Here is a 125,593-nt window from a genome sequence, read left to right as displayed (position 1 = left end):
AGGAGGGAAACAATACGTGACTTTACCGAAAGAACCAAGAATATGAATCCCTGCAGTCACGAAAGCTTTAAATCAAAATATGCAGGTTAATTACGTCATGAGCACGAGTGGCCGTGTACGGTGCAAAAGAGGTTCAACATGCACGCAACTTTACATACCGTTAGGAAAATTGAAGTCTTTGTTAGAAGGAGACGTCATAGCAGGAAGGGGTCGATGGCCAAGACTTATTGCGGAGCGGCAGCTCGGGTGGAGCTAAACGCGTCCGAGAAGACATCCACCGAGGAGATGGAGCGATGGGATGGGTTCACGTGTGCCAGTGCTGGGTGGATTATTGTATCGCAGGATCGCATGAATGTATGTTTGACTTCTTTCACACCGTACGTAGCCAACCGTGATAATGCGGGGGAAGAACAACAAAAATGAATGCGTTTGTCAATCTAGATGACGTAAAAGTGCGTCGCTCCAGTGGCTTCCTAATATCGGCAGGAAGAGCGTTCCAGACGGACGCAGGAGCGCATCCGAAAGCGCACGAGCGAGGCAGTGACCGTCTTTGTTCGATGGCCAGCCAAAAGCCACTCGAGAGAACTGGCTGCGGCTTGGGATCCAGGAGCATGACCTGACCTTGGCTGATAATGATGATGATGATTAATGAAAGGGTGCATGCTGGGAAGGATGACACACACACACGGCGACCTGAAGTTGCCTGGATATTTTTTTTCCCGTGGTCTCAGCTGATGGCATTCAATTATGGGGTCAAGGGCATGCGACCTTTCCGTGCAGACCTCCAGACCGCGATTATCATCGGGTCAAAAGGTCGAATTCCCGCAAGGAACGGCAACAGCTGGGGCGTCAGGCGAAACACCAATTAGGTGCAGTGATTTGCGCGGCGGTTCCAATTAACGCGGACAGCCTTGGTTTGTGGTTCCCCGACTGCCTCGCAGCATCTCAGCTTTCCTTCAATCCACTGCTGGATGAAGGCCTGACCCCACACTGTGTCGGTTATGGTGTGTTTGTGGCATAAGCTGTGTTCTTTGGATTGTAAGACGCTCCTGAAAGTAAGACTGTGCCCTGGTATCTATAGAGGAGCTAATCTTGATTTGAAGCTTTCGTGACTGCAGGAATCCATACTCTTTGGTTCTTTCGGTAAAGTCACGTAGGTAGAAAAATAGAATTAATCACGACGTTCCGATCGCAACACAAGTGGTCGTCCTCGGGCGGAAAAAATATAATCCAGTAGTGGAACTGCTAAACTAGCTAGTGACTTTGCCTAAAGAACCAAAGAGTAATTGAGGAGCTGTATACAAATCTTGGCGCGCGCACACACACACACGCTGTATTACAAGACGCAACCTCAAGATTTCCTAAAATCAGGGTTAAAGCTGTTGCGTCGTTATAATTCAAATAATACGGTCAGTCACTGGTTTGTGTTCAGTTGTTTTGTCTTTCCCACGCACCTCCGATTAGCGTGGTTGGCTACGTACGCTGCGAAAGGAGTTCGACGTGCCTGCGTAAAATCACGTTTTTCTAAAAAAATACAGAGTGCTTCAAAGTGTTGTTAACACTTGTGAGAATTTGCAACAACACCACAAGAAATGTGCTGCTGCCTCTGGGCTCTGGAGACCACCTGGAGAAGATTCCGGGCCACGTGTTGACAACGATGGCGAACGAGTGGAGACTCTTCGACTTTTTGAAGCTATTAACATACTTTTTTTCCCATCATGTTACAGTGTATTCATCCATTTTTTCCCCATTCAAAATGATAGTCCCGTATAAGTGTGAACATCTCTTTTGAAGCACCCTGGACATGTGTGCATGTAGAACTTCTTTCGTGCCGTACGTAGCCAACCCGTGCTCATCGGAGCCGCCCTGTAAGTCCACCTAGGCGCCTCGGAGCACTTCACAACCGCCCGCACGGCTCATCCAAGTCACCGCATCTGAAAGGGGCACCCCCGGTGGTAGCTCTCCCTGTGCGGCACAGGCACGTTCAGCGCATGGCCCCACCGCCAGTGCCGGATTAAGCTAAGTGCGGGGCCTGTAGCTTATGTTATGAAGGGGCCCTAAATAAAAAAAAACGTAAATATTAAAACACATACATTTTTTTTTACTGTAATTGTATTTTTCATTTGCTATACAGCCACATAATACGACAAATCGCGAGCCTTAAACACCCGGTCGTTTGTAAAGGTTGATGGCAGTATAGTACTATAGTAATAGAGCAAGTGCAGAATCATTGGACATGAATTGATAGCTTGAAAGCGTTTAGCGCGGGGCCTTTGAAAGTGCGATGCCAGCAGCTACTACACATGTAGTAGCTACTAGCATCGCACATGTAGTAGCTACTACACATGTATAGTAGCTACTACACATGTTGTAGCTACTACACATGTACAGTGAGGGAAAAAAAGTATTTGATCCCCTGCTTATTTTGTACGTTTGCCCACTGACGAAGAAATTATCAGTCTATAATTTTAATGGTAGGTTTATTTGAATAGTGAGAGACAGAATAACAACAAACAAATACAGAAAAACGCATGTCAAAAATGTTATAAATTGATTTGCATTTTAATGAGGGAATACGAATTTGACCCCCTCTCAATCAGAAAGATTTCTGGCTCCCAGGTGTCTTTTATACAGGTAACGAGCTGAGATTAGGAGCACACTCTTGAAGCAATCAATCAATCAATCAGATTCCAAACTTTCCACCATGGCCAAGACCAAAGAGCTCTCCAAGGATGTCAGGGACACGATTGTAGACCTACACAAGGCTGGAATGGGCTACAAGACCATTGCCAAGCAGCTTGGTGAGAAGGTGACAACAGTTTGTGCGATTATTCGCAAATGGAAGAAACACAAAAGAACTGTCAATCTCCCTCGGCCTGGGGCTCAATGCAGGATCTCACCTCGTGGAGTTGCAATGATCATGAGAACGGTGAGGAATCAGCCCAGAACTACACGGGAGGATCTTGGCAATTATCTCAACGCAGCTGGGACCATAGTCACCAAGAAAACAATTGGTAACACACTACGCCGTGAAGGACTGAAATCCTGCAGCGCCCGCAAGGTCCCCCTGCTCAAGAAAGCACATATACATGCCCGTCTGAAGTTTGCCAATGAACATCTGAATGATTCAGAGGACAACTGGGTGAAAGTGTTGTGGTCAGATGAGACCAAAATGGAGCTCTTTGGCATCAACTCAACTCGCCGTGTTTGGAGGAGGAGGAATGCTGCCTATGACCCCAAGAACACCATCCCCACCGTCAAACATGTAGGTGGAAACATTATGCTTTGGGGGTGTTTTTCTGCTAAGGGGACAGGACAACTTCACCGCATCAAAGGGACGATGGACGGGGCCATGTACCGTAAAATCTTGTGTGAGAACCTTCCCTCAGCCAGGGCATTGAAAATGGGTCGTGGATGGGTATTCCAGCATGACAATGACCCAAAACACACAGCCAAGGCAACAAAGGAGTGGCTCAAGAAGAAGCACATTAAGGTCCTGGAGTGGCTTAGCCAGTCTCCAGACCTTAATCCCATAGAAAATCTGTGGAGGGAGCTGAAGGTTCTAGTTGCCAAATTTCAGCCTCGAAACCTTAATGACTTGGAGAAGATCTGCAAAGAGGAGTGGGACATAATCCCTCCTGAGATGTGTGCAAACCTGGTGGCCAACTACAAGAAACATCTGACCTCTGTGATTGCCAACAAGGGTTTTGCCACCAAGTACTGTCATGTTTTTCAGAGGGGTCAAATACTTATTTCCCTCTTTAAAATGCAAATCAATTTATGACATTATTGACATACGTTTTCTGGATTTTGTTGTTGTTATTCTGTCTCTCACTGTTCAAATAAACCTAGCATTAAAATTATAGACTGATCATTTCGTTGTCAGTGGGCAAACGTACAAAATCAGCAGGGGATCAAATACTTTTTTCCCTCACTGTAGTTGCTACTTGTGCTACTAAGGATAATCCGGCACTGTCCCCCACCCGGCCATTCCGGGCGACAGCATTACGGGCGAGGGTGCAGAAGTACAGTCCAACGTTGTTACAACAAGCTGGTGTCTGCTGGTCCACCACTATCCACCGAGGTAGCCTGTAACACCCGGTTATGCATGGCGGGTCACCTGCAATCATCAACCGTGACCAGTTGCAATCCAACGGTGGCACTATACGCAGACTGTTACAATCCCAGCACTGTGGCATTGTATAATTGATTCCCCATTCTCGAGAAAGACGGATTACACTTTTTTTAACTGCGGCACACGGTCAAGCCACTGCTGGACGAAGGCCGCTGTGAGGGTTGTTTGACCATACTTCACCACGCTGGTCAGTAAGGGATGGGAATGAGGCGGAGGCCCAATATCGTTTCGCATATAAACTGGATCGCGGCTGGGTATTGAACTTTGGTGCGCTAACCTCTGCGCCACGGGCTCCACGCCACTTGAACGATTCCACATGCACGCAAATGTCATTGTGGACCACAACCTGCCATCACCAGCCATGGTCAATCCACTGCTCATTGAAAGCAGTCGATTGACCGTGACTGGTGATGGATTGGGGAGGCCTTCATCCAGCAGTGGATTGGCCATGGCTGGTGATGGATTGGGGAGGCCTTCATCCAGCAGTGGATTGACCGTGGCTGGTGATGGATTGTGGGGGCCTCCATCCAGCCGTGGATTGACCGTGGCTGATGATGGATTGGGGAGGCCTTCATCCAGCAGTGGATTGACCGTGGCTGGTGATGGATTGGGGAGGCCTTCATCCAGCAGTGGATTGACCATGGCTGGTGATGGATTGGGGAGGCCTTCATCCAGAAGTGGATTGACCGTGGCTGGTGATGGATTGGGGAAGCTTCCATCCAGCAGTGGATTGACCATGGCTGGTGATGGATTGGGGAGGCCTCTATCCAGCAGTGGATTGACCGTGGCTGGTGATGGATAGGGGAGGCCTTCATCCAGCAGTGGATTGACCATGGCTGGTGATGGATTGGGGAGGCCTTCATCCAGCAGTGGATTGACCATGGCTGGTGATGGATTGGGGAGGCCTTCATCCAGCAGTGGATTGACCATGGCTGGTGATGGATTGGGGAGGCCTTCATCCAGCAGTGGATTGACCGTGGCTGATGATGGATTGGGGAGGCCTCCATCCAGCAGTGGATTGACCGTGGCTGGTGATGGATTGGGGAGGCCTCCATCCAGCAGTGGATTGACCGTGGCTGATGATGGATTGGGGAGGCCTCCATCCAGCAGTGGATTGACCGTGGCTGGTGATGGATTGGGGAGGCCTCCATCCAGCAGTGGATTGACCGTGGCTGGTGATGGATTGGGGAGGCCTCCATCCAGCAATGGATTGACCGTGGCTGGTGATGGATTGGGGAGGCCTTCATCCAGCAGTGGATTGACCGTGGCTGGTGGTGGATTGGGGAGGCCTCCATCCAGCAGTGGATTGACCATGGCTGGTGATGGATTGGGGAGGCCTCCATCTAGCAGTGGATTGACCATGGCTGGTGATGGATTGGGGAGGCCTCCATCCAGCAATGGATTGACCGTGGCTGGTGATGGATTGGGGAGGCCTTCATCCAGCAGTGGATTGACCGTGGCTGGTGGTGGATTGGGGAGGCCTCCATCCAGCAGTGGATTGACCATGGCTGGTGATGGATTGGGGAGGCCTCCATCTAGCAGTGGATTGACCATGGCTGGTGATGGATTGTGGGGGCCTCCATCCAGCCGTGGATTGACCGTGGCTGATGATGGATTGGGGAGGCCTTCATCCAGCAGTGGATTGACCATGGCTGGTGATGGATTGGGGAGGCCTCCATCCAGCAGTGGATTGACCGTGACGTGATGGATTGGGAGGCCTTCATCCAGCAGTGGATTGACCGTGGCTGGTGGTGGATTGGGGAGGCCTCCATCCAGCAGTGGATTGACCATGGCTGGTGATGGATTGGGGAGGCCTCCATCCAGCAGTGGATTGACCGTGGTTGGTGATGGATTGTGGAGGCCTTCATCCAGCAGTGGATTGACAATGGCTGGTGATGGATTGGAGAGGCCTCCATCCAGCAGTGGATTGCCCGTGGCTGGTGATGGATTGTGGAGGCCTTCATCCAGCAGTGGATTGACCATGGCTGGTGATGGATTGGAGAGGCCTCCATCCAGCAGTGGATTGACCATGGCTGGTGATGGATTGTGGAGGCCTCCATCCAGCAGTGGATTGACCATGGCTGGTGATGGATTGGGGAGGCCTCCATCCAGCAGTGGATTGACCATGGCTGGTGATGGATTGGGGAGGCCTCCATCCAGCAGTGGATTGACCGTGGCTGGTGATGGATTGGGGAGGCCTCCATCCAGCAATGGATTGACCGTGGCTGGTGATGGATTGGGGAGGCCTTCATCCAGCAGTGGATTGACCGTGGCTGGTGGTGGATTGGGGAGGCCTCCATCCAGCAGTGGATTGACCATGGCTGGTGATGGATTGGGGAGGCCTCCATCCAGCAGTGGATTGACCATGGCTGGTGATGGATTGGGGAGGCCTTCATCCAGCAGTGGATTGACCGTGGCTGGTGATGGATTGTGGAGGCCTCCATCCAGCCGTGGATTGACCGTGGCTGATGATGTATTTGGGGATGCCTTCATCCAGCAGTGGATTGACCATGGCTGGTGATGGATTGGGGAGGCCTCCATCCAGCAGTGGATTGACCGTGACGTGATGGATTGGGAGGCCTTCATCCAGCAGTGGATTGACCGTGGCTGGTGGTGGATTGGGGAGGCCTCCATCCAGCAGTGGATTGACCATGGCTTGTGATGGATTGGGGAGGCCTCCATCCAGCAGTGGATTGACCGTGGTTGGTGATGGATTGTGGAGGCCTTCATCCAGCAGTGGATTGACCATGGCTGGTGATGGATTGGAGAGGCCTCCATCCAGCAGTGGATTGCCCGTGGCTGGTGATGGATTGTGGAGGCCTTCATCCAGCAGTGGATTGACCATGGCTGGTGATGGATTGGAGAGGCCTCCATCCAGCAGTGGATTGACCATGGCTGGTGATGGATTGTGGAGGCCTCCATCCAGCAGTGGATTGACCATGGCTGGTGATGGATTGGGGAGGCCTCCATCCAGCAGTGGATTGACCATGGCTGGTGATGGATTGGGGAGGCCTCCATCCAGCAGTGGATTGACCGTGGCTGGTGATGGATTGGGGAGGCCTCCATCCAGCAGTGCCTGATGGAGACGATGCGTGGGCTTGGCGAAGTTGAGACTGCGATGATTTGCAGGTGACCGCCATGCATAACCAGATGCTATAGGCTACCTCGGTGGACATCCAAGGCAACGGCTGTTGCACAATGTTAGACTGTACTTCTATGGTCCCCGTCATCACCAGCACGCAATGACCAGCGTGGTGAAGTATGGTCTAATAACCACGCCTGAGCAGCTATGGATAACATGAACAGAGGGGCTCGCACGCATGCACGAGGTGGTCCAGAAGTCTTGTGACCCCCCCACTATTAATTAACCCCTAACATTGCTTCCCCTACCCCCTCATGCATAATCGTTGTCCGTGTTAAATGAACGTTACTTTTAATGATTATTTTTAGTGAATTAGATTGGGGGTCACGAGACATCTGGAACACCCCGGTACGTGTTCTTGTCCGTTGTATACCCTACAAAGTTTGGCGGAGTTTCCAAATGAATGTACCCCACTCGTCGTTTGTTGTTGGCGATGAGTTATCGCCGTGGCCGCCGCTCTTGTCATGACAACAACTTTTCTCAAGTTTGTGAAGGGCTACAGTATAGATTACTTTAAACCCCTCTCTCTGCGATACTCTGCAAAGTCACTCAGAGCCATTACGTGAGGGGCCACGACCACGACCTCGACCCCCCCTCATATATTCATACGCGACGATAACAAAATGTTAATTTATTTATAATTAACATGTTAATTTCATGCTAATTACATGTCGGCCCCCCGAGCGTCTCCAGAGGGAGGGCCCCCCTTGCGAAGCTCACGGTAATGAGATGATAATTAATGCGAATTACATGCGGATGCTCAGGGCGTCATTGGCCAGGGCACCCATCGCATCGCGCACGTCAATCGTATGATAATTTATGTTAATAGTATAGCGAACGGGCAGACGCCGTTAATGAAATGTTAATGTATGCAGATGCTACAAAGCCCCGCCCCATGGGAGACAACACCCCGCCCCCCCCGCAAACGCCATGTTAACGATACGTCAACGCTACTCGCTCGTCACCGCCGCTCAGAGCCACGCCCCGCGCTCAGGAACCCCCGCCCAACGCGAGGGAATGCGACGCCCCTCGAAAACTCCCCCCCCTCCCCGCTGCCACCCCCTCCTAATGAGATGCTAATTACATGCAACGCGCGCGCGCGGGGCTGACCAGTGGCGCGGCGCTAACGCGGGGTCGTGACCCATGACCCCGAGGGGTCGCGACCCCTGACCTCGCCCCCCCCCTCTTCCCCCCCCCTACCGCCCTGCACGTCGCCTGAGAAGACGCGGGACGCTTCCAGGTAGGCGCAGCAGGGCCGCCCCCCCCCCCATCACCCCCGCACCCCATCGCGGCTGTAAATCGCTCTGTTTTATTCGTCATTAATTTAACGCGAAACATTTTTGTTTCGTCTTCAGCGTTTGTGGCAGCGTTGGTGTTGGTAGAGGTGGTGTGGGGGGAGGGAGGTTGGTGGTGGTGGTTGTTGTTGTTGGTGGTGGTGAGGGAATCATCATCGGTGGTCGCCTTTTGTTGTGTTGAGAAGCCGTGGCGGCGTTACACAGAACGTGTTAATAGCGAGACGATGACCCCCACCACCACCACCATCACCCAACCACCACCACAAGTCGCTGGGTCGGACTCGACTGGACGCATGCGTTAGGCCGCTACTGTTCGCGGTACAACGACGATGACGATAACAACAACAATTACAATCAATATTATTGTCGCTTCGTTCTAACTGATATTAACGTAGCCAACCGCCCCCCCCCCCTCGTCTTTCCTCCCCCCCCCCCGCTGTCGCTGTTGGTTGATGCTGGTCGGCCGCTTGTTAAGTGGATGTCGGAACTTGACTTGCTGCTGGCTTGACCGCCGCGTGGACGGTGATGGTTGCGCGAGCGAGCCGGGGTTTGGTTGAGGTTGGCGGTGCTTTGGTCGGGTCAGCGTGGTTAGTCAGTCGGCGGGTTTGTAATGGTTAGTGATGGTGGTGGTAGTCATGGTAGTGTAGATTGTCGTGATGGTAATGGTTAGTGATGGTGGTGGTAGTCATGGTAGTGTCGATTGTCGTGATGGTAATGGTTAGTGATGGTGGTGGTGGTCATGGTAGTGTAGATTGTCGTGATGGTAATGGTTAGTGATGGTGGTGGTAGTCATGGCAGTGTAGATTGTCGTGATGGTAATGGTTAGTGATGGTGGTGGTGGTCATGGTAGTGTAGATTGTCGTGATGGTAATGGTTAGTGATGGTGGTGGTGGTCATGGTAGTGTAGATTGTCGTGATGGTAATGGTTAGTGATGGTGGTGGTAGTCATGGCAGTGTAGATTGTCGTGATGGTAATGGTTAGTGATGGTGGTGGTAGTCATGGTAGTGTCGATTGTCGTGATGGTAATGGTTAGTGATGGTGGTGGTAGTCATGGTAGTGTAGATTGTGATGGTAATGGTTAGTGATGGTGGTGGTGGTCATGGTAGTGTAGATTGTCGTGATGGTAATGGTTAGTGATGGTGGTGGTAGTAGTCATGGTAGTGTAGATTGTCGTGATGGTAATGGTTAGTGATGGTGGTGGTAGTCATGGTAGTGTAGATTGTCGTGATGGTAATGGTTAGTGATGGTGGTGGTAGTCATGGTAGTGTAGATTGTCGTGATGGTAATGGTTAGTGATGGTGGTGGTAGTCATGGTAGTGTAGATTGTCGTGATGGTAATGGTTAGTGATGGTGGTAGTAGTCATGGCAGTGTAGATTGTCGTGATGGTAATGGTTAGTGATGGTGGTGGTGGTGGTCACGGCAGTGTAGATTGTCGTGATGGTAATGGTTAGTGATGGTGGTGGTAGTAGTCATGGTAGTGTAGATTGTCGTGATGGTAATGGTTAGTGATGGTGGTGGTAGTCATGGTAGTGTAGATTGTCGTGATGGTAATGGTTAGTGATGGTGGTGGTAGTCATGGTAGTGTAGATTGTCGTGATGGTAATGGTTAGTGATGGTGGTAGTAGTCATGGCAGTGTAGATTGTCGTGATGGTAATGGTTAGTGATGGTGGTGGTGGTGGTCATGGCAGTGTAGATTGTCGTGATGGTAATGGTTAGTGATGGTGGTGGTAGTAGTCATGGTAGTGTAGATTGTCGTGATGGTAATGGTTAGTGATGGTGGTGGTGGTCATGGTAGTGTAGATTGTCGTGATGGTAATGGTTAGTGATGGTGGTGGTAGTAGTCATGGTAGTGTAGATTGTCGTGATGGTAATGGTTAGTGATGGTGGTGGTACTCATGGTAGTGTAGATTGTCGTGATGGTAATGGTTAGTGATGGTGGTGGTGGTAGTCATGGTAGTGTAGATTGTCGTGATGGTAATGGTTAGTGATGGTGGTGGTGGTCATGGTAGTGTAGATTGTCGTGATGGTAATGGTTAGTGATGGTGGTGGTGGTAGTCATGGTAGTGTAGATTGTCGTGATGGTAATGGTTAGTGATGGTGGTGGTGGTAGTCATGGTAGTGTAGATTGTCGTGATGGTAATGGTTAGTGATGGTGGCTGTAGTCATGGTAGTGTAGATTGTCGTGATGGTAATGGTTAGTGATGGTGGTGGTAGTCATGGTAGTGTAGATTGTCGTGATGGTAATGGTTAGTGATGGTGGTGGTAGTAGTCATGGTAGTGTAGATTGTCGTGATGGTAATGGTTAGTGATGGTGGTGGTAGTAGTCATGGTAGTGTAGATTGTCGTGATGGTAATGGTTAGTGATGGTGGTGGTAGTAGTCATGGTAGTGTAGATTGTCGTGATGGTAATGGTTAGTGATGGTGGTAGTGGTAGTCATGGTAGTGTAGATTGTCGTGATGGTAATGGTTAGTGATGGTGGTGGTGGTAGTCATGGTAGTGTAGATTGTCGTGATGGTAATGGTTAGTGATGGTGGCTGAAGTCATGGTAGTGTAGATTGTCGTGATGGTAATGGTTAGTGATGGTGGTGGTAGTCATGGTAGTGTAGATTGTCGTGATGGTAATGGTTAGTGATGGTGGTGGTAGTAGTCATGGTAGTGTAGATTGTCGTGATGGTAATGGTTAGTGATGGTGGTGGTGGTCATGGTAGTGTAGATTGTCGTGATGGTAATGGTTAGTGATGATGGTGGTAGTAGTCATGGTAGTGTAGATTGTCGTGATGGTAATGGTTAGTGATGGTGGTGGTGGTCATGGTAGTGTAGATTGTCGTGATGGTAATGGTTAGTGATGGTGGTGGTAGTAGTCATGGCAGTGTAGATTGTCGTGATGGTAATGGTTAGTGATGGTGGTGGTGGTAGTCATGGTAGTGTAGATTGTCGTGATGGTAATGGTTAGTGATGGTGGTGGTAGTCATGGTAGTGTAGATTGTGATGGTAATGGTTAGTGATGGTGGTGGTGGTCATGGCAGTGTAGATTGTCGTGATGGTAATGGTTAGTGATGGTGGTGGTGGTCATGGTAGTGTAGATTGTCGTGATGGTAATGGTTAGTGATGGTGGTGGTGGTCATGGCAGTGTAGATTGTCGTGATGGTAATGGTTAGTGATGGTGGTGGTAGTAGTCATGGTAGTGTAGATTGTCGTGATGGTAATGGTTAGTGATGGTGGTGGTGGTCATGGCAGTGTAGATTGTCGTGATGGTAATGGTTAGTGATGGTGGTGGTGGTCATGGCAGTGTAGATTGTCGTGATGGTAATGGTTAGTGATGGTGGTGGTGGTGGTCATGGCAGTGTAGATTGTCGTGATGGTAATGGTTAGTGATGGTGGTGGTAGTAGTCATGGCAGTGTCGATTGTCGTGATGGTAATGGTTAGTGATGGTGGTGGTGGTATTCATTGCAGTGTAGATTGTCGTGATGGTGGTTGGTGGTGGTGGTGATGATTATGATGATGTTAATGATGATGGTCGTGGCGAATAGAATGATGGTAGTACTGGATCGGTACTATGATGGTGGTGGTTATAGTGATTATTACGAAGATGGTAATGACGGTCGTGGTGATGACGGTGATAGTGATATTAGTTTGGATTATGATGAGGTTGATGATTCGGATGATGGTGGTGGTACATTATTAATGATGGCTATGGTGAATATAGGATTATGACAATGGTAATGATGGTGCGCTTGATTGTAGTGTTTAGGATTAATGTGATGATTAGGTTCATGGTAATGATGGTGATGCTGGTATTGATGGTGAAGTTTAGGATGATGGTAATGGTCGTTTTAATGGTGACAATCTTGATGAGGATGATGGCGGTCATGTTGATGATTTGAGTGATGGTTATGGTGTTGGTAATGGTGGTGTTATGTGATCATGATGGTGGTTGTGACGATGGTGATTGTAATGACAGTGGTGATGGTGAAGATTGGGAAGATAATAAATTGTTAGTGACGGAGGTGATGGTGAATATTAGGGTGATGCTTGTGATGATGATTTGGATTATACCAATCCTGGGCAGTGAGGATTATCATGGTTATTAGGATAATGGTAAAATACAGTTGTGATAGTGATTGCAATTATTGTGGTGATGGGGATAAATAGGATTATGGAAATGCCGGTAATGATCAAGATGATAATGATGGTCATTGTAATGATTAGGAAGATGCTAATAATCACCTTAATGAGCTTAAGTATCCAAATTTTCAGGATGATGAGTAATAATTAAGATGATCGTGGTGCTTTGATATTGATTTTAATTATGCTAATTATGATCGCGATTATGATGGTGATGTTATTGGTGTTATTCGTAATTATATAATGGAGGTGGTAATGATTATGATGATAGTTGCAGTGATGTTAATGATGAGAGTGGTAACAAATATAATGATGGTAGTGGTATCGATGACTATCGTGATTATGATGGTGTTGGAAAGGGAGATAGTCATGGTGATAATGGTAATGTTTATAAACATTGGTAATCATGATAATTAATTATAATTTTGGATGCAAATTTTATTGGTGTTGGTTGTGGCAGAGATGGTGGCGTGATAACGATTGTAATGGGGAGAATGAAACCAGTAACTGGAATGGCTGTAATAATAATTGTACAGACGTTAGTAATAATGGTGCTAAGGGTAACGATGAATGCGAAGATAGTACAATAATTGTAATTATGATAATGCCGATGCTAACAGCGACGATAGACAATGCTAATGGCAGACCTTCGAGTAATGACCATTTTGTTGCTGATGCTGATGATGATTGATTAATGGTGGCAAGGATGAAGAGTGACTCTGGCGGTGACTCTGACCGTGACCTTGTCTCTTGCTCTCATTCCACCTTCCGCCTACGCAAACCCTAATTATTATTATTCCCATCCACTTTTGTCTCTCCCCATTACGCTATTGCGCATCTGTTTCGGTCAGTGTTGGAGGAGGTGTTTTTTTTTGTGGGGGGTTTTAACGATGGCATCTCAGCGTCGTTCGCTCCGCCGAGAGCCGTTGCCTTAACTCGCCTTAAGCAGCTGATGTCAAAGGGCTGAGTTTATAATGGCCTGCTTAGGGCGTACAGTGTAGATTCATACACCCATGCGCGCGTGTGCTTGTATGCGCGCGCGTGTGTGTGTGTTCCACTTTGCTATAAAGGCACGCCGTTTTAAACCGGCGTCTTTTAAAGGGCTGTCGATTTCTGATGCGGCACGTGTTATTTTGAAACGGTGGCGTTTTACCCCGGTGACCTTTGTGCCCAGTGCCTTTTGAGGTTCCTTTAAGATTCTTAAGGCTCGCTCTCTCCGGTATGTGCTGCCTGAACTCCCCCCCCCCCTGCCGTTTTCTAGCTGCGGTCGCCGCGAATGCATCCGATCGCCAAACGTATTTTTTTCTTTCGTTCCAAAGACTTGAGAGATTTGGGACCCCCCCCCCCCCCCGGCGTCGTATACGTTCCGTCACACGCGCTTGTACGGCTCTTTTCTCAGTCCGCTGCTGGATTGAGGGCCTCCTCGTGCCGCGCGGGTTCGGGAGTTTATTTAACCCGGCATACTCTGCTCAAGTAAAAATCCAGAAGTGGATGGTATGTAAGTTCAGTAGGACAGTGTATTTTTGCTGAACTCTACCCTCACTACCCACCACGCAGCACCGCAGCCTAAAATACCTGTTATCCTTGTCGATCTCCCACCCAAGCACTATCCATGGTCAGCTGAGCTTCTGAGGTCTGACGAGACTGAGTGCATTCCCAGTGATTTGTGTGAGATATGAACGTATTTGGGTGGCAGGCTGGCACAATTCTAAGACTTGTGCCTCACAGCAAGACGGAGCTGGGTCCGATTCCTGACTCGAGGGCTTTTCTGCGTGGCAATTGTTTGTTCTCCCCACGTTCTGTGTGGGTTTCCTCCAGGTTCTCCGGTTTCCTCAAATAGTTAAAAGCATACAAAGTCACCTGTGTTGGCCAAACATCCCCAATGCAGAACTCTCCTGACTAACAAATAATATTCAGACTCCACAAAGTGTCGCTTTCCCGGGTAAATAAGCAATCATTATGATACACATTCAAAACTTGCTAAGTGATACAAGTCAAAACCTGTGTGGGTGCGTTTATGATTACAGATTGCCTAGATGCTGATCATTATTTCACGTCTTGTAAATGTGAATGGCTCACGCGTGCATTTTTTACATGCACAAATCACTCGCGAAGAATTATATTTGTCGAAACGTTGCAGACGACAAAATCACGAGACTCGGGAGATTCCTTCCTAGATAAGTGACATTATTAATGTAAGCTGGCCGAGCGGTGGCACAGTGGTCAGCTGCATACTGTACCTTGAAACTCGCAATCTGAGTTCGATACCCGGCCGCTGCTCACATCAGTGGCAAATGAAGTCTGAACTCGAGCTAGGCCTCTCTCACTTTCGATGAACCCGCATTGATCGGCTTGGTGAAGCACAGGAAGCCAACGTTTACGACCAACACAGTGCGAGGAGGTATTAATTCAGGATTTTGATTGGCAAACGGGCTGCAGCGTATTATTAATAATAATTACAATTTATGTCGTGCTTTTCATCAAGGATCTCAAGGCGCTGTAAAGGACACAGTAGCAGCAGACACCCAGCATAAAATAATATAATTTAATAATACAAAAAATTTACTACATGAAGTATAAATGTCATAAGCGGAAGCATATTAATTGGTTTTAAGGAGCATTTTAAAAATGGCCACAGACTCAAAGATCCTGATATCTCGTGGAAGAGCGTTCCATAGCATGTGGGCTACACGGGGAAAACCTCGGTCACCCATAGATCCAAACCTCGATCTGGGAAGACAGAGAAGATCTGCATCCCCAGATCTTCGGGACCTTGAGGGGACACAAGGGTGGAAGCATGTTAGTGATGTAGGCTGGAGAAAGATGGTTCACTGATTTTACAAACTAGCTCACGGGGTACGGTGAACCCTTGAAAGGCATTGTACGACTTCAACGTCTGCGCAGCAGTCCAGTACGACGGCGTTGCATGTCTGACTCACTAGGGACTGAGTTAAAGGCAGATGTGCAAAAAGGGTCGATTATATACGTGAACATCTATAGAAAAACGACAAGTTACAGTGTACACAAAGACTGCGCTGGAGACAGTTTAATTGGCCATGGCAGATTCGTGACTGTTGGATACGCGACGTACTGCACGCGCGTATATTTTTAAGACGCAATGACCAATGTTGTGCCTCGCCTAGCCCTCCGACCTGGGTCAACCGTGATAACGTCTTGCGTGGGCCCAAAGATTTTGGCCTTGGCTGCGGGGGGTTAATTAAAGGGGAGTAAGAATGCGTGCGGTGGGGGATGCTGCCGTGGACTTGCAAGTCCAGAGGTCATCGGTTCGATCTCCCGACGTGGCATTTGAAACAATGTGCGAGTTTTGTCAAGTCCGCCCAGAAGTGTAAAATAAGGTAAAACAGTCGATCGGCATGTTGCCTGCGATGGAGTAAAATGTGGGTACTCTCACCTCATCCAAGACATCTGGCCAGTGTGTAGGAGTCGGTATGTCTGTAGAATTTTCACACTGTATGTAGCCAACCGCGTTAATCGGAGGGTCGTGGGAAGGACAACAAACTAAACACAAAAAAGCAGTTCTAAAGAATGGATGATTTAAAAGTGCTAATATCGGAAGGAAGAGCGTTCCAGACGGCCGCAGAAGCGCACCTGAAAGCGCGCGATGCGGTGACCACCGTCTTTGTTCGATGGCCCAGCTAAGAGCCGCTGCTGCGAGGATGACCGGGAGTGAGCATGGTGATGGTCTATGCTCCTCTAGTGAGGGCTTCTTTATAACTCAACCGAGTGGAGGCCTTCCCCCCCCCCCCCCGTAGTGGCATGAGCAAGTCATTGCAGGGCTTCTTTTATCTGTGAGAACATGCAGCTGCAAATCGATCAGAATATATATCAAATATAATATTTATTCACACTGGAGGTATCCGACGAGGTATTAAGGCCTTTTGTTTTTTTGACAGCTGTCCTGTAGGGGCAGGTCAGAATGTTTCGACAGCAATACAAAAACGCAATAGGAGTGCAAGGTAGAGGGAAGGTAAACAAATCACTAATCAATCGTGGGTTTCTGTGTTTTCAATCTGAACGTTTCCGGAAGGGCACGCCTCCCCCCATCATGGTATGTGACTGCCAGTTTGCACGTACAATGCTGTATGCTTCACCGCTCGCCTGAAGGGACGGTCACACTTTCAGCTCTCGTGAGTCGGTAGTCTAGACAAAATACAGCCGCACTTTCAGCTAATTTCTGAGTTGGTGGTCTAGAGTCATAGTTGAAAATCGTATGTTGTAAAACTCCCTCCACCTGACGCAGCCATTTAATAAATTCGTCACGTGAACAATAGTTCCAATTTATTACTGCTTCAGCACCACCGGTGTGTTGTTAAGACAGCAATTTATCAACCAGCATCATTGGGCAGTTTTGCCAGATTTGTGAAAATGTCCTCCAGTCATTTGCCTTAAATTGGGGGTGTGATGTCATCGATGTGGCGGCCTAGGCAAGGCTGAGAGCTTTGTACTTGCAATGTCAGGTTTCACATCACTTCCACATGAGGCGTGATGTGAGCTGTGCCTCCCTGCTGTTTGTGAGCATTACAACCTGTCACAGTGTTATTTCTACTAAGACAAAGATCCCCCCCCTCCATAGCCTTAACAGACTGTTGGGGGCAAGCGGTGTTAGCGATTACCAATGAAGAGCGGCACGGACCACGAGGGCGGTGGGTGGTCAGCACCACGCCAAAGTGGTGATGTTTACACATCGCACCAGGTAGTCAGATTATCGTGGCTGGTGTTGTGCGTGAGTGGAAATTGACCTCGGGTCGCCATTCATGTTGCGCAGCACGCTGCAAAAAAAGACATCCCCTGTATAGCCTTAACAGACTGTTGGGGCAAGTGTTGTTAGCGAGCAACCAATGAAGGCCAGAACGGCACACGAGGGGGTAGGTGGCCAGCACCACGCCCGGCCGCCTTTAGCCTCCCTAGTGGCGATGTTTTCATGCACCGCACCGGGTACTCATTTGAGGCTGAATCGACCTTTGGGAGGCCCAGGACCGGTTGAGATAATCGTCACTGATGTCGCTAGGTTCGTAGCGCAGCGCGCCAACCACACGCACACACGCATACGTGTTTCCGGTGTGCTTTGCGTGTCGCCCGCATCGTGCGCATAGAAAATATAACATGGAGTCGTGGCGGTCGGCAAACGCACGTGAAGGGCGATCAAAACGAGAACCTGCGGGGTGGCTCAAAAATACCTGCACGAGCAATTGAGCCAGAGTATAGGGGGAGGAGGTGGGGAGGTGTAAAGTTGCAGCTTACAGAGTGCATTTCAACGTCGCATAAGCGACCGTCACCTGTCCGCCCGCAACCCAATGCAACGCAGCATTTGTGCACGTTCTCGTCGTCATTTTGTATGGATGTTCAGAAATTCGACCGTTTCACACGCGGTGAAGTAATTCCTCATCTCGCGCGTACGTCCGCTTAGTTCTGAAGCGCAGTGAAGCATTTCCCCGTGTTTGGGGCAACCCGCGCTGCACTTTTGTCCAGTGCCATATTATTGCATGGTGGTGTAACTGTCATTTTCTATGGATGTTCACGTATCTGACCTTTTCCTACATCCGCCTAATCCTCAGTTCCCATCGAGATGGATATGCCATGTTTGTAGTGTATTCCATGAAAAGTCTAAGCTTGTAAAATTGCTGCCTACAAAGTGAGTGGATTTACGCGAGGGTTGTTCATCAGTCGTCGATTTTTCCATCATCGTTATCGGAATTGATTATTGATTTCCAAAGGCATGTGATTGATAATGGAATCCATTTCAATTTTAGTAACGATCTCACTGATCGGCACTCGCGAACTGCACAACCGCAAGGCGCGTGCTCCAGTGTGATTGGTCAGTGGCAACCATGATCAGGTACCAACGGCAGGGATCATTAGTCTCCATGTGGTACTGTTGAGGAAGGTGCTGTCAATGAGCACCTACGAAGGCCGGGACGGCGCACGAGAGGGTGGGTGGCCAGCAACACGCCCGGCTGCCTTTGTCGGCCCCAATGCTGATGTTTGCGCACTGCACCAGGTACTCGTTTCAAGCTGAGTTGACCTAGGAGCCACTAAGGATCGGTTCAAATATTCATCATTGCTAATCTGGTTGTGCGCCGGAATATAACTCGGGTCACCCGGTTCGTAATGCCCTGCGCTAACCACCTGCACTCCCCCACCCACCCAATGTTCCAACACAAAGACAAAGATCATCCGTATAGCGTTAACAGACTATTGGGGTTGGGGCAAGTGCTGTTAGTGACCGCGTATGAAGGCTGAAACGGAGCACAAGGGAGTGGGTGGCCAGCACCATGCCCGGCCACCTTTGTCTTCCAAGTGGCAATGTTTACACATCGTACCAGGTACTCATTTGAGGCTGAGAGACCGGTTAAAATAATTGTCACCGGTGTTGGCCGTGAACGGAAATCGAACTCTGGCCGTAGGGTTCGTAGCACAGCGTGCTAACCACTACACTACCGCTTCCCACAACGTTCCAACACACACACACACACACGGACGCACATGGCTGGACTTTACTTGTATTATTACACTTTGCAATGTGTGCTGCAAACCGATAATCGATGTAATCATTTTTTAGCATGCGATTGTGGATATCGCTCACACAAAAACCCTTCCAAAAAATGAACAAAACTCTAAATTAGACAATGACTAGCAGGTTACTTAAAATCATAAGACACGTAGGTAAAATAATAATAATAGGAAGAAGAAATGAATAAAAATTAATTGAATTAAATTAGACAATGACTAGCAGGTTACTTAAAATCATAAGACACGTAGGTATAATAATAATAAGAAATAAATAAAAATTAATTGAATTAAAAATTACCAGTTATTTTGCTGATGAAGGAAGCTTGTGTTGTCTCCGAAACGTCGTGATTTGATTATTTTAATTTTAAATTAAATTTGTATTATTATTACCTACGTGATTTTACCTAAAGAACCAAAGAGTATGGATCATTGCAGTCACGAAAACTTCAAATCTAGAATTAAAATCATTAGTTTTTTTTTTACTGACAATGAGAGAGATGAGTTGAGATCACATACTTTCAAGTGACTGGCCTTGAGACATTTTTTTCCCCTCTGTTATTTTTATCAATTTTTATTTTTTACATTTAAACATCACCCATTAAAAATCAAATAAAAAAGTACGCACGATGGCCATCGTTTAAACATGTGCAATTTGTAGTAATATTTGCCCATTTTTTTAATATGAAGAGTTTCTGTGACGCTTCTGGTTGTCCAGGTCACTCGCCGTGTGCGGCTGCGTTGTCCTATTACTCTGCACCATAAGCCCCGGCGCTTTATGGCCGTAGGCAGACTGCAGGGAGAGAAAGGAGAGCAATTGGGTTTAATTTTTTTGCCATAGAATATCACCGTGGGGGAGGATGATGTATTTTATCTTACGGGCGTCAGATCACACGGAATGTGCCCCATCTCCCCGTTAGCTCTCCAGAAGACGAGCGGGTGTGTTTGAGCCCGTGTATAGTGCTTGCATTTAGAAGGGAAACAATAAAATGAGAAAAATTTTAAACAATCAAATTCTCATGACGTTTCGACTGCAACACAAGCAATCATCATCAGGTGTGAAAACCACAGCAAGAACATTTTCTTGCTGTGGTTTTCACACCTGATGATGATTGCTTGCAAGAACATTTTCTTGCTGTGGTTTTCACACCTGATGATGATTGCTTGTGTTGCAGTCGAAACGTCGTGAGAATTTTATTGTTTTATATTTTTGTTTCCCTTCTATGTGACTTTAGCGAAAGCACCAAGAATATGAATCCCTGCAGTCATGAAAGCTTTAAATGAAAATTTAGTGCTTGCATTATTATTATTAATTATAATGTTTATGCTTGTTTAGCCAGGAAAGTCTCATGACGGGGTTTTTTTTTCAGCAGGGTCCTGCCAAGTTTTCGCAGTTACGGGGACGATATTGCTACACGTAACCCAAACCGAGTAGTTTGCAGGTACATTTTTTTGCATTTTAGTCAATACCGGTGACACTGTGTGTGTGTGTGTTTTACATTAGCCGGTAACTACCGTGCACAGAACAAATGTAAACCGCTGTGGGGCTACACAGTTGGCAGCAGATGGCAGTGCAGAGAAACCAGTTGTTGGACCGCACTTTCGTGTCTATGCTCCCTGCCACAGCGTGGGGTAGGCCCTCATCCAACAGTTTGTTGACATAATGGCTGCAACGTGCACACGTCACATCGCGGAGTTAATTTCACACTATCTTGTATCGACGTATCATAATGCTGGATGAAGGTTATCCCGTGACGCGTCAGTCGTGGGGGTTGTTTGACCATACTTCACCATGCTGGTCAACGAGGATTGTTTAAAGGGGGGTGGGGGAGGGGGAGGGCGGTCTGCACTTCCCAGAATCGTGTACCACCGAACAAAGTGTGGTGAGTGACGGTAACCACGTTCATTGTCAATATCTCTGTAGTGGTGTCGCTTTACAACACAGTGAGAACGCTGGACAGGCTATTACAGACAGCCTAAGTACCCACCCAGGTCTCCTTTGCAGCAGAGCTAATTAAAGACCACCAAACATCCCAGTTTGGCCCCCAGCCGGGGCAGTCGCGGTGGTTTCATCAAAGCTGTTCTGGTGTCTCCCACCCCCGCACCACTACTCCCACCCCTCCCCCCCCAAAAGGCATTTGCAAAAAATTGTCAATTTTGTTTTTGTTTAAAATGTTCTGTCCTCCTGCTCAACTCACGATGAGGACAATGAGCGGGGCTACCTGAGTCGTGGGCGGAGTTGGCATCGGAGTAGCCGGGGCCTACGTGCGGCAGGCTGCTGGGGCCAGCCAACGTCAGTGCGAGGAGGAGGCTTGACCCCTTCAGCCTCTGTCCAATCGTCAGTATAAATGGATAACACCGTGCACTGTTTGGTCGATCGGCAGCACAGGCGAGGTGGGGCAAAGTGTGGGTTACTCGCACACAGGCGCTGGTGTACGACGAGAGGCGGCTGCCAGCTCATCGTGTGTCCCGATTGAGCCTCCCACAAATGTGAACTGTGAGACGCTTCGGAGAGTAATGGCACAGCCCCATCCCTCTGCCCGGCGAAAAAATAAGTTATGGAGATCTGGAAACAAACACATGTGCACGCAACTACTGGGTGATCAAACGCTCCCCTTAAATTTTGGTTTCAAAATACAGGACCCGCCCCCCTCAAAAGTGGCATCTTATAATTCGAAGAATTAATTACACACACACACGTTTCTTTATTCTTCTTGAACAATGTGTGTTGCGTAGGTGTGCGTGTGTGTGTGTACGCGTACGCAGCCTCATAGGGCCAACAAGCCGTCCGTGCCGGTGCGTGTGTATTGATTATCGAGCCTCCGAGAGGTTTTTTTTTATGCTGGGTGAGCGTTCCGTGCGTGTGTCCGTGTGTTGCATCCTTCGTTTCAAGTCTATTGCTGCTGCACGGCGCTCTAGCGTGCCATGATGCACACGAGCGCACATGCGCGTGTGTGCATTTGTTAAGAAGCTTGCGTAACAGCAGCCTGTACGGCTATACGGAGGAACTTTTTAATGTGGGGAGCGGTAGTGTAATGGTTAGCACAATACGCTACAAACCTGGTTCAATTACCGCTCACATCCAACATCACGGAACTGCTCCTTGGCCTCACCTTGATCGTCTCAGTCAGCCTTAAATGAGTACCAGGGGCACTGCATAAACAGCACTGGGGGACAAGGGCGGCCAGGCAGGGGTAGTTTTGGCCACACCACCCCAGCTCTTTACGCTCCGCCGGGCTTCGTAGATGTTCACGAACAGCAGTTGTGCTCAAACAGCCTGTGTAGACCGCACTGGGGGGGGAGGGGTGGGGGTTGGTGGTGTGGGAGGAGGGATCCAAGTCTCATTGTGCTTTATTTTTAAATGCTATCTTTTCTCCGCTATTTAATCAAAGGCGAAAGCCCTGCAGTTCAAAGCGAAGAAGAAAACCACTGGCCTGCTGCACTGCTTGGCGGACAATGGAAAAAACTCTTTGGGGCTATGTTAGGCAGAAGGCTCAATGCACAGGGCTATAATTGGAGGTTCTCTTCGGGCAAGACGTGACAGGCTTATTAGGGCATATTTGCCATGGCCGGGGGTCGCTTTCCATAAGGGCGTGAGGGTGTACAGAATCGGATTGTGTGTTATTTCATTGTTGTAAAGTTATTTCGGGGGGCGGGGCAGGGTTTATCCCTCCCCCGTTTGCAAATTGGAAATCGCGCCAGAAGGATTCGGTGGCACAGTGCACACACATCTTGCGTTCCGTGCGCCTTTGAAGCGTTCCTTTTAAATATAACAATTATTTCCGCTGATAGTGCGTAAATGCGTAACCGTCTGTGTTTTGGCCCCTTTTATGCTGAGCCTACAACGGCTTTTATTGGTCTGCGATGCCAGAATGAGGCCAACGCAGTGCCTTGAGAAAGAAACCTCTTCGTCGTCGTGAGATGAAGAATCCTTTCGGATCCCTCGCAGACCAGCGTTGCCCTTTGTGTTAGAGAATGGCCAACGGAAGCGGATATCACAGCAACCTCTGAAATTCCATTAAGCTCCCCGATCCACATGGTAGGGGGCAGCACTTCTTTCCCGCCCGCCCGCCGGAAAATTCTTGGCACGATCGTCAAACAGACATTTGTAATTCCCCAAGCTTGCATGTAGCAGACCATTAAGTGCGGAAACCAAATTTAGTGCGATGGGGTTTCTTTTTTACTTGGAGTAGTTATTGGGACGCCGTGATGGCAAGAGGGACGCCGCTGTGGTGACATGTTAACTACCTCGCCAGGTATGCAGAAGTTTGTGGGTTCGATTCCGACCCTGACGCCTGCTGAATATTAACTACCTCACCTGGTCGTGGGTTCCATGCCGAAAATGAGGCCTGCTGTATATTTGGAGTTTGCGTGTCTCTTTTATCATCACCACGGTGGCTAGGAGATGTTAACTACTTCACCTGGTATACAGGTGGTCGTGGGTTCTATCCTGACAATGACGCCTGCTGTATATTTGAAGTTTGCGTATCTCTTATCACCACGGTGACTAGGAGATGTTAGCTACCTGCTTGGTATGCAGGAGGTTGTGGGTTCGATCCTGACCCTGACGCCTGCTGTATATTTGGAGTTTGCGTGTCTCTCTCCCTGTGGTCGCGTGGATTTTTATCCACGTCCTCCGGTTTTTCCCTCCACATTTAGAAACATGCGTTTGAAGTAGTTGGCTGCTACGCATTTCCACATGATGATAAGCCACTTTGTTGAGCTGTCATTTGTGATGGTCAGGTCGCTTCTGCAAAAGGGCTATATAGCTCAGTGGGCCTTACCTGGTAAAATAAAGCGTTAGTTTAATAGTTTAGTTTATTGAGAACCCAGTTTAATTGGAGGCGGCTGAAACGTGGAGTCAGACACAAGATCTGCATCAGTACTAAGGTCAGTACCGTGACTGACCTCTGAGCGATCTGGCCACTGCGTTGAGTAGAACTTTTTAATCTTGATTTTAAGCTTTCGTGACTGCAGGAATCCATACTCTTTGGTTCTTTCGGTAAAGTCACGTGAGTATGAAATAAAATAAATCACGACGTTTCGGGCGCAACACAAGCGTCCGTCATCAGGTGAGAAAGCATCTGCTGCTGAGGCAGACTGCTACTTCAATGTCAACCAAATGTGAAGTTAACTTGATCGCTAAATTCAACCTGTCAAAAAAGAAGCCAAAGCCACACGTTCAAAAGTTAGATGTGAACAAGAGTGTCATCAATCATAGTAACATCCCAATTTCCAACAGCCTAAAATCGGTACTAGCTAAAGGGTTGAATTTCTCAGTCACCCCTAAACACATCCCAGTGGATGATATCATTGCCCAGGTCGACGTAGCCCTCAAAGGCTTGGGACACATCCCGGCAGACGTTGCTAGATCTGAAATCGCTGCTATCCTCAAAAACGCTAAGAAACCCATTAGCAACATCAGCAAGGACGAGCGTTTTGAACTCTTTAAATAAAAAAACATAGATGACATAGTCATCCTCTCAGCCGACAAGGGCAATGCCACTGTCATCATGGATAAAACCACTTACAACAACACAATTCAGAACCTTCTTAATGATGGCAGCTATACCAAAATCAACAGAGATCCCACCAACTGCCTTGCCATAAAAAACAATATAATCACTAAATTGACTTCTCTAATCGATCAGACCAAGCAGAGCTCCCTAAAACCTTCGGCTGCTAGACCACCCAGAATTTATGGCCTTCCAAAAGTCCACAAAGTAGGTACCCCGCTCCGTCCTATCGTCTCCACCATTAACTCACCCACCTACAAACTGGCCCTGTTTCTGTCTGAGACCCTGCTTCCTTTCACGGGCAAGTCCACCTCAGCTGTACTTAACTCAGCTCACTTGGTTTCTCTAATCAAGGACATCTCACTGTCTTCTCCAGATTATTTGCTTGTCAGTTTCGATGTAGTCTCTCTGTTCAACAATGTACCTGTACCTGACACCATTGCATTCATTAAAGACTTGGTCCAACAAGGACTGAATCCAGATTTACCAACTTTGTTAAGGCACTGCCTTACCAACACATACTTCACCTGGAATGGTACATTCTACAAACAAAATTAGGGTACCCCAATGGGTTCTCCCTTATCGCCAGTGGTAGTGAATGTTTTCATGGAGAAATTTGAGATAGATGCCATCCAGACATCCACCCTACGTCCTTCCTTGTGGAAGAGATACGTAGATGACACATTCGTCATCTGACCACATGGCCTGCCAGCACTGAATCAATTTCTCAACCACATCAATTCCATACACCCGTCTATCAAATTCACCATGGAAGTGGAAAAGGATGGCAAGCTACCATTCCTGGATGTTTTGATCGAGAAGAGACCTGATGGCTCGTTGGGACATTCAGTCTACAGGAAAGCCACCCACACGGATGCCTATCTAAAGCCTGACTCCCACCACCATCCAGCCCAGAAAAATTCCCTCATCAAAACACTACACAATAGGGCCCATTGCATCTCTGACCAGCACCACCTAGCCAGTGAGCTGGAGCGCCTACACCAAGCCCTCAGGATGAATGGATATTCTGACCGTACAATCCGCAAAGCTGTCTCCCCAGCTATGGGGAGACAACCATCTGAGGACCCAATCAAAACCATCACCTTGCCATATATAGCAGGGGTTATCAAAAATATTTCCAAAATCTTAAACAAACACTAGATCCAGGTTCGTTTAAACACAGTACACAAAATCCGTGATTGAATCCCATCTGTAAAGGATGTGATTCCTGACATGCAATACCCTGGTGTCTACAAACCGAGTTGTGGTTGCGGCAGCAGTTCCATTGGGGAAACGAAACGACATCTCGGCCGCGTTCGTAAACACAAGGCAGATCTGAAACACGGTAGGACCAATACCTCTACCGTTGCCGGTCATTGGTTTAACGCTGTGGGCTCATGAAATAGATTTTTCTAAGACGGTGGTACTCTGCAAACCTACCGGCTATCTTCAGAGATTTGTTCATGAAGCCATTCAGATATATAAACACAGACACAACTTCAACTGACAAGATGGGTACAAACTGAGCAATCTTGGAAGGACGTTATTAACCAGGTAAAGTCTTAACTGCCTGTGATGTTTCCATCCTACCTGCCTATGTCAGCTGTTATTTCCGACTCTCTGTCTCTCTCTATGCCTCTCGCTTAGATCTCTCATGCTCACATGTCCTTTGCATTGCACTTTCATGTCTTTGTATTGAACTCTTATGCTCACATGTCATTTAGATTGTACTCTCATGCCCACATGTCCTTTGGATTGCACTCTCATGCCTTTGGATTGCACTCTCATGCTCACATGTTCTTTGGATTACACTCTCATACCTTTGGATTGCACTCTCATGCTCATGTTCTTTGGATTACACTCTCATGCTCACATGCCCTACAGTCCATCTCTCACAATCGCAGGACGTTATTAACCAGGTAGTCATAACTCGCTGTGATGCTTCCGTCCTTCCTGCCGTTTGGCTGTTATCTCCGACTCTCTGAGTTGCATTGCTCTGTGGGATGCCTTGCATTAACGGGCTGGGGTCTCACTAACATGGCCACTTCTGCTCCCTTAGCCTCGATGTATCGTTGGTTCTTACTGTGTTATGGGCTGTGTGTCTCACTGGCATGGCCACTGTTGCGGTGGTTCTCTTGCGTTGACGCTCCTGCCTCTTGGAGGCCACTCTTCGATCTTACGTTAACATGCTAATTTCTCACATTAACATAGCCACTTCAGTGCCCTCGTCGAAAAGGCCGCTCTTCGATCTCACATTAACATGCTAATCTCGCACATTAACATAGCCACTTCCGTGCCCTCGTCGAGAAGGCCGCTCTCCGTTCTTACATTAACATCATGCTAATTTCTCACGTTAAAGTCACTAGCCCCGCCCACTTTATAACCCTTGGGCTACACCCATTTCAAACCATTTAAAACAGTCTGCCTCAGCAGCAGACCATTGCTTTCCCACCTGATGACGGACGCTTTGTGTTGCGCCCGAAACGTCGTGATTTATTTTCTTTTATACCTACGTGACTTTACCGAAAGAACCAAAGAGTATAGAACTTTTAAAATTTCACTGAATTTTGCCGCCTATGGGCTTTGACAGCATCTGTGTGTGAACGGCATCACAAGATGAAGGTTGGAAGAAAAAAAAACACAGGGCAGAGATTTATCCCGGGGCAACGCACGTCCTTGCTTCTGCCTAATAAGCATTCATCATGATCTATCCTCCTCAACCAAGATGCTGACATTCCGCGCGACTACGCGACGCGACAATCCAACTAGCACCCGAGTACGAGCTGATTTTATCACTCCATCTCTTACAGTGAACGTCCTCTCGAGTTTGTTTCCTCCGTTGGCTTCTACTCGTTAGTCTCGACCAGAGGCCGTCATCTCTTCTGGCGGTGTCGTGTACTAACTTTCTTTTAGCAGTGATAATGTCTCTGCCTAGTGTATGTCCTCTTGACCATTTGTTCCTCTTTCTGTCTCTCAGTGTGATTCCCAGAATGCACCTCCCTATGCTTCTTTGTGCACTCTTTAGCTTTTCTTGGTCAGTGTTTCATGTTTCCGTTCCGTACGTCACAGCATGATGCGCGGAGAAGCGTCTAGAGCTCGACAGATCGAGACAGACGAAACGTAGACCCGACTCGGTTCATTTTCTAGACGTGCAGCGCTCCAGTGCGCGCGGAAATTCATTGAACAGGTGCAATAACGTAGCATGGGCCTATCCGTGGCCCTTAGTCCTGCTTTAGCTTGGCAAGGCGGTCGTGGTGGCAGCACAATCCCCTCTTACGGCTTCCCCCTCTCTGCCCCCCTCCCTCAATCCCGGTGGGGGGGGGGGCTCAGTGTGCCGGGGGCGTGGTGCTGTGTAAGGTCACCGCTCGGAAAGTCCTGCGCCGACCTTGTGTTGATCCCCTCCCCTCCTCCACTCCCTCCCACCCCTCCCGTGCGTCTGGGCGGCCTCCCCACACGCACGCGTCTCCTCCCTGCTCGCCCGCCTGCCTGCCTGCCGCACTGGCAGTCCCATCGATTGAGCGAGCGCGTGTGCGCGCGTGCGTCGGTGTGATCGTCCAGACGTCGCCGGGCACCCCCGCGCACTGTAAAATCCGTCTGGGAAATTTGCAAATGGACGGCGCGGCCCGTCTGCTCTCCTGTGCTCCGCGGCCGCAATCGCCGTCGCGCGCTCGCTAAACCGTACGGGCGGGCGGGCGGGCGGGCAAAAGCCGCTGGCAGCCGCTGTCCTCCTCTTCCTCCAGCCGCAGCAGCAGCAGCAGTGGCGGCGGCGGCGGCGGAAGCAGCAGCGACCGTGTTGTGAGTAACGTAAATTGTTGCGCCGCGCGCCGTAGCGACGACGAGCCGGTTTCGAAACGCCTCCACCCGCCGCCCGTTTAGTTAAACGGTCGGGAGCGGGGGGTCACGCGGAGGCTCGGCGGGGAGGGAAGTGAGCGCTTGACCTTTACCCAGCCAGACGCGGCGGTGGCGCTGCACCTCTTCGCGGACGCTGCCGTCATCGCTCGAGCCTCCGCGGCCGCCGCTGAGAATGGAATGCCTCTTGGCTTCCTGCGTTTTGTGACTTGTCTGCCCCCTCCCACCCCCCCCTCCCCCGGTTGTCAACTATAATACGACAGTGGCAAGTTGCTCGTCGGCATGCTTTAATCATCTCCGGATACCTCCCTCGCCTAGGTTAGATGCCACCCAGAGGCGCAGACCTTGGCATGCATATCAAGCAGAGGGTGTTATCGAGAGGCCGCATTAGTATGAATGCTGCACCGGGTGAAGTGGTAAATAATAAATAAGCCCCGGCGGTTGAGGCATACTTAGCAACAGCTTTTGGGGGGGCGGGGGGGAGAAAGGGCATTTTCATTGTGGCCGGTGTTGGCGGATGGATTGCCCTGGCGGTTTGGCTCCTGCGCCGTTGGGTGGCTTTGCCACAATGGGAGGCAGGCGTGGTGGATCGCACAGAATAGGCGTGCCCAGGACCAGTTCGGGTTTTTAACATCCATGTTGGCCGCGGCCGGAAATCGAACTCGGGTTTTTTGCCAGGATCGTCGTGCAGTTTCTGGACCATTATACAGCCGCTGCCTTCCGAAAAGGGCACACCGGATCTCATTGGGCTCTCACAAGGTTAAATAAAGGATGCCAGTAGATGGCAGTACAGCAAGTGGGTTTGTGAAGCTCGTCTGTCTCTCTAGACCCTTGGGTGCAGTTCCAAAAACGAGTCATTCTCACAGTCAAAATGTCAAATCCTCTCAGTGATACGTATTCAATGTGATTTTGACGTTAATTATAGTTTAGAAAATGATGGCTTAGTTGTGGAATAAGGCATTCGTTTGACAAGTGAAGAAAACCGTATGCTCCATCGCCATTTCAGTGCGGATGAGTCAGAGTTTGTCCGAGTACGTCCGACACCGCGGCTTGTCATGAGCGTTCCTCCATTATATACACTCCTAATTGGTTGACGCACTTTGCCCAAAGCGAAACGCACCTTTCGCCATCATACCAACGATTGCCTGCGTCTTTAAAGCGTACGAAATGTACGTCCAAAAAAAATTGCTTGGGCGAGTCGTTGCGTGGATTATTCCGCGACTTCTCTGGTTTTCCCTTCCACGCACAAAACAACGTACCAGCGGCAGGAAACTATTGTCAAAAAGAGTCTCAAGGCTCGGTGAGGCTTTCCTGGATAAATAAATGAACTTATTTATTATTCTTGGCAGAAGTCACAAGGCACTCGCCCAGTCATGTGTGGCAAAGCGTGCTCCGTAAAGAAGACATGTGCAACCACGTGACGTCAGTTGTGAGTTACGTGCAGTAGCAATGTTTGTACATGGTACCCCCCCCCTCCCCAGATCTCCCTTCAACAAAGGGATTACGAACCTCCACGATGCTCGTGTGGTGAAATAAAGGATGGCAAAATATATCTATTGCGGAATAATAAGCGTGCTTAGGAATTCTATAATTCATAATGATAAATATAATAAGCGTACAGACCTTGGTCAATCCACTATTGGATGACGTTCTACCAATGCCGTGTCGGCCGTGGGTGTTGTTTGACCATACTTCGCCACACTGGTCAATGCAGGCTGGTGAAGGGAGTGGGCCAAGGATCCGTTCAGGGTCAGTTCGGGTGCCCCCGGGTCATCGGGTTCGTAGCTCAGCGTGCCAGCCGCTTTGCATTCTTATCGTGTTTCACCCTTTTTGTGTTTGCTTCTTGAAACGCGCTGAGCCAACTGTGTCGCGAGCGTTCATCAGATGTACCCCAACGGCTCGGCCGTGACTCAGAGCGGAGTGGAATGTGTTTTGAGATATCGCGACCGGGTCGGCAGGTCAGTCCGGTGCAATTCAAGCTCAGGGTTGCGGTGCCCCCGCCGTCAGTTATTTATAAAAATTACCCCAAAAATTTAATCACTACAAAAAGGACTATCTAAATCCCAACAATTACTTAATTCTCTGAAATCCCACCTAAGTAGATTACCAGTCTTGCCGCCACCCACCACCATTTCTAATGACTAAAAAAAACACCAGGCCGCTGCAAGTTCATTTCACCATTGCGTACGGACAGTAGTCGTTTTTCAGGTCAGGCGACAAATCTGCTGTGTCTCCCCTCCACCGTTTCATTGCCAAAATGTTATTTTTTTCGTTTCACTACATTTTGCGGAGAGGGCTTCTTTTTTTGTGGGGGGGGGGGGGAACCGTTCGAGTCCGTCTGTCGGCTTGCCGGCCCGCCGTTGTGTGTCCTGTCGCCACTTTTTGCCGTTTTCCCCGCACGCACGCACACGTGCGCACGAGCCTGCCTGTCCATCGTTTTGCCCGTCGCTGGATTAATCCCGCTGCCAACAATATGTGTGAAACCCGGTCGTCAGGATTAATTGCCCGTTGGGGGCCAGTAGGGGTGCAGGGGGGCGCAGATGGAGGGAAAACAAAGCGAGGAAAATGCCAACCGTCATCATTGCCAGGACTCTGCCCCGGTGGCGGCGATGACGGCGGTCAGGGTCAGGATGTACCCTCGCCGGGCGCACTTCAAGGTCTATGGTCTGGGCTCATTAATCAAGTTGATAGGCAGTAGTCGAACCCAGGGGAGCACCTGTGTTAGCTCCACCCGGGTTAATAACAATAAGTTGTTTTTAAATAAAGCGCCACCCGTTATATGCTGGGGTGTCCCAGACTGCTTCACGTGTGTGACGAGCAACTCGCATCACATCTCCCCTCGAACGTTCGAAAGGACGCCCCAAGTGGCAGCTGTCCCTGTGCAGCACAAGGTTATTCGGCACCTGGTCTGCGAGCGGGCATTTGTCTTGCCGTTAGTGGGCGATGATCGCTACGTGTAATCCCGATCGAGTAATTTAGTTTGCCCACCAGTCTTGGCTTTCCCAGGATCGTCCTCTTTTCTTGTTGAGACATCTCTCCTGGAGAGATCTGTAAGTCCTTCCCATAACATGAAAATTCCCAGTTATTATCAAATCGCGCAGTGATACACCATTCGAGACAATGCATTTACATTTTGGCTCTCCGCTCTTCAAGTCCTTGTGAGATATTATTTTTCTTCCCATGACATGTCCCAATGTTTCACACCTCGGGTAATGGATACGGTCATCCATTACCCAAGTCTGCTGTGATACGGATGTTAAATAGAGAGAGAGGAGCTGTGGCATCATTTGCAAGAGATCGTCGTTGTGTGTGCAGGTTTTATTTCGCCCTACGTTTTTTGCTTGTATGATATTTACTGTTCTTATGCGGGCACGTGTACAGCCCTCTGTCTCTATACTGCTGGATGGGGCCTGTCCCCGTGCTGTGTGGTTCGTGGGGGTTGTTTGACCATACTTCCGCCATGCTCGTCAATGCAGGACCGGTTCAGATGTCACTCGCCACTAATGTTAGCCGTGGCGAGAAATCGAACGCAGGTTTTAGTTAAATGAATTATTATTTAGTTTCAAATTGCTCACGACAACAGCGAAGTCATCATCTTCGTCACCGGTCATTGTTTGTCCGCTGCTGGATGAAGGCCTCCACGCGCCATCACCATGCCGCATGGTCCTGCGATGCGACAGTCCATGCGGACTGATCCCTTTGCGCCGTCTACGCGGTGGCCGCCCTCTCGGGCCGATTCTCGCCTTTGGTTTTTGGCTGTCAGTCTGTCACCAGTTCCAGTAATGTTATGACATTATGTTAGGAGACTCCTCTGCTGCCTCGAAGGTTTTCCGTTCAAAGCAGATGACTTTGTCAAGGCTGACAATTCAGTTCAGGAAATTTTACTCGTCCACCCCATCTGTGCTTTGACCCCGATGCCGATTCTCACTGAAGCTAGGCACGTAACAAGGCGTCGATTCATTCGGCATCGTTTCCAATGCTCGCGATGCGTGCATCTAATCGTGCGTGTGAGAATCAGCTAGTTATAATTATGCTAATTACAAGTGAGGCAAAAATAAATCAAGAGACAAAACGAATGTGCCAGTAAAAAATATATAATGAAAAGCTAATTATTGAATCGACCGTGAATCAATATTGGTGACAAAGTATAGATTTGGGTGAAACGTCATGATGTCCGACGGTTCGCTCCCAGATTGACATTGGGGCCCATAGACATACATAGAGACCCGAAGACTCAGAGAGACCAGTACAACTCACATAGAGACCCAGAGATTCTGAGAAACCCATAAGACTCGCACAGAAACACATACACTCAGAGAGACCCATAGACTCACACATAGACACATACACTCAGAGAGACCTATACAACTCACACAGAGACCCAGAAATTCAGAGAAACCCATAATACTCACACAGAGACCCATAGGCTCACACAGAGACCCATAGATACAGACTCATAGAATCGCAAAGCAAAGGAAGGAATGGAAGAGAATGGGGGCTGGGGGAGATCTTTGCCCAGCAGTGGGAATTTTACAGCCTGACAGCAACCACAACGGCGACAACAGCGCGAGGCACTGGGCTCGTGTTTGTCTCCGAGGTCACCGCAGGGCTTCCGATTGGTCTTGGGCCGCCGGCAGCTTGGGCTTAATCCCTGGGAGTTGGTGCCGACCCCGAGCGGAGCGGAGTGAATCGTCCACCTGATTAGGTTCCGCTCGAGCGCACATTTATTTTGTGAACTGTTTACCCCCGAGCGTGGATTAGTTGCCCTCTCTCCGATGGACTTTGTTTATACGTCTCGTAAATACTTACTTAAAACCCTCGACGCGCCAACAATAACATTATCCCTTGACGATTTGTGGGGAGAGGGCTTGCAAATGAAAAAAAAAATGAGGTGGCCGGGTGGATCAGAGGTCAGAGACGCCGAGCCGGCATCACCGAAATCCTGGTTTCAAATCCGGGTTTCAGCCACTTGCCTGCGATTAAACCAGGTTCTCGAGTGCAGTGAGTTGATGGTCTCAGCCCGGTCACCAATGATTAGGGCGTCAAGGGTGGCGAGATTTTAACTATCTCGCCTGGTATGGAGGATGTCGTGGGTTCGTTCCCGAACCTTGACGATGCCTATTGTATATTTGGAGTTTGCGTTTCTTTCCGTGGTCGCGTGGAATTTTTTCCGGGTCTTCCGGTTTTTCCCTCTACGTTTAGAGTATTTGGCCGAAATGAATGTCCACATGATGATAAGCCGCTTCGTTGAGCTATGATTTGTGGCCAGGTGGCTTCTGAAAAAGAGCTACATAGTCCGGTAGGCCTTACCTGGTAAATAAAAAAATTGTTTAAGTTTAGAATAATATCACGGTCACCAATGATTCACCTATATTTGCAAAAATTCTAGCACCGTGGCTTATAAATGCTCGTTTTGATTAATGTGCCTCCTCCCCCCTTTCTTACCTATATAACCTCTTGCCACGGCAGCTCTCCCGCAGACTTCAGCATTTTCTTGCTGTGGTTGTCCCACCTGATGAGGATCACTTGTGTTGCGATCGAAATGTCGTGATTTGTTTTATTTCATTTTATTTCTACCTTCGTGACTTTGCCGAAAGAACCAAAGAGTATATAGGTTTACTTTTAAATAAAGGTGCGCACTAAAGCAGCACCGTATATTTTCCAAATCAAAAGACGCTCCGGAATTAAGACACACCCCCCCCCCCCCAAGCGTGTGCTCAGTCTTAAAATAATAATAATAATACAAATCCGGTCACACAGAGACAAAGATCCCCCGTATAGCCATTAACAGACAGTTGGAGAAAGTGCTGTTTGCGAGCACCGACGAAGGCCGACACGGCACATGAGGGGGTGGGTGGCCAGCACCATGCCTGGCCGCCTTAGTCTGTCTAGTGGCGATGTTTTACTCACCACACCAGGTACTCATTCGAGGTTTAGTCGACGTAGGGGAGGAGGCCCGAGACCGGTTCATATATTCGCCACAGTTATTGGTCCTGAGTGGGAATCGAACTCAGCTCGCCAGGTTCTTAGCGCAGCGCGCTGACCGCTACAACACCGCTCCCCATGCGCATGCAAACACCGAACCGTATTGTAACACATACCCCCAACCTTTTATTTAAAATGTCTATTATAATCCGGAGAATACGTTACGTGACGTCATCTTCTGGGGTCCTACTCTTCCGCACAGTGGGCTCGTGCACTTCTAGTTGCCAGAGTACAGTTCAGAGTAGAACTTCCTGCATCTCGTGATACGATGCGGATAGCAGCACAATTGGAATACATTTTATAAGGGGGGGGGGAATTACGATGCTAATAAAATAAAACCTCCTTTGGCACTCGCTCGTTCAACTGCGTTTCAAAGCGCTTCTGGTTGCGCTCCTGACCCGTGCCTGCCAAAAGAGCATGACTGTTTACAGCTTTCGCGAACGCTGGGAGCCCCGTGCAATTACTCGAGTGCAGTTTGCCAGAGTCGTTTTTTTCTCGTGTAATATTTTTTTTCCTTCACGTTCAATGTGGGCTTAGAGCGGAGGACAACCGGAGATGAATCGGATGGTGAAATGCGATTGTGCGGACGGATAAGCCGGCACGACGCCTGACAGAACCCGCAAAAGGACGGGCAAACTTCGAGAAGGTTCACAGCCGCGGGGCGTCAGTGGCGCCCCGCAACCATTGCGGCCAAGTGATTGTTATTATTATTATCACCACCACGCTTGTTTACCCAGGAAGAATCTGACCAGGCCTCGAAATACCCCTCTTTCAGCTGGGTCCTGCCAAGTTTTCCGCACGGCCGGGGGGGGGGGACCCCGGTGTTGACGTTACGTGTAATCCCAAATGAGGAATTTGCAGGGATATTTGGCCAACTCCAGTATGAGTGAGTTTGTCGCCTGAACCGGTTCTGAATACCGCCTCCCGCTCCCCCCACTTACAAATTCGCCCTAACCTACTTGGTGAAGTATCGTAAACCACCACCCCCCTTATTACCTGAGGAGGCCTTTATCCAACAGTGGATTGGCAAACAGCTCTACATTATTATTATTATGATGAAACTATAGTGCCAAACATGCAACAACAACAAAAAAACACCCCATGAGTTTATTATTAATATTACTCTTTGGCGTGTGTAATTTCTGTAGAAATGTAGAAACATTCACGGGTCCACTTGTATTTGCAGGGACTTGTTGCAGGCAATGTAAATTACACACATTGTTACCGTTGTCATGATAAGCCCTTTGTCAGCCGCCGGCGGCCTTGATGAGTCCCCCCGTACGCCTGCGTGCATACAAATTCATCGTGCAGCGTTTTGTACAAATAAACATTTGGCTGTTCGCACAACAAGGAGGGTCATCTTCGTACGCCTGGCAACGTAGTTGGCGAGAATCGGCGAGGTTTTCCTGCACTATCAGCGGGCCAGGTGGCTCGGAGGTCGAGCGAGCGAGCGACCGCTCGCAGTCTTGTAGATAGACTCGCCCCCTCCATGGGAATGAGGATTTTCCACAACGGGCTTTCTGTGAACAGGAGATGAGCACCCACCTCAGTGCCCATTTGAGCAAGAAATCACTTTGACTTTTGACGAATTACGGGCGTGGCGATGTATAAATCAATTGATTAAGAGTCAATCGTTAAGCCCAAGGCACATCGATTGAATCGTGTGCATTGACGCTCGATTGTGACAATCGATTGTCTATATATTTTTTTATTTGCGGTGCACTATCTGATTTCATCGCTCCGTCTCCTAGGCGCACGTATCCTCGGGCACGCTCCCTCCTTGAGCCGATGCTCTGTCACGCGTCTCGACCAATGGCCGTCGTCCCTTTGTCCAGCCGTGACGTGCCCTCGCCAAGAAGCCCGCTTTCTTTTACCGGCGATGTGATGTCACCAGGTCCCAAAGCCCTGCTTAGCTTCTGAGTTCCACCGCCAGTTTCAGGCTGCATGCTGGGAGAATTGGCCTTTGACTGCGAACGTCGATCCAAGCATGGTGCAACTTGCGCAGAACCGCAACAGAACACCACCACCAACGTGAATCTTCATTCCATACGAACGTACCCCAGTTATTTTCCTTCTACAGTGCCGTAATTGCCGTTTCTTTTTTTTTTTGCCTTGACCCAGATATCTAGTTGGCAGCCGCCCATCCAAGTGCTAAACCACGCTCCAAACCCCCTCGCTCTAGCTTCGAATATCCGACGGGGTGCATTCGGCACGATTGCGTCGTCGGGTCATCTAGCTTTAGGGGTATTACCTCGTCACATTGGACCGCTTGTGGACTTGGGATAATATTCACTGCTATGTCAGGGCATTCACTAGGAGGGATTTGGCGACAATCTGAACCTGGGCTGCTGAAGAAACACGGGAGGACATTAACGCATCGCCGCGTACGTGTAAATGTGCCTCTCGCGCGCGCGGGTCTCCTGGTCAGATGCCAAAATGAAAACATTACACGTGTACAGTGTTCACAACAGCGTAGAGTACCGTATAGTGCACTGTAAAAACCAACGAGGGCTAGGTGTTTGGCAGTGCATACGGCCGTTGTGCGCATGGTGGCTTGTAACGTAACACGATGGCAGCGTGGATCAGGCACAAACCCACGCGAGAGAATACCTTCCCGCGGCTACCTTCGTTGTAAATGGGAGGCATCGTTACGAGCGTGGTTCGTTAGAAAGCAGCACCGAGGGGCGTTTTCTCGGAACTACATTGAGAGGCATAAAGAGGGTATCTGGGTTAATTACATCATTCAAACTGCTAAGTAAAGTCAATGGGCATGGGCGGGACACATCACTGCCGGAAGGGATGATGGCCAATGGTTGAGGATTATGGCGGAGTGGCAGCTCACGAACGGAGCGCGGCGTCCAAGAATTTGAGCGGGTGCGGTGATAAAATCAGCTCGTTGCGCTGGTGTCGTGTCGGCCGTGACACGGCAGGGTCGCGGGATATGGTGGTGGCTTGGGTGAAGGGAGGCATCCATCCAGCAGTGCATTGACCGAGTCTGCCAATAATGACACGGCAGGAGTGCGGCCGAAATCTTTACGGCTTGAAACTTGGCCGCCCGTTTGCTCGCAACTACAGTGAGGGAAAAAAGTATTTGATCCCCTGCTGATTTTGTACGTTTGCCCACTGGCAAAGAAATGATCAGTCTATAATTTTAATGGTAGGTTTATTTGAACAGTGAGAGACAGAATAACAACAAAACAATCCAGAAAAACGCATGTCAAAAATGTTATAAATTGATTTGCATTTTAATGAGGGAAATAAGTATTTGACCCCCTCTCAATCAGAAAGATTTCTGGCTCCCAGGTGTCTTTTATACAGGTAACGAGCTGAGATTATAAGCACACTCTTAAAGGGAGTGCTCCTAATCTCAGCTTGTTACCTGTATAAAAGACACCTGTCCACAGAAGCAATAAATCAGATTCCAAACTCTCCACCATGGCCAAGACCAAAGAGCTCTCCAAGGATGTCAGAGACAAGATTGTAGACCTACACAAGGCTGGAATGGGCTACAAGACCATTGCCAAGCAGCTTGGTGAGAAGGTGACAACAGTTGGTGCGATTATTTGCAAATGGAAGAATTACAAAAGAACTGTCAATCTCCCTCGGCCTGGGGCTCCATGCAAGATCTCACCTCGTGGAGTTGCAATGATCATGAGAACGGTGAGGAATCAGCCCAGGACTACACGGGAGGATCTTGTCAATGATCTCACGGCAGCTGGGACCATAGTCACCAAGAAAACAATTGGTAACACACTACGCCGTGAAGGACTGAAATCCTGCAGTGCCCGCAAGGTCCCCCTGCTCAACAAAGCACATATACATGCCCGTCTGAAGTTTGCCAATGAACATCTGAATGATTCAGAGGACAACTGGGTGAAAGTGTTGTGGTCAGATGAGACCAAAATGGAGCTCTTTGGCATCAACTCAACTTGCCGTGTTTGAAGGAGAAGGAATGCTGCTTATGACCCCAAGAACACCATCCCCACCGCCAAACATGGAGGTGGAAACATTATGCTTTGGGGGTGTTTTTATGCTAAGGGGACAAGACAACTTCACCGCATCAAAGGGACGATGGACGGGGCCATGTACCGTAAAATCTTGGGTGAGAACCTCCTTCCCTCAGCCAGGGCATTGAAAATGGGTCGTGGATGGGTATTCCAGCATGACAATGACCAAAAACACACGGCCAAGGCAACAAAGGAGTGGCTCAAGAAGAAGCACATGAAGGTCCTGGAGTGGCCTAGCCAGTCTCCAGACCTTAATCCCATAGAAAATCTGTGGAGGGAGCTGAAGGTTCGAGTTGCCAAACGTCAGCCTCGAAACCTTAATGACTTTAAGATCTGCAAAGAGGAGTGGGAAAAAATCCCTCCTGAGATGTGTGCAAACCTGGTGGCCAACTACAAGAAACGTCTGACCTCTGTGATTGCCAATTAGGGTTTTGCCACCAAGTACTAAGTCATGTTTTGCAGAGGGGTCATATACTTATTTCCCTCATTCAAATGTAAATCAATTTATAACATTTTTGATATGCGTTTTTCTGGATTTTGTTGTTATTCTGTCTCTCACTGTTCAAATAAACCTACCATTAAAATGATAGACTGATCATTTCTTTGTCAGTGGGCAAACGTACAAAATCAGCAGGGGATCAAATACTTTTTTCCCACACTGTAGTTGCTGTGCTTCAGAAAAAGGAAAAAAAAATCCAGTGGAGGAAAAAATTCCGCTGCAATTTTTGTAAAAAAAAATAATAATTCAACAGCCACTTGATGTTAGAGCCTCCCACATCTTGACCTCGTTAACCCAGCCGGGGCCCGGCAAGCGTTGAGCACAACGCCAATTCTCGGACGCGAACGTCAGCCCGGTTGCCCCAAAACCCCCACCATCCCACCACAGCTGCCCCCCGCCGTCCCCCCCCCCCCCATAGCGTTCCCAGCCGCACGCGTGATGTGACGTAACCACCCAAATAAGGGCACTCTCCGACGCCACCCTCCCCGGGGCTAAGACGGCTCTGCCCTTTGCCAGCAGTGGTGGCGGGAGTTGATTATCCTTATGCCGGTACCCCGGGGTACCAAGTAATACAAAATGGCCGAGGCAATTACATATTTTATTTCTGGGAAACATTTTTTTTCCAGGAGTGAACTTAACTTTGCGTCCGGGGTACCAATCAATCTGAAATCAGTGCCCACTCCGCGATGTCGAAACGCCAAACAACAGCATAAAAAATACGTTATCGAAAAATTCAACTTTGAATAGTGCATCTTGTACGGCTCGTCGAGATGAGTCGATTGCCGCATCGCCGACCATCAACAGACTAAAAATTACTGCATCACGGAAATTATGCGAGGTACCGCCATAAGGTTCAGTTGCGCCTTCGTCTGTCCGGTGGGGGGAGACACAGAGGGATGCGTCTTTGTCGTGGCTTCGGTTTTTCTTTTGTCGGTTATCGGTGTGCGAGCCGCGTTCCGATTTTCGGTTACTGCACTTGTGCAGCCCGACGTCCGCGTATCCGACAGTCGCGCGTCTGCGCCCTGGCTAATAAACAGCCCGTGCGTGCAGCACACCGCGCTTTGTCGCTTTCTAGACTTGTTCACAAATCCGATCTTTTCACACGCTCATGTACTTTTTAATGTCAACGTTAGTCGGAACAGTTCCCCATGTGTAAAGCAGTTCATTTTAGTCCAGTAACAGAATTTGTGAATTTTGTAACTGTCATTTTCCAAAACATGTTCGCATATCCAACCCTACATCATTAGACCTCCTTTGCCAGTACCAAAATGTAATAATAGGGTTTTCCCCCTTTTTTCTGGCAACAAAACTGAAACCTTTTTACAAGGATTCATGTCTGCATTAACCACAATACCTGCAGTCAAAATGCAAACAAAAAACATACTATGATAATATATGCATTGTCCTTGAAACTGATTGGTCCACACTAAGGGACGGCTTTCTTTTGAGCCTCGACCCAATTGGTCGAGGCCTTTTGGCGTCATGTGGTCGAGCACCAATTGGGTCGAGGCTCAAAAGAAAGCCGTCCCTTGATGTGGACCAATCAGTTTCAAGGACAATGCATATATTATCATAGTATATTTTTTGTTTGCATTTTGACTGCAGGTATTATGGTTAATGCAGACATGAATCCTTGTAAAAAGGTTTCAGTTTTGTTGCCAGAAAAAAGGGGAAAAACCCTATTATTATATCCAACCCTTTTTGCATTACCATTGAGTCGGGTATGCAACGTTACGCGAGACGTCGTGTGGGACTCTGACCGAATCGCTCGGGATTGCGCCCGATCCCGTCCAATCTCGGAAGCTAAGCTGGTCTCAGCCTGTTAACAGTGTTTGGATGGGTCACCACCAACTGGGCATGAACAGGTGTTGAAGGCTGTCCGGGGCTACGCTTTGGGGCAGTGTCGCAAAATATACGTACTTTGTTGCGTGTTGTTCGACCATGCTTCACCACAATGGTTAGTGTGGTTTGCCGTCTGGGACCAGTGGAGATATCACTCACCGCTGGGGTGCCGCGATGGCGAGATGTTAACTACCTCGCCTGGTATACAGGAGGTCGTGGGTTCGATCCCGACCCTGACGCCTGCTGTGTATTTGGAGTTTGCTTGTTCTCTGTCTCTCATCATCATCATCACGGTGGCTAGGAGATGTTAACTACCTCGCCTGGTGTACAGGAGGTCGTGGGTTCGATCCCGACCCTGACGCCTGCTGTGTATTTGGAGTTTGCTTGTTCTCTGTCTCTCATCATCATCACGGTGGCTAGGAGATGTTAACTACCTCGCCTGGTGTACAGGAGGTCGTGGGTTCGATCCCGACCCTGACGCCTGCTGCTGTATATTTGGAGTTTGCGTGTCTTTCTCTCTCATCATCATAACGGTGGCTAGGAGATGTTAACTACCTCGCCTGGTAGACAGGAGGTCATGGATTCGATCCCGACCCTGACACCTGCTGTGTATTTGGAGTTTGCGTGTCTCTCTCTCTCTCATCATCATCACGGTGGCTAGGAGATGTTAACTACCTCGCTTGGTGTACAGGAGGTCGTGGGTTCGATCCCGACCCTGACGCCTGCTGTATATTTGGAGTTTGCGTGTCTCTCTCTCATCATCATCACGGTGGCTAGGAGATGTTAACTACCTCGCTTGGTGTACAGGAGGTCGTGGGTTCGATCCCGACCCTGACGCCTGCTGTGTTTTTGGAGTTTGCTTGTTCTCTGTCTCTCATCATCATCACGGTGGCTAGGAGATGTTAACTACCTCGCCTGGTATACAGGAGGTCGTGGGTTCGATCCCGACCCTGACGCCTGCTGTATATTTGGAGTTCGCTTGTTCTCCCCGTGGTCGCGTTGGTTTTTCTCTGGGTCCTCTGGTTTTTCGCTCCACGCTTAGAAGCAACGCACGTTCAGAGTATTTGGCCGCACTAAATTTCCACGTGATAATAATCCGCGTCGTTGAGCCATCATTTGTGGCCAGGTCGCCTCTGAAAAACAGCCTTGTGGGCCTTACCTGGTAAAATAAAAATGTTTATTAAATAGTTTCATGGATGTTAGGCATGGCCTGGAATCAAACACAATTTGACGGGTGCATAGCACAGGGAATTGCGCTGACCACCCCACAGTGAGCTCTTCATTATGATTTTCAGCCATGATCGATCCACTGCTAGATGAAGGCCTCCTGCACGTGGTCATAATTCATTGCTCCATCTCCACGGTGGTCATCAGTGAGCTCATACCTGATGATAAAAAGTTTTTTTTATCTGTCATAAAATTTTCTCCCTACGATGCAAAGCGGTTATCTCACATTGATTGATATCACGACTGTGAAACAATATACTGCAATGGGCTTAAGTAGTTACCAACCGTGTTTAGTCAGAGTGAAGGGAATTCTATTATGCAGGGATAAAAGCATGGTTTTTATACTGTAAAGCATTTAGAACTGTACGTGTTCTGTGCTTTTGTGGCACTATACAAATCCTCTGAGGTGGATCGTTGGCGCAGTGGTTGGCGCACCAGGATATTAATTCGCCAAACTAAGTTCGGTTTCCAACCATGGCCAACATCTGGTGGCAACCACTATCTGCTGGGTATGGGCACTGCCACCTCTTCAAAAACGCCTGGTTTGGCGAGGAAAAATACCCTCTAGAGGGGCTTCTCTTCTTGTAGTGGAGGCCTTTTCCGCACCTCCGATTAGCACGGTTGGCTACGTATGGTGCGAAAGAAGTTCAACATACGTACGTATTTCCGGCAGCAGGAGTTTGAGCATTCAATTGCACGTTTCCCTGTGTAGCGTGAATGGTTACAACAGCTCTCAAGGATTGTATACAATAGGCATCCATACTCTTTGGTTCTTTGGTTCTCTACCTACGTGACTTTACCGAATAGAACCAAAGAGTATGGATCCTTGCAGTCACGAAAGCTTCAAATCTAGAAAACAATAGGCATCGTCAGTGGTCGGGATCGAACCCACGACCTCCTGTATACCAGGTAAGGTAGTCAATATCCCGACACTGCGGTCAAAGATGATGCGCTTTTGCGGCTGTTTGGAATGCTCTTCCTTCCGATATTCGGAAGCCACTGCAGCTCTGCAATTTAAAATAATCTAGAACAACTTTTGTTGTGTTTAGCTTGTTGTCCTTCCCCTCTCCCACCGCTCTTCCGATTTGCACGGTTGGCTACGTACGGTGCGAAAGAATTTCAACGTACATACATACATTGTATCTCGTGTTACTTCTGAGAGGGTGATTAGGAGGGGGGGGGGGTGTGGGGGGGGCGACCGTAATTGACGCTTTTATCGCAGCACCTCCACCCCCGGCGCCATTTTCGTACCGTCGCTGCGGCCGGTTTCGCGGGAACCGGGGCGGCCCGTGGTCATCTCCTGCGCGGCCGCGGCTCCGTGCGCTCTCTCTCGCGGGTCTCCCGTCGCTCTCCACTGGGCATCTGTGGAAAAAGAGCTATGCAGCTCATGGGATTGCCCCGGTATAAATGAAATATTCTGATATTCCGATTCTGCTCGATCCAGGCGACGTTTGGTCCGCAGACGTTTCGGTGACCCTTGACCAGCCACTCGGCCGGCGGTCGGCGCGTCTGCCGTGGTTATCGGCGTTGGTAGAGGAGCGGGCTCGATGCTCTGCGCAAGAGACAAAGCTCCCCTTGTAAGCTTAACAGACTGTTGGGGCAAGTGCTATTAGCGAGTAGCACCGAATGAAGGCCAGCACTGTGGCACACGAGGGGGTGGGTGGCCAGCACCACGATCGGCCCCGGTCTTTGTCTCCCCAGTGTTGATGTTTACACACCGCACCAGGTACTCCTTTTTAGGTTGAGTTAACCTAGGGGAAGCCCAGGACTGGTTCAGATATTCGTCTGCAGTGTTGGCCGTGAGCGGGAATTGAACTCGGGTCACCAGGTTCGTAGTGCAGTGCGCTAACCGTGACACACACAGTTAAACGCAAGTATATAGAGGCTGATCCATGTATTGATACACCACTGATTGCTAATGGTCCTCTTGCTTTCATCTCAACAGCTGATTGAATATTGTGAAAGCGCTGGCTCCATATCTTACACGGGAGAGTGTGTAAGAGGTTTAATAAGTGAATTGAGATCGGTGGTAAATGTCTGGAGGCTTTGAAATAAATTGTTGTTTTCACTATGCATTGTGCTCTATTATTTTTCGCAGGGCATCCATAAATGAGTGACCCAGTATATATCACGTAACACAATATATTAATTAACATCCTCGTGGAGAATATAAATTACAAAATAAACATGCAGACAGTTCGCCTCCTTCATGTAATAGAAAAGTATTTTTTTTACATTTCCCGTCAACCACAAGGCTTTCTGGGAGTGCATAATTTCAATGTGCCCGTAACATATGGCAGTTCACCTGCATTGATTCGAGCAAGCCTGGCTGCTGATGAGACACCTTATGTCGAAACCGGCCCAGAGTAAAATTATAATCGTGGATCGAGTGCGAATGTTTCTGCGAGGCGATGCCTAACATCTCGTGAACCCAGCGTATCGTCAAACTGGCACGTCCTCGCTTCACGCATTGTTCACACAACACATTTTCGCTATAACGCGCTTCTTCCATTCAGGAACACTTTTCGTGCAACGTGGAACGTGCGCACTGTTATAACGCGCTGTGCGCACCCGGTTTCTGGGTGGTCGATGATGAACTACTTTCTTGAGCTGCGTGGCTGAACGGTACAGCGATGCAGTCCGCGGAAGGATACGGTGAACGCGGCAGCGTGCCCTCGGTTATTTGTCCTGCCATTTCACTGCGCGTGCGTACATGCGTCGAATCTCGCCAAACTTTATCGGTGCATTATTTACGCGGAAATTGTTTCTGCTTCGCGCCGCACTTGTTCAGGAACGCGTCCAACCGCGTCAAACGAGTGATTCCCGCACCCACGTCGGGCGCCGGGAGATCGTCCGCAGTTGTACGTGGCCCACGACGCGACACTCAAACCGTTCACGGTTGTTCTTCGCCAACTGCTTGGACGCCAGCTATCGGCAGCTTCGTACCGTTGCTTGCGTTTGCGCGGCGCTACTAAAAAAAACTCGGTGTTTGCTTTCGCGACGCTGCAGGGGTCAGCCCTTGCTCCGAGCGCTTCGCGTGGCGCCCTCTGACCTACGCCCCCCCCCCCGCCGCCGAGCCGTTGTCTCGTGCACTGCTGACACGGGCCGGAGGTGTCGCTGGTTAGTTTTGAGCGCCGCCACTGCGGGGTTGCGCTTTTCGCCACGGCGGCGTTGCTTGATCGCCGCGAGGTTTCCGGCTGTTGGAATTGCCCCACGGCTGCGACGGGTCACGAAGGCTAATTGGTAAAAATAAAAACGTGTTCGGTAGATGCGTAGGAAATTAACGCTGACACCCCCCCCCACTCCCTCAGTGACGATTCTTAACCCAAAAACCTCTATTATGGACGACTCTTATGTTCTGTCTCGTTTGCGCCATTAGCCTGAATGCCACTTCAGCGGAGGTGGGGTCATTTATAGTTTACATGAGTCGCCGCCGATGTTAGCCGTGCTCAGTCATGGACCAAGGTCGCTATGTTCGTGGAGCAGTGCGCCAACTGCTATGCCTTCACTCCCAATTACAGCTGCATTGGTAGCTGGAGTTACAAATACCACTGCGATTAAAATTACAATTGATGAATTACAATTGTCTTTGGTGCCAGCTCTGAAAATTATCATACAATTTTCAAAAGACTTTTAATAAATTGTTAATAATTGATTGTCACACGCATGATTCGACACTTGTCTCTTAAGTATAAACATTTACATCAGTCGGCATCTTGAGATGCTCTTATTTTTACGTGCATTATAGATTCATATTTAATGTTGAAAGCATGAATGCATTAGCTCTGTCTGTCCGTCTGGAAGGGTGGGTCGTAATAATCCAATACGAATTAAAGTTTCAAGAAAAGTTGCATAGCTTTTAACAACAACACCTTAACCATGCAGAAAGCCAGCCAAATGTATCAAACACCCAATCCAGTGCTAAACGGACCTAATACGTGACTTTACCGAATAGAACCAGAGAGTATGGATATCCTTGCAGTCACGAAAGCTTCAAATCTAGAATTAATGCAGCGCCGTTACTTTCACCAACTAAATTTCTCCGAGAGCAAACGCATGTTGGATAGCCGCTTAGACAGAATCAAAATATGTATTCATACTGGAGGAATCCGATGAGCTATAGAGCTCTTGTTTTTTACAGATGTCCAGTAGGGGCACTGGGTCAGGGCGTTATAATAAACAATCCTAAACAAATCAGTTTTCATTTATTTGGAATAACCATGTGAGCCATTCGGTTCTTGATTCGGGTGCAACCGCAACAAACAATAAAATACAAGATACATTTAAGATTTACTGTTCGCAAATTGAGATATCCCCTACAAAAACGATAAAATCTTCCAGAAAAAGCACCATTTGTTTATGCTGCATACTAAACTGCAAAAAAAATCCCATTTTGATGTTAGATCACAATAACAATCATAATACAATTTAGATTAAATTTTTAAGTCTAACTCAATACTACATCAAAAAAATCTGGCTAAACTAAACCTTTCTAGAAGTTACTAAAAATAAAACGAGACCATCCCCATCCTAGTAGGCAAAGCCCACTGAGCTATGAACTTATTTTTCAGAAGTGATTCGGCCACAAATCATAGCTCAACAAAGTGGCCTATCATTTTGGGCATTTATCGCGCCAAAATAATCTGAATAGTCCAAGGAACGTGCGTGATTTTTCTTCCTTCCTTAAACCGCATTAAGGATGATTACTCGGGGGGGGGGGGCAGGGGGTGCGGGGGGGGGGGCGCGTTCCCCAATTCAACTCAGCAGCCGCGTCTCACTCACAGCCTAACGCTCTTACGCGTAAGAAGACGTTGCGGTTCGGATGTACGGCCAAGCCTGCGTGTGTAATTATTTATCTGCCTAATTGCCTCGCTGCTTAATTGGGCTCCCCGAGTCTCGTTAAAATGCGGCGGAGCATATTGTTTGGGGGAGTTTTATTCCCAAGATCGAAAGCGCCATTGCATTCGCATCGTCCGCCTGACCGTAGCAACATTGGGGGGGGGGGGGCTCGGTAAAATGAGCGAAGCTTTCGTCTAATGTCGTGTCGGTAGTAGGGACTTGACCTAGAGAATTTTTAAATAAAAAGCATCGCACTAAACTTGATGAGACAAACGGTAGCAAAAAGGACTTTAGGCAAATATGCTAATGGTTTTTTTTGTCCTGTTAGCTACCCCTTCATCAGCTTCCTTGCCGCTAATTAAATAGATGAACGTGTGTTTGAAAGTGTAACAGTAATCCTTACGTATGCGCGATTCTGCCTAACTTGTGTGGTGTTAAGACCCACGTGTGTGTGTGTGACCGGCCGACCTCATGCAGAGTTGACGCCTGCCTCTGCGTTTGTTTTTCCGTGAGTTTTTGCATTTAATTTGCGCGCGCGTGATCTCGGTGAACATTTGAATCCCAGATGATTGAGGTGCCAAGTGTAATCTGCTGCTTGTAGTTTCGTGTTGTTAGCCTCCGTCTTTATAAGGACAAAGTGGCATGTGTATTGCTGTAGTGATTAATTTAGCTGTGTTGAGTGTAAAAAAAAAACACTTGGCATTTGGGACCTGGGTTTCTGTGGTTATGCAACACATTTTTAACCTTTTCCTCAACATTGGCATTAGCCGCCACCATGGTCGCTCCTGCGCATTGCTCCATCTCCTTGCCTATCGTACCGTTTGATGGTCAAACTGATCTAGATTTGAAGTTTTCGTGACTGCAGGTATCCATACTCTTTGGTTCTTTCGGTAAAGTCATGTAGGTATAAAATAAAAAAGATAGAAAAATATAAATTAATACTTCAGCAGTTGACCACTTCAGCAGTTGCTTCTTGCTGTGGTTGTCCAACCTGATGACGGACACTTGTGTTGCACCCAAAACGTCGTGATTTAATTTATTTTTATTTTTTATTTTATACCTACGTGACTTTACCGAAGGAACCAAAGAGTATGGTCAAATTGATATTCCTCATATTCTGAGCCGTACTTTAGCCAAATTCAGAACCAAATTTAGCCAAATTAACGAAAACCAATGTGATGTTTTTTTTTGAGCGACCGTTAGCGACAGGGCGTAGGTCATTGACTCGTCACGCTTGAGACCCCGGTTTAATAACGGGCGGCTGAAACCTGGACTTGAACCCGTTGTCTGTCCGGTGGCCATACGAAGCGCTCTTGACCTCTGAGCCACCCTGTCACCTCAGTGATACTGGGTATTTGATGGCCACTTCAGTTGCGTTGGTAAATTTCCTACGCATGAATTATCAGCAAAACGAACCTTTCGGTTAAGTGCAGACTTGGTTTGTGGGCGAGCCATTCCCAGTGCAGCAACTACGTGGAAAATTGATACGGGTGCGGAAACTGAACGCAGTGCATTATGCAACCAGCTTTGCAGTGTTTTTTTTCTCCCAATGTGCATGGAATATTTAATGTATCATTAATTTAATTATTAGTGTCCCATATTTCTCTTTCTGAATGGCAATCGTATTTTAGTTGTGCACGGCTTATGCGGCCGATGAAGTCTAGTTTTGTGCATGTCGTGTTATTATAACTATGATGAGAAGCCTAATTAATAAACCTGAAAATAACACGTGGGTTTACGGGTTAGTTCCATGGTCGAGAGCTTTCAACACAAACCATATATATAGGCAGAACTCCGTCATGCCTCTACACATCGTCAGCCTCAGCCACGGTTAGTCCGCTGCTGGATGAAGGCCTCCCAAAGCCGCCACCACTACCTCGCACAATCCTACTGTAGTGGATTCAACTGAGTCGCAGACGCACTTCTTGGAGGCAACACATTTATTGATACCAACACAAAGGGGTAACTGCCCCTTTACCAGATCACAACCGATGGTGGTGGACCACCAGACTAACTACACTAATTACACCGTAGCTAGCTACGTAACCACCAGGCTAACTACACCAATTACACGGTAACTAGCTACGTGATCACCAGGCTAACTACACTATTCACACTGGCAATAGCTACAACGGACGGGACCCCGGCTTGGGTCCCGGTCCACGTGTTGGTGCCTCTTCTCGGACGTGGAACGTAGAACGTAGATCTTCAGATGACAACAGCAATGCTGAACCCCGGTCCCTGTGGGGACCCGGTTTATATCCTTACTGGCCGTGGCTGGCTCCGCCCTGGCCATACCCACCTTCTTGAATCCTCTAGCAGGATCTCGCCACGACACGTGACTACCCCCAGCCCCCCCACCGGGGGCCCTGTGTAGACTATACTAGTCACGTGCCCTCCGGGGTCAACCAGAGTGCCATGGCCCACATTAACCCCATTCCCGGGCCGACACTCTCATACCCCATCCTCTAGGGCTCGGTGCCACTCAGCGCCATGACCCAGTGCTCACCGAGCCCCTCCAGGGCCGGTACTACACCCACATATACGGGGTGTCCGCGATGTGAGTACGTCGCGCGATGTGAGTACGTCGCACGACGTGCCTCACTAGGGCCAGCACCACACTACACTACACTACTATGCAATAATCCATCCAACCACCTGCACAGATGCCTGTTTCTACACCTAGAATACAAATTGTATTCAGTCCATCAGCCTATTGGGTTTCCAGACCAATGATATCAAGCGAGCAAATTCCGAACTGGTTTTGACCTTCGGCATCTCATCGGTGGAGTCAGACTTGCTCAACCAATGCTGCTGGATTACCAGATGTTTTTTGACAAGAGCACTCTATTGAAATCATAGGGCCCCAGTTCAACGCCAAGTGCAAAGCTATTCAAGACCTTCTGATGTCTTCTATCGGTGACGTGACAGCTGATCGAGGTGTGAATCAGTTTTGGTGGGGGGGGGGGGGCATACGCTATTCATCGGCACGATTTTAAATTCCGTCGGTCTTGATTCGATTAAAGAGCAAGAAAGCTCGAAGCCTTACATCCCGTATCGGCGCGCACATTGATGTTGCCATTAGTGACTTGAAATAAGATTGAGGTTTTCAGTTTTAGTCCAGGTTTCAGCTGCCCGTGGTCGAGCTGGGTTCACGTAATAGTCGTGTTAAGGCATCCGCTCTGTCATCAGTGACTGTGCAAAAAGGAAAAAGGCATCAAGATTAATTTTGGTTTTGTAACTCTGAGAATTAAGAAAATGTGTTTGATTGATTTTTGGGATTAACATTACTCTCAGTTTTAGGGTGGGCGGAAAGGTGCCGTGGAACGCCCGAGTGTTGATAAGAGGTCACTCGATTATCCGGTGGGTTCGTGGGGGAAGGGGCGCCGGATTTTCAAAAATGCCGGATAATCACGACAATCTTTAAAATAGCTTATTTTTGCACATTCTCGTATAACATCATGTTATTAGGTGTTGTGAATATGTTTTTAAGTGTTTGAAATAATTTTACTATGTTGCAATTGACATAAATAAACATACAAATAGACAAAAATAAATATTCTAATTGATGAAGTTACAGTATTTACTGTGCTGTACTTACCACTCCAATCTCGAAGACTCTGCATGGGGCGATGTACGTGGCAGCACTAAGCTCTGATTTAAACAACCATGAGTTTGAGAATGGCCGGACTGGTGCAGCCTTTCGACCGGTGCTTCGGCGAACGCCGAGTTACACAACGCACTTTTCGCCGGATCGCACCGTGTATATTTTTTGTTTTTACTTCTTTAGTTGTTAGCCATGGAAAATGTATATACGTGCAGTATTTTCACTGTTGAAGTTGTATGTAGTGTATAATGTACCATATATTATATTTGACGCTGAAATCAAGCATCGCTACGTTTTTTTGTCACGCACACGGTGCCGATCGCCGGACTGGTCACAGCCTTTGGAGTGGTTTTGCCGGTTTCGCCGGATCAGCCCGGGACCGCCGGAAAATGTTGGAGGCAGCCGGATAATCGCGCGGTGCCGGATAATCGACAATCAACTCTAGTTCTGTGGACCGTTCTCCAACACGTGGTGATGCACCGCCATGCGAGAGCTCCGAATGATTTTCTTCGTCACGTGACGTGACACCAGCGGCACAGTCGGCGTGTGCTTTCGGGATGAGGCCTTTCTACATATTTTTGTTCACACATCAACAATGAGAATGCTTGAGGATGTGGCGGGCACGCACGCACATCGCAGATTCCACTCGGAATCAGTGGCTGAGAGAGCACAAAAGGGTGGGGGCGATAGGTCCAGCACGAATGACACGACTGACGAACAGCAGATATTGTGTAAGTGCACCTCACGGTCAAGAGAGCATCAGGCCTACACTTCTTCGGGAGAGACGTTTTCGGATCCGCTAGAACGCGCGAGTGACATTCTGACCTCTGGTTCCGTAACGGTCAATATCTTTTTTTGTTTACTGTTGGATAGAGAACAAGATTAAAGGGGGGGGGGGGGGGTGGGTGGTATCATTCGCGAGCGGTCCTTTCACTCGTTGCGCACGTCCGCTGTTCGATCACCGTCTCGACGTGTTCACGTCATGGGTAGAATCTTAAGGCCAAGTTATTAATCGTACCTACTGCGTGGGGTGTTGCGAGGCACTTTTCTTCGTGGAAAGATAAGTAGCAGGGCGAGCGGTGCAGCGGTGGTTTAACGCGCCACGTTATGAAACAGGCGACCTGAGTTTGATTCCCAGCCTCCACCAGCGCCTGCCGTGCTATGTTTCACCCAACCCTTACTGACCAGCGTGGAAAAGTACGGTTACGCAACCTCTGTGACTGACGCTGCATGCAGAGGCCTGCACCCAGAAGTAGGATTGACAAAAGGGCTGTAACTAATGCGCATGCGCATACGATTTGAATGTTTTAAATGAGCCGATAGGCGACGTATTGTTATGCCTAGGTAATATGCCCATCTACCCGTCAGGTGATACTCATAAGCACAAACTCCAAAAGCCCTGAAACAATCACTGTGGAACTCAGCGAGGCAGCTCACCAATTTTTGGAGTGACATTTGAAAATGGGAAATTTTATTTTAAAGCATTTTTATTTCAAAATACATGTTTAGCTGCGCACCAGCGTGCGTTTGGACGCACCCATTTTTGGAGTGACATTTGAAAATGGGAAATTTTATTTTAAAGCATTTTTATTTCAAAATACATGTTTAGCTGCGCACCAGCGTGCGTTTGGACGCGCGCGTGTGGGTGTAAGGGCTTGCCACGCGCTTTCATAAAGGAAACGAGGCTCCCCAAATAGACTGACTGGGTCTTTCAGATTGCGAATTTTGCGTTTTCTGCCAACTTGCCCTCGTGGCTTAGTTTGGCTCTTAACTGCTGCCTGACTCATCTGCGCCGACTCCTAAGAATCCCAAGTTTAAAAAAAAATCAGCGGCAAATGGAAATTGTCGCTGCCCTCAACTGAAGTTGGAAACGCGTAAAGATGCAAATACTGATCTGTGAAGCTCACTTGCAAAAATCGTTACGTAACCAATCGAAAGCCTATTTGCCAGAGCAATGGCCTACTGCTTAAATACGCAAACAAACCATATTAATAAAAATCTTAACAATGATTAACTTTCAACGTACATACATAATTGAAAACTCGTTTCTTTAAAACTGATTTTTGTGTTTAACTTGTCCTTTTCCCGCACCGCCAATGAGCACGGTTGGGTATGCACGGTGCGAAAGAAGTTCGACGTACATTCACACTCTCAAAACGACACCATGTACGTGTTATTACGATGATTATGGAGGAGGCGGCACGCGATGTTGAACTTCACAGTTGAATAGTAAACTGTCGGAGGTTACCTGCAACTGCCTTGATTTCGCCCAGGAAGGATGGAGGTATCTGACTTCCAAAAGTCATGGTTGGCTGAGAGTTTCATCGGCCGCCAATTACCAATCCACGATTGTATGGATGTACGTATGTACCTTCTTGCGCACCATACGTAGCCAACCGTGCAAGTCGGAGGTGTGGATGAATGGCTGCCCACGACGTGTCGGCGGTCGTTGGGCCTGTTGGCCCACACTTGACCACGCTGGCCAGTGTGGGTTTGGCGAAAGGCACGACCCCGAGACCGGTTTTGTACACTGCTGGCCACCGATGTTATTCGTGGCAGGGAGTTGAATTTCGGTCGCTGGGTTCTCAGCGAATTGTGCTTATCACTGGCGCCACCGCTTCATACTTTGAAGTCTGACAACAAAAATTTATTAGGCCTGTAATTCAGAAGAAATGATCTGCCCAATTTTATTTAATAAACTTTAGAGGCTCGTAAAAACGCACCACCATCCCAACCTGGATGAATATGCCAGCTCGTCTTGAGTACGTCCGACACCGCTGTATTTTATGAGAATTTCTCGCTTATCAAAAATGATGGACACGTGATTATCGAGTTGAATGACCGCCCTCATTGGTTGTTGTGCCATGCCCAAGTCCTCAAGGAACATAAACCATCATCACGTGAACTCATGTCATCCTCGCAGTGGCTTTTGGCTCGCCATCGAACGGTCCCTGGATCGCGCGCTTTCAGATGCTCTCCTGCAGCCCCCTGTACCTCTCTTCCGATATTAGGAAGCCATTCGAGACTATGTACTTTTAAATCTAGATTGAAATTTCCTTTTTTTCGAACTGCTTTTTTGTGTTTAGTTTTGTTGTCCTTCCTCCACACCGGCGATTAGCGCGGTTGTCTGCGTACGGCACGAAAGACGTTCAACGCACATACAAGTAAAAATGCATTATACGAACGATAATTACCCACGTGTGTACGGCTTCTGAAACGTTTGTCCGCAAATGGTGGAATTGACCCCCACCCCCCCCCCCCCCCACATGCGCTCACCGCGATGCATCACGTCGGGTCAAGTGACAGCAGAGTAGTCGCCTTTAATGGCAGGTGCGAGATTGCGTCATTTGTCTGCGCGCGGTTCGCGAGGTGCGGCGTCTTGGGAGACTCGTGACCCCCCCCCACACCCCCCAAAGACGAAAAAGCCGCGGCAAATAATCTCCGCGTAGATTCTAAAGCAATCCAACGCGTTTATTTTTTTTCCCCCTTGCTGTAGTTCGGCGCATTCGGGTGAAGGTTTGTTTTCTTGCAAATAGGCGCGCGCTCCCGGCTGTGACATGGTTGAGAAAGGACGGTCGTTCACGACGAAACATGCAACAAAAACAGAGAAGCGAGGAGAGACGCGTGCTTGGAAGTTGCATTGAGAGGCAGGATAGAGCAACGCGTGGATTGGAGAACGCAACGTACACAGGTTAGAGACGGCAATTCAGACTGTTGAGAAAAGCGAGCGGGGCTTGGGCAGGGCACGTCGCGGCTAGAAGGGACGATGGTCGGGAAATGATGATGGCGGGAGTGGCAGCCAAGGAATAGAGAGAATTGTGTCCGAGAGAACGTCCGCTGTGGAGGCGGAATGATGAAATGGACTCGTTTGCAGGTGTTGTGGGGAATATTACGTCACATGCACCTCCGATTCGCGCAGTTGGCTACGTACGGCGCGAAAGAGGTTCAACATACATACAGAACCATTAGAGATGGCGATTGCTTGGGGAGACCTTGATCCAGCAGTGGATTGATCATGGCTGTTGCTGATGATGACGATCATTATTTTGGGTCAACCGCCCTCCGTGGCTCAGACATGACTTGGTGTTTATCCTCCGCCACCCGAGTTCAAAAGCACACATGAGAACAATTCGGCGCGTGTGTAAGCATCGCATTGTGACACAGAGGCAAAGAAAAAATGCAAATCCTTCACGCGCGTCCAGAAGTCATGTTCTGTGCGAGGAGTTGATTTTCTTCTATCGGAACGGACTTGTGTGGCCCGGTGCTTAGATCGTTTGCAATTTTGCAAATTGTAAAAGGTTGATGAGTTCAGTTGCTGGTCAGGGAAGTTGACTTTTATTCTTTATCTCTCTGCTGAGGGTTTTAAAATGACTGGGTAACCCAGGTCGGCCTTGCAAAAAAGGCACCGATTCTCGTGTCTCCATGATGCGTAACATGGCAATACCACGATATATCACGCAGTCTAATATCCACGAATATCATGTACTCCGTTTCGCAAAAATATCGTTATATCATGGTACATAATTTCCTTAAATTATTTATTTCCCGGACATATATAAGTATTCGCGAATATATGTAATCAGGAATATTCTCGCGCGGTCGGATCGCGAGAACCAGCTGTGCCGTGGTGACGGCAGCTGCGGGGGTTCAACCGGTTCATCGACCTTTTCCTGGTGGAAAAGCCCACCGCACCGCGCCACCGCTGCCCCAAGGTTCCAGGGTGAACGCGTTACATTGAAACCGGCAGCCCAAGATGCCCGCGTGATAACCCTAGCCCTTGCACCCCCTAGCCCTGATATTGACCTTGATCGGGCCACCTCAAACCGCCCGCGCGCTTTTGCGCGTAATTTTTTTTTATTTAAAAGTAGCACGCTCCCCTGCTGTGAAGTGGCGACGCAGCCGCTGGCATCGGCTGTCGCCAGCTGTGCCGCCACGACGCTCCTCCCTGCCTCTGCCGGTTCTCCCGGGAAGGAAATGAGATAACGGAACTGTTGCCCAAAATTAAGAGGGCGCTACGGTGGTATACGGGAGGTCGTGGGTGTAATCCCGACCCTGACGATGCCTGTATATATGGAGTTTGCGTGTTTTTTTTCTCTCTCCCCGTGGTGGTGGCGTTGATTTCTCTCCGGGTCTTCCGTTTTTTTCCCTCCACATTTAGACACGTGCGTTTAAGAGTATTTGGCTGATATATAAGTGTCCACGTGATGAGCCGCTTCGTTGATCTGTCATTTGTTCTAGCCAGGTCGCTTCTGAAAAAGAGTGACGTAGCTCAGTGTGCCTTGCCTGATAAAATAAAAATAGTAAACGTAATTTAGTTAAGGGAAAATGCTTTTTTTATATCTCATTCTGGCAATTTATTTAATTCTGAGTTACAGTTCTAATTACTAGACACACTATGCCCTCGTAAAAGAGGCCACTTCACGCGCGTCCCAACAACGGTGATCCAAAGGCCGCAGGTTCCATTCGATTCTGAAACGATGCGGAAAGTTTCTTAAACCCCCCCCTTCCCTCACCAACTGTGTCGACCCAGCACTGTGAGTGGGTTCACCACAGCTGATCGGCTGGTCATGCCCCTTGGGGGAGGGGGGAGGTTTCGGTTTAAGGGTGGGGCTGCTACTGCCACGTCTTGCAGGTTATCTGTGCCAGCATGGAAGAATAAGCCAAAAAATAACCCTCCAGAGATGATCTCCGGGAGAGCTCTGTCTAGTGGAGGCTTTTCGGTCAGCGAGACATTTCATGGCTGCTCAGAAGCAGAGGGGGAGAACTCTATATTTTATGCAAGCTGAAAAAAAATCCCCCAGCACTTTGAAGATCCCAGAAAGATGTACAGATTTCCCAGAATGGCTCTCTTAAAAAAAGGACGATCCTGCGAAAACTAGGGCGGGTGGCGTGAGGGGGTGGAGGGGATTTGGGGGGGGGGGGCTAAGCGTGCGCGTGGCAGGGCTGAAGCGTGGAGCCCACAGCAGATGTGACGTCTCCCACGCTTCTGCAGAGGCCTTGGAAGGGACAGTGCCGACCGGGGGGAAGGTGGTGTCGACAGGCACGGGGCGCAGCGTTATCACCGTATCCAGGGGTGGTCTGCGCTACGGGAGCCTTGTCGCTCCGCTGCTGGATGAAGGCCTCCTCCCCCACGGCAGCATCGATTGGGCCGTGCGTCACCACGCTGCTCAGAGGGACACTTGGGACCGGTTCATATATCACTCGCCACTGATGTTCGCTATGACTGGGAGTCGAACTCGGGTCGTGGGGCTTTGTAGCGTAGTGCGCTAACTAATGTGCCACTGCTGTCCCATATTCATAATAATAGCAATCTCCTTAAACCTTTCCCGTTCCTGGACGACTGCAAGTTGCAGGGTGGGGGGGTCCCTTGCTCATTGCTGAATCTCGGAACGCGCGAGCGGCTCGGTGTTAATTTTATTTAGAGAGGCGCAGTAGCAGCGCCGTTGTTTTTAAATACGTCGTACTCACCGCAGCGACACGACCGCCGCGCTGTACGAAAGCCTGAGCCAGACTGTGCCACACGCCGTCCCGCATGGCCTTTTAATCCCGCTTCCGGAATCGAAAGTATAACTGATGACGTATATGTACGTAGACATACGTCGTCAGAACGCAATTGGAAGTAAAACCGATGTACGTCTTCGGAATTGGAAAGGGTTAATTTACCCAGGAAAGGCTTGCCGAGTCTCAAGACTTATTTTATCAGGGTGGTCCTACACTAGGCTGTTTGGCCAATCTCATTCATGAATAATGTATCGATCCACTGCCGGACGACGGCGTCTCCCTGCCGCGTCGGTCGCGGGGGGTCGTTGAACCGGGCTTCACCAGGCGGGTCAGTTACGGGCTGGCCGGAGGGGTGGGGGCGGCAGCACCCAGCATGGGTTCGTGTATCGCTTGCTATCGATGTTGACCGTGACCGGGAAATGAACTCTCCGTGTCGCGGGTACGTAACGTCAGCGAGTTTAAATACCGTGGCATCGCTCAACCCCCGCATTAATTTATTACGAGGTATTTCATGATGCATGAGATACGTGGTAAATATTGTATAATAGTCATTTTTAGTTTTTTTTTACTGCTACGTTATTTAAAAGGGGATTTTTTTTTTATCATTTGACCAGGTAAGGCCCACTGAGCTGTACATCTCTTTTTCAGAAGCGACCTGACTCTCACAGATGATAGCTCAGCGAAGTGGCTTATCACCTGGAAATTTATGATAGGCAAATACTCTCAGTGCCTGTTTCTAAATGTGCAGGGAAAACCCGGAGAAAAATCCACGCGACCATGGGGTGATCATGCAAACTCCAAATATACAGCAGCAGGCGTCAGGGTTGGGATCGAACCCACGACCTCCTGTATACCAGGCGAGGTAGTAAACATTTCCTAGCCACCGTGATGATGATGACGATGACAGAGAGACACTCAAACTCCAAATATACAGCAGCAGGCGTCAGGGTCGGGATCGAACCCACAACTTCCTGCTTACCAGGCGAGGGAGTTAACATCTCCTAGCCACCGTGATGATGATGATGACAGAGAGACACGCAAACTCCAAATATACAGCAGGCGTCAGGGTCGGGATCGAACCCACAACTTCCTGCTTACCAGGCGAGGGAGTTAACATCTCCTAGCCACCGTGATGATGATGACAGAGAGACACGCAAACTCCAAATATACAGCAGCAGGCGTCAGGGTCGGGATTGAACCCGCAACTTCCTGCTTACCAGGCGAGGGAGTTAACATCTCGCCACAGTGGCGGCCAAACGAATACGTGAGAGCGGCCTGCGAAGAAGATTGTACAATTCTCGCTAAAGCTGCGACAGTGCATCGAATCGTCGATAAACGCCGGACCTCTGTGCTCGCGATAGCTGCGTCGAATTGCTCGTGTTGTAAAAAAATCTCCGTTTATTTATTCATTTATTCATGCGCGTTGTGTGCAGTAAAACCTCCCATGATGCTCGTTATGACTTTTCGTGTTTAGTTTGCCGTTCTTCCCCCGCACCTCCAATTAGCACGGTTGGCTTCGTACGGTGCGAAAGAAGTTCAGCATACATACGTCGGCGAAACGTCTGTACCCAGTTGTTCAGTGTCATGTGGATCGCTCTCCGACGACATCATCACCAGTGGCAGTGCCGCTGCTGCTGAAGCGGCGATGAATTAGAGACTTTCGTTTATTATTACCGTTTCTTTTTTATTATCCAACAAGTTCACGGTAGAGAGCGCGAGCGACGGGGAGTACAGATATTCCACGCGACAAGCCCGAGGCCAGGTGCCCTCGGGGTAGTTGGAAGGCAGGGTAGATAGGCTCACTGCCCTACTCACATAGGGGCACCGATCAGCTACGTGTATTTTTTTTGGCCAGGGGTGGGGGGGGGCGAAGACAAGGATGGGGGGCGGGGAGTTTACGACGACGACTTAATAATTCTATTAATTGGCTTCGTTGGGTGGAGGAGGGCTCACGATACACGTTTTACTTCCGCAGTCTGATGCAAAAATATATTCTGAATCGAAACGAGACTAATCTGGGGGGAGAGCCTGTTACATTTGTGGGTCGTGCTGAAAATATTATTAGCACTTGAAAAATTACGACCGAGAAAATGAAATCAGTTTATCACGTAGGCTTTCACGACCAATATCATCCATAGTATGGGTTAGAGCGTGTTATTATTTACGCAAACAAACCTTATACTATAAAAATAAAACCCCATTCGCGCGCAATAAACATCGAACGGCGCTTCGTTAACGCTCCGCAGCTTAAAAAGCGAGCCGCTAAACGTTCTGCGATTTCATACTCGACATTAACTGCCATCGTGAAACAATGATAATAAAAAAAGAATTTGGCACGGTTGCACGTTTTTTTGCAGCATGACGCGCGGGACAGCATTGGCCACGTGCGGTTGGACTGCCGCGACATTCCTCGTTATTTAAGCGGTTTTCATAATCAAGGTTTCCTTGGGTTCGATCTCATGAGCATAAATGTGTTGTTAACCCATCGCCAACCGACACAGCCTAAGGGTAACGTTTGTCACGTAAACAAAACACGCCAATTGGTTACCATACTCTTGGTTCTTTCGGTAAAGTCACGTAGGTAAAGAAAATAATGAAACGTAAAAATAATTTATATTTATTTTTATTTTATTATTATTTATTATTTTCTTTACCTACGTGACTTTACCGAAAGAACCAACAGTATGGATCCTTGCAGTCACGAAAATTTCAAATCTAGACTTGGTTACCACTTCAGCACACCGGTGTGCTGGAGAGTAAACCCACTACAACATTTGCAATTTGAGGACCGTGACGTTTCGATGGCAATTACATCAACCAGCATCATCGGGTTGTCGAGACATTTATACTTGCGTGATCTAACCCCCCCCCCCCCCCCCCCCCAAAAACCCCTTTTGTTATGAATAAGATTGGTTTCGAAAGCCTCCTCGTACTTCTCCTGCGTGTTAATCGGTTTTTACTGCCGATCGCGGTGTGTCCCGGGGGAGATGCCGCCTCCGTCTGGCATCGTCCGCCACGTAACAGGATCGGTCGCGGAACGTAAATTTAGAATCCGTCTGTGCCGACGGCTCCATTAATTCCGCGGTCGCAGAGGCTGCTTCCGCTTGGAATACGGTTCCTTTTTTGTAACGCTGCGTATTGGAGGGCCAGTAGGTGATTTACCGACTGGTAGTGGTGAAGTATGGTCAAACAATTCCCACGGCCGACACAGTGGGGAGGGAGGCCTTGATCCAGCAGTGGCTCGACAAAGTGACTGTAAATGATTGTTACTCATTATTGTTATTATTTTATATGCCAATAAAACTTGAAGCTAAGAGACCACATCTAGACAGAAGAGACGATCAGAGACAATACACACTTTTGTTGTAATGATCACTTTTCCTACAGTTTTGCACTCTGATAGTATGTTGAAACTGTATCGTTCTTTTTTGAGTTGTAACTCTCTGACCCACTCCTACTGGACATGTGTTAAGAAGAGCTTCGTTGCTCATTGGGTTTCTCCAGGTTAAATAAATATTCTGATTCTGAATAGAGAGATACGGATTAGCACGGTTGGCTACCTATGGTGCGAAAGAAGTTCAACGTACATACATACACTTAAATTAATTAATTCTCGAATTGAATCCTTGGCCTTGAATCGTCACGATCCATCGGATTGCCGGGTACAAGGGGAAGGAGGATTGGGGGGGGCGTGGGCTGAATTGTTACCGTATTCTCAGTGTTATGAGACGCTCCGGAAAGTAAGACGCACCCAAAACTTGTGCGCCATGCCAAGAAAGTTGCACAATTCTGGTCTCACTCGCGGAGGGGGGGGGGGGTGTGTGCTTCATAATCCAGAGAATACAGTAATGCTCACGGCGTTCAAGAATCCCATCGCTCGCGCTGACATCTCCTGGCCACCTTGGAGGCGAAGCCCAAAACACCACCTGGTACACGCCAGGCTCGCGGTGTATGGGCGTGTGCAGCGTGCACTTGCGACGGCGTGTTTGTGCGAAGCTCACTTCTAGACACATTGCCGGGGCAGGATGTTCACGCCGCCCTTTTGAGGGTGGCTCGGTCGGCTCTTTCCCACTGAGCCTATCCTGCCGAGTTTTCGCAGTCGGGGGGCAATGAGTGATTTGCGGGTAGTTTTTTCAGCAGCGTCGCGATGTTTGGCCAATACCAGTGGCATTGTGTCTTTCTTTAGCTATTGGAAGAAACCGTATAACCCGGAGGAGACCATGCAGAACAGGGGGAGTCGATACAAACGTCACGCAGGAAAGGCCCCTCTTGCTGCGAGGCACAAAGTGTTACCACCATGCAATCCTGGCGCCCTTCGTCAAATTTGTACCATGACACCGGTTTCGAATGAAGTCGGGTGACCTTCGACGTGATCCGTAGTTCAAACAAATCAATCGAGACGCCGGCGTATGGCAGCACGAGCAGTTTATGAATGAAATTAGTAACTGGCGCGATGAATGAATGAATGAATCTTGAACGTCCGCCGTGAAGCAAAGCGGCGCGTATTCGTATGGCGTACGGCTCGTACGCCGGCACCGGCGCGGTAATGACCAGGGCGGCCGGCGGAAATTCCGAGCCGCGGAGCTCGGCAACAAAGCGGCGAACGCGCGTACTGCCGCTGGGCCAGGGAGGCTCAATGCGGAGAATGCGTCGGTGGTTATGTCCCCACAGGGGGTGACTGCTTGGAAAAAAGCAGTTCACGTGATGCTGCTGACACATCCGGTCCTGATGACATCTGGCCACAAGCCCCCCCCACCATCCTCGCTGGTGGTGGCCGCGGCGGCGGCAGCTTTATCGAGGAGTAGCTGTAATTTCCATTGGGAAGCGGAGCGAGGTCATTTTCATCGTCTTTGCTTCGTGCGCACGTCTCTGTGTGTGTATCTCTCTCTCCGTCTACTCACCCCCCCCCCCCAACGGGGCTGAGATTTCACGCGGGCACTGTACTCGGCGCCGCTAACAAAGTGCCAGCCCAGGGTAGCGGTGGAGAGAAAATGGTCGTGCCTGATGGTGATGTAATTTGTGTGGAGTGCCGTAGCTAGGAGAGGAGCTGGAGAGAGAGAATGGTTCCCCTAATGCACCTCCGATTAGCACGGTCGGCTACGTACATTGCGAAATAAGTTTGACATACATACATAATGAGTTCTCTGACGATGACGTACGAAGTGCAGTTTTTAAGGAGAGCAGCAGTGGAGAGTGAAGGGCCGGTGTTGTTGATACAAATGGTGCTAACGAGTAATCGGATGAAGACGCGTTGAGTGCAGTTGTTGTAGAGAGTGCAGCAGTGGTGAGAGAATGGCTGCCGACGACGACGACGATGATGATGATATTGTGCGTTCCGCAGGTGCTAGCGAGGGCAGGATGTCCGACTGTGCCGAGGCCGTGAGTGACTCTCCCTCGCTCGCCACGGACGGAGCGGACAGCCCGCGGCGGGGACAGGTAATCCGCGGACACTCGACACAACACTCCCGAGTTAACCATTCCGAGTAGTTAACAATGCACACGGACAGCCCACAGTTGCAACGGGCGACGTACGTAGAGACGCACAAAACACTCAACACTCGTAACGTGCTGTGACACCTGTAGATAAACAATTTAACGCTGTTCATCTACAGGTCACGGCAGGGTCCGGCAACACACCCAGACACGCGAAACACTCCTTATGAAACACTCCTCCATCAACACTACAGATGAAGCACATTCATACTCTGCAGGTAGAAATCAAAAATGCAACGATACACAAGTAGAATTCCAGCCATCACACTCCAACTTATCACAATCCACCCTATCACAATCCACCCTATTGCTCTCCACCCCAGGTTGCCAGGGCATTCCAATAATAGAGCCAACGACACGCATGTACAGTGAGGGAAAAAAGTATTTGATCCCCTGCTAATTTTGTACGTTTGCCCACTGACAAAGAAATGATCAGTCTATAATTTTAATGGTAGGTTTATTTGAACAGTGAGAGATAGAATAACAACAACAAAAATCCAGAAAAATGCATGTCAAAAATGTTATAAATTGATTTGCATTTTAATGAGAGAAATAAGTATTTGACCCCCTCTCAATCAGAAAGATTTCTGGCTCCCAGGTGTCTTTTATACAGGTAACGAGCTGAGATTAGGAGCACACTCTTAAAGGGAGTGCTCCTAATCTCAGCTTGTTACCTGTATAAAAGACACCTGTCCACACAAGCAATCAATCAGATTCCAAACTTTCCACCATGGCCAAGACCAAAAAGCTATCCAAGGATGTCAGGGACAAGATTGTAGACCTACACAAGGCAGGAATTAGCTACAAAACCATTGCCAAGCAGCTTGGTGAGAAGGTGACAACAGTTGGTGTGATTATTCGCAAATGGAAGAAACACAAAAGAACTGTCACTCTCCCTCGGCCTGGGGCTCCATGCAAGATCTCACCTCGTGGAGTTGCAATGATCATGAGAACGGTGAGGAATCAGCCCAGAACTACACGGGAGGATCTTGTCAATGATCTCAACGCAGCTGGGACCATAGTCACCAATAAATCAATTGGTAACACACTATGCCGTGAAGGACTGAATCCTGCAAAGCCTGCAAGGTCCCCCTGCTCAAGAAAGCACACATACATGCCCGTCTGAAGTTTGCCAATGAACATCTGAATGGTTCAGAGGACAACTGGGTGAAAGTGTTGTGGTCAGATGAGACCATAATGGAGCTCTTTGGCATCAACTCACCTCGCCGTGTTTGAAGGAGGAGGAATGCTGCCTATGACCCCAAGAACACCATCCCCACCGTCAAACATGGAAGTGGAAACATTATGCTTTGGGGGTGTTTTTCTGCTAAGGGGACAGGACAACTTCACCGCATCAAAGGGACGATGGACAGGGCCATGTACCGTCAAAACTTGGGTGAGAACCTCCTTCCCTCAGCCAGGGCATTGAAAATGGGTCGTGGATGGGTATTCCAGCATGACAATGACCCAAAACACACGGCCAAGGCAACAAAGGAAGAAGCACATTAAGGTCCTGGAGTGGCCTAGCCAGTCTCCAGACTTTAATCCCAAAGAAAATCTGTGGGGGGAGCTGAAGGTTCGAGTTGTCAAACGTCAGCCTTGAAACCTTAATGACTTGGGGAAGATCTGCAAAGAGGAGTGAGACAAAATCCCTCCTGAGATGTGTGCAAACCTGGTGGCCAACTACAAGAAACGTCTGACCTCTGTGATTACCAACAAGGGTTTTGCCACCAAGTACTAAGTCATGTTTTGCAGAGGGGTCAAATACTTTTTTCCCTCAGTAAAATGCAAATCAATTTATAACATTTTTGACATGCGTTTTTCTGGATTTTTTTGTTGTTATTCTGTCTCTCACTGTTCAAATAAACCTACCATTACAATTATAGACTGATCATTGCTTCGTCAGTGGGCAAACGTACAAAATCAGCAGGGGATCAAGTAATTTTTCCCTCACTTGTACGTACGTGTATATGCTGAACACCCAAACGACGGCGCTCACGGTTTCAATTGGCGACGGACTTGAGCAAAGTTCAGCGAGAAAACCTCAGCGCGCGCGCGCGCTTGCAACCAAGAGGAGAGCGGCAGGCAGGCGCGCCCAGCAGGCCCCCGCCGCTGCCGTCGCAGCTTCCACGTCGATCGTTTGCCGCCGCTCCCGAGCGTCGTAGCGAGGCACGTAAACAAACTGGGACGGCGGGTCCCTGCGCCGCCGCCGTGCGGCGAGGAAATTTGCCGCGATTGTCTCTCCGTGACGACGCAAATTATTCGCCCGCTGGTGGGAGGAGGGGGGGCGGGCGGGGGGTGCGGCGGTTCAGCCGGGTTGCGTTGCTGTTCATGCCGTTGTCGTCATTGTCGTCGTCGGTCGTGTAAGCGTTTGTGTAAAACAGTTGGCGTGGCAGAAGGTGGGAAGGCCCCCCCCTCCCCACTCCCACCACCCCCCACCCCCTCCCCCCCCGGGGTGGCTGGCGGTGCACGATTCATCAACGTGCGATTCGATGGACGCGATTCAAATCGCTTGATCATATTACCCGGATTATGAGAAGGGCTTTCCCCCCCCAACCCATCCACCCACCGCCCACCCCCCCACTCCCTCGTGGCCGTAGTTTGAATCAAAACTTTGGGATGTGTCTTAACCCTTTCCCATTCTGAGACGTCTGCAAGTTGCAGGGTGGGGGGGGGTAGGGGGTCCCATTCACCGCTGAATCTGGGAACGCACGAGCGACTCAGCATTAATTTATTTAGAGAGGCAAAGTAGCACCGTTGTTTTTTAAAGACATTTGCACTTTCCGCAAAGAACCGTGGCGGAAGGACCACACTCTACGATAGCTGACGCCAAACTGCGTCACACGCCCTGCCGCATGGCCTTGTGGGGAGCCTCGGTACCAATAAAGTTATTTCATATTAGTTTTTGTTTCGGTTCCGTTCCAATGACATACACGTACGTCATCGGAAAGGAATCGGAAAGGGTTAAAATTATCCGGTAGGTGTAGGTGTCTGTGAGCAACATTTGTATAAATGCATTGGCACCGGGCACAATTATGGGGTGTGTTTTACTTTCTGGAGCTTTTCCTAGTAGAGACAACTCGGTCATCAGTCATTTTTTTTCAATAATTTTTTTTACTGACTGGTACCGTCTTGGTTTGTGTTTTTGTGGGTTTGTGCATTTAATTGGCCTAAATCTTTCGTTAGCATTTCATTTGCATGTACTTATCATAAGCAGCAATAGCCGTGGCCACTGCACTGCTGAAGGTAGGCCTCCCCAGGCCTGCCGCTTTCTCTCAGGACCCTGCCTATTTATAATGATCCACTTAGCGCTGCACACGTGGATGTGCGTTGTGACGACGACGACGACGCGTGACGACGACACGTGACGACCACGCGTGACGACGACGACGCCAAGGGGGACGACGCCAAGGGGGGGGGGGGGTGGGCCATGACATTACGCTGCCCTAAAAATATCCTCATCCATTTAGCGCTTATTTTTGTTACGTAACCCATGATTTTTGAACAAAGCTTTCACCAATTTGCGCCAGAATTTTACATGGTAAGTAGTCCCTAATAGCAACGCAGCCATGGAACAATAATCCAATTTATATCGGGTCATCATCATCATCATTATGAGAGTTATTATGGCCCCATGGTACAGACAGACAGATTGATAGACAGAGCTAATGCATTAACGCTTGAAGGATTCGTTGAACATTGTTGTATAACAACGAGTCTCGATTAGTTTCGGAGAGTTAACGCTGCCATGGATCGCTGCTGTTGCCCGTGAAGTGAAAACTATTGGAAATTTATAGCAGCCGAATACCTCTAAAACGCGTGATGTTGATTCTAAATGTGGAGGGGAAAACCGGAGGACCCAGATAAAAATCCACGCGACTACGGGGAGAACACGCAAACTCCAAATATACAGGCATCGTCAGGGTAGGGATCCAACCCACAACCTCCTGTATACCAGACGAGGTAGTTAACATCTCGACATTGTGGTGCCCCATTTCACACGGTTTGCACCCAATTTCATCAAGACAGACATACGAAAGCAGGGACTCATGGACGGATGGGACCGGACTAACGCACTGACGCTTTTCACAATTATTTAGAAAGCGTAAAAAAAAAGAAAGGGGGACACAGAATAAGAAAAAAAAAAGCAAACCCCGTCACGTTTGATTTAGCGGCGTGTACCCGTGTGTTATTATTATCGAGCGTGTGTCTGCCTGTGGGGGCGTTGCGCCTTAGCCAACGCGAGCCGATCAATAAGGGTCAAGCGAAGACCGTGATCGCACGCGCGTTTTTGTGTCTCCCTACCCCCCCCCCCGGCACCCCTCCGCCCCCCAACCATTGCCACCACCACCACTTGCGCAAACGCATGCAGCTGCCGTCTGCGCACTTACCCCAGTCACGCCTCGGTAATCCCATTTCACGTCGCTTCACGCCGGCTCGGGAATCAAAGCGCCATCAGTCTGTCAGTGACACCATCGCTGCTGCCAACGGCCCGGGCGGGGACAATGATAAAGAAGATGATGGTGGTGGTGGTGATGGTGGTGATGGCGGTGGTGATGGTGGTGATGTTAAAGTGAGAGGTGCGGCCCTGCAGCTGCTTGCCCACACCATTTTAGGCGCGGGAGTGGCAAGATGTTAACTACCTCGCCTGGTATGCAGGAGTGCGTGGGTTCGACCCTCACCGCGGCACCTGATTATTTGCTTGTTCTCCCCGTGGGCGCGTGGATTTTTCTCCGGGTCCTCCGGTTTTTCTCTCCACATTTAGACTCGACGTGCGCTTAGAGTATTTGCCTGATTTTAATTTGCTACATCATGATGATAAGCCACTTAGTTGAGCTGTCAGTTGTGGTGAGGTCGCTTCTGAAAGTGAATTACACAGCTTCGTGGGCCTTACCTCGCAAAATAAAAAATAATTTAGTTTGGGAGCTCTGGGGACCCCCTCTAGAGGGTATGTTAGGCCTAATCTTCTACACTGGCCAGACGTCTTATGAGAAGAGGGGGGCTTACCCAGACTTTAGCCCACCACGCGCGACCTGCCCGATCAGCTGACCGTGTTGGATCCCTCTTCCGCTGCTAGGTGCACCGAGCCGGTGGGAGGGAGAGTTTTAAGACTCTCCCCATTGTTTGAACTGCCTTGCTGGGAGTTTGAATCGATCCGGTTCACCTCTCTATTGCAAGCCCAGTGGTGTGTGAGCCATCACATCACAGTGGCAGCAGCAGCAGCTGACGATGATAACGATCATTTAACACGCAGGAGGAATTCGCGACTAATATTAACCATAATAGAGGTGTTTTTTTCCGGTGTTAGATCGTGTAAATATAAATGTGTCGTTAAATCTGCCACCACCACCCGACACAGCCAATTGGGTAAGGTTTGTCACTTGAATTAAACAACCCACAACGTTTACTCAGATTGTAAAATATTGGGGTTTTACTCTCCCATCTAACCCAAAAAACCCTCTTGTGGATAATGATCACGATGACTGTGTTGGCAGTGTCTAACACTTGGAAGATTTCAGGTGTGAACTCGTGTTTAATTATTTTTCTAATCTAGTGTTTGTGTGTGTAAGACACATTTTAATAATAATTAAAGTTGATAAAGCACCCTTAAACAATTATTCGCAGGGGGCTATGCATGGAAAGGCAAAAAATAGTTAAACATCGACCAAGGAAAGACGAAGTGGGAAAGACTTTTGAAAATAACAAAAAAATGGAGAGAAATCAATTTTAAACAGATGTGTTTTTAGTCGAGATTTGAAGATGTGTAGTGGCTCGGAATTCCCCTGACCTTGAAGGGCAGGGAGTTACAAAGCGTAGGTGGCGGAAAAAAGCCATCACCACCCCCCAAGTGTGTAGCCCAGAGACCGTGGGACAGTGAGCAAATCTCCAAATCACCTGGAATGCACTCATTGGAGCATCCGAAGCTAAGCAGGGTTGAGCCTCGATAGTGCTTGAATTGATGACCGCCGTGCATGCCAGGCTGTCATAGGCAGCCGCAAAGCTGTGCTACGTGGTGGCCAACAGAGGGCAGTCCAGCAAAATCTATTTTTGTACTGTGATTCTGTGATCCCACAGGACCACGTTGCCCAACCTTAGCAACCGCCACTGACCAGCGTGGTGAAGTATAGTCAAATAACCCCAACCACCCGCATGGTGCGACAGGGTGACGCTCATCCAGCATTTGTAGAAGAAAATGGTTGTGCTTGCAAATAACATAAATTGTCCATCATAGAGGTACAGAACGTGCCAATTTGTCACAAGTACAGCACACTGGTGTGTTGGAGAGCCAAGCCACAACATTTACAAACTGAGTATGACGTTTCGCCAGTGATTACAACTAGCTTCATCAGGCGATAGCCAGATTTTGCCTGATGAAGCTAGTTGTAATTACTGTTGAAACGTCATACTCAGTTTGTAAATGTTGTGGCTTGGCTCTCCAACACACCGGTGTGCTCTGCTAGTGACGAATTGGCCACGTTCTGTTTACCTGTTAACCCTTACTAGGCTGTGTGTCGGGTGGTGGCGGGTTTTAACGATGCATTCATATAATTACAGGATCTAACCCAAAATCCTCTATTATGAATGATAGTGATCGCGAAAGCCTACGTGTTAAACTAACATAAATTGTAATAAGATATATGCAAATGTTATGTTTATGCAAATGGTGAGAACGATTGAGATGGAACAAATGGGTTCACCGCAAACAAGGCAGACAGAGCAGACGAGCCGCACAATAATAAGACATTGCGGACAAGATACGCGGTACAAATGTGTCGGTACAGATGCAACGGCGCAGACAGAATGAGACAAGATGGCCCAAGCAAGACATTACAAACATGGCAGAGATTAAATAGCGCACACAAGACCGTACAAACAAAACAAGAATAATCCTCAATCCGTGAATCAAATTGCGACCCTGAGTCATTAATTGAATTTTGTATCACGAGATGGTGGTGCATTCTTAACATTCCCGGTGTGTTTGTATTTATGTCATTACACTACGGGGAATGCAAATGCAGTGGTCCGTGCACTGCACTACGAACCCTGTAAACTGAGTTTAATTCACAGCCGTGGCTGGAAAGTGGTGTCTGAACCTGGTCTAGCCAGGCCTTGCCTATAGCTTCATATGATGAGTGTGCCTGGTACGGTGCATAAATATGCACGCTGAACTTCTTTCGCACCGTACGTAGCCAACCGAGCTTATCGGGGCTGGGATTAGTACGGTATATTGGCTCTGGGGAGACAAAGGTGAGCCTGGCGTGGTACTAACCACACCATCCATTAACGTGCCATGCTGATCTTAGCAGATGCTCGCTAACAGCATTTTCCCCCAACAAAGTGATGTAAGGCTCCACTGGGGCTCTTTGAACAGTGACGGCTTTTTCTTTCACCGAAATGTCACGGCGAGCGTGCAGCAGTAATAAAATGTGGAAATGACTGTCCCGCAAGAGTTAAGTGTGGTCGGTACTTGCTGCATAAGCCCACAATCTAGCCCCGCACACCCCTCCAACAAGCATGGTGATTGCCCCCTTCCAAGCACTATCCTGGCTCAACCCCGCTTAGCTTCCGAGATTTGAAGAGATGTACGTGCGTGTGTTGAACTTCATTTCACACCGTAGGTAGCCAACCTAACTAATCAGAGGTGTGGGGGAAGGATAACAAACTGAACACAATGCATAAGCTCTGTCCCGTCCATGTGTCCGTCTGCAGTGGGAGAGTCAGGATAACATTTACAAATATGACCCAGTATATGGCTGAAGATTTAGTACAAAGTTGCCTTACTTGTAGGGACTTACCCGATAAAAAAACTGGCAGATTCACGAAAGGGTTGCCCAAAAACTTGGTAACTAAAACCAGCGCTGAAAGAACAAAACTTTTGTGGGGCCAAGGAGATGACGTCACTCGTTCGCCTCCCCGTAACGCCATGATGCTCGACGTGATGCAGCACACGCATGGCCGACTCTTCATTGAATAGCATCACGTGATCGTTAACGTCCGCTGTGAAGGTGACGGCGTGGAGTACTCGTGGTTTATGCACTTAGTGTAAATACACTTGTAGTATTAATACACTTATAGTATTAATACAATTGTAGTATTAACCAGGGCGGTCGCAGGGTCTGAACCAGGGTGGTCGCGGGCTCTGAATCACAAACCTATGCAGCAAGAGATGAACGCGCTGCAGCTCGGCCTGTCGCCGCCCCGATCAACCGTTCGCGCTTCATTAACGGGATTAAAAGAGACTTTAAAGTTACGGCAAAGCTCACCATTATAGTACTTTAGTGATGCCACTGCCGATGCTGAAGTGTAGCTTGGACGGCACTGTCGTGTTACGATTAGAGTGCTTCTCTCTGTGACCTTAAATCAAATCAATTATAGAACTGCGCTGGCAGTGGTGCAGGAGCACGCATATTGGGACCGCCATCCCTCCCCCCCCCCACGGAGATGGAATCCTCACAGCGATCATTTAAATCCAAGCACACGGGCGTTACGGTGGTGAAATGTTCGATACCTCGCCTTGTATACAGGAGGGCCTGAAGTCTCCTGTATATTTGGAGTTTGCAAGTTTACTTGTGATGGCGTGGATTAAAAAAAAAATAAAAGTTTTTCCCATTTTAAATAACGCAGCAGTAAAAAAAGCCTAAAAATGACTATTATACAATATTTACCACGTATCTCATGCATCATGAAATACCTCGTAATAAATTAATGCGGGAGTGGAGCGGTGCTACGGTATTTAAACTTGCTGCTGTTACTAACCCGGGCCACGGAGAGTTCATTTCCCGGTCACGGTCAACATCGATAGCAAGCGATACACGAACCCATGCTGGGTGCTGCCCCCCCCACCCCTCCGGCCAGCCCGTAACTGACCAGCCTGGTGAAGCACGGTTCAACGACCCCCCGCGACCGACGCGGCAGGGAGACGCCGTCATCCGGCAGTGTATCGATACATTATTCATGAATGAGATTGGCCAAACAGCCCAGTGTAGGAGCACCCTGATGAAATAAGTCTTGAGACTCGGAAAGCCTTTCCTGGGTAAATTAACCCTTTAGTTCGAGTAGTTTAGAACGACTCTCCTAAGGGCTTCCACACCCGTGCCCCAAAAAACACCGCTAAAGTTACTATGACCAAAATGCAGAGAGATCACACATCCACCCTATTTGGGTCACCGCTACGTGACACTGACGTTCCCCTCTCCCATTAAAAATCCCTCCTGCACGTTATCCGGAAACTCGGAAGACTTCTTCACAATTCTGGAAAATGGCCTGATGGAGCTGGTTGTAATCAATGAAATATCCGACTCAAATTGTAAATATTGTGGGTTTACTCTGAAACACACTGGTACGCTGAAGTAGTAACTGATTGGCACTTCTTGTTCACGTGACAAACCTTACTGATTGGCTGCGTCGGGCGGTGGTGGGTGAACGACGCATTTTTACTCACGCGATCTCACCCAACAAAAAAACCTTTATTATGAATAATATTGGTCGCGAAAGTCTACGTCGTGGCAAACCGGTGTGCATGCCGCCACGTCCAATGCGCACGCGTGATTTGCCTTCCCCTCGGTTTCCCTCTTTTCTTTTTACTCGGCGCGCTGTGCCACCCAGCTGCTCGACCCGCCGCCCCCGCAGACGGACGTGAAGCTGTTGTCAGCTGTGGGCGCCGACCTCGCCGCCAAGCAGTTCCTGCTGGCCAGCGCCGGGGTCGGCGGCTCAGCGGGCGGCGCCGGCGGGCAGCCTGTGGTCGGGCGCATTCCCGTGATCCTGGCCACCGGTGACGGTGGTGCAGCGCAGCACCTTCAGGTGAGAGAGAGAGGCAGCTCGCTCGCTCGCTTGCGTCCCCACAAGCGCTTGCGGAGCTGACTCCGTCAAAGAGTCCCGTCGGGGAAGTTGCGCAGTCGCACCTCCAATTAGCGCGGTTGGCTATATACGGTGCGAAAGAAGTTCAGCATACATGCATATATAAAAGGCAACCCTGCGCTTGCTTAGGCCACTGTTGGAGGAACAATCTGCCGATCGACGGAGTCCACGAGAGGGAGTTCCAGATAGTCCTCTCCGGTCGGGTTTTATTTAGCCTGCTCTTCCATTGTGCACCACACGTTTAGCAACCCAAGAAGTAGTGTGGGGGATTTCTCTGGCTGCAGAACTCCCCGACTTGAATTTCTTAAGACGTGGCGAAGCGGCCTGGCGGTAGCGCGCTCGCCGCTTGTTGCAGAGGGTCACGGTTCGAATCCGGCGGCCGCCCCGATTATATTGCCGCACGGGTGTGATGACCCTAGTAATACTACAACGCGCCGTCTGCTTCACACCGGATGCTAAAAGATCCCTTGACGTCGTTCGCAAGAGTAGGCCATTTTGCGTGCTGGTATCGAGGTCCAGATTAGCCAAATTCGTCGTCTTCAAGGTGACGTGTCGCCCACGGCGGTAGCGCGGGTGCCCTCCTCGCTCCCCGCGGAGACCGCCCCGCCCAGGATTAATCCCGCGAGTTTATTAACCGTGGTGGATACAGGGACACCTCTACTTATGAACGAGTTAGGTTCCAGAGGTCTGTTCGTAAGTCGATTTGTTCGTAAGCCCAACTTTACTCCCGTCGATTCCAAACACATTGTATGGCATGTACACTAAACGCGGGGAATGGCTTTCCAAGTTGTATAATCTCCTGTACATGTAGATGCCACTGGTTTTTCACGTTCTGCATATGTAGATGCCACCACCGTTATCTAATGCGCGGTGGTTGACAGATTTGTTTTATATATATTTTATTATTTTATTGTTTCCCTTCATCGTGACTTTACCGAAAGAACTAAGAATAAGAATTACTGCAGTCACGAAAGCTTTAAATCAAAATTTAACCGCCTCTACGGGGAGGGTTTTCACATAACTTTAAGATCCTTCAACAAACTCCGGGATAAGAAGGCTCAGCTGATCGAGTCTCTCACCTTTCTGAAGCGATGCCGTGACTCTGGGGTAATACCAATCGCATTTACACTGACCTCTGCTGCTGTAACGTCTTCTAATGCGAAACGAATTATTTTCAAAACTAGCTTATACGCACCGAACTAGATCAGTTAGACAAGACACTCTACAAATCACACTTATCATTGACGGCAACAATGTCCACATCGGATTGGGAACATGTAGACAATATGACTGCCTCTTCAGCTGCTACTATGTCGACCAAATGTAAGGACAACCTGATTTCCAAATTTAACCTCCTCTTCAACAAAAGACCGGACCCACACACCAAAAAGTTAGATGTTAACAAAGTCGTAATTAATCGCAGTAACAGTTCTATTTCCGATGGTCTGAAATCCGTTTTAGCTGAAGGTCTAAACTTTGCAGTCACACCTAAACACATACCAGTTAATGATATAATTGCCCAAGTAGACGTTGCTCTCAGGGGTCTGGGTCACATAGTTGCAGACGTAGCAAGATCTGAAATCGCTGCAACCCTCAAAAACGCTAAGATGCCAGCTAGCAACCTCAGCAAAGATGAGCGTTTTGAATTATATAAATTAAAAAAGAGGGATGATATTGTAGTCCTCTCAGCTGACAAGGGCAATGCTACTGTCATCATGGATAAAATAGAATACAACAACAAAATTAAATAATTACTCGACGATGGTAGTTATACAAAAATAAAAAGAGATCCCACCAACAGCCTCGTCACACAAACCAACAAAATAATTTCTGATTCAACCGCATTAATTGATCAATCTTAACAGTTTTCGTTGAAACCTTCTGCTGCCAGGCCACCAAGATTATAAGGCTTACCAAAAATACATAAAGTAGATACACCCCTTCGTCCCATCGTCTCTACTATCAACTCCCCCACCTACAAACTGGCTCGTTTTTTGTCTGAAATCCTGCGTCCTTTCACTGGAAAAACCACCTCTGCGGTACAAAATTCTACTCACCTGGTATCAACAATCAAGGGTATTTCCCTGTCCCCAGACGACCTGCTTGTCAGTTTTGATGTAGTTTCCTTATTCACCAAGGTTCCTGTACCTGACACCATCGCAATCATTGAAGACTTGGTTCATCAAGGACTAAACACTGAGGTACCCCCCCTGGTGAGACACTGTTTAACCAATACATACTTCACTTGGAATGGAACTTTCTACAAACAAACTGAGGGCACCCCAATGGGCTCCCCCTATCTCCGGTTATAGCTAACATTTTCATGGAGAAATTTGAGACTGACGCCATCCAGACTGCCACTCTGCGCCCAACCTTATGGAAGAGGTACGTGGATGACACTTTTGTCATCTGGCCACATGGCCGGCCTGCTCTAGACCAATTCTTCGACCACATCAATTCCATACACCCAGCCATCAGATTTACCATGGAAGTCGAAAAAGATGGCAAGCTACCTTTTTTGGATGTCCTAATTAAAAAGAGACCTGATGGTTCAATGAGCCACTCTGTCTACAGGAAAGCTACCCAAACGGATGCTTATCTGAAACCGGATTCCCACCACCATCCATCACAGAAGAATTCTCTCATCAAGACTCTGTATCATAGAGCCCAATGCATATCCGACCAGGAACACATAGGCAGTGAACTCAAGCACGTACACCAAGCTCTTAAGGCTAATGGTTACTCCGACTATACAATCCGCAAAGCTATCACTTAAACCATGAAGAAGGACCCTCTTGAGGAGCCTTTCAAAACCATCACTTTACCCTACATTGCGGGGATCACAAAAAAGATCTCCAAAATCTTGAATAAACACAAGATCCAGGTCCGTTTCAACACATTACATAAAATCCGTGATCTGGTTCCGTCTGTAAAAGATGTGATTCCGGACATACAATACCCTGGTGTCTACAGACTAAGTTGCCTCTGTGGTAGTAGTTACATTGGAGAAACCAAACGCCATGTCTCGGACCGCATTCGTGAACACAAAGCAGACCTTAAACACGGTAGGACCAACACCTCGGCCGTGGCAGATCATTGTTATAATTCAGTAGGCTCACATGACATTGACTTTTCCAAGATAGAGGTTCTTTGTAAGCCATCTGGCTACCATGAGAGATTCGTTCATGAGGCTATCCACATATACAAGCACAGAGACAATTTCAACCGAGAAGATGGATTCTGGCTTAGCAATCATTGGAAAGATTTGATAAACCATTTCAGGTCTTAATTGATTGTTCACGCTTACAGTGGCTTTCAGACAGCATACATTAATTTTTCGTCTCCCCCCTTCTCTTTTCAGAACATAGATGGACTAGTCCTTCTAAATAAACTGCCAAATCGCTGCGCGTGGCGCTAACGTTTTTATAAATAAATAAATACACCGCTAAAAAATAAAAAATTTTATGCAAACCGACACACCTGATGACGACCGTTTGTGTTGTGGTCGAAACGTCGTGATAATTTTTATTGTTTTATATATATTTTATTATTTTATTGTTTCCCTTCAATGTGACTTTACCGAAAGAACTAAGAATAAGATTTGTTCCTATCTATGAAAGTCCAATGGTCGTAAGTAGAGGATTCTCTGTATAGCAAACTAAACTGTTTATTTTTACCAGGTAAGGCCCACTGAGCTATATAGCTCTTTTTCAGAAGCAACCTGACCATAAGTTAAAGCTCAACGAAGTGGCTTATCACGTGGAAATTTATTGCGGCCAAAAACTCTTACATGCACGTTTCCAGATGTGGAGGGAAAAACCGGAGCACCCGGAGAAAAATCGATGTGACCACGGCGAGAACATGCATAGACTCGCATAGGGATCCATAGACTCACATAGGTACCCATAGATTATTATGTTGACCCATATACTCACAGAGACTCATAGACTCACGTATTCACCCATATAACTTTTATGTTGACCCATATACTCAAACAGAGACCCATAGACTCACATATGAACCCAATGACTCTTAAATTGACCCATAGCCTCACATAGGGACCCATAGATTATTATGTTGACTCATATATTCACAGAGACTCATAGACTCACGTATGGACCCATATACTCTCATATTGACCTATATACTCACACAGAGACCCATAGACTCACATAGGGACCCATAGACTCTTATCTTGACCCATATACTCACACAGAGACCCATAGACTGACATAGGGCCCCATAGACTCCCACTGTTCCTGTGCAGGTTTTCGGGATGCGGTTGCATTTAGATGCTGCATAAAATCCGCACACTCTTGAATTGTGTTGCTTCCATATCGGAGCGTTCATTGTGGCTGGGCGCAGTGGGCTGATTTCCACGCTGCACACACGCACACACACGCGCGCCCGCACGCACACACGTGCACATGCACACATACACGCACACACACAAGCACACCACTCACGCAAGCACACCACTCACACGCATACGCACACACACATGCACACACATGCGCATGCACACATACACACGCACACATGAGGAATTGAAAGCCTTGGCCCAATTATGCGTTATTGATCACAGGGCCGTATCGACTGCAGAGGATTGAGCATCGACTCGTGCGTGAGGATCGATTGATGCACCCGACGCCTCGTTTAGCCGGCAACGAGAGGCCATGGCCGGATGAGGTTGGGATGGCAAAACTGGTGTTGGGCACCCAACGCTTCGTGCCAGCTTTCCTAAAAATATTTCCATCGCACGGGCTGTTTAAAGCGTTTAAAAAAAAAGTGCTAACCGTGTGGCTTAGGTGAGAAGCGCTGAGCCGGCGCTGTCGAGAACCTGGGTTTGAAATCTGGCTTGAGCTGCAGAGCCTGTGATTAAAACATGGGTTCTCAAGTGTAGCGAGTTGATGGCCTGATGCCGGTCACCAATGTCTTGTGTAGAAACCCATAGACTGATATAGACTGAGTTGTGGTTAAACTGGGTTCACAATTGTAGTGAGTTGATGGCCCCAGCCCAGACAACAATGCCTTGCTTAGAGACCTAAAGACTTGCATAGAGACTCAAAGGCTTGCATAGAGACCCATAAACTTGCACAAAAACCCATACGCTCGTGTGGACTGAGTGGTGATTAAACTGGATTCTTAAGTAAAGCAAGTTGATGGTATCATCCTGGGTCACTAATTACTGCCCATTAAAACAACCCATCACATTAAATTGGCTTTTGACGCTAATTTGGCTGAATGCCACATCTTAACAATTAAATGTATCAATTTGACTTTCATGTTATGAGTCGTGACTGGGTCGTCCTTTGTAAATTGGAGCTGTTCATCCCAATGAGTCTTGCTGCCATCAATAGGATCTGAGCCTGATTACTCTTGTGTGTCAGGGCTTGTGAAAAATGCTGTTCTCCCCTACAGAATCAGAAAATTGTATTAATCCTGGGGAAATCCGATGAGCTACGAAGCTCTTATAAACAGATGTTTAGTAGGGGCACGGGTTCAGGAAGTTGCAACAACAAACGATGAAAAAAAGAACGCAATAGGAGTGCAGAGTATAGGAAAGCAAAGCAAATTACTAAAAATAAATACAGTAAAACCTTGGATTGCGAGCATAATTCGTTCCGGAAACGTGTTTGTTATCCAAAGCACTCGTATATCAGTTGTGATCACGTGACGCTCGGCAGACAAAGCGTGTTCGTACCACTCGTATTGCAAGACCCTCGCTCGTTTATCAAATTAATATTTATTTTAAAAATTTGCTCGTCTTGCAAAGCACTCACAGACCAAGTTACTCGCAATCCAAGGTTTTACTGTACGTGAAATAGATTAAGTATATACGTTCAAATTGCGTAAGTACACCAATTCCCAAGCTTGGCCAAGGCAATAAAACAACAGCAAGAACAGTCCCAGACCACACCAAGACAACGACACACAGTGCCTCAATACAAATGTATCACTTGAATTGATCTCAGATGTAGCTCTGTGATATTCGCTTCTGTGGGATGTTCTCTTATTATTATTATTATTATGTATTCTTGTTTACTCGGGAAAGCCATGCTGGATTCCATGACTGTTTTCAAAGTAGAGGGGAATGGTTGCTATGTATCAATCGCAATTGAGCAATTAGCGGGTATTTTGTTTGTTGTTGTTGGGAAAATTTGGATCGTGAAACTGACACGGAGGGTCATGCAACACTGCAAGTGATCCGAACGGATTCATCTTCTACATGTGACGACAATGGCACAATCGGGATAGAACTGACGAAAATAACTTATTCATTAAAATGTAACGTTTTATTAAATGGTGACTTACTTGATGAGATATCACACAGATACTCAGGCTGAGCAAGGTTTGTGTGTGGGGTTAGGGATAGATGATATTTTGGGGAGATAGAAGAAACCTCCGCAAGTCCACTCTCTGGATTTTATTCCGTAAACGCTCTTTTGAAATGTGTAACAAAGGACAACAACTTCCTCTCTGGCAATTAATGCCATGAAATCCATCTGCAGATCCTCAGTAGCTAATAGTCAACGCTGTGACTTTTATAGTACAAACCCCCCACCCCCGCCCTTTCTGTGAGCAATGGCATGCTCCACAGGCATAATCACGTTGACGCTCGAGACGGATTGTGCCATTTCCCATGGGGGGTGTTTTGTAGGAACGCAGGTGGGTCTTGCTTTGCGGTCAGTGCCGCGTGACCATTCGCAACGGGAGAAGCGGTGTGTCCCAGGGTCTTTAGTGCATACGGTAATGGGATGTTGCCACAGTGTAATGGTGAACAAACACTGCGCTTGCAACCCAGAGATCGCCAGTTCAATTAAATCTCCCGGCGCCTGCTTCAAGGCCCTCGCGTCCGTGGTCCCGGCGACTGCGATCCAGTTCGCCTCTAAAATGAACGGCAAGGCCGTGTTCTTTTTGGAGTCGGGAGAGAGTGGCCTTTGCAGCCATGGCCCAGGGGTTGACGGTGGGTGACCGGTACGTCGCTCTGGAGCCACTGTCCTCACCAGCGGCGCCGGTGATCCAGGTTGCCACCCTACATCCTGGACAAGGACATCCAAGAACGCGTGACGACACTGGGCAACGTCAGAATTGTGCCCCACAATTTACTATATACCAAGGCCACCATCAGGTGTCATCTCTTGAAGGGTGAGGGACACTTTAGGAGGGAGTGGAGAGGGAACTAATTTTTCAGCCACTTCAGCAGCACCCCCTCGGGAGTAGCAAATGTGTTCTCACCAAACTTGGTGGAAGGGAAGGCCCTTGACGTCACGATGCAGATCAGCAAGACCACCATTCACCTTGTGAATTGTGTACGCTCCAACCACTGACAGCGAGAGACCCAGGTTTCTGTAGCGCGCCTCTTTAACAGCGAAGGCGCTCTTAGTACAAAGAGTGAGGAAGTAATATCAATAAGGGGATTTTACAGCGACCTCTTGTCTCCCGAGGAAACATCTGCGCCTGCCCAAGAGGAGATCTGGAGGGACCTCCCTGCCATCGGGAGGAAGCGAACGAGCTGCTGGAGCAAGGGTTCATGGCGAGCGACCCGGAACGCAGCAGTGAAGTCCCTGGCAAAAAATAAATGTCCGGGGATCGAGGCTCTCACGCCGCACGAGCAAGACCGAGCAGTTCTTGGAAGAAGCGGTGGCCACAGGAGCCATGCGTCTCAGTCGCGGAGGAGGGCGGTGCTCACCCTGCTCCTTAAGAAGGATGCCCTGAGGCATCGGAAAAATTTGCCATGGTTGTCAGTGCTGTGCACAGAATACAAAATCCCGGCCAAAACGCTGTCCTCCAAATTGAAGACGGTGCTGGCTGAGGTGGTGGAGAGCGACAAGGCCTACACGGATCTCATCGCCCTCTCCGAGAGAATTGTGCTCCTACTCACGCTCCTCTCTCTCGACCAGGAGAAGGCGTTCGACAGGTTTTGATCTTGGGTATCTGCTGGGAACATCGAGGGCTTTTGTGTTTGGGGCCGGATTCATTGGTTTGATCTTTCCTGCCTTACCCCGAAGCCCAGTGGTGCAGTTTCACCACCAAGACACGCTGAGGACCCACAAAGATCTCGCCTGGAGAGAGACCCTCCCCTGCGAAGGCCAAGATAAACCTCTGTGGAGGAGTTTCTACTTCAGGCCGTCCTTACAAGTGCAATGGGAACTTCAGTAGGAGCCTGGCCCACACCACCACCAACGCCGTCCGAGCGAGGTTCATGAATACCGACCCTCAGTCTTCTCTGTGCGGTGAGCAGATGGAAACGGTAGCACACCTGTACACCCAGTGCAAGGCTCTGGATTCATTATTCAATCTCCTGCGAAACATGCTGCTGAAGGGCAACCTGCACTTCTCCCCCACGGTGCTCATCTTTGGCCAGGGGGGAGACGGGGCTAACGAACGCCGCGACGGCCTCGTGACTGCCCCGATGAGCTACGCCAAGCTGGCCATCTACAGGGCGAGGGATGCGGCGGTGGAAAGGAGCCGCTCACCAAACGCCCGCGGCATCTTCAGGGCCCTGCTCTCTGCCAGAGTGTGGCTGGAGTTCCGCCACGCCCAGCTCACCGGGGATTTTGGCAACTTCCTGCATCGGTGGGCGGCGGAGGGCGCCGTGTGCTCTGTGCTGGACAATGGAGAGCTGGTTATGATGGACAGAGCTTGGCCTCCTCCTCCTGGCAGAATTTCTTTATTTGCATGTGTATAGCGCACTTCCTTATGGGCACATTCATTTCGTTTGCTGCACTTACGTCCAAGGTTATGGACAATCACGAGTAAAACAAACAAAAAAAACAACAACAAAAACAAAATGATGACTGAAGGGTGCTCACGATGGTGAACAAACCTGAGACTGATGGGGGAAAAAAGAGGGAGGAGGAGGAGGACTGCACGCACGAGCCGCTCGGCAGCGACATCCATTCTCCCCGTCACGCCCGGCGCTCTTTGTGGGAGAAGAAAGGGGGCATTGATCGTTTTTTAGCGGTGCTGCTGCTGCTGCTGCGGAGAGAAAGGCGGTGGCGGAGGGGCAAGGTCGCCGCGCCGGCGCGTGCGTGTAACCTCTCCGGCACGTACCCCCGAGTCCAAATGGCGGCGGTGGTGGCGGCACTGATGATGATGCCACCGCCCCCCGCCGCCCCCCCCCCCATGGCGACCAAATCGGTTTTGCTGTCCCGCCGCTGTTGTTGCCGTTGAAGTCGTTTTGTTTTGGGCTGACCGCGCGTAGGGATCGGAGAGCGGACAATCGCAAGAACCCGAATGCCGCGTTGCCGTCCAGCTTCTGTCTTGCTGTCAGTCGCTTGTGTTGGAAAATGTATGCGTACAGATAATCTTTTCTTGTTACGATATCGTTAGTATTGTTACGGCAGTGCGATATTCGTCACATATATGCGCACTGTTTTAGTTATGGATTTTAATCGTGTGTACGCGTGCCGTCACGTGTGTTGCTGTCGTGTGTGTCGGTCGACACCCCGGGACGCCCTTGCAAACGAGACGTTTCATCTCGAGCGATTTTTTTTTGCTGGTGAAATATTTGAACGAATTAAATAAAAATCACTCGAGGACTTAACGGCCAGCCCTCAATTTATCCAGGGTGATGGGGCGGCGAGGTGGCTCGGCGGAAGAGCGACCGGCTCCCGATCAAAAAGTTGCAAGTTCAAATCATGGTTTTGGGGGTTTGCTCAGCCCATCATCTATCTCTCCGGTGTCAATTAAATAAGTACCACAATATTCTTAGTTTTTTCGGTAAAGTCACGTTGAAGAGAAACAACAAAATAACAAAATATATATAAAACAATAAAAAATTCTCACGACGTTTCGACCATAACTCAAACGGTCGAAACGTCGTGAGAATTTTTTTATTGTTTTATATATATTTTGTTATTTTGTTGTTTCTCTTCAACGTGACTTTACCGAAAAAACTAAGAATATGAATTACTGCAGTCACGAAAGCTTTAAATCAAAATTTAAGTACCACAATGTTCTGACTCTGCAGAACTGTGATCAGGCCTCAACCTTCACTTGAACAAGAATTCGCCTGGGAGTTTTTCACTCTTGAGTAATCGTAATACATTAATAATTCTATTGTACAAGCCCCTTTGCCGTCAGTCCAATCCTGGATGAAAGTCTCTCCCCGTGGCCGTGTCAGTCGCAGGGGCTGTCCGCTTCGCGTCTCTGACCTCTGAGCCACCGGCCGACCACCTCTACAATGCGCCGCAATGTTAAACAGAGACAATCGATTTTTGAATGAAATTGTTGCCGTCCCACCCTCGTGCTCTCTGCTCTAATCTACCGCCCTCCCCGCTCTGACCCCTGATCCACGACCCCCGGCATCTTCCCCCCTCCCGCCTCGACGGCAACGCCTACCCCATTCCTGCCTTCGCCGAACCGCTGCTTGTCAGCTGGTGACGGACGCCGGCACGTCAGAGTACCTGAGCGCCATTCAGGGGGGTCCCAAGGAGAGTGGGGGGCCCTCATCGGCAGCGGCGGCGGCGGCGATGCCGGTGAAGCACGAGGCACGGCTAGTGCCGTCCACGGTGGAGCACTGCGTGGTGTGCGGGGACGTGGCGTCCGGTGAGCCCGTGGGCATGTGGCCAATCCTCGTGCCCCTGCTCACTCTTCCTCGACAATCCTACTGCTCACTCTCCCTCTACACTCCTCAACAATCCTACTGTTCACTCCTCTACAATCCTATTGTTCACTCCTCTATAATCCTACTGCTCACTCCTCTACACTCCTCTACAATTCTAGATTTGAAGCTTTTGTGACTGCAAGGATTCATACTCTTTGGTTTTATTCGGTAAAGTCACATAGATAAAATAAAACAAAATTAAAGAAAATAATTAAATCACGACGGTTATGAGACAACACAAGCTTCCGTCTTCAGGTGGAAAAGTCAACGCAGATTTTCTTTTATTTTGTTTTATTTTATCTACGTGACTTTACTGAATAAAACCAAAGAGTACTCCTCTACAATCCTACTGTTCACGTCTCTACAATCCTACTGTTCACTTCTCTACAATCCTACTGTTCACTCCTCTACAATCCTACTGTTCACTCCTCTACAATCCTACTGTTCACTTCTCTACAATCCTACTGTTCACTCCTCTACAATCCTACTGCTCACTCCTCCTACACTCCTCTACAATCCTACCACTCACGCCTCTACAATCCTACTGTTCACTCCTCTACAATCCTACTGCTCACTCCTCTACACTCCTCTACAATCCTACTGTTCACTCCTCTACAATCCTACTGTTCACTACTCTACAATCCTACTGTTCACTCCTCTACAATCCTACTGTTCACTCCTCTACAATCCTACTGTACACTCCTCTACAATCCTACTGCTCACTTCTCTACAATCTTACTGCTCACTCTTCCTCTACACTCCTCTACAATCCTACTGCTCACTCCTCTACAATCCTACTGCTCACTCCTCCTGCTTCTCTTCCTCACTCTACTCCCTCTGCGGTCTGGGACTGTGTTGTTGTTGTTTTCGCTGTCTTGCCCAAGCTTGATAAATCGGACTGAATGTATTATTTATATATGTATTGTGACTTGCTTATCCTTCTAAATTAACTTGCTGACCCACCCGTACGGGACATCTGTGAAAAACAACTGCTCGTTGTTGTGGTTAGTTTTGTTGTCCTTCCCCCGCACCTCCGATGAGCACAGTTGACCTACGTACGGTGCGAAAGAAGTTCAGCATACATACATACATAGCTCATAGGATTCCTCCTCCAGTCTAAAGAAATATTATGATTTCCATTCTCTCTACAGCAGTGGATAATACCCCGGCAGATGACGATTTAATGACGACGATGCTCATGATGTTGCCACATTCTCTCGATCTCCCTGTCGTCTCTCCTCCTCCTCCCCCTGCTCCACTCAGGGCGCCACTATGGTGCCATGAGCTGCGAGGGCTGCAAAGGCTTCTTCAAGCGCAGCGTGCGTCGCAGCGTCGTCTACACCTGCCGCGGCAACCGCGACTGCCTCATCACCAAAAACCACCGCAACCGCTGCCAGTACTGCCGGCTGCAGAAGTGTCTGCTCATGGGCATGCGGCAGGAGTGTAGGTCGCGCCGCTACGGTACACATGCACCGCCACGGCAAGGGACAGAGGATGGGGGGGGGGGGGCGTGGGGGATGGGGGGGGGGTATTCATAATGGCTGTGTCAGAGCCGGCACAGCTGAGATGTAGAATTGGTATCTCCGAGAGCGCCGGTTTTGACCGCGTGCGATTTTTCGTGGGTCGTCCAGCTACGGGGGTCAACTAGGGGGAAAGGGGGAATGGTTATACGTACGTGCGTTGAACTTCCTTCGCACCGTACGTCGCCAACCGTGCTAATCGGAGGTGTGGGGTAAGGACAAACAAACTTAAACACAAAAATCAGTTTTAAAGAAATGAGTTTTCAATCTAGATTTAAAAGTGCATAGCTGCAGTGGCTTCGTAATCAGCTTTAGTGGCTTCCTCAGCCATTGTGAACCACAATAGAAGATCCTTTGTTCCAATCTAGGCAGATGTTTGTATGCCGGGTTCTCAAGTGTCGTGACTTTAATGGTTTGCAAACACACCGTCAACCCTTCTGTGGCTTTTACAAGCCTCAGTCATCAACGCTAAACCCCGAGGTGGCCATGTGCCGCAGAGGACAGTGCACCGAGCTGGCAACGCTGAGGCCCTGGGTTTAAATCCAGGCGACTGTCTGCGATCAAACTAGGCCCTCAAGTGTGGCGAGCTGATGGTCTCAGCCCGCGCACAAAAAAAGTCGCAAGTGCGCTTAGTTTGACAAAGTTCCAGTTCGGAGAAATAAATATGTTGGGTTGACTTTGCTGGGGCGAACATGACAGAGGGGTTTAGAAAGCGTTACTTAGTACTTTGTAGACCAGAGGTCAATGGAAAGGGCCTCAGGAGTAGTTCTCCGATATCCGCTTCCACAGATCTCTTTCTCTCTAACACGAAAGGGTGTGACTGCTCTGCGAAAGATCCTGATGGATGCGTCATATCGTGACGTGACAGCTAAATGGCACACTGGGAACATAAAAATAGTGAATCTTTTTTCTTAAAACAAATATGCGTGCTTCGCGGTTTGGATTTTGTGGGAGGCAAATTCTCTTTGGTGAAAAGAAAAACCACCTAGGGGCTGCTTACGGTGCGAAAGTAGTTCAACGTACACACACACACAATAAAACACACAACTCGGACGCGGGAAACGTCGGCTAGTGGCGGCAATGCGTGTTCGTTTCCTCACTGATCTCAGAGGTGGCACCGCGCTTTTGGGCCTCGCCAAGGAAAAGCGTGAATCGACCCGGGGTGGTGCATGGACCTTGCACTGAGAGACTGCTGCATGTTGATTCTAAATGTGGCGGGAAAAAAACGACCATGGGGAGATCACGCAAACTACAAATATACAGTAGGCGTCAGGGTTGGGATCGAGCTCACGACCTCCTGTATACCGGGCGAGGTAGTTAACATCTCGCCACCATGGCATCCAATTTCCCGTAGAAAAATCCACGTGACCACAGGGAGATTGACACGCAAACTCCAAATATGCAGGCGTCAGGTTTGGGATCGAACCCACAAACCTCCTGTATACCAGGGCACCGTGGCATCTAATCATCACTCGCCACCGATGTTAGCTGTGACTTAGAATCAAATGTAATCAGTGGGTTCGAAGCGCAGTGTGTGAGCCAGAGTTCCACTGATCCCCCACATATTATAAACATTATCAAGAGTATAACTCAATCTTGTTGAAAAGTCTCCCTATCTGATATGTATTTTTGTACCCTCTTCACGCATCCTCACTGCAACGGTTTCATTTTTTTAAGGACGCTTTTATTATTTATAATCAATGAATATATTTTTTTACTCAGCCCCAGGTTACTGAGAGTTTGCATGACTGAGTCGGAGGCTTTTTTTCATTCAGCCTCTCGACAAAGGCTAAGCAGGATGGTGTTTGATATTCATTCCTCCTTTCAGACATCTGTTTAAGAGAATTTAAACGTTCATCGGTAGAGAAACCTTACCTGAACACCACTTGTTCCTGTGGTTGTTGGTTGGCCCCTCAATGTTTTGATGATGACAAAATCGATGATGCTGACAACGATCATGATGATGATGACCATTATGATGATGATAAGGATGATACTGCCAATGATAACATGCTGATTTTGATGATGTGAATGACGATGATGAAAATAATGACGATGATGACCATTATGATGATAAGGATGTTACTGACAATGATAACGTTGATTCTGATGACGTGGACGACAATAACGACGACGACGATGATGATGAATGCGATGACGACGATGGTAGCCCTTTGCCATCGCTGACCGAACTCTGGCCGTTTGTCGGCAGCGGTGCAGAACGAGCGGAAGCCTTCGGACAAGGCGGGCAGCGTTTCATCGGGAAAACCGTACGGCAGGAAAGACTACTCGGGGCCCGTGTCGTCCTTCTCCTACAAGAGCAGCGCTCGGTACGGGTGTGCCAAACCAAATACTTTTTCTTTTCGTTTGTTCCTTTCGTCATTTGTTTTTTCCTCGCATGTGCTATTGGTGTTATGTGGGGCGCGCCACGGTGGCAAGATGTTAACTCCCTCGCCTGTTATACAGGAGGTCGTGGGTTCCATCCCGACCCTGACGATGCCTATATATTTGGAGTTTGCATGTTCCCTCCGTGGTCACGTGGATTTTTCTCTGGGTCCCCCGGTTTTTCCACGCTTTCAGAGTATTTGGCTGCTATGAATTTCCACACGATAAGCCACTTCGTTGCAGCTATCATTCGTGGTCAGGTCGCTTCTGAAAAAGAGCTAAAAAGCTCAGTGGGCCTTACCTGCTGAAATAAAAAAGAGTTAAGTTTAAAGTGTCCAGTCGGATTTCTCGCAGCGCAGTATCACCCTCTGTGTTAGAGAACGGCCCAAGGAAGCGGGTATCACAGAGCTAGCTCTGAGATATCTCCAAGTGACCGTTGGTCTGACACGGTAGAGACAGCTTTCCTTGCTCAATAAAAGAGGAGGTTTATTATCTATAGATGATAAGATTTAGTCCCGGTTCAGAAGTTGATTGTTCAGTCGGACCAGGTACAAACATGTTGGGAAGAAATGGTGGTCGTTTGTCATCACCCCCCTATAATGCCGCTCCTGCCCTCCCTGCTGAGATGGTCTTGAGTCTTTAGAGAGTTTTACCGAAAGAAAAGAAATCCAATACAGAATTGTGTCAATCCACTGTGGGATGAAGGCTTCCCCGCATCATTGAGGTCATGGAGATTGATTGATCTTACGTCACTACTTTTTGGCAGGGCGGGGAACGAATTATCCGAAAGCCAGTTGAGACGTCACTCGCTATACTGAATGGCAGAGACCCAGGATCTAATCAGATATCACTCGCCACCGATGTTACCCATAGTCGGGAATTGAACTCGGGTTGCCGGGCTACATTGCGTGATGTGGTGTGGCGCGGCGTGGTGTGGTGTTGTGGCAGGCTCCTCGCACCATTTGACTCGTCGCCCATGGAGGAGGGACACCAGGCTCTGCGGCGTCACGATGGCTCCATGCTGCAGAGCAGCAAGGTGAGTGGCTTCACAGAGCCCCTTCCCCTTGTCCCAAATCTTTCGCGTGAATCCTGCAATTTGTCCCCCGGTTTAACGCTTTTCTCGCCTCGAGCTCGAGACCCGTGGCTCGTGCGAAACGCGGTGGGGTGGGGGGGGGGGGCTACTCGAGCCGTAGGCGTCGATTGGCAAGAGGAGTGGGGAGGAGGGACTATTAGAAGACCACTCACTGTGTGCGGAGCTAGCGGTTGAGTGGACGTGGCTATGTAAAAGTGGGAGGGGGGGAGGAAGGGAATGAGACGAGACAGGAGGGGAGGGAGGGAGGGAAAGAGACGGGAGGGAAGGAGGGAGCTGCCAGCTCTTCATGTGTCCTGGGCGATACAACGCGGAGAAGAGCGTGGGGTGCCATCGCAAACCCAATTTGTTTCGTTTTGTATTGCAACCCCCTCCCAGCTGTCGTCCGGCCGAGGGGACCTGAACACCCTGGCGAGCGTGGTGACGTCCCTCGCCAGCCTCAAGAAGGAGGGCGGCGGCTGTGGCCTCGGCGGCTTCGACAGCCAGAGCAATGGCGATGGCGCCGGAGCCGGCCTCGGCTGGCAGAACGGGCACACGCCTGTCGCTCCCTCCAGGTTCGTACACGATGACCTGAACCCCCGCCACGACCTTGCCGTGGCCTCGCCACGACTCCGCTGCAACGCCGAGCTCCACCGACACCCCACCGTGATCACACCACGACCTCACCACGACCCCACCGAGAAGCCACGACGATGTCACCACCACTTCACCACAATCTAATCTCAGCCCTGCCACGACCCTGCCACGACCCCACCACGACCCCGCCACGACCCCATCACGACCCCCGCCACTACCCCGCCACGACCCCACCACGATCCCACCATGACCGCACCACGACCCCACCATGACCCCGCCATAATCCCACGACGACCTCAGAACTACCCCACCAAGATCCGAACGTGGCTCCACCATGACCTCACCATGACGCCACCACGACCCCACCATGACCCCACCGTAATCCCACCACAAATCCATCACGATCCCACCGCTACCCCGCCCGTGACCCCGCCACGAACCCACTGTGTCCACACCCCCACAGCAGCCCCCTGCCAGCCACTCCCTTTGTAATGAGGCCGTGTCCAATACACACGTGGCTGGGCCCGTCCGTGTCAAATCAACAAGGGCTCGTCAACTGCATTTTTATTAGATTTTCCTGTAAGGTTTGGCAGCAAGTGGTGTGAGAGATACGGAGACAGGTTTCCCAAATTTTCTTCACGTTGTTACTCACCACGATAGTAATATCTAACAGGGGTGGGTGGTGGGTTGGGGTTGACAGCGCTGGCGCGACACACGTATCCTTACAGGCATTGTTAGGAATATCTTAAAGGGGCCTGAGCAAGACAGAAAGCCATTCGCAAGCGCAGCGAGCGGCAGAGGCCAGGACAGAGGCCTCTTGGATTTGGTGAGGTCTTCCAGAAATATGGCCAATATTTTGAGGGATTCAAATTATGAATTGTAATTTATTTTCTGTGTTGGACATTCTGATTGTCAAGCAATCATATTAGTTGTCCGTTTCTTTTCTAAATGAAAACGATTTGTTCACGTTTGCAAACGATCTACGGAGTTAAATGCCAGTGTTTTACATAAAATTGGTGGCATAATTATGGTCAACACAGTAAGAAATAAAAACGGTGATATATGCATATATATGAATGGTGGAAGAGACCAACATTTTAAGCACAATCTATAAAATCACATTTGTGTGTCCTATTATTGATATCATTCATATCCATTCACAACATGTGACATGCATAAGACAAAGATCCCCTATATAGCCTTAACAGACTGTGGGGTCAAGTGCTGTTAGCGAGTAGCACCTATGAAGGCCGGCACGGCACACGGGGTAGGTGGCCAGCACCATGTATCCCAAGTGGCGATGTCTTCCAAGTGGCGATGTTTATACATCGCACCAGGTACTAATTTGAAGCTGAGTCGACCTAGGAGAGGCTCAGGACCAGTTCAGATAATCGTTATTGGTGTTGGCCATGAGCAGGAATAGAACTCGGGTTGCTGGTTTCGTAGCGCAGCGCGTTTACCATGGAGAAAGATAAAGATCCACGTATAGTCTTAACAGACTGTTGGGGAAAGAGCTGTTAGCGAACACATGCACACACACACACGTGCGCAGCAGCTGCTGTTAACAATTCTGCTCTGCTACGTGTCGCGGGCATGTGTCCCGCGTGTGCGTGTAGGGGCTTTGGGGCGCTGGGCAAGGCTCTGGGGGTCTCCCGCGACGGGGGAGAGGGGGCCGATAGAGGATCCCACTCCGAGCTCCCCTCCACAAGGTGACTGCCATCGCGACGGGCAAGCCGCACTGCCCCTCGTTAGGACTAAACTAAACAATGTTTTGTTTTGCCAGGTAAGGCCCCACTGAGCTATGTAGCTCTTTTTCAGAAGCGACCTGGCCACACAAATGATAGCTCAATGAAGTGGCTTATCACGTGGAAATTTATAGCAGCCAAATACTCTAAAACGCATGTTTCTAAGTGTGGAGGGAAAAGCCGGAGGTCCCGGAGAAAAATCTACGTGACCACGGGGAGAACACGCAAACTCAGAATATACAGGCATCGTCAGGGTCTAGATCGAACCCACGACCGCCTGTATACCATGCGAGATAGTTATAATCTGGCCAACATGGCGGTAACGAGACGGTCCGTGCGGTGCCCGCTGTGCCCACGGTGACTTTAATGAGCTGGTAACTGGGTGGCCGACAAATATCAGGCAGTTTAGCAACATTGCTATGAGCAATCCTGACTGTTGATGAGACACTGGAAATCGAAAACCGGTCCAGAGTTTGTGTTGATCCAATGCTGTTGTGATTATGCACTCCCAGGTGTCTGTGTGGCTGATGGGATGTAAAACATTTTTTAAATATTATTTATTATTCAACTGGGTTTTCAAGTGCAGTGAGTTGAAGGTGTGAGGCCGGTTACCGAATCCGACGTTCAATTTGACGAGAAATCGAACTCGGGTCACCAGGTTCATAGTGCATTACGCTAACCACTCTTCCACCGGATTCTCTGCCGCTAAGATGGTTTATAAACCAAACATTCTCCAGAAGCGCTTGTTTCAGCACATAATCCCTGGAGCAGTGGTGGCGTTGCTGATTATTTCTACGATTATGTTTGCTCCTTGTCCTGTCTTAGATCTCGGCCCAAGATGGAGCCGTGCTGTGGAGAGTCGCTGCTGACCGCAGACCATGCCGAGTTTGAGGTATCTGCGCACAGAGTGCTTGCTTACATACAAAGTGCTTGTCACAAGGGAACCACAATACCTTGCTGATCTCGTCAAAGAGCATAAGCCATCGTGCGAACTCCGGTCATCATCGCAGCAGCGGCTTTAGACTGGCCATCGAACAAAGACGGTCACCGCATCGCGCGCTTTCAGATGCACTTCTGTGGCCGTCTGGAACGCTCTTCCTTCCGTTATTTGGAAGCCACTGGAGCTACGCAACGTTTATATGTAGATTGAAAACTCATTTGTTTAGAGCTGTTTATTTTAGTTTGTTGTCCTCCGCACCTCCAATTTAGCGCGGTGGGGTACTTACGGTGCGAAAGAAGTTCAGCATACTTACACGCAGAACCATCGGGCACAGCGACAGCCGGAACACCACCGCTTGGTTCCGACCCAAGCTTCGCTACAGTCGCCGAGCAATGTAACACTCGCTGGTAGTCAGAGGTGCTACGGCGCAGAGGTCATGGTGCTGAGCCAGCACCGTGGAGATTGGGGCGGTGGCACTGCCCAGCGGTAAGCACAATTTCTGCTCGGCGCAGAGGCTTGTGCTTTGTATCCGGCAGGCCGCTCTGGTAAATACTGCGGGTGCATCTACCTTAAATTATGCCCCCCAAGTTTTTTCACGGTGGTCCGTTAATAGATTCCCATGATGTCGTTTAAAAAGAGTAGGCCATTGTGCGCCGGCGTCTTGGTCCAAATTTGGCACAAATTGTAGGATGACCCACGAACATCGCCCCCCTGCTCTAAAAACTATTTCAGACCATAATTATAGGGGTTTTCCCCTGTTTCCTGGCAACAAAACTGAAACCTTTTTACAAGGATTCATGTCTGCAATAACCACAATACATGCAGTCAAAATGCAAACAAAAAACATACCATTATAATATGATGCATTGTCCTTGAAACTGATTGGTCCACACCGAAGGGACGGCTTTCTTTTGAGCCTCGACCCAATTGGTGCTCGACCAGATGACGCCAGAAGATCATGTTCCGTGAAATCTAGCGGCCTCCTTCGTGACAGCCTTGTGCCGTAAGAACGGCGCGACGTGCCAAACGTTCTTAATGATCATTATTCGTGATTATCCCAAGCGCGATTCCGGGCTTCCGCCTCCCCCGATTAATGCCATGCTCATACTCGCCTCGTACTTTCGCGCGCGCCAGATTCATTCTTAGCAGCTCCTCACTCAGTAACTGGGTACCCATGTGACCGCATTAGACGTCGGCAAGTCGTCCCGATGCACTTTTACGAGCAATAAACACCTTAGGAGCGAGGTTGAGAGCTCTAAGGAGGAAGATCTTGGGGAGAGTTGATCAGAGGAGAGAGGACGTCACGGTGAGTTGATCGGAGTAGAGAGTGAGTTGAGAGTTGCAGACAACGGGGGGGTCTTTATCAATTAAGCAGTAGCCAACCAACCGTGCTAATCGCACCTCCGATTAGCACAGTTGGCGACTTGCGAACGTACGTACAAACTTACAGACGACGCGCTCACAGTCTTCACCCCCACTCTACGTGTGTAAGGAGTTAAATAGATTTTCATAATAGAGGTTTTTTTGGGTTGTATCGCGTAAATATATAAAACCCGCCACCACCCGACACAGCCAGCTAGTAAGGGTTGTCACGTAAACAGAACGTGCCAATTCGTCACTAGTACAGCACACCATTGTGTTGGAGAGACAAGCCACAATATATACCATCGGAGTACGACGATTCGCCAGTAATTACAACTAGTTTCATCAGGCGACAGCCAGATTTGTGGAGAAGTCCACTTGTTTTGTTCCTTATATAGAGGCGTAGATGTGGTGATCTAACCCAAAAAACCTCTTATGTATGATATTTTTCGCGAAAGCCTACGTGTTAAATAGATTTTCACTTGGATTATCAGTGTGCGTTGGTTTTATCTGTGTGTAATTCACACTCCGTGCCCCGCCCACTCGGGTCAAAAGTCAAAAAAGTGATTTGCTGCTCGGATGAGCATTAAGGCGGTGCTCGTTTCCTGTTTACACCCGCCCTTAGCCAGTTGTGGAAATTCCCCATTCCTGTGCCGGGGGCGAGTCTTGTCTGTCGAACAATGGTTGTTGACTTCCCCAAAGGGTATTGCTCATTTTATCCACCCCAGACGGATGATGGGCTGTGTCAATGCCAAACCAGGATTTCACCTCGCAAGCATTGCGATTTCGAGCCACATGCTCTTCTGCTGAGCCACTGACTCCCGTATTATCCCGGATATAAATTTGAGAGCTGGCCACAACGTCGTGGAGCGATTTTATTTCGGTAATAATAGTCCACAAATATTTCAACCCGAGAAAATCTCCCCGATTGGACGTCTCGTTTGACACGCACGTGAGCAAACGAGTGATGGCACCTCGACAAACACTTAGAATCTACGACCCGCACGGCGTGCATTCATACGGTGAATATCGCACTCGCATGGAATGCATGAAGAAAGCATATCCATAAATAATTAAGCAGTGCGCACCGCCGGTTCGTGTTAAATGTTCCCTGGGTGCAACAGTTGTCAATGTTGTGCGGGTGAGCTGTAATTCAGAGTCAGAATCTATATCCTGGAGGATTCCGATGAGCTACAAAGCTCTTTATAAAAATTTTTTACAGATGTCCGAGTCGATTAAACTTTTAAATAAGCCAAGACCGGCGGTATGTTTGAGTGCGTCTGGGCGATCGTTCCACGCGGTCCAAGCATCTCTCTGCGTCGCCGTCGTCGAGCGAGAGAGAGCACGGCCTCTTCGGGGCTTCCTCTCTCGTCGCGCTCAATTCGTTTTAAGAAACCGTGCGGGCGAAGAGCTTATTAGACGTCGGCGGAGGAAGTTGATCCGTTGCCCGTGGGAGTCTGACGTCCTCTGCGCCCGCCGCGCGTCTCTTTCCCTCTCTCTCTCTCTCTCCGCAGCTGACGATGCCGCTGCCCGTGCCAGACACCATGAACATCAGCTACATCTGCGAGTCGGCGTCGCGTCTCCTCTTCCTCTCCATGCACTGGGTCCGCTCCATCCCGGCCCTCGCGACGCTCGGGTGCGTACCCGGCCAGCGCCATGGGCGCTGTGCCGCCATTGCCGCCAACCACCTCCCACGCTCCCCCCTTTTGGTTACAGCAGCGGGCACGGCAGGAAGAGGAGGCAGAAAGAACTTCGCAAAAGCTGAGAGTAGGCCGCTCGCTAAAGGAGAGAGATGATGGGAATGCTCACGTGGTCGCCTTATCCGATCGGATACATTTTCGTGCTCGTAATATGTGTGTGCGCTGACCTGTGCGTGAGAGAATGTATTCTTATGAGTCTTATTACTCTTGTGTACCTCGTTGAATCTCGTGATGCATTTTCAGGAGTGTCCTGCCGAGTTTTCGCAGAAAGGGGGCGATGTTGTTGCTGCCTGCGTGTCATCCAAATGTAGTTATTTGCTTGTGTGTATTTGAGTTGAGTAATTGACAATTTGGACCGTGACGTCAGCAACGCAGTGTGGCCTATTTTTTTTTTTGCTAACGACGTCACGAGATCTTTCGACATTCCACCATGCGTGAAGCAGACGGTGAAAACAACCGCCAGCAATGACCAAGAGCGGCCCCTCGGTTTAGAGCCGTTGGCGTCTGCAGCAAGCGGTGAACCCGCTACCGCTCGGCCGCGTCACCACTAAGAGACATGATGACGGTCGTCATTAGGGAATTCTAATTTTAATACATTCTTTATACTCGTGATGCGTGCATCCGAGTGTTGAAGCTTATTTATATCTATGGCATGCTTTTTTTGCCAGTGTCAAGATGATAAAAAAAAACAATAGGCCTTTACCCTTTTCCGGCAAAGAATACAGGCGTGAAGATGTTCGCGAGCGTTAGGATGCGGAGCAACGGCGCGATGGTTAGCGAACTGAGCCGTGAATCCGCCCATCTGAGTTCGATTTCCACCCCCATACCGCACCACCCCACCTCCCCTACAACCCCTCCCCCCGCCTGCCCCCCCCCCATCTCCCGTGGTCGGTGGGGTTCTCAGGCAGGAGTGCTGCACGGGACTTGTGCGCGCGTGCTGGAACGAGCTGTTCACGCTGGGGCTGGCACAGTGCGCCCAGGTGATGAACCTTCCGGCCATCCTCGCTGCGGTCATCGCGCACCTCCAGAGCAGTCTGCAGCAGGGTAAGGGGAGGGACGCGCGCGGGACTTGCAGGCATGACTGTTGCGGAGGCGTGCTAACGCGCGCGTGCGTGCGTGCGTGCGTGCGTTTACAACTGCGGTAGTGTAGCGGTTAGCGCGCTGCGCTACAAACCCGGCGATTTGAGTTCGATTCCGGCTCACGGCCAATACCGTCGACGATTATCTGCACCGGTCCTGGGCCTCCCCTAGGTTGACTCAGCCTTAAATTAGTTCTTGGTGCAATGTGTAAACATCGCCACCCGGGAGACAAAGGCAGTCGGGCGTGGTGCTCACCACCCACCCTTTTGTGTGCCGTGCCGGCCTTCAGAGTTACTCGCTAACAGCACTTTCCCAGAAAGTCTGTTCAGGCTATGAAGGGGGTCTTTGTGTAAATTAAATAATTTCCCATTCAGATATGCTCATTACCAATGCTATGGACTCCCACTACTGTAGATTCTACAGGTATTACAAGGACATACAAAACTCAGGAATAAAATAATAAAATCTGCAGAACGCAAACTCTTCGAAGTTGCGGGAAGGCTTGTTTAACTCGCAAGAGACTAACCAACTATCTATTTTCATTTTGCTAGGTAAGGCGCACTGAGCTTCTAGCTCTTTTTCAAAAGTAACCTGACCGAAAATGATAGCTCAACGAAGTGGCATAGAATGTGAAAATGTATAGCAGCCAAATTCTCTAAACGCGTGATGTTGATTCTAATTGTGGAGGGAAAAACCGGAGGACCTGGAGAAAAATCCACGCGACCACGGGGAGAGAGACACAGCAAACTCCCAAATATACAGCAGGCGTCAGGGTTGGAATCAAACCCACGACCTCCTGTATAACAGGCGAGGCAGTTAAGATCTCGACCCCACAGCGCCTTATTAGTGGAGTTGGTTAAACATCCCAACATAAGTGCACAGAACTCGGGCAACTGTTGACGACGGTTGTAGTTGCCTCCAAAGTGCGTGTCCGTCGTAGCTTCCGACTTAAAAGCTGCGATTTGCACTCGCGACACTGCATCAAAATAAAACATCACTATCTCTGAATCGGCTGAAGCCTCCCGTAAGTCACGTGACTTGTCTGCATTCACCCTCACCTCTGAATCCCTCCCCTCTCATCTTAATATCTCGTATCTCTCTCAATAAATCACCTCAAGCCTCCCGTAAGTCACGTGACTCCTGCGTGGCCACCCCCGCTCTGAACCCCTCCCCTATCTCCGTGCCGCCGCCCACTATGAAAACAGACGCTGCTCCTCCTCCGTGTAGCAGCAGCAGCGTAGAGGCCCTGATGCAGCCTGTTCCTCTCGATCATCACCTCTCCTGACCCCTGTTTGCTCCCGTTTCTCCGTTACCTTTCCCATTTCTTTCTTCTCATTTCCCATTCAATCCGATGAGCTACAAAGCTCTTTTTCACAGACGTCCAGTAGGGGCATGGGGTAAGAACGTTACAAAAACAAACAGTACAAAAACATGATGGTAGTGCACAGTACAAGAAAGGTCAAAGTATATACAGTATTTATATCCTTGTCTCTACTCCAGGGGCAGAGCCATGATTTTGACTTTGGGGGGGGCTGACTTCAATATTCTGAGATATCCAGTGTAATGTTTTCCAATGGGCGCCACAAATGTATGAAACAAATTCTATTGGATTTGAACGCGGAGTTTATTAATAGGTCGGAGCCGCTGATGTGGCTAATAAGTTCGATAAGTTCGAAAGGCTGCCGCTCAAGCAGCCTGTAGGGCAGCACGAGGTGGCAGCCTGCAGGGCAGCACAAGGTGGCAGCCTGCAGGGCAGCACACAGGGTAGCAGCCTGCAGGGCAGCACAAGGTGGCAGCCTGCAGGGCAGCACAAGGTAGTAGCCTGCAGGGCAGTACGAGGTGGCAGCCTGCAGCATTTTGCAGCAGCTGGATATCCGGTTATCCCGATTACCGACTGCTCTACTCCCCTTCCCGTGGGGTGCCACTTGGTGAATGCGAGGGTGGAGGGGTAACCCCGTGATGGCGTGCGTGTGTGTGCATGCGTGTGTGCGTGTCCCCGCGTGGGGAGCGGTAGAGTAGCGGTTAGCGCTACGCTGCGCTACGAACCTGGCGACCCGGGTTCGATTCCCGCTCACAGCCAACACCAGTGACGATTATCTGAACCGGTTCTGGACCTCCCCTAGGTCGACTCGACCTCAAATGAGTACCTGGTGCGGTGTGTAAACATCGCCACTGGGGAGACAAAGGCGGTCTGGGCGTGGTGCTGGCCACCCCACCCCTTCGTGTACCGTTCCGGCCTCAATAGGTGCTCGCTAACAGCACTTGCCCCTACAGTCTGTTAAGGCTATACGGGGGATCTTTGTCTTTGTGCGTGTGCGTGCGTGCGTGTGTGCACGCGTACTCGCGGCGCGTGCAGACAAGCTGCCGGCGGAGCGCGTGAAGCTGGTGGTGGAGCACGTGTGGAGGCTGCAGGAGTTCTGCCACAGCATGTCGCGGCTCGGCGTGGACGCGTTTGAGTTCGCGTGCCTCAAGGCCATCGTGCTGTTCAGCCCAGGTGGGTCCCCCGCGCTCAGCCCCACCCGGCCGCGCATCGCCTGCAACGTCAACGCCACGACACCGTCACCGTCACCGATGCCACCGTGACAACCACCCACCAACACCGCTGTTGGGCGTGATCACCACTGCCACCGCCAGCACCGCCACCGCTGCCTTCACTGCCCACAAACGCCAACGCCGTCGGCACAACCGCCACCAGCACTGCTGCTTGCAATGACCGCTCCTCCGCCTCCTCTGCCACCGCCACTGCCGCCACCAGCGCCGCCGCCACTGCCCTCGCCTGCCCCCCTTAATTCGTACTTCCGCACGGCGCGAGCCGAGCTTTACTTTCGCTGAGCACCATTCCCTCGCCGAGGGCGGCATCGGACTTTGCCATCGGTGGCCAACCACCCGCCGACGCGCACCGTGTGACCGCAAGAGGGCCCTCGCGCTCACGGAAGCTCGCTCGCTCAAAATTAGAAACACAGGTGTCACAAGGTTCAGGTTGATGGCATAATAACCCTGGGGTGTAGAACCGTTTTACTTATTGACGAGCCTTCGGCGGGCCGCGCTTTGACGCACGCACACTCGCCTCGGCACTGTGCAATCATTATCTGGCCGTCACGCTCCACGGTACGTACGGTGGGTGGCCAGCACCACGCCCGGCTGCCTTTATCTCCCCAGTGGCCGTGTTTACACACACCAGCACCAGGTACTCATTTGAGGCCGTGTCGACCTAGGGGAGGCCCAGGACCGGTTCACATAATCGTCACCGGTGTTGGCCGTGAGCGGGAATCGAACTCCGGGTCCCCGGGTTCGTAGCGCAGCGTAGCGCTAACCGCTACGCTACTACCGCTCGCTCCCCTTCCTAACCCCCCCCTCTCCACCGCTATCGCCGACCTGAATTGACCGCTAGGTGGCAGTGAAGCCACGGCAGTGGCTGGCGAGATCTGTGAGTGAGTTTGCGGGATTGTGTTGAGTGGCTCTCTTCTCTATTGACTTCGCATCGGCAGACAAAGAGATGTTGATTTGAAATTGTCGTAGTGATGGTGATCGCCTGCGAAAGTGCGTGCGCAGTCGTGCGTATGCGATGATGTTGTGCATGCGTGTACATTTTGTGTGTGTGTGTGTGTGCGCGTTCACGCGTGCGTGTAGCATCGTGCGTGTGCGATCGTGCATTTAAAATCGTGAATGTAGATTCATACGAGCTTTCACAATCGCGCATGTACAATTTTTCCATCACGCTGTGCGTGCAATGCTGCCTGTGTCCTGGTGAGTGTACAGGAGTGCGTGCGTGAAGCTGCGTGTGTGCCGCATGTGTGACGGTGCGTGTGTGAGGAGCGGTAGTGTAGCGCTGCACTTTGAACCCAGCGACACAAGTTTGATTCCCGCTCATGGCCAACACAGTGATGATTTTCTGGGCCTCCACTAGGTCGACTCAGCCTCAAATGGGTACCTAGTGCGATGTGTAAATATCGCCACTGAAGAGACAAAGGCGGCCGGACGTGGTACTGGCCACCCACCCCCTCGTGTGCCATTCCAGCCTTCATAGATGCTCTTGAACAGCGCTTGCCCCAAACAATCTGTTAAGGTTGTGCGTGTGTGTGATAGCGCGTGTGCGTCCGCGTGCGATGGTGCGTGTACAATAGTACATGCGTGATGGTGTGTGTACGTGTGTGTATCCGTGCGTACCCTTAGACCACCCTGGGCTGGTGAACGTGGAGCAGATCAAGCAGCTGCAGGAGAGAGCCACGCTGGAGCTGCGGGGATACATGGAGTCTGCTCATCCCGACGACAGCACCAGGTGGAGCCAAACGTCCTCCTCTCCCAACCTCTCCCTGCGTCTCTCTCTCAGTCTCTCCCTCACCTGACCTCTCCCAAACGCCCCAGAACTAACTCTTCCTTGCCTCTCCCCAGCCTCTCCCAACCTCTCTCCCTCCTTCTGGCGCTCTCATTCACGAGACAAAATAAAACCTAATTTGTCAGGAGACGAGTGTGACATTACACAAATAAATTACAATCGACTTTTGAATGCGTGGTGGAACGTGTTTAACACTGCCGCACGATTCACAGTGACGGCATCACAACTCATGTATTTTTGTCCTTTTCCCCCAAATTTTAACCACGACTGTGCTGTCGGCGTGATGTCGTGATGAGACGGAGAATTTAATCGGATCTCTCGGAGGGTAGTCCCAACCCTCCAGCCCGCGGACACGTACATGTGCATACGTGAGTGTGTTTGTGTGCGTGCGTCCGTGTGTGCTGCACGGGATGGAGAAGAGATGGAGCGATGTGGTACGAGAGGATATGGAGCTGAGTGGACTTGCCAATGACTAATACCAGCGGTGTAAAGATCGGCCTCTGTGGAGGAGGCTCGTGAAGGACACTGCTACTGGGCAGTTTGAGGAAGTCGCCCTCCAGAAACAACGGAGGGCAGAGGAGCGACGCTCACAACAATGAGCGGGGCACCGGGCGGCTAAAATGCAGCAAGTTGGCAAGTTTGTACCTGGGTCTGTCCCGTGAGCTCCTGCCAGCGGGCGCTCGACACTTCACGTGGCCTTAAAGTGCACGTAGCCTGGCACTGGCGCCGTGATGACGTCACCGCCACTTAGTGGCGAGTGGCGGTTGTTGTTGTTGATGTACTGGGAATATTTGTGCGCGCGTGCGTTCGTGTACATGTGTACGCGTGTACGCGTGCATACCCAGGCTGCTGCGGCTGCTGCTGCGCCTCCCCGCGCTGCGTCTCATGAGCTCCGCCGTGACGGAGGAGCTCTTCTTCGTGGGCCTCATCGGCACCGTGCAGATCGACAGCATCGTCCCATACATCCTGCGCATGGACTCCGACGACTACAAGGTGTGACCTCCGACCCCCCTCCCAGCGGCACCTCCGGACCCGGACCTCGAGTGCACGTGGAGCAAAGGAAAAACGGAGAGAAAGAAAACGATGAATGACCGCCGCCCGCGCCGCCCGCCCGCCCGCCCGCCTGCCCGATTCCTTCTTCCTCCTCCACCGAATCCGACAACTTGTGACTCTTGCGTTTACTCCTGCATCGGCGCGTAGCACTTCGGACGTTCTCCACCAAAGGAGAGCGAATTTCCGCCCCCCATTTTTAATGCCGTGTAAGCGTGCGTGTTTCGTGCGCCACCTCTTCTGGCCTCTCCGCAACACTCCAGACACCTCACCCCGTCCCCCCACCACCGCCCTTTCCCCGCCGCCGCCGACGACCGTCGGGCAATGGGATTTTGAACGACGTCGCAAGGCAGCGGCGGCGGCGGCGGCCTTACGCTTGATTTTCCCCGCAGCCCGCAGCTAAGAAAGACGCGGTGAGCTGCGTTTACCCTCCTCCTTCCCCCGAAAGATGACGAACAGTTAAACAAAAAGGAACAGAACGGGGGGGGGGTGAAAAAAAAAAGACGACGCAAAAATTACCGTAATAATGAAAACAAAACAAGCAAAACGAAAACAAAGCCCTGCTCCTACGAACATTCTCCTCTCCGAACGAATTTCATTTTTGTTTTGCTAGACTCGTCCAAAGGATTTTTACAGCCGGAAGTTTCGTGCGCGGGGGGGGAAGGTGGTCGAGTAGTTTGTTTCGGTCGGTAGTCGTGCCCAGCTCCGTTTCGGAACGCTTATTTCGTTGTCGTTGCCACCGCTGAGATTTCCTCTCCACCCGCAAGCCTACGACGGGCACGGCGTGGTGGGAGTCGGGGGGTGGGCGGGGGAGAAGCCGTGGAACGCGCGGAGACTTTTCTTCTCTATCGCTTCCGCTGTAAAACGGCATCAAGAGGTTATTTTTTTCCTTTCCTGAAACGATGCGGCGCGATTGTACGTTGCTTCTGAAAAACTGTGCACCCGCACGCACGCACTCTCCACACACGATGTATAGTTTTTAAATTAAGAAACGTACGCTTGCACCCTCTCTAAGCAGCATTTCACGCAACGCACCCACTCATACCCCCCTTTTCCTCGGCCTCTCCTGACTTTTTTTTGCACTTTGGAAGAACGTTACTGTTTTATAATCCGAAGAGCCTAAATCGCTGTAGACTACGTATATAAAATATATATATTAAACAAACAAAAAAACTACAAAAATTGTACGGGGGAGAGAGAGAGAGCGAGCGAACGAGAGAGAGAGAAGAACCGAACGTAAAGACGAAATCGTGCGGCAATGTTGCGAAGGAAGATGCCGGCTTCCTGAAGGCGGAGCAATGACGGGACAAGCAGAGGCACGCGCCGCGGTCGTTTTGAACAACGGCGTCGCTGCGGGAAACAAACAAAAAGGTTTCAAAAGAGAGGGGAAATCATGGAAAGAAGAGGAAATAAAAATACAAATCGTCATCCCTTTAATGCGCGGCACTCATCCTCCTGCACTCGCCCTTCTCCCTCCCTCCACAGGGGGGTCACGGGGTCAGCGTTAACATTGCACTTATTTTTCGCTTTTAGTCTTTTACGGGGGACGCGTGGGGAAGCGGAGACTGCGCGTGCGCGCGCCGACTCTGCCGCTAACGAGAGGTGAGAGAGACGCTGGGGAGGGAAGGGGGGGCGGCACGGCCAGCCACGTTCGCTGTTTTCCGCTGGCGCTCGGCTTTTCCACCACCGTTTCGGGAACTCCCCTCCCCCGGGTTCCAATCTTGTTCGAGGGTCGACCCGGCCCGTTGTTGCTTCCAGGGTGGACAAAGTAAAGTATTGCTTTTTTGCTGTAAGGGTCCCGCCCGTCGGGCAGACTGTCCCCTGCCGTGGGATTGTGAAATTGACACCGCTTGATCTTCTTGGTGGGTTTTTACCAGTGCAGCTGAGTGCACCCCCCCCTCTCCCCGGCCACCCCCCTCAACCCCGCTCGTTTTGACGTTGGCTTCCGGGTGCTCTGACTCAGGTGGCGCCATCGTGGTGGCGTTGTTGTCCTGGTTGTGAGCTTGCGGGGGTTTTAACGTTGACCCTCCTGGGGTTGAACCGCGATCCCTGCGTTTTTTTAGTTTTTGCCAAAACCGCCTTTCCCAGGGCCACCCCCCCCCCCCCGCCCCCCCGGCAGAGCCGGTCTGCGCGCCCGGTCCCAACGCTCACCCGCGTGCCCGTCGTTTGTAATTATTATTTTTGACTACGAAAAAAAGGAAGAAAAAAAATGATATATATGAATCGCATGTTTGAATTGCACCTTTTTTTCCTATAGCACAACACGAATGCACATCGCTGTCGGGGGGGGGGGGGAGAGGTCCTTCTCCCACGCGCGCATTCTCATTGTCATCGTCGCCGTTGTCGTCGCCATTATTATTGTTATTATTGCTACTATCACCTTTTACTTGCCGCTCAAAGGCACACGTATTTCTCGAGACGCGGGAGAAGCGAGCGAAGTTAAACTTTGCGCTCCCCGCGCCCACCGGCGCTTTTCGGTGAAAGGTGGGGGGAGGAATCTGTCTTTTTTTTTCTTCGTGGGGCATATTTCGTTGCATTTTTATTTTATATATATTTTTTAGAAACCCCCCCCCCCCCCCCCCCACCTCGTCATTTCCACACGGCGACTGCCACCGCTTGCGAGAGCATGCAGAGCGAAGAAAGGCGCTGTGGGGTTTCGTTGGCGATGGTTACATTCCATTGAGCGCGGAAGTTCGGGGAGGTTACGGAGCGGTGAGATGAGTCGCGGGGGTCCCAACGGTGCGTTACGGAACACCGGCTGTGTCCCGCTGCTGCTGCTGCTGTATGCAAGTGTGCAGTCGAGCGTCGCTGCGTGCGTGCGTCAGCCAGGGTGCGGGGCGCGCGTTCGGGAAGAGTTCGCACGTGTGGCGTGGTTTCTGTGTTTGCTCCACAGAGCGTTGCATTGTTGTTATTTTTTTACATCGTATCGTAGTCATCGATAATAATAATAACATTATTATTACGACTGTGTAGGTTTTATTTTGCGATTCGGCTGCAGAGCTCTCCGGTGCATTCTTCTGGTCGTGCCGCCTGACGTTCTTTTGTTCACGATGTCTTGACGTTTCGGCGCACGCGGCTGGGAGCTCGTTCAGGAACTGTGTTTTTGAACGCGTCGTGGGTTCGAATTATTTTGGTTCGCTGAAGGAGACGCGGTAACAACGCGAGAACGCACCAAGCACGCCTGTCGTCTTCGTCGTCGTCGTCATCACGAGTTTTCAAATTTCCCTCGATAAGCTCTGTTGTGTGTAGTCACTTGCTGCGTTTTGCCTGGATCATGTGATGCCTTAGATCCTACGAAAACGAGGGCCGGGTGGCCGATGCGTGCTTTTGGGATGCGCTTTGAGCCCTCTGGCAACCTCGGGTCGCAGAGGCAGTGGTTCCATCGGTCGCCCCCCCCCCTGAGCGATGAGGGGCATGCAACAACGACGATAGTTGCGGCCACGCGGATGCTTCATGTCGTTTTTCAGTTTTAAGAAAACTAAAAATCAGTCCTAATTAAACGTTTCTTCGCTAACGGCGGCGACGTTTTTCAAATCGATGGAATTTCAAAATCCAAGCGGTGTTTTATTTTCTTCGTGCTTTCTTTTGGTCGCACTGGCATTTGAGCACCTTGGGCGGTTCGCCGTCGCTTAAAGAGGCGAGCGAGCGAGCGAGGAGGAGGAGGAGGAGCGAAGAGCGGAGGGTCGCAGACGGACGGACGGACGCACGCGCACCGCACTCGCGCAGACAACACAGATGAAGCCGCGCTTGTACCGACGGTGTGTCACGTTGCGCCGCTTGTGCTGCCGCGTAGCTCTCTCTCTCCGAACGCAGCCCCAATTCAGGGGGCCCCGAGCGCGCCGACGCCGTCGCCAGGCGCGCGACGTGTCCCGGCCGGGGCGGGGGGGGGAGCGAGCTTTGAATTGCAGCGTTAAAAATAAACAGAAAACATTCTCCTCCGCGCCGAGCGACACGCGGGACAACCCGCAAACGCGCAGTGGGCGGGGCGGTGGAGTTGGCGACGATGGCGAGCCTGCGCCAGGCCGCAACCTGCTCGCGGTTTTGCGTTCTTAAAAAGTGGCACCCTTTGCCCGCCCGCCGCGTGCTCAGTCGCGTCCCCCGGTCGCCCTGCGGTCACGTCAGAAATTTCCTCCTGAAGTCGCACTTTTTGTTAAATGCTTGGCGGGAACGGAAAGGTGGGGGGGGGGGGGGGTGTGTGGAGAGGCGACGATCGGTGCCGTGCCGGCAGCTGTGGTTCCGTACACCCCGGTGGGGTGGTGGCGAGTGAAATGATGCATCTGAGCTTTACGATGCACGTGGTCAGGTTGTGCGCGTAGGCGCTGATGGGGGTTTTCGTTTGGGTTCGCGTATGTGCTGGGGGTGGAGCGGTGGAACTGCGGTTAGCGCACGCTGCGCTGTGAATCGTGCGGCTATAACGCGCCTTCTGGTCGGTGAATCCGGCACCCCACGCTTCGATTCCCGGCACCTCACGGTTCGAGCCTGAACGGGAACGGAACCCATCCTGGGCGCACCGCCCGTTGGCCAACGCGAACTGACCAGTGTGGCGAAGTTTGGTTCGAAAACAACGCCCAATTGCCCGTGGAGAGTCCTTCATCCAGCGGTGGATTGATAATGGTCTTCAAATTATGACTGTCCTTCGTTGCAATTGTATGTTGCGCGATCACCTTTCAAGTTGATTTTTTTTTCCGTGTCAACCAAGTGAGACGACCAACACGACACCGGGATGAGGCTCATTTTTCCGGGTTACCGAAAATGCTGCGTGAAGCCCCCTCGCCACGCTTCATGCTGCGCAGTTCAACTTTGAACAATTCGTTGTTCCGTTTTTTTTTGTTTGGCACATTGTTCCTTGCGTTGTCGCCAAACAAAAGGTCGCAATTTGGGATTCAATAATTGATTCCTTGCGATACGATTCGTTCTCACCCCTTGGATTCGACAACCGATTGGTTTGGGGTTTTATTTTTGTTAACGCCGCTATTAGATTATTTGTCACGGTGTGTGTAGGCGTCCACGAGTCAATTCAAACATCGTCGTCAGCCGGTAGCGCCTCTAATGGCTGCGGGCGGTGGGGGGGGGCTGAAGCCGATCTGATGACCCTGTACAACTCGAGAAACGGAACAAAAAAAACCCCCATTATTGAGTCTTGCACGCGCGCGATTCAGCGTGCGTGTCGCGAGCCCCCTAAGAATCCACGTTAATCCGATGCATCGTTCGATCCCCGGGGCACGCGCGCGTACACGCGCGTCGCACACACGCGAGTACGTGTGTGTGTGTGTGTGCGCGACGCTCGTGTGCACGCCACTCCCCCGCCCCCACGTCGCCAACCCACAGTGGAGGTGACGCTATGCTCTGGAGCAGGGGTGGGGAGCCACGGTGGCTAGGAGATGTTAGCTCCCTCGCCTGGTGTACAGGAGGTCGTGGGTTCGATCCCGACCCTGACGCCTGCTGCTGCCGCTGTATATTTGGAGTTTGCGTGGCTCTCTCCCCGTGGTGGTCGCGTGGATTTTTTCCTTGGTTTCTTTCCTTCAAGATTTAGAAACACCGCGATAAGCCGCTTCGCCGAGCTGTAATTTGTGATGGCCAGGGGTCGCTTTTGAAAAACAGCCACATCGCTCAGTGGGGCCTTACCTGGTAAAATACAAAATAGTTTAGTTGATGAAAAAACAACTTTAGTTTTCAATTTTCCTTACCGAGGGCCAAATAGGACTTCACACACCTTTGGCGGCCAACCACACGTGAGCACTCCTCGCAACCGTGCGCTCGCGTTGTCACTCGTTTATAGAAACGCGCAAAAATATCCCGCGCGCCGACCAAGCGCATGGAGGCACTCGCAGTGACGAAAGCGACCGAGCGCGTGGCTGTCCAATTAACAAAAAACCACGGCGTCGTAGCCAGGTGGTGAAAAACGTTGACCTACTCCCCCCCCCCCCCTCTAGCGCTCGAGTAGTGGTTCCTCCTCCTGCTGCTGCTGCTGCTGCCCTGCTCTAGAAGCCGGGTGTCGAATCCTGCGACGACCGTGTCACCGGTGTGCGTCCTCCGCCAACCGGGGTTGTGTGGAGGTCGTTGGCTCCTCACTTCCCAAGTTTGTTTTCTCCTTCCACCCCCCCCCCCCCACTTCACGAGAGGTTTTTGTTGGTCGTGCCGTAGCAATCGTAGCCACCTCCCCCCACCCCCCCCCGCGTCCCCCCCCCACCGAGATGATGTAAAAATGTTCACGGCGGGGGGGCCCGCGGAGTGGTTTGGTGGTCGCTGGGGTGCGACGCCGCAAAGCGCTGAGGATATTTCTCGGCTTCATTCCTCCCCGTCGCCCGACGGGAAACATGACGTTTTACCGGGCTCGGCGTCACGTCATTGTCATCGGTTACCGTCTCTCCGCCCCGCCGCATCGAAGGCCCCTCGCCCGCCCGCTGTCCTGCGACGCAGCGGATCCGTCTCTCTCCCTCGTGGGCCCTCCCACGCGCGAGCTCATCGTGCCGTCGCTCCGTCTCCGCGGGGGCGGCGGCGGCGGCGCCGTCGCGCGCCGTTCCTTCCCCTCGTTCCGTCACCCTGACCACTTCCCGGGCACGATGCTTCCCCGGTGCGGTCTGTCCTCCGCAGATCCCCGATCCTTCCATCGGAGCAGCGAGCCGGCGCACGCAACAGCCGGTTTAAACACTACACGGGCGCGATCACCGTCGCCCCTACGGTGATTGGTCGGCGAACACGCGCAGGGCGATTGGGGTGGTGATGTCGTTGTGCGTCCGATGAAGTGGCAAGTGAGGTCCGATTGTCCACCCTCCAGACCTGTCCCACCCCCACCCTCCCCCAACCTCCCGACCCCCGTTACCTTTTCTGCTTCGATGCCTTAAAATGCTTGCGCGGAGTTTGTGTGGCAGTGCTTTGTGTTGCTGCGTTTACGGCTGTCTTCAGCTATACATTTTCGAGCATTATTTTATCATTATTGTTAATATTATTACTTATTATATTTACAAGCACCCTAGCATGAAATGCTAGCATGACCTATTCTTTGAATAAGGCAGTTATGACTGTCCGCTGTACATAGCTTGGCAGCTACATTTGATATACCGTATTAAATAATAAACGACTGCTCAACAGCAAAGTGTGTCTCGGATGTGTGTGGATGCGAGAGGCGCTGGCCACCCACCCCCTCGTGTGCCGTGCCACGGCCTTCATAGGCGATACTCGCTAACAGCACTTGCCCCAACAGTCTGTTAAAGGCTTCACGGGGGATCTTTGTCTCGTTGTGTGTGCGCCCTTTAGGGTTATCAGTCGCTCACCCTCCCGGCTTCCCGATCAATGTGAGGGAGGTGGGTGCACAGTGCCAATCTCGCTCGACGACGCATCCATGAAAGTCTATGTTGAATGAGTGGGCGAGTGAGCAGGTGTGAGTGAGTTGATGAACGAGTGAGTTGGTGAGCGAGCGAGCGAGTAGGTTGGTGAGCGAGCGAGTAGGTTGGTGAGCGAGCGAGTAGGTTGGTGAGCGAGCGAGCGAGCGAGTAGGTTGGTGAGTGAGCGAGTGAGTGGGCGAGCGAGTGGATGGGAGAGTGAGTGTGTGCGTGAGTGGGTGATGTGAAGCTCGCAGTCACTGGGGATCCACAGTCATGTGGGAAGGCAGCCAGGCGGTGAGCCAGCGCTAAAGTTATGCCCAAGCTCTGTGCTCCTCTATGTATAGTATTATGTTATTTTAGCCAATGAATACAAGTTTTCCACAATAGGCTTTTTGTGTGTGTACAATCGTATAAATATAAATGTTGTCGTTAAACCCACCACCACCAGACACAGCCAATCAGTGAAGTTTGTCACATCAACAGAACGTGCCAATTCGTTACGAGTTCAGCACTAACCGGTTGTGTAGTTGGAAAGTCGGAGATTATCCGATGCGAAAGTCTGCGTGTTAAACTGAGTGAATGTTTGTACGTGCGGGAGGGACCCGGAACGTCCCGAGATAACCCCACGCGTGTGTCGCGTCCAGATTGAAGTCCACACTTTTGCTGAACCCTTGGTTCGCCAGGGGTACACGCAGTGCCGGATTAAGCTGTAGTATATGTTATAAAGGGGCCCTAAATAAAAAAAAACACTTTAAAAAGCACATTTTTTAACTTGCATTGTAAATAAATTTTATTTTTTCATTTGCTATACAGCCAGATAATACGACAAATCGCTCACCTTAAACACCCAGTCGTTCATAGTTGAAGGCGGTATAGTACTATAGTAATAGAGCAAGTGCAGACTCACTGAACCGGAATTGATAGCTTGAAAGCATTTAGAGCGGGGCCCTTGAAATTGTGGGGCCCGTAGCTATATATGTAGCTACTACACATGTACAGTGAGGGAAAAAAGTATTTGATCCCCTGCTGATTTTGTACGTTTGCCCACTGACAAAGAAACGATCAGTCTATAATTTTAATGGTAGGTTTGTTTGAACAGTGAGAGAATAACAACAACAAAATCCAGAAAAACGCATGTCAAAAATGTTATAAATTGATTTGCATTTTAATGAGGGAAATAAGTATTTGACCCCTCTGCAAAACATGACTTAGTACTTGGTGGCAAAACCCTTGTTGGCAATCACAGAGGTCAGATGTTTCTTGTAGTTGGCCACCAGGTTTGCACACATCTCAGGAGGGATTTTGTCCCACTCCTCTTTGCAGATCTTCTCCAAGTCATTAAGGTTTCGAGGCTGACGTTTGGCAACTCGAACCTTCAGCTCCCTCCACAAATTTTCTATGGGATTAAGGTCTGGAGACTGGCTAGGCCACTCCAGGACCTTAATGTGCTTCTTCTTGAGTCACTCCTTTGTTGCCTTGGCCGTGTGTTTTGGGTCATTGTCATGCTGGAATACCCATCCATGACCCATTTTCAATGCCCTGGCTGAGGGAAGGAGGTTCTCACCCAAGATTTGACGGTACATGGCCCCTGTCCATCGTCCCTTTGATACTGTGAAGTTGTCCTGTCCTCTTAGCAGAAAAACACCCCCAAAGCATAATGTTTCCACCTCCATGTTTGACGGTGGGGATGGTGTTCTTGGGGTCATAGGCAGCATTCCTCCTCCAAACACGGCAAGTTGAGTTGATGCCAAAGAGCTCCATTTTGTCTCATCTGACTTTCACCCAGTTGTCCTCTGAATCATTCAGATGTTCATTGGCAAACTTCAGACGGGCATGTATATGTGCTTTCTTGAGCAGGGGGACCTTGCGGGCGCTGCAGGATTTCAGTCCTTCATGGTGTAGTGTGTTACCAATTGTTATCTTGGTGACTATGGTCCCAGCTGCCTTGAGATAATGGACAAGATCCTCCCGTGTAGTTCTGGGCTGATTCCTCACCGTTCTCATGATCATTGCAACTCCACGAGGTGAGATCTTGCATGGAGACCCAGGCCGAGGGAGATTGACAGTTCTTTTGTGTTTCTTCCATTTGCGAATAATCGCACTAACTGTTGTCACCTTCTCACCAAGCTGCTTGGCAATGGTCTTGTAGCCCATTCCAGCCTTGTGTAGGTCTACAATCTTGTCCCTGACATCCTTGGAGAGCTCTTTGGTCTTGGCCATGGTGAAGAGTTTGGAATCTGAATGATTGATTGCTTCTGTTGACAGGTGTCTTTTATACAGGTAAGCTGAGATTAGGAGCACTCCCTTTAAGAGTGTGCTCCTAATCTCAGCTCGTTACCTGTATAAAAGACACCTGGGAGCCAGAGATCTTTCTGATTGAGAGGGGGTCAAATATTTATTTCCCTCATTAAATTGCAAATCAATTTATAACATTTTTGACATGCGTTTTTCCGGATTTTTTTGTTGTTATTCTGTCTCTCACTGTTCAAATAAACCTACCATTAAAATGATAGACTGATCATTTCTTTCTCAGTGGGCAAACGTACAAAATCAGCAGGGGATCAAATACTTTTTTTCCCTCACTGTAGCTACATATGTAGCTACTTGTGCTACATATGTAGCTACTTGTGCTACATATGTAGCTACCTGTGCTACATATGTAGCTACCTGTGCTACAATTGTAGCTACCTGTGCTACATATGTAGCTACCTGTGCTACATATGTAGCTACCTGTGCTACATATGTAGCTACCTGTGCTACATATGTAGCTACCTGTGCTACATATGTAGCTACCTGTGCTACATATGTAGCTACCTGTGCAACTAGGATAATTCGGCACTGGGTCCACGGCACCCCCTCGACCCCCACGGGGAAGGGAGTTTCACAACAACGTCTGTGTGTGTGTGTGCTCGCGCGGCGATCCACCAAACACCTCGCTGCTACCGCTGCCTCCACAGCGTTGGGTCACTGGAGGCAGCCCACGTGAAGCAACGGTAGCCAGCACGGGACCAGGTGAGCAGGTGGGTGAGCGAGCGGGCGAACGAGCCGAGTGTGTGTGCAGTGGATGGACAGGTGAGTGTGTGACTTGGGGAGTGAGAATGTTGGCGAGCGGGTGGGTGGGTGAGCAGTAGTGTAGCGGTGAGCGTGCTGTGCTACGACCAGTTCGATTCCTGCTCACGGCCAACACCAGTGTTAATTATCTGAACCAGGTCCTGGGCCTCCCCTAGGTCGACTCAGCCTAAAATGAGTACCTGGTGGGGTGTGTCAACATCGCCACAGGGGAGACAAATGCGGCCGGGCGTGGTCGCTGGCCACCCACCCCCTTGTGTGCCGTTCCGGCCTTCATAGGTGCTCGCAAACAGCACTTGCCGCAACAGTCTGTTACAGGCTACACGGGGGATCTGTGTTTATGTGTGTGTGTGAGGGAGAGAGAGTGGGCGCGCGAACCAATGGGTTTACCGGATTATCCTTAGTAGCTGAAGTCGCTACAGATGCTACGGGCCCTGCACTTTCAAGGGCCCCGCACTAAATGCTTTCCAGCTATCAATTCCGGTTCAGTGATTCTGTACTTGCTCTATTACTATAGTACTATACCGCCTTCAACTTTTATGAACGACCGGGTGTTTAAGGTTAGCGATTCGTCGTATTATGTGGCTGTATGGCAAGTGAAAAAATACAATTACTTTACTGTGCGAAGTTAAACATTTGCGTGTTTTAATATTTACGTTTTTTTTTTATTTAGGGCCCCTCTATATAACATCATGCTACAGGCCCCGCACTAGCTTAATCTGGCATTGGGTTAGCCGATAGGCGAGAGCGAGTGGGCGAGCGGGCCTGCCCTTACCCACTGACCAGATGACTTGAAGGACGAGTCAGTACCCACACTTCACCCCACCACACGCGACCCGCCAATCAAGCGACTGAAATGCGGCGTTGCTCATCCGTGCTGCTGGGCGGACAGACGGACGGGTTGACCTGATGGATTTAAGAAACTCGCCACCCCGTTGTTTCAGCAGCCGCCCCGGGGAGTTGGAATCGAACCAGCGAACCTCTGGATTTGCCCCATTAACAACCACGACGACAGCCCTCGCTTAAACGAACAAAAACAATTAAATATCTACATCCTATTTGTGAGAGCCCCCAACTAAACTCGTGTGGCACGTGGGATCCTGTATGAGCGAACCCATGGACACACCACAGAGACCCATAGGCTCGTCACGCACCACAATTCAGCCACCCACTCACTCAAAACACCCGCTCACTCATCCGCTCACTCACCAATCCACTCACCCATTCAGCCACCCACTCACTCATCCACTGATGCACTCACCCACTTCAGCCACCCACCTGCTCACTCATCCACTCACTCCCGCACTCACCAAACCACTCACCCATTCAGCCACCCACTCAAAACACCCGCTCACTCATCCACCCACCCGCCCACCCACTCACCCATCCACTCACCCACCCACTCACCCACCGACTCACCCATCCACTCACCCACCCACTTACCCATCCACTCACCCACCCACTTACCCATCCACTCACCCACACGGCGCACGCAGGCAGGCAGGCAGGGAGCGGTGTGGACGCATCAATAACTGAGCGCCGTCTCTCTCTACAATGGAATTATTTATTGGAAAGGACACTTGAATTAATGATGGAATGATTGATTGAATGAATTAACAAATGAATCATTTAGGCGGTGGTGGTGGTGGGGGGTTGCTACTGCATCGCCCATGACCGCCGTCTTACAGCCTCGCCGGTGGGGTGGAAGGGGAAGCGCTGTCCCGTGCGGCCTCGCCAACCGTGTACGTTGATCTTCTTTAGCACCGTACGTAGTCAACCGTGATAATTGGAGGTGCGGGGGAAGGACAACAAACGATGCACGGTGAACTTCTTTCGCACCATACGTAGCCAACCGTGATTATCGAAGGTGCGGTTGGTCGGGGGAAGGAGAGCAACACTAAGGAGCAGTTCTAAAGAAATGAGTTTGTCAATCTAGATGATGATTTTTAAAAGTGCATAAGCTCCAAGTGGCTTCCTAATATCGGAGAGCGTTCCAGACGGCCGCAGAAGCAGCGCATCTGAAAGCGCCGTGCGGCGCGGTGATCGCCACCGTCTGTGCGCCGCCGCTGCTGCTGCTGCTGCTGTCACCGCTGCTGCGAGGATGACGAGCGAAGTTGGCGTGGCCCGATGGTGTATAGCCCCTTGACGAGATGGTGGGCGAGGTTGAGCACGGCTCAGGTGTGGCGAGCCACTTTGTGTGTCTGTTGCGTGCGCAATGAGTGTGACTTTAGAGGAACTTACTGGAAAGTTCCAGGACGATCGGCCAGGGGTGTTGTTGTTGTTGTTGTGACACGTGTCCCCCCCCCCACCCCCCAGAACCTTCTGCAGAGAAAGCTAGGCACGGGTGTGAACGTGTGCTGCAGGTTTCAGGAACTCCACCTCCGAAACAACACTCCTGGACCACCCGAAGACGCGGCGCGGCGAGGGACTCTTGCGTGCACGCGCGTGTTCACCCAGGAGGAATCGTTCCTGGCAGAGCCCTCCTGGCGGGAGGGAGCGAAACGCTGTGGTCCAGCATCACTCTTCCCGTTCCCTTCCCCCTTTGTGCGCGCCGCCGCTTTCCTGACATTTGCTCGCCCGGGATAATTGACGCGGTGGCGTCGTCGTCTCCCGAGAGGCGGCGAGGAGGAGGAGGAGGGCAGGATGGATGAGCCAGACGGGTGTCACGACATCTCTCGGCTTTCCCGTGAGGGGTCTCGTTCGCTCTCACCCACGCCCGCCACGTCGCAACATCGCGAATGCCGCTGGTACCCCCCCCCCCCGCCCGCTTCGCCCGCGGCCTGTTGATCGCAAATCGGGTTCTCAGATATCAGCTGTCGGGTATCAGATCTCCGATCTCAGCTGCCGGAACTCAGCTGTCACATCTCAGCTCTCGGAACTCAGCTGTCATTTCAGTTGTCAGATCTCATCTCTCAAATATCAGATTTCAGATCTCGGAACACAGCTGTCACATCTCAGCTGTCATTTCAGTTGTCAGACCTCAGCTCTCAAATATCAGCTGTCAGATTTCGAATCTCAGCTGCTGGAAATCAGCTGTCAGATCTCGGATCTCAACTCTCAGATATCAGCTGTCACATCTCAGCTCTGGGAACTCAACTGTCAGATCTCAGATGTCAGATCTCAGCTTTCGGATCTCAGGTCTCGAATCTCAGCCGTGAAATCTCTGATTCCAGCTGTCGGAACTCAGCTGTCAGATCTCAACTGTCATCTCAGTTGTCAGATGTCAGATCTCAGCTGTCAGATATCAGCTGTCGGATCGCAGATCTTATATATCAGTTGTCAGATATAAGGGCTCGGATCTCAGCCGCCAGATCTCAGCTGTCATCTCATTTGTCAGATTTCCGCTCTCGGATATTAGTTGTCAGATCTCAGATCTATCACCTGTCGGATCTCAGCTTCTCAGATCTATCAGCTGTCGGATCTCAGTTTCTCAGATCTATCAACTGTCGGATCTCAACTTCTCAGATCTATCAGCTGTCGGATCTCAGTTTCATAATAAAGGTTTTTGGGTTAGACCGTGTTATTTATAAATGTGTCGTAACCCTCCACCACCTTACACGGCCAATCAGCAAAAAAAAGTGCCACGTTGACAAAAGACAATTAGTTCCCGACTTTAGCCCACCGGTGTGTTGAAGAGTGAATCCACAACATTTGCAGTTTGAATACGCCGTTTCGCTGTTAATTACATCCAGCATCATCGGGCAATTCGCCAGAATGGTAAAGCCCTCACTTGCTCTCGGTCTTAAATAGAGCAGCAGGGTGACGTCATCATTTAACTCATTTCAGGTGCAGTGACTTGAGGCGGAGGGGGGTATTGTAATTATATAATCGATTGGTAATCAGTCAATAGTTATGATTAGTAATGAGTTGTAGATTAGTGCTTAGTTGTAATGTGTGTTATTGTGATTATATGCTACATTACTAATCCGTTAATTAATGTGTTTCCCCTATAAGGAATTGTAATATGTATTATTTAATGATACGTTTCCAAGCCGCACTAAGCCTATAGCTATCAGAACGGTTAAAGTTATTTCTGTTTCTCTCAATTTCAATGGATTATCTAATTAGTCTTTGCCAGTAATAATTAGTTTTACACAACACTTCAACGTTATCAAAATCAATTGAGTGTCCTTGTTGGCGAACATGTTCTGCCACTGCCGACAGTTGTGTTTGAGATAATTTAATATTTCTTTGGTGTTCTTTTAGTCTTATGCTGATGTTACGTCCCGTCTGTCCAATATAGCATCTGCCACATAAACAATTAATCCGATATACACCTTCTGTTGATAATTTAGGTAATTCATCTTTAGTGCAAGATACTAGTTTTTGAATTTTGTGTACTGTACCAAATCTTACTGTAATGTTTTGCTTTTGCAAAACACGGGCTAATTTGTCTGTTACTCCTGAGATATATGGAATATTAATTGTTTTAAGAATCTGATCGCTTTCAGCAGTGTTGCTTTGCGATCGTGATTTGGCATTCAGTGCTCTGTTAATTTGAGTATTGTTGTAGCCATTCTGTCGTAATTCTTCTTTAACGTGTTTAATCTCTCTCACTAGACTCTCACCATCTGACACTGTTTTAGCCCGATGTATGAGCGTCTTGATAAGAGAGGATTTCTGAGCTGGATGATGATGCGAATCTGCATTCAGATAGGCATCAGTGTACGTTTGCTTTTGTGTAAACGCTGTGTGTTATTTTACCGTTTATGCCATGTTCAAGCAAAATATCTAGGAACGGGAGTGTGTTATTCACCTCCATTTACATGGTGAACTGGATGGCCGGTTTTTGTGTATTGAGATTATTTAGAAAATCATTAAGTGTATCTTTACCATGTGGCCAGACAACCAAAGTGTCATCCACATATCTAAACCAAAAAGATGGTTTTAATGTGCTCGAGGTAAGTGCTCTTATTTCAAAGTTTTCCATGTACAGATTTGCCATAGCAGGAGATAAATGAGAGCCCATTGCTGCTCCTTCCTTTTGTTTAAAGAAATCCCCTCTCCATAAGAAGTAAGTGTTATTTAAACAATGGTCAGCAAGTTTCGGAATATCTTTTGGTAAACCTGTATTCTTTACTAGTGTATCAAGTAATTTAAGCGATTCGTTCACTGGAACCTTAGTGAATAGAGAAATCACATCCAAAACTTACCAGAATATCATTAGGATTAAGTTTCATATCTTTAATCACATTCACAAGATGTTCTGAATTTCTTATGAATGAAGATGTCCAACCGATGTAGGGCTGTATTTGTTTAGATATATATTTTGCTAATTTATAAGTGGCAGAGCCAATTGTACTGACTATGGGTCATAATGGGATGCCGATTTTATTAATCTTTGGTAGCCCATACAGTCTAGGTGGTTTTGAGGCCCTTGGCTTAATTTGGTGTTGCTCATTCTTAGGGATTAATGAATTTCCAATTATTGCAGTAGTCTTACGTTCTAAAGTGTTAGTTGGATCTCGTTTAATTTGAATGTAGGTACTTTCCTCTAGTATATTTCTCATTTTATTATCATAATCGGCTCGTGACATCACTACAGTAGTGCGGCCTTTATCAGCTGCCAGGATTCGGATATCTTTATTTACAGGGAGCTCTCTTAAGGCGTTTGCTTCGTTGGAGCTAATATTTACTTTTAGAACTTTGCTATTCTCAATTATTTTGGCAACCTCGTGTCTAGTCATCTCTGCCTCATTATGTGGAAGGAGTCTTACTGCTGATTCTACCTTAGCAATGATCTCATACACCGGAATTGTGCGTGGGGTAACGGCAAAGTTAAGGCCTTTAGAAAGGACAGAGATCATGTCACTAGTTAAAACAGTGTTAGTCAAGTTCATTACGGTTTTGTTTTTAAATTGATCGTTTTTAGTAGGGATTTGTTTATTATGAAGTCTAGAAAATGTATTAATTTGGTTAGTTTTTGTTAGATTAAACACATTATCAGCCGATTGTTGTGTTATGGTATCGATTATATTCCAATAATGCATGGATACACTATTGCTTATATCTAAGTGTAACTGCTTTAGCGATTCCGAAATGCAACAATTCACTCTTGTTGTGCTGTATTCTCTCTATTAATAATAATTCGCTAGCTTTGTGTCGTATTTGGTTAGCTTTAGAAGACTTTATGTGATGTGTTATTTTAGCTGCGTTTGGTATTACCTTTGAATCTCTGCACCTTTTGAGGAACGCCAGTGAAGATACGTCATATTCAAACTGTAAATGTTGTGGATTCACTCTTCAACACACTGGTCGGCTAAAGCAGTGAACTAATTGTCTTTTGTCAACGTGACACTTTTTTAGCTGATTGGCCGTGTTGGGTGGTGGAGGGTTACGACACATTTATATATAACGCGATCTAACCCAAAAACCTTTATTATGAATAATATTGGTCGCGAAAGCCTACGTGTAAAACGGATCTCAACTTCTCAGATCTATCAGCTGTCGGATCTCAGCTTGTCAGATCTATCAACTGTCGGATCTCAACTTCTCAGATCTATCAGCTGTCAGATCTCAGCTTCTCAGATCTATCAGCTGTCGGATCTCAGCTTCTCAGATCTATCAACTGTCGGATCTCAACTTCTCAGATCTATCAGCTGTCGGATCTCAGCTTCTCAGATCTATCAACTGTCGGATCTCAACTTCTCAGATCTATCAGCTGTCGGATCTCAGCTTCTCAGATCTATCAACTGTCGGATCTCAGCTTCTCAGATCTATCAACTGTCGGATCTCAACTTCTCAGATCTATCAGCTGTCGGATCTCAGCTTCTCAGACCTATCAACTGTCGGATCTCAACTTCTCAGATCTATCAGCTGTCGGATCTCAGCTTCTCAGATCTATCAACTGTCGGATCTCAACTTCTCAGATCTATCAGCTGTCGGATCTCAGTTTCTCAGATCTATCAACTGTCAGATCTCAGTTTCTCAGATCTATGAACTGTCGGATCTCAGTTTCTCAGATCTATCAGCTGTCGGATCTCAACTTCTCAGATCTATCAACTGTCGGATCTCAGCTTCTCAGATCTATCAGCTGTCGGATCTCAACTTCTCAGATCTATCAACTGTCGGATCTCAACTTCTCAGATCTATCAACTGTCGGATCTCAGCTTCTCAGATCTATCAGCTGTCGGATCTCAACTTCTCAGATCTATCAACTGTCAGATCTCAGCTTCTCAGATCTATCAACTGTCAGATCTCAACTTCTCAGATCTATCAGCTGTCGGATCTCAACTTCTCAGATCTATCAACTGTCAGATCTCAGCTTCTTAGATCTATCAGCTGTCGGATCTCAGCTTCTCAGATCTATCAGCTGTCGGATCTCAACTTCTCAGATCTATCAGCTGTCGGATCTCAACTTCTCAGATCTATCAGCTGTCAGATCTCAACTTCTCAGATCTATCAACTATAGGATCTCAACTTCTCAGATCTATCAACTATAGGATCTCAACTTCTCAGATCTATCAACTATAGGATCTCAACTTCTCAGATCTATCAACTGTCGGATCTCAGCTTCTCAGATCTATGAACTGTCGGATCTCAACATCTCAGATCTATCAGCTGTCGGATCTCAACTTCTCAGGTCTTTCAACTGTCAGATCTCAACTTCTCAGATCTCAGCTTCTCAGATCTATCAGCTGTCGGATCTCAACATCTGCGATCTATCAGCTGTCGGATGTCAACTTCTCAGATCTATAAACTGTCGAATGTCAACTTCTGAGATCTATCAACTGTCGGATCTCAGCTTCTCAGATCTATCAGCTGTCGGATCTCAACTTATCATATCTATCAACTGTCGGATCTCAGATCTATCAACTGTCGGATCTCAACTTCTCAGATCTATGAACTGTCGGATCTCAACATCTCAAATCTATCAACTGTCGGATCTCAGCTTCTCAGATCTATGAACTGTCGGATCTCAACATCTCAGATCTATCAGCTGTCGGATCTCAACTTCTCAGATCTCAGCTTCTCAGATCTATCAGCTGTCGGATCTCAACATCTGCGATCTATCAGCTGTCGGATCTCAACTTCTCAGATCTATCAACTGTCGGATCTCAACTTCTGAGATCTATCAACTGTCGGATCTCAGCTTCTCAGATCTATCAGCTGTCAGATCTCAACTTCTCAGATCTATCAACTGTCGGATCTCAGATATATCAACTGTCGGATCTCAACTTCTCAGATCTATCAACTGTCAGATCTCAACTTCTCAGATCTATCAACTGTCGGATCTCAACTTCTCAGATCTATCAACTGTCAGATCTCAGTTTCTCAGATCTATCAACTGTCAGATCTCAACTTCTCAGATCTATCAACTGTCGGATCTCAACTTCTCAGATCTATCAACTGTCGGATCTCAACTTCTCAGATCTATTAACTGTCGGATCTCAGTTTCTCAGATCTATCAACTGTCGGATCTCAACTTCTCAGATCTATCAACTGTCGGATCTCAACTTCTCAGATCTATCAACTGTCAGATCTAAGTCTCTCAGATCTTTCAGTTTGAGAACTGAGATCTCGGATCTCTGTTCTCAATCCCCCCCCACCCTCCCCCTCAATTACAGCTTTGACTCTCGGTCCATGTCTTTAACCTGAGCGTCTCAACTCTCCAATGCCCCCCCTTCCCAGTATCCGTCATTTCTCAAGTCCCATCTCTACCCATCAACTCGGAGGGCCTCCTTCATCTGCAACCTCAATTCGCTCTCCGCGGCTGCTCGATAGCCGAAAACTGTCGCTCTATTGCCGATTCATGGAAAGTTTTACTTCCCGGAACCGAGTCCATTGAGCTAAAATAATTCCTTTTTCAAGTGGGACTTTCCAACTCACCCACTCTAATCCATAATAAAGGTTTTTTGTTGTTGTTGGGGTTAGATTGCGTGAATATACATGTTGTCTCGTTAAACCCCGACACCACCCGACGCAGCCAATGAGTAAGGAGGTTTGTCACGTAACACAAAACGCGCCGATTCGTCACTCGTACAGCACGCCCGTGTGTTAGAGAGTAAACCCACACCATTTACAATTCGCGTGCTCTATCTGTCCACTCCCTCTCTATGTCTGTCCACTCTCGGCCCTCTGCAAATCAACGTCCCCTTACCCCCACTCTCCCAACTGATGATCCTGTGACTTCGACGTCTGTCCTACAAGTCGCGTCTGCGCGTGTACGTTAGGCTTCTTTCGCAACCGTACAAAGCCAACTGTACGAATCGGAGGTGGGATTAGCATGGTTGGTTGGCTACTGGTTAGCTGATCAACAGAGAGCCCCTAGTGTCTGCAACTCTCAACTCACTCTCTACAGATCAACTCACCGTGACGTCCTCTCTCCTCCGATCAACCCTCCCCAAGATCGTCCTCTTTAGAGCTACCAGTCTCACGAGACCTACTCAAAACGATCAACTTTTTATTTATTTTATCAGGTAAGGCCTCCACTGAACTATTATTTAGCTATTTCTTTCATAAGCGACCTGGCTATCACAAATGATAGCCCAACGAAGTGGCTTATCATCATCACGTGGAAATGTATAGCAGCCAAATACTCGAAACGCGTGATGTTTATTGTAAATTTGGAGGGTAAAACCGGAGGGCCAGGATAAAAATCCACGTGACTATCGGGAGAAAGAGAGACACGCAAACTCCAAATAGGCAGCAGGCGCCATGGTGGAGATTGAACCCACGACCTCCTGTATACCAGGCGAGGCCGTTAACATCTCCCCCTGGGGGGTTGACAGCTACAGGGGTGGAGGTCTCTCGAAGTTGAGAGCTCTAAGCAAAAAGATATTGTGAAGAGTCGATTGGACGAGAGAGCAGAAGTCACGATGAGCTTATCTGAGCGCCACGGTGGCTCAGAGATGTTAACTACCTCGCCTGGTATACAGGAAGTCCTGGGTTCAATCCCGACCTTGACGCCTGCTTTATTGTTGGAGTTGGCGTGTCTCTCTGTCATCATCATCACAGTGGCTAGGAGATGTTAACTACCTCGCCTGGTGTACAGGAGTTCGTGGGTTCAAACCCGACCCTGACGCCTGCTGTATAGTTGGAGTTTGCGTGTCTCTCTCTCTCATTATCATCACGGTGGCTAGGAGATGTTAACTACCTCGCCTGGTATACAGGAGGTCGTGGGTTCCATCCCGACCCTGACGCCTGCTGTATGTTTAAAGTTTGCGTGTCTCTCTCTCTCATCATCATCACGGTGGCTAGGAGATGTTAACTACGTCGCGAGGTATACAGGAGGTCGTGGGTTCGATCCCGACCCTGACGCCTGCTGTATATTTGGAATTTGCGTATCTTTCTCTCTCATCATCATCACGATGGCTAGGAGATGTTAACTACCTCGCCTGGTATACAGGAGGTCGTGGGTTCGATCCCGACCCTGACGCCTGCTGTATAATCGGAGTTTGCGTGTCTCTCTCTCTCTCTCTCCCCATGGTTGTGTGGATTTTTCTCCGGGTCCTCCGGTTTTCCCCCTCCACATTTAGACTCATTACGCGTTTCGAGTACTTGGCCGCTATTTATTTCCACGTGATGATGAAGATGGTGATGATGAAAACAAATAATAGCGATACAGCAGCTCAGTGGGGCATTACCTGGTAAAAATAAAATAAAAAAATAGTTTATAGTCTAGTTGCGAATGTACATCTCTCTTCATCTCGTGACATGACACCGGAAAGATGGGGTGGGGGGGGGGTGAATAAAATAATAAAATCGCACTCATTTATTTAAATAACAATGATAATGAGATGAGGAGGCGGCTGTGGCTCTCTCATCACCGGCGGCGTGGCCTCCTCCGAGCGCCTTCTTCCGCGTCTCTCCGCTCTCCCCGAGGCCCTTCTCACCCCAGCAACCGCCGTGACCTTGTTGACCCCTTTGTCAGGAAGGTGGTGACTTATTGATGTCCCCGCAAGGGGTGGGGGCGGCGCTGTAGAGCTGAGGCTTCATCTTGGCGATCGCTCGCTCTCCCCCCCCCCCATGGAATTACCTCTGGGCAGGAGACGCCAACGAAGGGATCGGTCCGCTGTTGTCGTCATCGCCACCCTCATCGTTGTCGTCGTCGTCGTCGCTATCATTGTCAGGAGCCATGATCTATCCGCCGTTCGATGCAGGTCCGTCGCTCAGCAGTCCATTGTCGAATCTCTCCGCCAAAGCGTCATCACTCGCACCGCATGGAGCAACCACTCCGCCTCTCGCCACAGGAGCCGTCGCCGCTCGCTCGCTCGCTCGCCACTGAGAGTTCTGAGCGCAGTCGTTTTGTGCCCTCCCAACCACAGGACGGGTCATTTGCCGCTCAGTGACCGCGACGTCGACCACAAAGCGCTCGTGCCAGGCTAGGTGTACTTGCCAGGGCGGCGGTGACGGCTAACGCTGCTGCTGCTGCTGCTGCACGTGGGCTGCCTGTAGTGAGCCAGCGCTGTGTGGAGGTAGCGGCAGCAGCGAGGGTTGATGGATTACCGCGCACGCACACAACACACACAGATGTTGTTGTGAACCATCCCCTTTCCCCGTGGGTGTCGAGGAGCAAGCCGTATACCCTGGCTCGCCAGGAGAAGGCCAGGACAGCAGAGCGTGGACTCATCGCCATCTGTTTATTCCATCCGTACGGGGATCGAGTGTTGCTCCCTCGCGCGCGTGGGTTATTTTTTGTCCCGAGTGCTCTGGTTTCCTCCCACTTGTGTAAGTGCTCATCATTAGTTGGCTGAAAAAAAAACTCCAACGCAAAACACCTGTGAAGAAGAGTCCTATGACTATCTCTTGGATGAATAGGTAACTTGTAATTAGTAGTAATAATCATTATATCTTATTAACACAGAGCTCATATTTTTTTTCGCAGCGGCTCAGCTCAAGCTCCAGTGTTGCGTATGCGGCAGCAGCAACAGCTAGGGTTGGTGGATCACCGCGCACACACACAGATGTTGTTGTGAACCTTCCCCCTTTTCTCCGTGGGCTACGAGGAGCAAGCCGTACCCCCTTGCTCGCCAGGAGAAGGCGGCACGGCGGAATGCGCACCCCGCCCGGCCCATTCTGTACGCGCGTGGTCGTTCTCTCGGTGAGTGGGTGAGTTGGCCAACACCACTCCCTGGCCGCCTTTGTCTCCCCCTGGCGTTGTCCGCACACCGCGCCAGGCACTCAATTGAGGCCGATTCAACCTACAGCAGAAGGCCCAGGGCCCGTTCCGAAAAGCGTTGTGTCCGTCGGCTTCGTAGCGGCGGCGCTACCCACAGCCACACCGCCGTTCCCCACACCTGTCAACCCCTTATCACTGGAGTCTATGGGAGACTTTAACATTGGAGTCTATGAGAGACGTTAACACATTCCTGCGGAGGGAGCTGGTAGGAACGTTGGGTTGCTCGACCAATGGCTAGGGTCAACGGCGGCACCACGTGGTGTATTCCGCAAATATGCCCGACTGTGAGGGCGGGCACAAGCCGGCGTGAGTAGGTTAAACGTTGAGTTTTATAAGGGCACCACGGGGTGACCAGCCCCTCCCGACCCAGCCCCACCCTTCCCACCCCCCACCCAGCCCCTCCCCACCCTCCCCTCCCCACCCAGCCCCTCCCATTTTTGGATGCACGACGGACCGACGGACACTAATCCCCTGTGGGCTGGTGTAACCAGGAGGTTCCTACCAGTATCATTGGAGTCTTTGAGAGACTTTAACATTGGAGTCTATGGGAGACTTTAACATTGGGGTCTATGGGAGACTTTAACATTGGAGACTATGGGAGACTTTAACATTGGAGTCTATGGGAGACTTTAACATTGGAGTCTATGGGAGACTTTAACATTGGAGTCTATGGGAGACTTTAACATTGGAGTTTATGGGAGACTTTAACATTGGAGTCTATGGGCAACTTTATCATTGGAGTCTTTGGGAGACTTTAACATTGGAGTCTATGGGAGACTTTAACATTGGAGTCTACGGGAGACTTTATCATTGGAGTCTATGTGAGCCTAACATTTGAGTCTATGGGAGACTTCAACATACCTGTCAACCCCTTATCAGTGCCCTACCTTATTACAGACCAATTCAGACCTCATTGGTCACGTTCATTCTACAAAGTCCCATCACAAGGGGAGAAACACAAACAAAAACACATTTTTTTGCCCGTATTGAAACGGCTGTACGCCGCGTGGGCCTGAAAACTCAATTTCCCTCCACAAGAATACGGGGTAAACCCTGTGGGTTGACACGGTGTGGTTCCCCTACGCAGCGCTCCCGGCACACAACGATTCCGGCACGCAACGATTCCGGCACGCAACGATTCCGGCACACAACGATATACCGTCACACAACGCTCTCACGCACTTGCCGCTCAATGCGGGTTTTGGCGCCATGGTCCACGGCGGGACTGAAACATTTCTCGAGCAGAAAAAAAAAGATCGCATGCTTTTTATTTTTCCTTCCCCCGCCCCCCCCCCGCTGCATTTTATTTACAAACCAAATATACAGCGTTCGCCCGCCGGTGATAGCACATGGGGAGATGGGCGCTTTAATCCGCAGGTGAGAATCAATGCCTCCCGATAACCCCTCTAACCGTTGGCACATCCGAACCGAGCCCGCACGGTACGCGTGGTTTTCCCTCCACTGGCTATATGAACCGTGACAAGTTGGCCTTAAAATACATCCAAAAATCTGGCTGGGGGCCAAGCAGGGCCAGGGGTGGGGAGTTAATCATTTTCGTCGTTGATCATATCGGTTCCCGACGGTGTCTAGGAGATGTTAACTACCTCACCTGGTATACAGGAGGTAGTGGGTTCGATCCCGAGCCTGATGCCTGCTGCTGTATATTTGGAGTTTGCGTCTCTCTGTCCCTGTAATGTTCGCGTGGATTTTTCTCCAGGTCGTCCGGATTTTCCCTCCACATTAAGAATCAACAAAACGCGTTTAGAGTATTTGGCTGCTATAAATGTCCACGTGATGATGATGATGATGACACGCCACTTCGTTGAGCTTTCATTTGTGATGGCCAGGTCGCTTCTGAAAAAAAAAATTTGTTTAAAAAAAATCGGTGACTGACTGACGAAAGGACCGTTCGTTGCGTGCGACGTTAGCGGCTCGGCTCGGCTACGGCAGTGGAACGAAACCAGAACCTGGTGCTTCCATGAGCGTTGCCGGGGCTTGGCGGCTGGGCACGGCACGGGCGCGGCTCGGTTGTGTCCAGCGGACACGGGTAGAGGAGGCATTGCACAGCACGTGTACGCTTTCTGCACATGTATGCACGCCGCACGTGTACATACACAGCACGTGTACGTAAACAGCACGTGTACGCATTCTGCACGTGTGCGTACGCAGCACGTGTGCGTTCATGCGCAATGTACGCTGCGTGTGTACGCACACATCACGTGTACGTAT

The 125,593-nt window shown here is 49.5% G+C and overlaps 1 protein-coding gene across 5 annotated transcripts; it reads left to right on the top strand.

The window, feature by feature from the left end:
* The first annotated feature begins 8,339 nt into the window (after positions 1-8,339).
* On the top strand, positions 8,340-107,945 carry LOC116952759 (nuclear receptor subfamily 2 group C member 2-like). 5 transcript variants are annotated; one of them, XM_076074500.1, is made up of 15 exons: positions 8,340-8,517; positions 62,444-62,538; positions 72,202-72,396; positions 82,836-83,007; positions 84,329-84,526; positions 86,798-86,915; positions 87,919-88,006; positions 88,439-88,614; positions 90,253-90,345; positions 91,207-91,273; positions 94,198-94,319; positions 95,288-95,427; positions 97,820-97,957; positions 99,637-99,742; positions 100,645-107,945. In XM_076074500.1, exons 2-15 carry the CDS (start codon positions 62,461-62,463, stop codon positions 100,796-100,798), a joined length of 1,845 nt encoding a protein of 614 aa, XP_075930615.1. In that variant the 5' UTR covers positions 8,340-8,517; positions 62,444-62,460; the 3' UTR covers positions 100,799-107,945. The 5 variants fall into 5 exon arrangements, with proteins under 5 accessions (XP_075930615.1, XP_075930618.1, XP_075930617.1 ...); XM_076074502.1 differs by having other exon boundaries at positions 8,341-8,517; positions 84,329-84,508; XM_076074501.1 differs by lacking the exon at positions 8,340-8,517 and adding an exon at positions 8,553-8,890.
* Positions 107,946-125,593: the final 17,648 nt, after the last annotated feature.

Source organism: Petromyzon marinus, chromosome 48 (assembly GCF_048934315.1).
Source record: "Petromyzon marinus isolate PM22_M1 ecotype Great Lakes invasive population chromosome 48, UKy_Petmar_22M1.pri1.0, whole genome shotgun sequence".
Lineage (NCBI taxonomy): Eukaryota > Metazoa > Chordata > Hyperoartia > Petromyzontiformes > Petromyzontidae > Petromyzon > Petromyzon marinus.
The sequence above is the reverse complement of the archived record's forward strand: the minus strand, read 5'-3'. Positions and strand labels throughout refer to the sequence as shown.

Coding starts and splice junctions, on each gene's coding strand:
- LOC116952759 (XM_076074500.1), top strand. CDS start 62,461: ATGTCCGACTGTGCCGAGGCCGTGAGTGACTCTCCCTCGCTCGCCACG. Junction 88,007..88,438: donor CCATGCTGCAGAGCAGCAAG/GTGAGTGGCTTC, acceptor ACCCCCTCCCAG/CTGTCGTCCGGCCGAGGGGA. Junction 95,428..97,819: donor CCAGAGCAGTCTGCAGCAGG/GTAAGGGGAGGG, acceptor CGGCGCGTGCAG/ACAAGCTGCCGGCGGAGCGC.